Source organism: Pleuronectes platessa, chromosome 22, assembly GCF_947347685.1.
Source record: "Pleuronectes platessa chromosome 22, fPlePla1.1, whole genome shotgun sequence".
In the NCBI taxonomy this organism is placed as follows: Eukaryota; Metazoa; Chordata; class Actinopteri; order Pleuronectiformes; family Pleuronectidae; genus Pleuronectes; species Pleuronectes platessa.
The window spans coordinates 6,475,444-6,601,467 of NC_070647.1; the positions used below are offsets into that span (position 1 = coordinate 6,475,444).

The following is a 126,024-nucleotide window of genomic DNA, read 5'->3' on the forward strand; positions in this document are numbered from 1 at the left end:
TTCTTATTATTGTTTGGAATGTGGAAAAGCCTGTAACGGCAAATCAAAAAATGACCCAATTTTTTGTACAGAAGTGAACACCATGGCATAATGTGTTATATAAATCTATTTCAATGTTAAATCGTTTATCGGTGTATTAGTGCTTGGTGTAATAGAATTTGACACTGAATAAAAACATGGTTACTAATGTATAGTACCCTTAGCAAAATAATAATCATGTGTGTGGGAATTTATGGCAGTTTTTCAGGCAATGCCATAACTCCACTATCACAATAACTTTTTGTGAAGTACGTATTTTTTCATCCTTTACTTCAAACCGTGGAGGCGATGACAGAGAAAAACCCATACAGGTGAATCATTGACAGAAAATAAACAGAAAAAGAGAAAATAATGGGAATTCAACAAAACATGGAATGCAGAAGCAAAGAATAAGTAAATGCCGTAAAAAAGAAAAGTCACATAAAGACAAATGTATTCATAGTTTTACGGTATTTTGTTGTTTTGTGAGGAAGAAGTTGTGCTTCTCAGTTTCCTTTATGAACACAAATAATGTTTTAATGTTTCTGAATATACATTTATACATGTGGAATTTGAAGCCAGATCAAAAACCAACTTTATTCCCATCGTCTCTCCGTCCTCTACGTGCGTGTGTCCCCATCTATGTGTGTCCCCACCATTCACGACGTTTCCGGGCCGGTGGACGTGCACGCGTCACGCCACTTTCTCCGCGGACGCTCCATAAATGGGTTAACGAGGCAACCCACGCCACGTGACCGCTAAATTATAAAATATATAGGTCAACACGTTTCTCCGTGGCACGTGCGGTCTCCTCGCTTACATAAAGTCTCGTGCTGAAGTCTCGAGTTAACACTATGTAGGTGAGGGCCAAAGATCGTCCGCGCTCGAGAGGATGTATCACTATGAGCGTTTTTTATTGTTGTTGTTTCAAAAGAGGACAGCCTTAGAATAAAATAGTTTGAAAGTAGTTAGTGAGCCCTAGACATGTTCGCCCCACATTAAAGTTCATGAAATTCAACGCTGTGGCATCAATATGTGTGAAGTTAATCATGAAAAACACACACAATCTTTCCCTGTAAGTAGAAATAGTTTGGTTTGAAAGTGCAAATCGAGATATAATATACATATTTTACTGCAGTTGATAATTTGTAGAGAAATCTACTTGAGTAAAGTACATTAGCACTGGATGCTTGCACTAGGATGTATACTGTATTTGTGCATTATACATGAAATACTGAAATAGATGCATACAAACAGTATGTATATAGTTATTAGCTGCTACTATTGATGTTGTTCATGCTTTTATTTCTATATATTTTTGCAATTGTATGTCTTTATCATAGCTGGAAGATGTTTGAATATTAATCATATGCATATAGACAGTTAAAGGTATATATGCAGGTATGGTATGGAATATGAATTTGAGTATAACAATGGTATGTGATATTTCACTGTAGCATAGTAAGTAGCAGAATACTATAAATAAATAACTATATATGGATGTCTGTGTGTGTGTGTGTGTGTGTGTGTGTGTGTGTGTGTATAAACACCATCGCACATAAATGATCATTCAAGGCAAATTTAATTTATATATTTGAACATATGGAAATATGTAATCGGAAGCTATCGACACTGCATTCATGTATATGTTGATTATCATTGAGGGATCCCATCATGTTCACGTGACCTGTCTAGGGCTGATGAAAGTGGCGAGACGCTGATTCATGAGTGGAACGAGGTGAATGGGACGCAGCGGCCATCACGAGCATGAATGAACCGTTCATAGGGCACGACGAAAGAGACAAGTGTGCACTCTACATCCTAGTTCTCCTCCGTCCAAAAGGAAATTAATGGATCCCTCCCCCCCACACACACACTCACAAGCCCCCCCTCCCCTCCACCCCCTCCCTTTGTAAGAACTCACACGGGAGGAGGAGAGTGACGAGGGGGTGAAAAATGTCAATTATACAACACACCGGCGGCGTGTCCCTCCTCTTCCCCATCCCCACTACTACAGCTGGCGGCTCCACATGCGCCGCGGCGCTCCGAAGCCTGCAGCGGGCACACCGGCTCCAGTCCGTCGGCATGTCGGCCGGCGACTCCGAGGGGACGGCGGGCAGGCCAGAAGGTAGGAAGGCGACAACAACAACTACCACTGGGCAGGGTGTCTCCGCTGCTTCGTTTGTCATCAATGCGTCCATTTAAATCACGTGTCTTTACTTGGCTGGGAAAATCAAAGCAGAGGAAACGCGCTACAGAAAGTAGTTCTGAAGTTATTCCGCCTCTTCACACGCGCACTGAACTCAGACTTCTAACGCGGACATGATAGAGAAACGCGGTTCATTGAGTCTGTTGTTTGTTTTGTTTGTACAACTTTATTCAATGGCGGTGACATCACCAACGGCTGCTGCTGTGACGCTGCCGCCGGGCTAGCAGCGAACTGACGGTTAGCATCCCGGCTAATGCTGCGCGGGGCTCCCCGCTGCACCTGTAAGTGAACCCGCCGCCGCTGAGGAGACACCGACTGGTAGCCGGTGAGCGGCCGCCGCGCGTGTACCGGTGTCATTCATCTTTCTGTGCTCGTCTCCGGCGGGACGTGCGTGGAGGGGGTAGCCTCGCTCCGTGTCGGTGCCGCGGGACGAGGGGGAGGACAAGCACGTGACTGTCAACAAGACAACAACTCCTCCCCTCCCTGGCCCGAACAAAATTGTATCACATTAACCATAAAATCTCATTTGCCAGTGTTTTGGTTCTGAAGGACGCTTCGTTTTTATTGGTCCATCCTTCACCGGACTGCCCTCTGGGAGCTGTAGTTAAGTCCCCTTCAGCTCCGTTCAAAACTGGGTCAGTAGAACAGTAGAGCAGCGCTGCGTTCACCGAGCGGCAGGGGGCGCTGGTCCAGCCGGAGACCCTGCATGTACCGTCTAGGAACCTATTGATATACTGGCAAGAGAAAGAAAAAGGCTTTAATAGACAGCAAACTGTAAATCAATAGGGAGCTACCTATTTGAAAGCATGGCCACCTTGTTAATCAGGTAGGTGGGACGACCTGGTCAGAGCACAAGGTGAACTACTCCTGCAGGAAGTTACAAATCACTATGAGGCGTAATAATGTTGCGAATCAAACTAATTCTTCACTTCCAACTTCCCACGTCGGACCATATGTGAAATTGGTATTACTTGCTAATACATCTCCCTGATAGTCTGCGCAAACATAACCTATCATGTACATGAGACTCTATAAACAGTTTATGTTGTCATTTTAATATTATTTGTTTGTGTTCAGGGAAGATTCGAAGACACTTAAGTCCCTCACTGAATCTCAACATTTTATTTTAAACTCTGCTCTTCAAGTTTAGCCTACAAGTCTGGTAGCTGACAGTTAACTCTCACTGAGTGGAAATATTTAGGTGGAGGTATTTCAGAAATGTTTTAAACCAGCGCCTTCTCCATGACAATGGATAACAGCCTCTTGAATACACGCTTTCTACTAAAGCTTCTTGCATAGTGTGACTATTGTTGACAAGTGCTGGCATAGAACCTGCTACTATTGCACTAATTTCCAATACGCTTTAAAAATACATGTATTTATTGTTATACAATGTGTGAAACATTCTGCACATGTATTACTTAAGGAGTTAAAGGTATAAGACTCTTCAGGTGGATCAACTCTCTGAGCTGAAAAGTCATTTTAGGTCTCTTGTGTCTCCTCTAGTTTGTTATGGAAATTTCTTAAATCTCTATGAAGCTGTTTTGCATCTCTCTCTATAAACCTTTTTTATATTGCTGTAGTAATTTGGTCTCTTTTTGGATTCAAAGAAACTTGCTTGAGAGAAAGCCCGTCCGTGTTTACAGACATGTAGCACTAATGGTTCCATGGAACTGTGCCTGGTTCTGTTGATAGACCTCCAAACTGCGGCCTTGGAACAGTCAACTCTGTTTTATAGCCACCGAAGGAAGTACAGTCGTTCGCCTGAGTCTGAAAGTTGTGCACAACAGCTGTACAGTCTCTCCAATCTTTGAAAAATGTAGTGCGGAGGTTTAATGCTAAAGAGCTGTAAATCCTCTTAGAGTGTTTGGTTGTATAGATAATTGTGTGTGTATATATATATATATATATATATATATATATATATATATATATACCATCTCCATAAAGAAGTGCATGTAGGTCATTTCATGCATAGTTTGTGTGCGTCAGTATTTGGCACGTCATGTGCTGGCTTGGACTCTCGTCCACACTCTTGTGACTCATGTATTTGACTGTCCATACGTGCTCTGCACAGAGCTGACATCCCTGTTGCCTCCCAGACGGCACGTTTCAGCCGCTCAGCTGGCGCAGGGATCCAGTGAAATGTTTTTTACTCGGAAACAGTGTGACGTTGGAGGTGATGTGCAGAGCTTGTGGTGGGTGGAATGGAGGGCCAGCATGAAGCGCTCACTCCCACATTCCAGTTTTGCGTCAGTGATGACCCACTAAACTCCTCGTGAGGGATTAAAATATAAAAAAGGCCACTACTGATGGAACTTTCCTTTGGCTAAAAGCTTCATGTGAATACTTAAAAGTAGTTTGTGTTTTGTACCCGTGGAAAGATTCAGTCAGGTTTTCCTCACAGATTTACATCTTGGTTTTCCAAAAAATAAAGTGATATTTATACCTACATGCAAAAGTTGAGGACAATCATTACAATCAACTGTAAACCTTAAATGTACATTATTTAATTCAGTGTCCAAGTTAATATTTTAAAACTGGCAGATAAAATCCTATCTTTACCAATATTATCTCTAGTTCTATGCTTTCTTGTACTTTGTTGTTTCGTTTGCAAACGATCAAAATAAAACTGTTAGTGTTTTTAACTGGGATGGAGGCTTTTGCACGAGAGTCGGAGTCAAAGTCAGCTTCCCTCTTCCTGATGAATTTTCTCATCTGCTGCTAAATATGTGCTACGAAAGATTCAAACCCTCCTGGCAGAGCGAGTCTTATACATGGTGAATTATTAATGAAGCATCTGACAGCCGATCTCAAGGTTGATGTATTTATTTCCCCCGTGTCTCATGTCAATGTGATGTTTTCTTTTTTTCCCTATATCAGATCCTGCTGCAGAGGAGGAAGGGCAGAGGCAAGCTGGCCCATCGCTGCCAGCTGTCGAGCTGCCAAGGAAACGAAAGGGAGATGTGGAGGGGAGGTCAGACGACCATGTACAGTAAGAGCAGCGCTATGTTGTTTCATTGTGTCGCTCATGAAAATCTGTGTCATTTTACCTCATTTTCTCAGCCAAGTACACCTTGATCACCATCCATTCTTCTCATTGTACAATAAACTACATACATGTAAGTACATACACGTGTCCCATCTGATCCTACAGGCAGAGCCTTGACTTCCAAATGGAAGATGACCTCAGCAGGTACACTTTCTTCTTTCTTTACTCACACACACACTGTGTTATGAGAGAATGATAAATCCGATATTATTAAATCTTTGTCTTTAGATCTGAAGGAGAGGATCAGCAAGTCAAAATGAGATGCTTCAGGTGATTACACTGCATTTTTTTATATTCTATATTTCAATACTTAAAAACCTCAGTGGCTCTGATTTGTCTTACCAGTGTAGTGTGTGTTCTAAAGCTGCCTGATAGCTTAGTCCAGGTTTATACTCTGGAGCTACTTCAGAATTATTCCTCGTCAATAGTGAGTGCTCCTACCCTAACCCTAACCCTAACCAACATACTGTCACTCTTCATTGTTTGCATACCGGATGTTGTGCGCAGAGCTTTTTTTAAACAGTCTATGGTGCGGAGTGAAGCCAGAAAATGTGTTGTGTTCATCCCACCTGGTTTATCTGCACTGCTATTATGATGCAGAAAACCTGTTAACGAGAAAGGCATTCTATGAATGTTGCTGCCATGACGGAGATCAGCACCTGTGTGTCTGCGTCTGTCTGGTATCGGGAAACAAAAAGAATTGACTTATCAGAAAGATAATGATCGAGCGTCTACCATCTCCAAATCACACTAAAATTGGCACTGCACTTCCCATGACCATTTAGAGTACGCATGCACCGTGTGAAGATTAACAGTTCACGTGATTTGTTCCAAATACAGACAGACGGACGCTTGTGGAATAGTTTGGTAGATTTAATGTGTGACATCAGTAGCTATTTTAAAACATAACAGCTTCCACCATTTTTAAATACCTGCATTATTAAAATCAGGATTTAGTTTTTTCCGGCCCATAGCAGACACAGCAGGTAGGATTTTGTACACTAAGTCTTTATTTTTAATTATGCAACACACACCGTCTAATGGCTGACCCCATTTATTGTATTTGCATATTATCCACAGGGAGCCTCACCGTCAGATCGAGAAGCGGCGGAGGGATAAAATGAACAACCTCATTGACGAGCTGTCGGCCATGATCCCCGCCTGTCAGCCCTTGACTCGAAGACTGGACAAGCTCACTGTGCTGAGGAAGACTGTCCACCACCTGAAAGGCCTCAAAGGTATCTCCCAACCCAACTGGGGATTTGAAATGTCCGCAACGTCTCTTTTCTGTTCAGTCCGTAACCTGCTCTTCACTGTTTTTCTTTTCCAGTTGGGGGGAGCGGCGCCTTCACAGACCGCAACCACAAGCCTTCCATGCTGCCTCAAGATGACCTCAGGCACCTTCTGCTCAGCGTACGTGGTCATGTGGGACCCAAAACTAGTCCTCGTCGATATATACATTCATCTGTCTGTCGATTAATATGTAATTATATATCCACCCATCTACCTTCCAGGCTGCAGACGGTTTCCTGTTAGTTGTAAGTTGTGACCGGGCAAAAATCCTCTTCCTCTCCGAGTCCGTATCCAAGATCCTCAACTTTAGCCAGGTTTGTTACACCTATGCTGCATTGCACGATATATAATAATTCTCCTTGCTGCCCTTGTTTTTATTACCACTTTGTTGACTACTACATATAATTATTCTTATACTATTAAGTCTTTAATCTTGTAGTTTTATGATATTATTCTCCTCCCAAAAAATTCTTGTCAAATTCCCACTTTATTCTCATAATGTTATGGCTATTTTCTCATTAAGATTAGACAGAATAATAACCACACTTGCTCTATATTCTTTTCCACATGTTGCAGCATGTTAAGCCGTAAGCACTAAATGACTGACGAGTATACATGCTGCAGCAACTCTTCTGGTTGCATCCACACCGCTCAGTTACACATTTACTGTCTGTGGAGCTGATGTGTACAAAGGGAGGTATCTCCTTATCTCTCACATCCTGTAGGAAAATGGTGGCAGAATCAAAGCAAATCTGCTCGTGTGACTTAAATAAAGACGGTTAAGTAAAACAGATGTGATTGGAAGGTTAGTAACTATATGTGTGTCTTGGGTTCACAGTTGGAACTGACTGGGCAGAGCCTGTTTGACTTCATCCACCCCAAAGACATCAACAAGGTGAAGGAACAGCTGTCCTCTGCAGAGCTGCACCCTCACCAACGCCTCATTGATGCAACAAGTAAGTGTCTTCACCATGTCTGGTTGGAGAGGTGGAGATACCTAATCAAGCTGAAGGAAATGGAGTTGAGACACGCTGAGAATGAGCCCTGTGTCATAATCATAACTATTGTCTGTGCTTGTCTGTGTGCAGCTGGATCTCAGGTCCAGGCCGACAGCCCCGTCAGCTCGTCCCACTTGTCCACTGGGGCACGGCGAGCCTTCTTCTGTCGCATGAAGCACAGTCGGCTGGCAGGCAACCACGAGGACAAACGCCCGATGCCCAGCACTTTAAAAAAGAAAGGTGGGCTCACACAGCAACAGTAACATCTCTTGGAGAAATTCAGCTTTTAGGGTTCAACTTGGTTCAGTCTGAGATGCCTGAAGGTGTTCTCCACCATCAGTCCCATTTGTTGATCCGACAACAATGTGTTCATGTGGTTACGCACAGAGGAGCGGCCTGAATCAAACTCTCAGTCGGTCAACAACAGCAGTGAAGCAGCAACTGTAGTTTGAGTTTCTGTGGTTGGAGCCTGTTCATCTATCGTGACTTTCAGTGATCAACAAACTGTAATGTTCTTCTGTTGACTCATAAAAACAACACCGCACGTTGCCAGAAATGAACTCTTTGACACAAACAGGTGAGGAGGAGGATCGAGGAGAGGTGTTCAAAGACCAGAAGATATTTAAACAGGTTTGCGGTCAATGAGTTAACTGTTCATGCAGGTTGTGAAAAGCAAACAAATATAGTGGCAGGTTTGTGGCCTGCCTGGATTGCCCAAGAGAGAACAAAGAAATGCACTGATAAGGATCTGGCGGACGAGGGCGTGGATGAGTTGCGACCGCCTCGTCCCCTCTCGCCACCTAATTTGCTGAGGTTGGATTTAAATTAGGTGAGCCTGACTATAAGTCCTATGACCTCAGCTTCAATAGAAAGAATGAAGAAATACTACTTTCATATCTCTGCAGTTGCTTATTATTACAGTATTAACCACAGCAACTACTGATATTTGTTTTCCCCATCCATGTCTCACACTTCACAGTTTGAAATTAATCATCTCCATCCCTAACAAATGAATTTTCAAATTGATAGTTAAATGTTGTAAATAATTAAATATGTTGTCACCGTCTGTGGATAATTTTTATTTACTTAACTTTTTTCAATGTGGGTCGGTCTCACTGAGTGTTGTCCTCATGGAAAGAATGCAGGGGTCTATTAAGACAGTTTTTGTCCTGAACGGGAAGGAGGTCAGTGTAACAGCAATGTATAATCACAAAGTACCTAACTGGTGCCTGCAGAAACAGGAGCTGTGGCACCACTCGGTGGCAAACCTCAGCAACTGCACTGCAGTTTGCAGGAAGGGAAGTGATGCCTTTTTAACTGCCAGATTTTGACTTTGTTCTCGAATGACAGACTCTTACAGATACTGCACCCTCCACTGCACTGGATACATGCGGAGTTGGCCGAGCAGCCAGATGGACTTGGAGGGAGAGGCCGAGAAAGAAACCTTGTATCTGTCCTGCCTGGCGATGGTGTGCCGCCTCCACCCCCACGTCTCCCACCACCAACCCAAAGACGTCCCTGTCAAGCCCACCGAGTTCGTCACCCGCTGTGCGATCGACGGCAAGTTCACTTTCGTAGACCAACAGTGAGTAACCCCACTTCTATCTACCCGCATCTGCACCATCTGTCTCTCTGTCTTGAGGCATGGATTTGTTTGGGGGGGAGCATTGAGACGAGGAGGCCTCTGGGCGTACAGCATTAGGTGGATTTCTGGGCAGTGGAGATAATCCCGTCTGTCTTTGCCGTTGTCTCTTAGAGGGAGATGTGCATCTTGATGGCATCACATGAAAATCTCTCCTCATTTTTTGGGAAGTAATTTCACGCCACAAATATGGTGAATCATTTTCATCAAATACCCCATAAGTGACAGGTGGAGAGGCTCATTTAAACGGCATCTGCTTTTCATTCTACCGTCACTTGTTTTTTGGCGCGGCACTAACCTGAGAGATGGAGAGGGCAAAAGTAATGAAACTTTTCATCCCCTCTTCCCCGCAGAGCCACGACTGTCATCGGTTATCTGCCGCAGGAAGTTCTCGGCACGTCGTGTTACGAGTACTTCCACCAGGACGACCTCCAGCACCTCGCAGAGACACACAGGCAAGGTGAAGGAGCGAAGACAGCACGCCTTACAAATCCATATCAGATTCAAATTTAGACTCGATAATCGTCGCTCAACACAAGATGTTTATCATGCCTGAAAATGCAGCACATGCTTACAAATTTTGTTTTTACAGAATGTGACCTTTTCTCTAGTCAACAGTACCTTATTTTTTGTGATCTTTCTCTGTGCCTTGTGTTGACACCCGTGTCTTATCTCTCGGCAGTTCTTCGAAGCAAAGAGAAGATTGAGACACAGCGCTACAAGTTCAAGACAAAACATGGCTCCTATGTCTCGCTTCAGAGTCAGTGGTTTAGTTTCACAAATCCATGGACCAAAGAGGTTGAGTTTATCGTGTCTTCAAACAGGGTCATCTCGTAAGTATTGCGTCATCCACCAGGGTATGGTTACGTCCTTCTTGTGTCACAACACCTTAGATACACAATCATTAGAGAGTGAAATAGTGACCGTTCACATTCAGAGCAGTTCCGGTTCAGGAAGTAAATATCCCATTCATTTTCTCAAGTGGCATTTCAGAAAATCTTTCAAGAGTGAAGAAACTACACATCCCATAAAGCACTGCGAATTATCCCTTTCCAATGACTTCCAGGGCTGCTTCTTGAATTAGATTTCACATGCTTGTACTCGTATTCTACAGCTTTAATAACTGATAATATCTAGTTAACCCTTGGGAAAACGTTTAATTGTTGACCTTGTCAACATCTTGCTTCATATTACCATACATTATATGTACTATATTCATACTACATACTATAATCATGCGTAAAGTAGTGTGTGTACTCCTTTTCACCAGCAGGGGGCCCGGTCACACAAAAGATGAGGATGAGGCAGTCGACTCCAAAACGCTTCAAGGTAAAAACAAATACAGATTATTTATTCGTATGGCATTTATCTCTTGTTTATGTATTTTTTAACATTATGCTAACAATGATTTAACTTTCTCCTTTTCTTCACAGCTGACACTAAGCAAATGCCCATAATTCCCGGCCTTTCCAGTGGTTTGGGCACAATGATCTACGCAGGCAGTATTGGGACCCAAATCGCCAATGAGCTCATCGACACCTACAGGTGCATGGAGTGTATATACATTTGTAATTATCTGTTTCGCATATAAAACAATTTCTCCATTAAAAATGATGATGTCAGCATCTCAATTTATTGTTGGATCTTTGAAAAATTTACATAGATTTCAGAATATCCCAGTTTTTGGTATGTTCCCCTGATGTTGAGACTCAACAAGTTTAGCTTTGAGTTGTGTTGGGCTCTTTGTCCTGCTGCTGCAGAATGAATCCGTGAGAACAGGACAGGAGAATTAGGTGCTGATGGGGCTGCAATACCTCCTGCTGGCAATTTCTTATAACTGCAGGGCTAGAAAAAAGTTAACAAATCAATAAATATACCTTTTTTAATTCCATTTTTTGGAAGAAGATTTGACACATGTGTTTATTTATTTTATTTACAGTCAATTGACGAATTGATTAAAAAAGCTGATAATTAATTGGTTTAAAAGTGATGACGACAGCAAGTTGTGTACCAAAGTACACAACGGCGGACCCCGCTGTTGACTTGTATAAATATAGAAGAGTGATTTTTTTTTTTTTTTTTTGTATTTGCTGCTGTGATCTTGAGCAGGATGAACTCTTCTCCATCAAGCGGAGCTTCCAGTCCGTTTGGCTCGGCCCAGGAGAAATGTCCACTGGTTTCGCCTCAAACCAGCAGGAGTGTGAGTGACTGAAATTTCTTTATATCCTTATGGAGGAGAATGACACTCTTTTGGTTGCCATTGTTGACCTGACAGTTTTAGTCACACGTAAGATAAAATGTGTGCAAGAGATGAATAAGGGGTAAACTTCTTGTACAACCTGTTATCTTGGGTTTAAATACACAGTTCAGCAAAAAAGTGAAACCTTGGTTTCTGAGTAAAATATCTTTTATTTCTCCAGGCATCCAGCAGAGAGGACACAGCAGGCAGTTCGTCCCTGTCCCAGTCTGACTCGAGGACGGCAGCGGGCACGGGCAGTGCAACGTCTGAAAGCACAGGTACTGTCCCCAACTTAATCATAAATTTAATTGACTTGTCTTCAAATAATAATAAGAAAATGAACTGTGATCACGAAATCAGGCCAAAGGCTCAAAATGCCCGACCTCAGTCAAGCTCTCATTATATTGTTGACCAGTGACTTCACAACTGCAGGCTTTTGTAAGCCTGCCGGAGCAGCTAGCACTTGTCTCAATGATAAAGACAGTTAATGATTAAGACTGTCGGTGACTTCACTTTTGTTTGAGTATAATTACAGAAAATATTTGCAGGTCTTAATGGTTCTTAATGGTTTCATCTGTCTTCATTGATTCACCGTCTTAGTTCCTTTTTAATGCCAATTAAACGTTCCAGTCGGTGTAATAGGATGTGATGGACGTAGGTGTCAAATGCAGCACTAAGATCTAATGAGACAAGTACTCTGTCCGATGCACTTACAATTTTACCTTGGAGCTCAGGGCTTAGTGGCAATTTTAAGGTGGTTCGCTGCACAAGTGCAAACACTGTGAAATATACAGAAGGCTTCAAGCAGGTGATATTCAACAGTATCCGTTTCTAAAGGAGGATTTTTGCAGATATGTTGTTTTCTCACACGCAGGTGAGCCGTCCCAGCTAGACTTGGACAACATGGTGGTGCCGGGCCTGAGCAGCTTTAGCAACGACGAGGCAGCCATGGCGGTGATCCTGAGCCTGCTGGAGACGGATATAAACATGGGTCAGTCGGGTCAGTTTGAGGACTTGCACTGGCCTTTCTAGCGGGGCATGCTGACCGTCCGCCCCTCTACGTGCTCTTGTGCCGTTTTCTTGCCAGTTGCCATGAACGTTACATTTTGCCACCGACTGATCTGATGTCGCACAACTGAACCCACTGGTGTCAAGAGAGGCTGGCTGCAGACACAAGAGGGCAGACCTCAACCATGTGTGGATGATGCCAGTGTAAACTTGTTACAGAAAAGAGAGAAGTACACACATGTTGAAATGGTAAACGAGGAGACGTTATATTCTCAGTTTGGGTCAATGATTATAATTATTTTATTTCAGATAAATCAAGGCTTGAATAAATCCTCAACTGAATAAATGTTAAGATCAACTACCACAAATTGGTAACATAGGTTAATAATGGCAGTAATTGATACTCTTTTTGAAGGCACAAGTAAACAACCAGTTTCGCATACTACAACATTGAAAGCTCCAGTAATGAAAGAACTGGCAAAATACCATATTCCCAAATGTAAATTTATACTTTTAAAATTGTGTATTGTAGAAGAACATAGAAGTGAAACTCCATGGAAACTTGAAAAGTAACTAATGTTTCAGAAGCAATTTCATCCGCTGTGAGTATCACACGTCCTGTATGGGTTAGGTCCACCATCTGGTGTCTAGAGTGCGGACCTCATCACTAGACTTTTGCCATAAGCTGCAACACGTCCTACTCGAGGAAGACAGATATCGCTTTTTTAACCAGTAAATAACTGTTAACTCTCGTAAATTAACCAGTAATACACAGTTGAAACACATGTTTCTGCATTTTTTCCAAAGTGTATTCTGCTCTATAGCCTTTCCAGGATGACCAACCCTGGCTTTAAGTGACCAACAGCATGTTAGATAGATAGATAGATAGATACAATGTACTTTTACATCAGTTTTAGAACCGGTTTTATCAAACCTAAACACATATGTGCCGCGTGTCGAACACAGACAATACACCAAATGTTCTCAAAACCAAGTACTATTTAAATGCATCTATGCTACACTTAAAATGTTACTTGAGAAAATGAAACGAGCTTTTCTTAATGATTAATTTTGCCTTGCAGTCGCATCCCCTCTCAGTAGGGGGTAGGGCAACCCCCCTTAGCTCCCTACTTCCCCCAGCCTTGGTACAAAGACCATCAAAACCGACCAAGGGAACCTGGTTCAGGGAGTGGCTTTGTGATGGGACTGTTTCGGTTTTGTCATAGAATACATACTTGAATATTAACTTGGTTTACAATTTTGGCTCCACAAGGGCCAATCTTTAGCAAAACAAGAAACCTTCCCTTTTTTTCAACAGAGGAATGTGAGAAGCGTCTGCTCGGCGAAAGCAATGTCTGTCAAAAGTTTAAAATAAGAGTATCCACTGAGTAAAGTGAGCGGTGGGTGGTCTTCAAAATGGAGGATTATCTGTATGTGTTTAAATATCGAATGTGCACTAAAGGACTGAGCCCTAAGATGCCTATGCTGTGCTCGCGTATCACACACTTGCTGTACTCTAGACGGTTCTATGGAGGACATCTACTGTATCCTGAACTCGTGGGGAAGGGGGCGCAAAGTGCATGTGAATGTTTTCCAGTGTTAACAATGGACAAGCCAGTATTTTACAAGACAGACTTCAGTGTCATTTCCTTGCTACTTCCCCACCCTGTTGCTCTAAAAAGTATTTGCCTTAGACTGCACAGAAAAAAAAAAGCCATTGTATATATATGTTGCTGGGGAGACGGTTATGTTGCTGTGTGTCTAGTGTTGAATATCCCATTGCCACGCACGCTTCTCGTGAAAGAAAACTCCATCTTGAAGCATCACTATTTCTATTCTAGGTCTAATTGGTGGAGAAGCAGAGCTGAGAAATCTGTTCTCACACCAGCACTGCAGCCACAAGACAGGTTGATGGTTTGATTGAAGGGTACAGCCTCAGACGTGAATGATTATACTACACAGCTATTTATATCCTTATGACCTTATTTCAAAATCAGTTGGGAAACAGCGCCGGTGGTCTGGGTCTGACAAGTTGAGGAAAGGGGCTTTACCAAAAAAGAAGTACTTTATATTTGACCCCAACGTGACCCTGGACTGTTCGCTACACTGAGATCAACCGTGTCAGAGTGTGTGATGGTGGATTCTAAACCTGGTGACTGGCCTTCATATGTAAACCCTGGTTTTATCACTGGTTCCTCTAGTCTTGAAAGCATTATGTGATTGTGCTGCCTTGAACACGCATGCTGTTTCAGCACCAGGCTGGATTGTGGAAGGACCGCTCTTTGCCTTGAAAAGCAAAACAGCTGGTACTGGACAATATTTGCAGTCGCCACCGGTGCCATGCGAAATAGACACTAAAGCATTTTGAAAGGAGACAAAATGCCTGATATGTGTATGTACAAACTGTGGTTGATGTATCTGCTGTAACGTGGAAGGGAGGTCGGAGGTTTTGAAAGTAAAAGGTTTTTTTAATAATGGTCTGAATTGTGTTGTCTTTGTCACAATTGTAATTTTGTTATAAAAGTAATATTTCATTATTTTTATTAGAGGCAGGACTCTTCCAGTGTCAACATTTGCTAAGCATAATAACTGACTTTGTTATTATTATATACAAAAAAAAACTTATTTTGAAGAAGTATGGTTATGCATCCATATTGGTATTACTTGTAGATAACATCCTGAAATAAAAACGAAGAATCGTTATCCATATGCTTTTTAATTTAATAATACAATCTCATAATATGAAGGCATCCAAACAAGATTGACAATGCAACACAGACTTTATAAGCATGATGTTATCTTGCAGGTTGACCCACAACGTTGCCTTATGCCCCTGAGATGACAAATTAACTCAATTAATTAATGTAAGCATTATATTTTCTCAACAAGGGGTAAATATCCGTGTATTGTCTGGTAATAAATCGATTAATCCAAATTAAGAGAAACAATTTTGGAAAGCGTCCAATGTGTAGACATGAAGTTTGACTCAAAATATTTAACACAATTGTGCTGCTTCCACTCGCATCTATGGAAAATAAATATAGATATCAACTATTAAGTTATTATATGACCTTTCACATGAACATAAATCCCTTCATGTTGACTAACTTATTGAAAGACAGAAAGAAACTGCTAAGGCAGCGAAAACTGAGGAAATGTATCTAAAAAGACAAAGTCGAGGATTTTCCATATTTTACTACTAACTAACTTCGTTTCTAGTCAACAGCAAATCAGTATCACAGTGATCCAGCAGCTTTGAGTCCGGAAACATAGTAACACTGATTTGAAAGATGATCATATACAATGTAAGTTACTGACAAAGTCTTTCTTGTTTACGGAGAGTGGTGCTAATATCAGAATTGTAATATCAGCACTGTGGCTCATTCATTCAGTATCATTAGTAACCTTCGACGATATGCTGACGATAATATGCAATTTTCCTCAGAATTCAAAGGCTTTACGCTTAATATATTTTGTATTAAAAAACATAGAATAATTTCTAGGAATAAATTGGTTCATTCAACTTAACTCTTCTTCTCTTGAAGGTCAAAAGCAACAGTATTAACAACAAGCGTGTTGTTTTAATAGCAAACGCACAGAAAGACCAAATTCTACTTCTTTAATGATTGTTTACAATAAAACTAGTTCTATCGTCATGTTTACAGACAGTGGTGCTGATGTCAAATTTCGAATTTGAAAAGATGCTGTTCGTTTCAGCATGTACATTTAAAAAGGAGTTATACTGATGTTTTCGCCTTGCTTGCCGCACTATGAATCATGGGATGTGTTGGCCTGGGACGGATCCATCTGGAGCTGCATTTGGAGGACAAATTGGGACAAGTTTAAATTGTCTAGTCAAGCTGCTGTGACGCAATTGGTCTTGAAATGCAGCCTCTGAAGGATGTGGCCCCCGGATTGAGACACAGACTAGGTGTCTGGTTCATTACATTTGTTTCGTGCTCCCTTCAGGCAGCACATTTGTTTTGCCTTGGAGAAGTAGAACAGAGGGCCTATGAACACACCGAGCCTGGGGAATAGAAAAGATAACTCAAAGACACTGCACATTCTCTCATCAAAACTGTAGTCGGTGTAGTTTATGAGCAAGACCAGGGGAGACATCATCAGGACTGGGAGGTAGGACATCACCGCGGGCACCACCACGATCAACACGTTACGCACTGCCTGTTTCTTTAGCGTCGACTCAGTGCAGCGTTGTTTTCCCTGGGTGCTGAGGGCGGGGCTTTGCTGCCTCAGTGACCAGATCACACTGCCGAGGCAGAGGAGCATTAGGATGAAGAGGAAGGAGATGATGAGGGAGACAGGTGCCAAAATGATGGCTTCATCAGGCACACAAACTGGAAAAATCCAACAGAACGACATATTAGTTTAACTCTGGAGGAAAGCTGCTGCTCACTTTAACAGACATGAAAGTAAAGAATGTACTTATTTACAATTCAGTTGGAAATGTCCTCAGTTTAAATAGATTACTTTATTAAAATTTGTATTATCTGTGTGTAAGATGATGAGTATTCTGTGTTGTCCTCAGTTATATATATTGTATTATTGTGTACGCTGTACTTTTACTTATTCGCCTTCTCTTTATATATTGTACAATAATGCACATGTTCTTATACAAAGGTTTTATTTTTATTTTGTACTCTGTTTCTCAGAATCAAAAATACTTATTCCCAATGGAGAAGTTTTGTCACACAGTCAGCCATTTTGTGCCTTGACTCTGTACTTGTTGAACTTTAATTCATTGTTTCCCAACAGGAAATTCAGCCACAGAGCTCCTATGCTGAACGCGGCTCTTACTTGTAGCCACAACGAACACCAGGGTGAAGGCCCACACCGCGGCGCTGATGGCCACTCGGTACTCCCACTTCCTCACGCGCAGGTACAGCACCGGCCTCATCACTGCCAGGTAGCGCTCCACACACATGCAGGTCAGCAGCAGGGGGCAGCCCATCAGGTTGAACATGCTGCAGACACCTGCCGTCTTTTCCAATCGGTTGAGACTGATAGAGCCTGAGAAGTTCGCTGGATAAACAGTTACAGGGGTTTAGCTTTGCAGTGGAATGTTAATTACCTAATTCAATTAATTATTGGCTGACCAATTAAACTTCAAAAGCAAAAGAAAACCCCCTTTATGCAGGGATACTGCTGTAGGAGACCCCTCATTAAAGGTACAATGATTATCGCATTTGTACAATATTTTTGCCTCCTGTATATCAATAATATAAAAATTCCCACAATGTACGACAATTTCATCAGTTAATGACAGTATTAGGAGTTATAATAATACGAGCTGTAATATATGGATCCTTCGTCATAACATGTTGCGATGATGAACGTGAAAATGGAACATGCGTCTGTTTTATTATGCATCTCATCTCACCTGACCTCTTTCCAGCCAATCACGGTTGGAGGATTTAGTGGTGTAGCTTGAACTTTCTCTCTCAGGTAAACCTAAGTTTACTTACGTCAGCATATTTTGTCATGTGGCAACATTTGTAGGAAGTGTCAAATATCATATATGTTAATATACAAGATAGTTATCCTAAAAATATGATGCTTTCAAGGCAACGTGTTATCTGGCAAAGCTAAGCTAACTGTGTCATTCTACCAGGTTTCCAACAAACTACCATTAGTCAGCATAGTGGCCCATGGCTGTTGTGGCCTGGCTATCTCTACACTACAAACCATATGTCTTTCGATGCAGTTTATATTCGGGCAGTGCAGAGTTGCACAAATGCTGACTGTGCAAACACAGCTTAAAAACTCTCAGGGTCTCCGTTCGATCAAGAGTCGGTGCCAACATGGGGATTTACTCTTGTGGGTCTAACAAGGTCCTTATGGTTATGGCGACATAGGAATTTGAAACATTTGGTGGCCAACCTTCAACCAGTATCCTCACCTGACCGGTTTCGTATGACTGGTAGATCCGGATATATGAAATTCACAGGCACCGTACACAGGAAGATGAGATCCATCACAACCAGATTCAAACCTAGAACCTGAACAAAGGTTTTGGGATATTAGAGGTGAATTCTTATGAATATTGTTCTGTATCAGCTGTATTAGCTACACATTCAAAGGGGAAACACAAGCCCATATCAACTCAGTGGACTATAATCCAATTTTAACATTACTGAAGCATGAAAAGTTAAGATAGAGTTAGGATTGACTTAAAATTTGGGGGAAAATGTTCGGTCCAGATTTGAGTTTTCTTAACACTCAATTAACAGTGTGGTTCCGGAAGTGAAAATCCAATTCATTTAAAGAATAGTGATTTAGATTATCAGCCATAATATTTTAATCATCCAAGGTAGTCTCACCACAAGTCCGTAAGATATCAACTCAAAATCTTTTATTTTTATAATATTTCATAGTTTAAAGATGAAAATCACTACAACAACATACATTTCAAGAAGAAGCACTGGAAGACATGAGAAAGGGATCATTTGCAATGGTTCGTGGGAGGCGTAGTTTCTTCACTCTTAAAACAATTATGTTCTACCTGTCCTGCTGGATCACTATGCATTGACCTGAGCCCTAACTCGGATGGATCCCAGCAGAAACTACCTGTTCTATAAAATCATACAACAGTATCAGACCCGGAGATGTCACCACTGTACCTTTGAGGCAGACATTGATTTCCTCTCCTTCAGAAACAGCCAGAGCAGGGCGATGTTGGCCACCACCCCTGTGATCAGGATGACTATATCGAGGTAATAACAGATGTTATCCCACGCTTCATTGTCACAGGGCCGATTGTCAACTTTAGATTTGGACCACGACGCGATCATGTCGCTGAGAAGCTCAGGAGGCGATGCTGCAAATCTCCGATACAATGTCAATGTTAGACAAAACCTGCCAAGTCAAAGAGAGTGAATACCAAAACTTGACTTCATCCTCCTTTAATCATAGATATATCACTCATGACCACTGCAATTGTTTCTAAATAATGTGGAAATGTCCTGAGAACTTACTCAGATTGTTGTTTCTATTTCTTTCTGTTTTGCATTAAAAGTTATTTTTGGAGGTGGCTTCGTGCGCACTGAGTCAACACTGTGGAGAATCCCTGCTGATAAAAGAAAAAACACGGTCACAGCTTCTCACAAGTATGTCACGTTGAAAAAGTGACAAAACCTATAACGTGGTCAGAGGCTCCTCAATATTCTGATATCTGGCACATTCCCTGCGCCACAGAAAAGGAGATTTGTCATTCACACTTTTTAATTATTTATTAAACGGTTTGTAATGCAACCAAAGGGCATGAGTAAAATCAAATGTAGTTATAGAGTTGCAAAATTCCACAAATGCTGAACTGCCTCGCGGATTTAACAGATTTGAAATATTTCTGCTTGAAGGGAAATAGTGTGAAACTCAATTAAAGTCATATCTTACACATTCTTTAAACTTTACAAGGTCAATTAAGTATTTTTTCACCATTATGATATTAAATGATTTGTTCAAGTTGCTGATGAACAAACTCCCCATTACCTGTTTGTATGTCCTCCTATCCACTCTCACAGCCTTTATTCCTCCCGGTGTTCCACTCTCTGCTCCTCCAGCTTCTTCCCTCGGAGCCGTCACAGAAACAAATGAGCAGGTGTCGAGTGCTGATTTTCCACCACTAAATGCAAAGAAGTATGTTGTACGGAACGTATGTTGTATATGTTTAACTCAGGTGATTTCCATTGCACGCATTCTGTTTACTGCCTGATTTTACTACCACACTCTCTTTCCTTGCTCCTTTTTTTCTTTCCCTGCTTTTTTCCTTGCTTCTCCTCAACTCCGCAAACGCCACCTGTTCACTAAGGCCTCTGACATCAGTCTCTGCCATTGGTGTTGTTTATTTCTTTCCAGTTTTGTGCAAATTACTTTCTTTTCTTTTCTCTTTTATCTCCAGAGACATATGTAAAGCGTCCTTGGGTCTTTTGAAACGTGCTTTATGAATTCAAACTATGATTATTATTATTATTATTATTTCTTTCTTTCCTTCTTTCGTCTTTATCTTTGTCTTCTCTCCTTCCAACTTTTCTTCCTTTCGTTTGTTGCTTCCTTCCTTTTTACTCCTTACTTGGCTTCTTACTTTCTTTCCTTGCTTGTTTCTTTCCTTGCTTGTTTCTTTCTTTCTTTCTTTCTTTCTACTGTCCTTACATCCTTCCTTCAATTTATCCTTCCTTCCTTCCATCCATCCATCCATCCTTCCCTCCATTCATTCATTCGATACGTATACTGTTACTGTACAAGCCTTCCTCCTTTCTTTCTTTCTTTCTTTCTTTCTTTCTTCTGTCCTTCCCTCCTTCCATCATTCTATAGAGTGCCTTGCATAAGTATTCACCCCCTTTGGACTTTTCTACATTTTGTCATGGTATAACCACATTTTAATTTATTTCATCGGGAGTTTATGTAATGGACCAACACAAAATAGTGCATCATTTGGAAGTGGGGGGAAATATTACATAGATTTCACAATTATTTACAAATAAAAATCTGAAAAGTGTTGAGTGCATATGTATTCACCCCCTTTACTGTGAAACCCCTAACAAAGATCTGGTGCGACCAATTGCATTCACAAGTCACATTTGCAAGTCACATAATTAGTAAATAGGGTCCACCTGTCTGCAATTTAATCTCAGTATAAATACACCTGTTCTGTGACGGACTCAGAGTTTGTTGGAGATCATTACTGAACAAACAGCATCATGAAGACCAAGGAGCTCACCAAACAGGTCAGGGATAAAGTTGTGGAGAAATATGAAGCAAGGTTAGGTTATAAAAAAATATCCAGAGCTTTGAACATCTCTCTGAGCACCATAAAATCCATCATAAGAAAATGGAAAGAATATGGCACAACCGCAAACCTACCAAGAGGAGGCCGTCCACCCAAACTGAAGAGTCGGACAAGGAGAAAATGAATCAGAGAAGCAACCAGGAGGCCCATGGTTACTCTGGAGGAGTTGCAGAGATCCACAGCTGAGGTGGGAGAATCTGTCCACAGGACAACTATTAGTCGTCTACTCCACAAATCTGGCCTTTATGGAAGAGTGGCAAGAAGAAAGCCATTGTTGAAAGGGATCCATAAAAAATCCCGTTTAGAGTTTGCCAGAAGCCATGTGGGAGACACAGCAAACATGTGGAAGAAGGTGCTCTGGTCAGATGAGACCAACATTGAACTTTTTGGCCTCAATGCAAAACGCTATGTGTGGCGAAAACCCAACACTGCCCATCACCCTGAGCACACCATCCCAACAGTGAAACATGGTGGTGGTAGCATCATGCTGTGGGGATGCTTCTCTTCAGCAGGTACAGGGAAACTGGTCAGAATAGAGGGAAAGATGGATGGAGCCAAATACAGGGAAATCCTTGAAGAAAATCTGATGCAGTCTGCAAAAGACTTGAGACTGGGGCGGAGGTTCATCTTCCAGCAGGACAATGACCCTAAACATACAGCCAGAGCTACAAAGGAATGGTTTGGATTAAAGAATGTTAATGTCTTAAAATGGCCCAGTCAAAGCCCAGACCTCAATCCAATAGAGAATCTATGGCAAGACTTGAAGATTGCGGTTTACAGACGGTCTCCATCCAATCTGACTGAGCTTCATCTGTTTTGCCAAGAAGAATGGACAAACCTTTCCATCTCTAGATGTGCAAAGCTGGTAGAGACATACCCCAAAAGACTTGCAGCTGTAATTGCAGCGAAAGGGGGTTCTACCAAGTATTGCCACAGGGGGGTGAATACTTATGCACCCAATAGATTTTTTTGTTCTCATTATTGTTTGTGTCACAATAAAATTTATTTTGCACCTCCAAAGTACTATGCATGTTTTGTTGATCAAACGGGAAAAAGTTTATTTAAGTCTATTTGAATTCCAGTTAGTAACAGTACATAATGGTAAAAAGTCCAAGGGGGGTGAATACTTATGCAAGGCACTGTACGTATTTACTTTTGCTGTACAATAGTTAATACAAAATATCATCATTCACATAAACAACCCTATAGCACATCAATCCTCCAGCCTACACATGTAGCATGACAGCCTCTGAGATCTGTCCGACCTCCATCACCATCTGAATCTCTGCCCCGTCACTCAGACCCGGCGTCCTCAGACAAACAGCTCCATCCTCGTCACGCGTCAGTGTCGCTCTGCAGGCAAATGAAGCTGTCTCCGCATTTTCAACAGTCGTGACACAATGATGAAGTAGGTCGAGCCTCTGCTACATTTTCCCATCCCTCCTTCTTTCCTCTGCTTTTTCTCTTCCTTCATCTTTTATTCTCTCTCTTCCGTCGGAGGCAGCACGCACTGAAAGCACAACATGAAGCATGAACTGTTGAACTAAACTATAATCTCTTTATTGAGCTTTTTATGGCGGTCTCGTTATTATACAACAAACAGTACAAGAAATATCTAGGACGGTCCATTCCAAGACGTTCAAACTCCGCCCCCTTTAAAAAAAATACATGTATAAAGTGCTGATTTGTTAGTGTCTCTACTCGAGTCCTTCTGTTAAATATTAAAAGCCCCCGTGTAAACTAAAGCAACAGTAAAGGGGCCTCACACGGTTTTAAATGCTCAAGATTTAGATTTAAAAAAAAGTTTAAGACAAAAATCTGAAGTTTAGATTTCAAGTTATTTTATAGGTCGACAAGTCTCTCATGGTTCCTCCTGCTCATACTTGACATATCAGTGCTTTCATCTGCAAAAAGCTTTTGTCCCACAGCAACTGACAAGTAATTGAAAATCCGTTATTTTCTGTGGGAAATAAATCGGACATTATCTGAATATATCCTGGGCTCAAACCGGACATAACTGATTCAATGTGTGACAATCATTTGCAGTTATAGTTCAGCCCAGTGCTGATTTTAAGTCCAAATTTGAGTCTTATATTTTCATCTGTCTTCATTGATTCACCGGCTTAGTTCCTTTTAATGCAAATTAAATGTTCCAGTCTGTGTAATAGGATGTGATGGTCGTAGGTGTCAAATGCAGCACTAAGATCTAATGAGACAAGTACTCTGTCCGATGCACTTACAATTTTACCTTGAAAGGTGGTTCGCTGCACAAGTGCAAACAATGTAAAATATACAGAAGGCTTCAAGCAGGTGATATTCAACAGTATCTGTTTCTAAAGGAGGATTTTTGCAGATATGTTGTTTTCTCTCACGCAGGTGAATCGTCCCAGCTAGACTTGGACAACATGGTGGTGCCGGGCCTGAGCAGCTGTGGTAGTTGACTTACCAAGTCAAGTCAACTACCACAAATTGGTAAAATAAGTTAATAATTGCAGTAAGTGATACTCTTTTTGAAGGCACAAGTAAACAACCAGTTTCACATACTACAACACTGAAAGCTCCAGCAATGAAAGAACTGGCAAAATATCATGTTCCTAAATATAAATTTATACTTTTAAAATCGTGTATTGTCATAACATAGAAGTGAAACTTAAAAAATAACTTATGTTTCAGAAGCAATTGCATCCGCTGTGAGTGTCACACGTGCTGTATTGGTGTGGTCCACCATCTTGTGTCTAGAGTACAGACCTCATCACTACACTTTTGCCATAAGCTGCAACACGTCCTACTCGAGGAAGCCAGATATCGCTTTTTTTTGCTCGTAAATTAACCAGTAATACACAGTTGGATTTTACCAGCTAGCTAAAGCTAAAAGCAGTGTGTGCTAAGCAAGCAACCTGGAAGGCAGAGTCGAGGGTGCTGTGAAAAAGTCTATTTAATTATAATGTCAATCAAATGAGGAGCAGTAGTGCAACATAAGTGGTTTTAGTATTAATTTAAAGGTAGGGTTGTTGAGTTGTTTCTGAAAATCTTTGAATTGTATTTGTCAAAATCCTCTTCACGTCCCGAAAACTATCAATAAGAAAAGGCCTGAGAGATGAGGCTGAAGCAGACACGATAGTCAGGTGTCACGGAAGAGTCGGCTTCTATAAGTTGGCAGTGCAGGTTCATGTGTTTTGGGGTGGGAGCTGGGATGGTTCTGTTGCATCTGTTCCAAAGTGTATTCTGCTCTATATCCTCTCCAGGATGACCAACCCTGGCTTTAAGTGACCAACAGCATTTTAGATAGATAGATAGATAGATAGATAGATAAATAAAATGTACTTTTACATCAGTTTTAGAACCGGTTTTATCAAACCTAAACACACATGTGCCGCGTGTCGAACTGCCACGTTGCATAAGGCAGGCAACACAGACAATACAACAAATGTTCTCAAAACCAAGTATTATTTAAATGCTTTTATGCAACATTTAAAATGTTACTCTTGAAAATCAAATGAGCTTTTCTCAAGTAATTTATTTTGCCTTGCAGTCGCATCCCCTCCCAGTAGGGGGTAGTGCAACCCCCCTTTAGCTCCCTACTTGGTACAAAGACCATCAAAACCGACCAAGGGAACCTGGTTCAGGGAGTGGCTTTGTGATGGGACTGTTTCTGTTTTGTAATATAATACATACTTGAATATTAACTTGATTTACAATTTTGGCTCCACAAGGGCCAATCTTTAGCAAAACAAGAAACCTTCCCTTTTTTTTCAAGAGAGGAATGTGAGAAGCGTCTGCTCAGTGAAAGCAATGTCTGTCCAAAGTTTAAAATAAGAGTATCCACTGAGTAAACTAAGCGGTGGGTGGTCTTTGAAATGGAGGATTTCTCTGTATGTGTTTAAATATCGAATGTAAACTAAAGGACCGAGCCCTAAGATGCCTATGCTGTGCTTGCGTATCACACACTTGCTGTACTCTAGACGGTTCTATGGAGGACATCTACTTTATCCTGAACTCATGGGGAAGGGGGCGCAACGTGCATGTGAGAATCTTTTCCAGTGTTAACAATGGACAAGCCAGTATTTTACAAGACAGACTTTAGTGTCATGTCCTTGCTCCTTCCCCACCCTGTTGCTCTAAAAAGTATTTGCCTTAGACTGCACAGAAAAAAAAAGCCATTGTATATATTTTGCTGGGGTGACGGTTATGTTGCTGTGTGTCTAGTGTTGAATATCCCATTGCCACGCACGCTTCTCGTGAAAGAAAACTCCATCTTGAAGCATCACATTTTTTCTATTCTGGGTCTAATGGGTGGAGAAGCAGAGCTGAGAAATCTGTTCTCACACCAGCACTGCAGCCACAAGACAGGTTGATGGTTTGATTGAAGGGTACAGCCTCAGACGTGAATGATTATACTCAACCCAGTCTCATCAGAAAACGTTCAGTGGCAACGTTGGTCCACTTGGAACGACGTTACCATCTCACAATCTGGCCTCTCAGATTGTGAGATGGTAACATTTTGTCAGCCCATTGTTTTGCATTGGCGTGTTCTCACGTCACGTGACTCACAAGCTCCCGTCTGCGGAGAGGAAAACATGGCGGATATTCCTTGTTTTTTCAGATAAAAATATAATTTTGTAACTTAGTTTGGGCATAAAAATACATTCTGACACCATTTCTAGCGAGAAATATGGCGACGCCTGCGAGCTAGTTCTGGCAGGCAATTGAGCCGCGCTGCGCCAATCACGTGACATACATCATGTGACATACATCATGTGATATACCTCAATCTCCACAACCATCTATAATACACACCCACCTTATCAGGTGGTCTATTTAACCAGAGAGACATTTCCCATCAACCCCTCTTGCTCGCACTGCTGCTGCAGTATGGCTACCTGTTGCTACAGTATCTCAGCCGTTGACCAAGTGACCGTTGTTCCTCCGTGGGTCGTTGTCTCTCTCAATCCGAGTAATTCCTCCTCTGAAGAAGTTCGCTTTATTTCCGAAATTTCGCCTCGGTCCTTCAAGATTCACTACGTGTGAATCGGACGTCAAGCGTCTGCGCCACGACTCCCGCGGGCCTCTCAGCGCGCACCACATCCTGGAGGAGCTGCGCACCCGAAGCGTTTAATTCATCGGGTCTGAGCCACGAGTTAGTTTCAACTACTTCTTGACTGAAGGCGGCTCCGCGAGGCCGAACAAACGCTGGTGGCAGCGTCACTGACGGCAGCTTCGCTGACGGATTCTTCCCGGGACATCTCTGCTCTACCAACTTCTCCCTCACCGCGGGATGTTGTCCCTCGGAGGCAGAGGAAGCGCGCCTGGATCCGCTGGGGCTTTCATCCTGTCTCCTCTGCTGAATGAAGTCTGCACTGAACGTTATGAATGAAACAATTCAGGCTGGAATCACACGCCATCTTCCCTGCACGTGATGTAAACAAAATTACGGGACCGGCTCGTGTTATAGTACTTCCTGGTACGTCACTCCAGCAGGATTATGGGAGTTGTAGTCCAATCTCCAGCCATGGGTCTGAAGCTTCTGTCTCCTGACAACAGTACCTTTCCCAAAGGAATCAAATGCTAGCAGGTAATATGTTTTGTTATTCCGGAAACTTTCAATTATATAATATAATATATATGTGGGTGGAGTGGTCTTCCTCCAACCAAGGGTTGGGGTTCAATCTTGTGCAGGGTGCTGGGCCCTCAGGTGGGCCCTCATAGATGTTGAATGCAATAATTGTAAATAACTTGTATATATGACTTTCTTATGACTTCTGGCATGCGATGATTTTGCAACGGACGTGCCATGTGCTATATTTATCGCATTACACATGCCCGAGTTTCAGGGATAGGAAGGGAGCGAGATGGCTCCCTCCTCAGCTACTTCCATCAGCACCTCCGGTAAAACAAAGTTTATTACAGCTGCGCGAATAACACGCGCATGAGGTAACTAACGAATGATCGAATATTAAATTCGCGGGCAACTATTTTGTCTTCGGATTGTCAACTACAATCTGGTGCACTTTGAGGAAGTGCACCAGAAAATTCTGGACATCCTTCATTGGATGTGAGAGAGTGGTGGTTTACTGTTGTGTCAAGACACCACAACACTTCTGTGCGCAGCGTTGTCGTAAGGCCTGCATGATTATGGCCAAAATCATAATTACGATTATTTAGATCAATATTAATATCATGATTATTCATACACTTTAGGAACAATATATTTTTATAGCATTTTCATGTTTAAAGGCACAAGAACACTGCTTCACTTCCATGTTGTGCTACATTCCAGCTAATGTACACATCTTTCATTAGGTCCTGGGCAATCGACTCTCCTGTCGGTTCTTATGGGAAAAAATGACGTCTGTAAGCATCGACTCTTCATTGCAAATTACAATCAATGCAGTGAATTGTCAGGGACATGTACGGCTCCATTGTTGTGCTTGATCATTGCTCACAGTATTTATTGGACACATGTCTTTGGCCAAATGAAATGCGATCGCATCAGTTATTCCAGTGTGTCTTCGGGAAGGGGATGGATACGCTGTCGCACCATGCATGGTCGTTTATGGTTTTCTCTGTTGACGTTGGACATGGACGGAGATTCAGGGAGGTAATGTTAGTTTTGGCCTTGATGCACTTGTTGTACTATGGTTTGTGGGTCGTTTTTTCAGGTGGTTAAACAAGGTAGTTGTATTGCTATGCGGCGCAAACACAACTCTAAACGCACTCTGGCATGATTTGTTCTTGGTTATCATCACTTGCCCTAAATTCCAAAACTACCATACAACGGTTGATGATCCTTTTCGAAGGACTAGCTCCTCGCCTTCTGCTCCTGATAATTGATTTACCTTTCACACGACACCGTGATTGGCTACTCTCTGTCTCTACTCTCTAAGAAATACCGGAACTGGCTGCTGACAAAACGTTGTTCTGGCTACCGCTGCAGGGTGCGTGCATGACAACTCCCATTTTGTTCTCCCTCTGGTGGTTAGCGAATGTTAGTCGAGAAAGCGCTTGATTTGATATGTAGCAAAGCACGCATTTTAAATGTCAATATCGCTGACGATCATGCAATTCGATTAATTGTGCAGCCCTAGTTGTTGTGGCTCCCTTTGTCACTCTGAGGTCTGTAAATAGATAGATAGATAGATAGATAGATAGATAGATAGATAGATAGATAGATTACTTTATTCATCCCCGAAGAGAAATTAAGTCGTCATAGCAGCCGGTACATTTGATTACAATAAAATACAATACAATAGAATAAAATATTGAGGTAGAAAGAATAAAAACAGAAACACAAGATAAATAGGTAGATAAGGTGCAGTGGCAGATGATGGTAATAGTACTGATGATATGATGGTAATGTTATTGTTAGATAGTATATAAAAAATTGTATAGTATATATAATATATATTTATATATGATAGTAATTATACCAATATAATAGCAGTATATAGTAATAATAGCAGTAACAGTATATATAATAATAGTCAAATATAATAATAATAATAACATGTACACATGTATAAATATGTGTATATAGACTTATATATACAAAGAATATACAAAGAGTATGATATAATATATAGTACGGATATAAGTATTTGGCGATGCAATAGATAATATAATGTACTATGAGTGTAAGAATATGTAGACAGAGTGTGCAAAAGACAATATTATTGTATAAAATGATGAATTGAGACAGGTATATTTAGTTTAGTTCAGTGATGGTGGCTCTGACAGAGGTAGATGCGTTGTACAGTCTTATTGCGGTTGGGAGGAACGACTTCCTGTATCGTTCCTTAGAGCAGCGGGGTTGAATGAGTCTTTGGCTGAAGCTGCTCCTTAGCTTGTCCAGTGTTTTGTGGAGGGGTGAGACGGATTGTCCATGATTGCCAGCATTTCAGGTGGTTTGCTGGACTTAGAGTGTTAAATTCTGGGGTATAGGTTGCCATGTGCCAAGTTCACAATATATTCTCCTACAGCCAGGGCAGTTGGGGGGAACCTCACCAGGCAGTATATAGTCTCCCGCAACAATGTGCCTACAGCGAATGACCACACCACGGGGGTGCATGGTGCGCATCACAGTTTCACAGGTAGCATATTCTCCTGCAGGCATGCGCCATGGAGAATGGCCCCACCGCGGCGGTGAATGGCGCACATAATCAGTTTCACAAGGTAGCATATTCTCCTGCAGGCATGCGCCTATGGCGATTAGCTACACCGCAGTGGCATGGCACACATAACAGGCTCACTAGGTAGCATATTCTCCAGCAGGCATGCGTCTATGGAGAATAGCCACACCGCAGTGGCGTGGAACACATAACAGGCTCACTAGGTAGCATATTCTCCAGCAGGCATGCGCCTATGGAGAATAGCCACACCGCAGTGGCGTGGAACACATAACAGGCTCACTAGGTAGCATATTCTCCAGCAGGCATGCGCCTATGGAGAATAGCCACACCGCAGTGGCGTGGAACACATAACAGGCTCACTAGGTAGCATATTCTCCAGCAGGCATGCGCCTATGGAGAATAGCCACACCGCAGTGGCGTGGAACACATAACAGGCTCACTAGGTAGCATATTCTCCAGCAGGCATGCGCCTATGGAGAATAGCCACACCGCAGTGGCGTGGAACACATAACAGGCTCACTAGGTAGCATATTCTCCAGCAGGCATGCGCCTATGGAGAATAGCCACACCGCAGTGGCGTGGAACACATAACAGGCTCACTAGGTAGCATATTCTCCAGCAGGCATGCGCCTATGGAGAATAGCCACACCGCAGTGGCGTGGAACACATAACAGGCTCACTAGGTAGCATATTCTCCAGCAGGCATGCGCCTATGGAGAATAGCCACACCGCAGTGGCGTGGAACACATAACAGGCTCACTAGGTAGCATATTCTCCAGCAGGCATGCGCCTATGGAGAATAGCCACACCGCAGTGGCGTGGAACACATAACAGGCTCACTAGGTAGCATATTCTCCAGCAGGCATGCGCCTATGGAGAATAGCCACACCGCAGTGGCGTGGAACACATAACAGGCTCACTAGGTAGCATATTCTCCAGCAGGCATGCGCCTATGGAGAATAGCCACACCGCAGTGGCGTGGAACACATAACAGGCTCACTAGGTAGCATATTCTCCAGCAGGCATGCGCCTATGGAGAATAGCCACACCGCAGTGGCGTGGAACACATAACAGGCTCACTAGGTAGCATATTCTCCAGCAGGCATGCGCCTATGGAGAATAGCCACACCGCAGTGGCGTGGAACACATAACAGGCTCACTAGGTAGCATATTCTCCAGCAGGCATGCGCCTATGGAGAATAGCCACACTGCAGTGGTGTGGAACACATAACAGGCTCACTAGGTAGCATATTCTCCAGCAGGCATGCGCCTATGGAGAATAGCCACACCGCAGTGGCGTGGAACACATAACAGGCTCACTAGGTAGCATATTCTCCAGCAGGCATGCGCCTATGGAGAATAGCCACACCGCAGTGGCGTGGAACACATAACAGGCTCACTAGGTAGCATATTCTCCAGCAGGCATGCGCCTATGGAGAATAGCCACACCGCAGTGGCGTGGAACACATAACAGGCTCACTAGGTAGCATATTCTCCAGCAGGCATGCGCCTATGGAGAATAGCCACACCGCAGTGGCGTGGAACACATAACAGGCTCACTAGGTAGCATATTCTCCAGCAGGCATGCGCCTATGGAGAATAGCCACACCGCAGTGGCGTGGAACACATAACAGGCTCACTAGGTAGCATATTCTCCAGCAGGCATGCGCCTATGGAGAATAGCCACAACGCAGTGGCGTGGAACACATAACAGGCTCACTAGGTAGCATATTTTCCAGCAGGCATGCGCCTATGGAGAATAGCCACACCGCAGTGGCGTGGAACACATAACAGGCTCACTGGGTAGCATATTTTCCAGCAGGCATGCGCCTATGGAGAATGGCCACACCGCGGCGTTGAATGGCGCACACATAACAGATACCGATTCATCCGTCAGGCTCCAAATCTGTGCAGTGTTGGGGGGTTACAGTATTAGCGCATCACTCCTATCATTCCTGTGTTAGCATATGGGGAGTGATTAAGTTGGAGCCTAGATGCCAAACACAAACATGTTCTACTGTGAATAATAAATATCGTAATAAATAAGATAAATAATCAAACGTGAGTTGTCGGACTGAAATGGAGCGAAGCCAGCGAGCTAGCTCTGGCAGGCAACTCGAGCTGCGCTGCTTCTGTCATGTGCCATACATCAGGTGACATAAATCATGTGACATATATCAGGTGACATACTTCACTTGCCACAATAAGCCACAGCACTCATCCACCGCATTAGGCGGTCTGTTTAAGCAGAGGGAAATCCCATCTGTCCAACCATACCCGAGCGTCTTGACCCCATGGTATTCATCCAATTCCTACAGAACAGTGAATAGATCAAGAACCAATAACCTTGTCATGTGTCAATGCTGCTACAATAGAAAAGCTATGAATCCTCAATGATGACAGTCTTACCTAACATTTACCTTGGCTTTATATTTCCTTATTACTGAATTGTTGTCAAGGTGAGTCAGAGTATACGATAACGGAAGCAGTCTAATAGGAAATCTGACAAGGACGCTTATTTAATCCTCTACATGACCTTATCCTCTCTAGTCTTAGAAGAACACATGTTCACAACAAGTCTGATAGATCTTGTCGAGACTTCTGAATTATCATTGTTAAGAATAATACTGCTTTCTGTTCTTTCTCCTCTATGATCAAACGCTTGCATCCCTCTTCAACCAATCAATGGTCGAAAATGCATGACGAGATCTCCTCAAAGCTTCGCCATCCCTGCCAGAGCTGAGGCCTAACACCTGGATGCTGTCCCCGCACTTACTAAGATGTGGCACCACTAGGACTGCAACACTCCATCATCAATGCTACTCATGCTATGTTGGACACCACAAGAAGGAATATTGACTCTCAAACATCATCTGCAGCCTTGATGTTTTAATATGTATTCTCCGCTGCATAAATCCTTTGTTGCATGTCAGATCTCGGGATACATCACGTCTCTGCGTCCGGGGTAGTCACAGGCATGTTTCGGCGCGCCTTCATCCCCTCAAATGGTGACGATACGATGCCAAGGGATTCATTGCACCCTTGCCGTGGCATACATCTGTTCCTGTCCATCCTGGGAGAGGGATCCCTCACATGTGGCTCTCTCTGAGGTTTCTACATTTTCCCCTGTTTATGGGGGTTTTTTGGTAGTTTTTCCTTACTCTTGTCGAGGGTTAAGGACAGGATGTCGCATTTGTTAAGCCCGATGAAACGAATCATGTTTTGAATATTGGCGATACAAACAAAACATGTGAGTGAATAATGTGTATGTGCTTTGCAGACTGATTATTTTATTACATTTCAGGTGGTTTGCTGGGCTTAAAGGGGAAATTCCGGTGCATATGTTGCCATGTGCCAAGTTCACTATATTCCCGTATAGGGAACCTCACCAGGTAGTATATTCCCCCGCAGACAATTTGGCTACAGCGAATGACTACACCGCGGCGGTGAATGGCTCACATAACAGGTTCACTAGTTAGCATATTCTCCTGCAGGCTAATGCCCCTACGGAGAATGGCCACACCGCAGCGGTGAATGGCGCACACATAGCAGATACCGATCCGTACGTCAGGCTCCGACTATGTGCAGTTTTGGGGGGTTACAAGTATTTGCTCATCACTCCCATCATTCCTGTGTAATCATATGGGGGAGTGATTAAGTTGGAGCCTAGACGCCAAACACTAAATCTGTTGTAATAAATATATTACATGATCAAACGTGAGTTGTCTGACAGAAATATGGCGACGCCTGCGAGCTAGTTCTGGCAGGCAACTCGAGCCGCGCTGCGCCAATCACGTGACATACATCATGTGACATACATCATGTGATATACCTCAATCTCCACAACCATCTATAATACACAACCACCTTATCAGGTGGTCTATTTAACCAGAGAGACATTTCCCATCAACCCCTCTTGCTCGCACTGCTGCTGCAGTATGGCTACCTGTTGCTACAGTCCCTCCACCACCCCAGCATCCACCTGTAGGCCCAGCATCCACCTGTAGGCTCCAACGGGGGGTTACAAGTATTTGCTCATCACTCCCATCATTCCTGTGTAATCATATGGGGGAGTGATTAAGTTGGAGCCTAGACGCCAAACACTAAATCTGTTGTAATAAATATATTACATGATCAAACGTGAGTTGTCTGACAGAAATGTGCTCTTTGCTTCCACAGTCTTCAGCCAGTTCGTGCTTATGATCAATATTTTAATAGTTATCACGAATGTTTTTATCGTTGCTATGAGGGTTGCTATGACGCTGCCATGCGGAAGACCAGGCCACAGCTTGGTGTTTAAATCACAGTCCCTGCGTGGCGTCGTTCAGTGATCGTGAATGTTATTCACGGTATATAATATTAATATTTGAGGCTAGATTACACCTCTAATGCTAAGGACCCATCGAGACCGTTCCTCCCGAAGGGGGACCGACTGCGCCACGGACGGACTGGGCGAGCGGAACTGACGTGTTGTGGCGTGCACTCAGGGGTGTGTCCTCTCACCCAGTGGGTTGATGGGTAATGTTAGAGGTTTTAGCTATATATACTTCCCGTATGGGGAACATGTGTTCTTCTGAATAAACCACAGTAAACAGTACCTGCGTCTCTGCCTTTCCTTGTCTTGCCACATTGGTGACCCTGTTTTTTGGACATGTTCGAGGTAGAGGAGGATAGTGTCCCTTCCTCATCGGGGGAAGACGTAATTTCTTCCCCGGCGCCCGTGGACCGTGTCTCCACAACGACCATGGCGCCGCAGCTTCCGCGACCGGCCAGCTCCGCGGGGCACGTTAAACTGCCGGAGTTTTGGCAGAACGACCCCGCGCCCTGGTTTCTGCACGTCGAGGCTCTTTTCCATCTGCGAGGAGTAACGGCAGACGACTCCAGGTATTATTTGGTGGTCGCGGCTTTGGACCAGCAATCCACCCGGCGCGTGATGCAGCTCCTGCGAGCCCCGCCGCTGCGCGGAAAGTACGCCGCCCTCAAGCAGCTTCTCCTCCGGCGCTACAGCTTGTCAGCCGCGGAGAGAGCGGACAAGCTACTGTCGCTTCCCGGTTTGGGCGATGGTTCGGCAGTGGACCTGATGGACGAGATGCTGTCGTTGCTGGGCTCCGAGGATGATGGTTTCCTTTTCCCGCACATCTTTCTGCGTCAGCTCCCGCTGCAGGTGCGAGCAGCCCTCGCCAACTCTTCTTGTTTGGCGGCCGGCGACTTCCGTGGATTGGCTGAGCAGGCGGACCGGATCCTGCTGACTTCGAGGAACGTCTCCGTGCAGAGTGTGGCCGTGGAGTCCTTGCAGCCGACGTTGGAGGACGAGGTTCCGGCATTAACGGCTGCAGTTTCCACCCGCAGACAGCGCGGCCAGCTGTGTTTCTTCCATCAGCGCTTCGGCAGCAAGGCGCGCCGCTGCGTTCCTCCGTGCGCGTTCGAGGCACCGGGAAACGGAAGAGCCGGCGCTCGGTAGCAACAATGGGCGCTGGCGAGCAAGAGGAGCTGCTGTTCGTTCATGACTCCATATCAGGTAATCAGTTCCTGGTGGACTCCGGCTCGCAGAAGAGCCTTCTCCCTCCTGCAGCTACGGACCTCTCGGCCTGTGGCAGTGGTCCGCGTCTGACAGCGGCTAATGGTTCGGCTATAGAGACGTTTGGTACAAAGTCTGTGACTGTGTGTTTCAATGGACGCAAATTTCTGTGTGACTTTGTTGTAGCTTCCATTACGGTTCCTATTATCGGAGCAGATTTTCTGTGCACTAATGGGTTGTTAGTGGATGTAGCTAATCGCAGGCTCATTGATGCTGTGTCTTTTTCGTCTTTTCCGTGTCAGACAGGGGGACCCGGGCCGTTAACACACGCTAATTTCGCGGCGTCAAAGGATGTCTTCCAGCGCTTACTGGCGGAATTTCCTTCGCTGACAACGCCCGCATTTTCTGCCGCGGTTACAAAACACGGCGTGGAACATTTCATTCCCACTGCGGGTACGCCCGTTTTCGCACGTTCGCGTCGACTCGACACCGTGAAGTTAGCCACCGCGAAGGAGGAGTTTGCTACCATGGAGCGTTTGGGGATCGTTAGGCGGTCCAACAGCCCGTGGGCTTCGCCGCTCCACATGGTGCCCAAGGCGGACGGGTCTTGGCGGCTGTGCGGTGACTTCCGCCGTTTAAATAACATCACGGCCCATGACCGTTATCCCATTCCGCATGTTCAGGATTTTTCGATTCGTTTGGCGGGCATGACAATTTTTTCTAAAATCGATTTGGTGCGAGGTTATCATCAGGTGCCTGTGCGGGCAGAGGACGTGCCCAAGACTGCAGTCATTACACCGTTTGGGCTTTTCGAGTTCCTGCGAATGCCGTTCGGCCTTAAAGGCGCAGCGCAGACGTTTCAGCGCTTGATGGACTCGGTGTTACGTGACCTCGCGTTTGTTTTCGTCTATTTGGACGACATCTTGGTGGCCAGCCCGTCGGTTGATGAGCATTTGTCGCACCTTAGGCAGGTTTTCCAGCGCCTTGATGGACATGGTCTCATTGTCAACACAGCCAAGTGCCAGTTTGGGCTGTCTGTCATAGACTTTTTGGGCCATCGCATTTCGTCGCAGGGTGCGGCTGCTTTGCCCTCGAAGGTGTATGCAGTTGCGGATTTTCCCCGTCCAGTCTCGGTCAGGTCGCTACAGGAGTTTTTGGGCATGGTAAACTTTTACAATCGTTTCTTGCCTCGTGCGGCCCAACTCCTGCAACCATTGTATGGTGCTTTGAAGCTTAAGAAAGCCAAGGACCAGGTTGACTGGACCCCTGTGAGGATCCAGGCTTTTGAGGGGGCTAAGGCTGCCCTGGCTAACGCGGCGCTTCTGGCGCACCCCGCGTCTCGGGCGCCCATCGCCCTCACGACCGATGCTTCGGATGTGGCTGTCGGTGCAGTTGTTGAACAGCGTGTTGCGGGTGCGTGGCAGCCCCTTGCATTTTTTAGCTGCGGTTTGCGAGACAGTGAGCGAAAATACAGTGTGTTTGACCGGGAACTGTTAGCGTTGTACCTGGCTACGCGTCATTTCCGTTTCCTGCTGGAAGGCCGCCCTTTCACAGCCTATGTTGACCACAAACCATTGACGTTTGCTATGGCGAAGGTGACAGAGCCATGGTCTGCTCGCCAGCAGCGCCATCTAGCGGCGATTTCCGAATTCACAACGGACATCCAACATGTGGCGGGTAAAGCGAACCCGGTGGCAGACTGCCTGTCGCGGGTGCTGGTGTGCCCTGTGCATCTTGGGGTTGATTTTTCAGCACTGGCTGCCGATCAACCTGGGGACCCGGGTATCGTTGCACTGAGAGCTGCGAGTACCGGTCTGGAGCTGGAGGAGGCAGTGGTGCAAAATGGTGGGCCTGCCCTCCTTTGCGACTTCTCCACGGGCCGCCCCCGCCCGGTGGTGCCGGTTGCTTGGCGCCGTCGGGTCTTTGATATGGTGCACTCTCTTTCTCATCCGGGTGTCCGGGCGTCGGTGAAGTTGGTGTCTTCGAAGTTTGTGTGGCCTGGCCTTCGCAAAGAGGTCAAAGAGTGGGCGGCCACATGTGTGGCGTGTCAGCGCGCAAAAGTTCACCAGCACACTAGGGCGCCCCTCGAGCCGTTTTTGATTCCGGCCAAGCGTTTTGATCATGTGCATATCGACCTTGTGGGGCCTCTTCCCCCTTCCCAGGGTTTTACACATCTCCTTACCATGGTAGATCGGACCACTAGGTGGCCAGAGGCGGTTCCTCTGTCTTCCACGACATCTGCGGACGTGGCACGCGCTTTTCTTTCAGCTTGGGTCTCACGTTTTGGTGCACCGTCTGATATCACCTCTGACAGAGGCCCGCAGTTCATTTCGGATCTCTGGTCGGCGCTAGCAAAGTCTCTGGGCACACAGGTTCACCGTACCACTGCCTACCACCCCCAGGCTAACGGCTTGTGTGAACGTTTTCACCGGTCGCTTAAGGCGTCATTGCGGGCTGCGCTCTCAGACGCGAACTGGTTGGATCGGTTGCCGTGGGTGATGCTCGGGTTGCGCTCGGCTCCTAAGGCTGACCTGGATGCCTCGCCTGCAGAGTTGGTGCTCGGTCAGCCGCTCCGCGTCCCAGGGGAGTTTCTGCCTCAGAGCTCGGCCCCCTTTCCGTTTCCTGTTGCGCGTCCTGCGTCACAGGCCGCTTGTGCACCGGTGCCCGTGCATCATTTTTCTCCTCGGTCTTTCGTGCCAACGGATCTCGCGACCACTCGGTTTGTTTTCGTGCGTCACGATGCTCACCGGTTTCCCCTCCAGCCCCCGTATGACGGCCCGTTTAGAGTGTTAGAGGCGGGTTCTAAAAGTTTCATTCTGGACATGGGCGGGCGAAGGGAGCGCATTTCGTTAGACAGGCTTAAGCCAGCTCATCTGTTGGCCGGCGAAGAGGTGCTACCGGCCCGGGTTCCCCGTCGTGGTCGCCCCCCTTCTAAGACCCCTGTGTTGTTTTCTCCAGTTGTGCCTCCTGATCCTGTGCCTGTTGTAAATGATGTCCCTTCTGCCTGTTCCACCCCTGCGTTTGCGGACGGGGGTCGGCGTAGCCGTTATGGTCGCCTCGTTAAAACCCCTGAGAGGTACTGACTTTTGCCCCATTTTTTTTTTTCTCCCTCTGGGTGTTCGGGGGGGGGCTGTGTGGCGTGCACTCAGGGGTGTGTCCTCTCACCCAGTGGGTTGATGGGTAATGTTAGAGGTTTTAGCTATATATACTTCCCGTATGGGGAACATGTGTTCTTCTGAATAAACCACAGTAAACAGTACCTGCGTCTCTGCCTTTCCTTGTCTTGCCACAGTGTGGCTTTTAGTAAACATCCGGTCCTTTAACTCGGGGCTGCGTAATAACCACCGAGCGCTTGGAAGACAAACAATGTCATCTTCCTTCTGTCAGGTGAGTAGTTTATTGTTTTTAAAGATCATTACGATCTAGGTTTACAGTCCGAGTGCTGAGACAGTGGATGCGGAGTCCGTTGATACACACAATGGATGCTATTCTTCAGCTAATACGCCATTGATAGCCACATGCTACAGCCCACGGTAGCCTGTGCTACCTGGGAGGTGAATACATGGTTGTTGAAACCAGTTCAAGATGCTTAGCTCATCATTGAGGGATGCTACAATATAAATATAAACATGAATTTGATTTATGAATGCTTTAGATTAATAAGGAGAGTATTTCTCTACCATTACTCCACAATATCAGGTCAATTTGGTTTAATGTATAGTATGCACTATGACAATAATGTTTCCATGTTATGGAGTTGCGATTCATTTTATAAAACAATTGCTATGTTCTGTTTTTTAATCAAGGAGGATCCAAGTGAAGCTACAGGAGTTTCATTAACGTCAATAACTTGGACCGAACACTTTGTTTTGCTTGATGAAGAGCAGGAAGGGCAGCCTGGAGAGAAAGAGAAACCGGGTTGAGCCCACTACCATCATCCACGTACCACAAGGAAGATGAGGGAGAGAAATTATCCTACCATTAAAGAGGTACTTTTAAGTTACATACCAGAAACACCATTTTATATAATGTGCCACATATACATTTTTATTAAATCCCCAAAGTACGCTTGCTGACATACAAGTTAATATCACACTGAAAGAATTTTGATCAATCATGCTTCCCTGCTGTGATTGTTTAACTGGGAAAACAACTTTTTCCACAGGAAGGCAAGTAAATTTAAGGAATACATTTGCAAAGTTTTCCTCTGTTATGTATAATGATGACCCCCATCAAACATAATGTTAGCAATCTTTACACCTTTTAATTTATACTGATTATTTCTGTCTACATGTGTGAATTTGCCTTCATTAGTTTCAGAAAAGAGCGATGATGTATCGGTCAGTGGGCGGCAGCACGAGACTCCGCAAACTAGTCTGTAAGCAAAGTAGACGAAGGCATCGAGGTTGCGGCCTGCCATCATTGTTATTTTGCTTAAGGGACTGAATATGTTTCATGCAGAAATATTAGCATTTCCCTTATATCTACCAAAACTGCTTGTTTCACAGACTGCAGTTTTGTTTTGATCCGATGTGGTGTGCAAATACAACCGTATCTGCAATGGGTTGTGGGGCATTAACATTTGTAACTCTAATTTTGTTTTGACAGACTGTGAAAAGAACGTTGAGAACATCACCACTCTACAGGAAGACACAGTCCAGTAATGGGTGTCAGAAGTTCAGTAGGGAACGACAGGTACTGTGGAAAAATGTGTGTCATTGTTGTACAATGTCCTTTGACTCTGTGTACGCAAGGTTAACACAAAAAGGTTTGATTGTAAACTGATATTGGTATGAATTCATGTTATTCTCCTCTTCACAAGAAACAAACAATCCAAATTACCTGCAGAACACCCTTGATGGACGCTTCAGCTGCATCGTCAGACTGGCGAGACAGCAAGATGCCAACTTTAATGCCAATTTATTTGTGTAACATTCTGTGACCAAATGTATAGATAACTTTTTGTAGATTGTAAAAAAAGATAACCCATTTATTAAAAAAAAACTACACTAGAATTACCGCACTGCGTTGTATGACTCCGCTAACCAGTGCAGTGTCCGTCTACATATTTCTACATATTTTCTCTCGTATAAATGACACTGTGTCTCTTGACAACTGAAACCATAAGATGAGGTCAGTGTGGCCTTGACCTTTTTACTTTAAGACAAATACAAAGTTAGACAATCCGAAAACATACAGTTATGCCAAAATATATTTGGTTTCTAGATGGCATAAGCAGAGACATCAACTCAGGAAAAATATTTCTGTAGAAAAGAAAGCCCTGGACGTGTGTACGTATGTATACATACACACGTACAAACGCACTATTGAGACGTTTTGTTTTTTATCATATATTCTCAGGAAGGACTGATGCATTTACTGAGACGGGACGTGAGGGTCTACTCTGCGTGCTCAGAGTTCAAGCCCAGCAGGCTGCAGCGGGCCTGACATATTCCGGAACAGCAGCACAGTCTTTGGATGACTCCTCTGAAGATGAAAACATGGCGAGGTACTTCTCCACTGATGAAGAACTGTGAGGGCTGTGATTAGCTACACTCTCTTGCTACTAGGCTACTCTTGCTACTCCCTGGCAGCCTTAGGAAGGCATTAGCTTGCTGTTGGGTAGCTGTTAGCTTCAGCATTTTTAGTTTTTAGCGGCCTGTCTGACGTTTATGTTTAAAACAAAAAAATCAGAGGGAACCATCTTCATAATTTAACACTATGGTTTGTTTGTGTGTCCTTCAGTTCTTCTCAAGAGAAGCAGTACAGGTGTGCCTCAGCTCCACGGTCCCTCCTGCAGCCTCTGCTCCTGATGCTAACCTCATGTCTCCATCACACCAAGCAGCAGACCTGGATTGACAGACCTTTCTCCAGAGCTGCCCCCTCCCTCTGAAACCCCCCTCTCCAAAACACTATTTGTGGCGTTTTTAAAGTCTTATTTGCATGAGAATTGTTGATCATAACATTTCCAGCAGATGCCTTAATGTAATGTTTGTGCACAATAAATGACATTGTTCATAACATATTGGTATTTCCTTGCACTTCTACACCATGATATTGTCAGATAAGATGCTGATTACATTAAAGCAGTGAATGCTCTGCTTTAAGCAACATAAACACACAATGATCCAATGGATCTGAAGTAGAATGGGCACATTACATTCTGTAGAGAATGCCTCAGTAATTGAAGTCAGAAAATAACTTTCTTTATCTGAGGTTCCAGTCATTTATAGTCACAGCAAAGCACACAGGTCTGGTTGTCTAGGGACACCCATATCATATTGTTTAAGATGTGTAACATCAAGTTTGTGTATCAGTGCAAAATACATACCGTCATTAGTCAAGAGTTCACTCTCTTGTTTACACTAAATTTAGGTGACCCAGATGTTTCACAATGCATCTGATAAGGTCTTATGAGAAACATTCTTAACATTAAAGAAATGAACACAGAGGATAGCAATAGATGTTTGACTCAAATCACTAGCTGGTAATCAGCAGCCTGACTTATTCAAACACATTAATACTACAATGAATGAGGCAGGGGTTTTCTATCAGAAATCAACTATATCGTCACTTCAGAGGAGTCATCCAAAGACTGTGCTGCTGTTCCGGAATATGTCAGGCCCGCTGCAGCCTGCTGGGCTTGAACTCTGAGCACGCAGAGTAGGCCCTCACGTCCCGTCTCAGTAAATGCATCAGTCCTTCCTGAGAATATATGATAAAAAACAAAACGTCTCAATAGTGCGTTTGTACGTGTGTATGTATACATACGTACACATGTACAGGGCTTTCTTTTCTACAGAAATATTTTTCCTGAGTTGATGTCTCTGCTTATGCCATCTAGAATGTGAAACCAAATATATTTTGGCATAACTGTATGTTTTCGGATTGTCTAACTTTGTATTTGTCTTAAAGTAAAAAGGTCAAGGCCACACTGACCTCATCTTATGGTTTCAGTTGTCAAGAGACACAGTGTCATTTATACGAGAGAAAAACGTGAGAACACGCCAATGCAAAACAATGGGCTGACAAAATGTTACCATCTCACAATCTGAGAGGCCAGATTGTGAGATGGTAACGTCGTTCCATGTGGACCAACGTTGCCACTGAACGTTTTCTGATGAGACTGGGTTGTTATACTACACAGCTATTTATATCCTTATGACCTTATTTCAAAATCAGTTGGGTAACAGCGCCGGTGGTCTGGGTCTGACAAGTTGAGGAAAGGGGCTTTACCAAAAAAGAAGTACTTTATATTTGACCCCAACGTGACCCCTGGACTGTTCGCTACACTGAGATCAACAGTGTCAGAGTGTGTGATGGTGGATTCTAAACCTGGTGACTGGCCTTCATATGTAAACCCTGGTTTTATCACTGGTTCCTCTAGTCTTGAAAGCATTATGTGATTTTGAGGACCGCTCTTTTCCTTGAAAAGCAAAACAGCTGGTACTGGAAAATATTTGCAGTCGCCACCGGTGCCATGCGAAATAGACACTAAAGCATTTTGAAAGGAGACAAAATGCCTGATATGTGTATGTACAAACTGTGGTTGATGTATCTGCTGTAACGTGGAAGGGAGGTCGAAGTTTTTGAAAGTAAAATGTTTTTTTAATAATGGTCTGAATTGTGTTGTCTTTGTCACAATTGTAATTTTGTTATAAAAGTAATATTTCATCATTTTTATTAGAGGCAGGACTCTCCCAGTGTCAACCTTTGCTAAACATAATAAGTGACTTTGTTATTATTATATACAAAAAAAAACTTATTTTGAAGAAGTATGGTTATGCATCCATATTGGTATAACTTGTAGATAACATCCTGAAATAAATACGAAGAATCGTTATACATATGCTTTTTAATTTAATAATACAATCTCATAATATGAAGGCATCAAAACAAGATTGACAATGCAACACAGACTTTATAAGCATGATGTTATCTTGCAGGTTGACCCACAACGTTGCCTTATGCCCCTGAGATGACAAATTAACTCAATTAATTAATATAAGCATTATATTTTCTCAACAAGGGCTTAATATCCGTGTATTGTCTGGTAATAAATCGATTAATCCAAATTAAGAGTAAAATGATTTTGGAAAGCGTCCAATGTGTAGACATGAAGTTTGACTCAAAATATTTAACAAAATTGTGCTGCTTCCACTCGCATCTATGGAAAATAAATATAGATATCAACTATTAAGTTATTATATGACCTTTCACATGAACATAAATCCCTTCATGTTGACTAACTTATTGAAAGACAGAAAGAAACTGCTAAGGCAGCGAAAACTTAGGAAATATATCTAAAAAGACAAAGTCGAGGATTTTCCATATTTTACTACTAACTAACTTCGTTTCTAGTCAACAGCAAATCAGTATCACAGTGATCCAGCAGCTTTGAGTCCGGAAACATAGTAACACTGATTTGAAAGATGATCATGTACAATGTAAGTTACTGACAAAGTTTTTCTTTTAGTTTACAGAGAGTGGTGCTAATATCAGAATTCTAATATCAGCACTGTGGCCCATTCCTTCAGTATCGTTAGTAATATTTGACTCTATGCTGACGACATTATGCAATTTTCCTCAGAATTCAAAGGCTCTACGCTTAATATATTTTGTATTAAAAAACATGAATAATTCCTAAGAATAAATTGGTTCAATCCACTTTACTCTTCTTCTCCTGAAGGTCAAAAGCAAAAGTATTCACAACATGTTGTTTTGAGTGCAAATGCAGGGAAAGACCAAATTCTACTGCTTTAATGATTGTTTACAATAAAACTAGTTACAAAGGGATAAATCCATGAAGTTCTATCGTCATGTTTACAGACAGTGGTGCTGATGTCAAATTTCAAATTTGAAAAGATGCTGTTCGTTTCAGCATGTACATTTAAAAAGGAATTATACTGATATTTTCGCATTGCTTGCCGCACTATGAATCATGGAATGTGTTGGCCTGGGACGGATCCATCTGGAGCTGCATTTGGAGGACAAATTGGGACAAGTTTAAATTGTCTAGTCAAGCTGCTGTGACGCAATCGGTCTTGAAATGCAGCCTCTGAAGGATGAGGCCCCCGGATTGAGACACAGCCTAGGTGTCTGGTTCATTATGTTTGTTTCGTGCTCCCTTCAGGCAGCACATTTCTCTTGCCTTGGAGAAGTAGAACAGAGGGCCTATGAACACACCAAACCTGGGGAATAGAAAAGATAACTCAAAGACACTGCACATTCTCTCATCAAAACTGTAGTCGGTGTAGTTTATGAGCAAGACCAGGGGAGACATCATCAGGACTGGGAGGTAGGACATCACCGCGGGCACCACCACGATCGACACGTTACGCACTGCCTGTTTCTTTAGCCTCGACTCTGTGCAGCGTTGTTTTCCATGGGTGCTGAGGGCGGGGCTTTGCTGCCTCAGTGACCAGATCACACTGCCGAGGCAGAGGAGCATTAGGATGCAGAGGCAAGAGATGATGATGGGGACAGCGGCCAAAATGATGGTTTTATCAGGCAAACAAACTGGGAAAAATCCAACACGACATATTAGTTTAACTCTGGAGGAAAGCTGCTGCTCACTTTAACACACATGAAAGTAAAGAATGTACTTATTTACAATTCAGTTGGAAATGTCTTTAGTGTAAATATATTACTTTATAAAAATTTGTATTATCTGTTTGTAAGATGAAGAGTTTTCTGTGTTGTCCTCAGTTATATGTACTGTAATATTGTGTACACCGTACTTTTACTTATTCGGCTTCTTTTTATATATTGTACAATATTGCAAATATTCTTTTACAAAGGTTTTATTTGTATTTGTACTCTGTTTCTCAGAAGCACAAATACTTAATCCCCATAGGGAAGTTTTGTCACACAGTCTTTCCAAACAACAAATTCAGCCACAGAGCTCCTATGCTGAACGCGGCTCTTACTTGTAGCCACAACGAACACCAGGGTGAAGGCCCACACCGCGGCGCTGATGGCCACTCGGTACTCCCACTTCCTCACGCGCAGGTACAGCACCGGCCTCATCACTGCCAGGTAGCGCTCCACACACATGCAGGTCAGCAGCAGGGGGCAGCCAATCAGGTTGAACATGCTGCAGACATCTGTTGTCTTATCCAATTGGTTAGAACTGAAAGAGTCTGGGAAGTGTGCTGGATAAACAGTAACAGGGGTTTAGCTTTGCAGTGGATTTAATTGATTAATTCAACTAAGTATTGGCTAAGAAAATAAAATTCAAAATCAAAAGAAAACCCTATTTATGAAGAGATACTGCTGTCGGAGACCCATCATTAAAGGTACAATGAATATTTGTACGATATTTTTGCCTCCTATATATAAATGATATCAAAATTCCCACAAAGTACGACAATTTCATCAGTTAATGACAGTATTAGGAGTTATATAATACGAGTAGTAAAATATGGATCCTTCATCATAACATGTTGCAATGATGAACGTGAAAATGGAACATGCGTCTGTTTTATTACGCATCTCATATCACCTGACGACTTTGCAGCCAATCACGGATGGAGGATTTAGAGGTGTAGCTTGAACTCTCTCTCTCAGGTAAACCCAAGTTTACTTATGTCAGCATATTTTGTAATGTTCCAAAATTTGAAGGAAGTGCCAAATATTATATTTTATAATATACAATTGATTTAAGCTCTGGCTATTTGTTTTCTGTGAAATGACTCCTGCATGATAATTTCCCTCAAAACAAGATCATTTTAAGCCAACATGTTTTATATGTCTTTTGATGTAGTTTATATTCTGACAGTGCAGGGTCTTACAAGTGCTGACTGTGCAAACACAGCTTAAAAACTCTCAGGGTCACGGCTCGATCAGGAGTCGGTGCCAACATGAGGATTAACCCTTGTGGGTCTAACAAGGTCCTTACGGTTATAGCCTGACCGGTTTTGTATGACTGATAGATCCCGATTTATGAAGTTCACAGGCACCGTACACAGGAAGATGAGATCCATCACAACCAGATTCAAACCTAGAACCTGAAAGACAAAGGTTTTAGGTTTCAGAGGTGAATTCTTTTGAATATTGTTCTGTATTAGCTGTATTAGCTACACATTCAAAGGGGAAACAACAGGGGAAATCAACTCATTGGACTATAATCCAATTTTACCGTTACTGAATCATGAAAAGTTAAGATAGAGTTAGGATTGACTTAAAATTTTGGAGAAAATTTTGAGAATTTTCTGTTCGGTCAAGATTTGAGTTTTCTTAACACTCAATTAACAGTGTGGTTCCGGAAGTGAAAGTCCAACTCATTTAAAGGATTTAGATTATCAGCCATAATATTTTAACCATCCAAGGTAGACTCACCACAAGTCTGTAAGATATCAACTCAAAATCTTTTATTTTTGTAGTATTTCATAGTTCAAAAAAAGTTGAAAATAACTACAAGAAAATACATTTCAAGAAGAAGCACTGGAAAACATGAGAAAGGGATCATTTGCAATGATTTGTGGGACCGGAGACATGGCACCACTGTACCTTCGAGGCAGACAGTGATTTCCTCTCCATCAGAAACAGCCAGAGCAGGGCGGCGTTGGCCAACACCCCTGTGATCAGGATGACCATATCGAGGACATACCAGACGTTAACCCACGCCTGCCCTTTACACATCCAATCGACAACTTCAGATTTTGACCCCGACTCGATCATGTCGCTGAGAAGCTCAGGAGGTGATGCTGCAAATCTCTGATACAAAGTCTTAGACAAAACCTGCCAAGGGAAAAATAGTGAATACCAACACTTGACTTCATCCTGTTTTAATCATAGATATAATAATTATGAAAACTGCAACTGTATCGAAATACGGAAATGTCCTGAGAACTTACTTGAATCCCTGCTGATTCAACGAAACAGGGTCACAGCTTCTCACGAGTACGTCACGTTGGAAAAGTGCCAAGACCTAGAACGTGGGCAAAGGCTCCTAAATATTCTGATATCTGGCACATTCCCTGCGCCACAGGAAGGAGATTTTGTCATTCACCCTTTTAAGTTATTCATGCAACCAAAGGGCATGAGTAAATAAAAATGTAGCTATAGAGATTTCCGTGCTGACAAATGCTGAACTGCCTCGCAGATTTAACTAAATTTAAATGTTTCCGCTTGAAGTGAAATTGTGTTTTAAACTTTACATGGTCAATTAAGTATTTTACACCATCATGATATTTAATGATTTGTTCAATTTGCTGATGCCTCACTTTAGACCTGTATTCTATTCATATAAGATAAAAAAAAACCTCCCCATTACCTGTTTGTATGTCCTACTATCCACTCTCACAGCCTTTATTCCTCCCGGTGTGTTCCACTCTGTGCTCCTCCAGCTTTTTCCCTCGGAGCCGTCACAGAAACAAATGAGCAGGTGTCGAGTGGTGATTTTCCACCACTAAATGCAAAGAAGTATGTTGTATGGAAAGTGTTGCACAGCTTAATCTTAGGTGATTTCCATTGCATGCATTCTGTTTACTGCCTGATTTTACTACCACACCTTGCTCCTTTTTTTTGCTACGCCACCTGTTCACTAAGGCCTCTGACCTCAGTCCCTGCCATTGGTGCTGTTTATTTCTATCCTGTTTAGTGCAAATTACTTTCTTTTCTTTTCTCTTTTGTCCCCACATACATATGTAAGCGTCCTTGGGTCTTTTGAAAGGCGCTATATAAATTCAAGCTTTTATTATTATTATTATTTATTTCTTCTCTCCTTCCACCTTTTCTTCCTTTCTTTCTTTGCTTCCTTCCTTTCTTTTTTATTCCTTTCTTGGCTTCTTACTTTCTTTCCTTGCTTATTTGCTTGCTTCTTTATTTCTTTCTTTCTTTCTATTGTCCTTCCATCCTTCCTTCCATTTCTCCACCATACCTTCCTTCCTTCCATCCATTCTATACGTATACTGTTACTGTACAAGCTTTCCTCCTTTCTTTCCTTCTTCTGTCCTTCTCTTCTTCCATCATTCCTTCCTTCATTCTATACGTATTTACTGTTGCTGTACAATAGTTAATACAAAATATGATCAGATATTTTTATTTTTTATTTTCTTCTTCTTCTTCCCAGTAAACTAAAGCCTGCATCATTCACACAAACAACCCTGTAGCTCATCAATCCTCAAGCCTACACATGTAGCATGACAGTCTCTGAGATCTGCACGGCCTCCATCAACATCTGAATCTCTGCCCTGTCACTCAGACCCGGCTGTTATGTTTAAATGAAGGTTTGGACCCCAAACCAGACACGGAGAGGTTGTTGGTGGGTAAATCAGAATAAACAGAGGTTATTTGCCGGTGAGGAAGAAGTAGGCTGGAGTGCCAGGGTGCTGGCTGGCTTGGAGATCCTGGCAGAGTAGAGGATGAGGAGCCGAGCGGTGAGGCACACGAGGGTTGTGGATTGAAGAGAAGCACAAAGGTTAGAGTACATCCAAATGACACGAAGGTCGAGAGTTCCTGCTGCGCACTTGCTACCATAGCAGACAGAATAATCTGGCGTCGAAGTGATGAGACAACCAGGCTTATATGGAGGGGATGATTAGATGGATTGGAAGCAGGTGTGCCTCGACCTGCTGCAGCCACGAGCGAGCCACGCCCCCTGCCACACACAACACACAGGGAGAAACAGAAGGGAAGGAGGAGAACACAGCAAAAACCAAACAACACAAAACACAATCACCACAGTACCCCCCCCTCAAGGGACGTCACCTGGCGGCCGACCCGGCCTGTCCGGGAACCGAGCATACAAGTCATTGAGAAGAGATTGTTCCAGGATGAGAGCACGAGAAATCCACTGTCTCTCCTCCGGCCCATACCCCTTCCAATCCACAAGGTATTGGTAGCCTCGACCACACCGGCGTACGTCCAACACCATATTTACAGTATATGCCGGGTGGTCATCAATGTCCGGGGGGGTAGTGGGAGCTCCGCACGAGGGCTTAGGGAACTGGTGGACACTGGCTTGAGGAGAGAGACTTGAAAAGTGGGGTGAATCTTTAGCGACAGGGGAAGTTTCAGTCTTACCGCACAAGGATTAATGATCCGGTCGACCTCGAATGGGCCAATATACCTCGGCGTCGGTTTTCGAGACTCGGTCTGGAGAGGCAGATCCCGGGATGACAACCAGAACATCTTTCCAGGCTGGTAGTCCGGAGCCGGGGCACGGTGACGGTCACCCACTCGCTGATTGCGAGCGGCTGTGCAGACGAGTGCTGCCCGGGCCTCGCACCAGACCCGACGAGCACGCCGGAGACGTTCCTCCACGGATGGCACTGCCACGTCAGTCTCTTGGGATGGGAACAGAGGGGGTTGGAACCCATTAGGTTCCATGAAAGGAGACATACCTGTGGCGGAGCAGACCAGGGAGTTGTGAGCATATTCAATCCAGGAGAGGTGTGTGGACCAGGAAGCTGGAGGTCGAGCTGTGACACAACGCAGGGCCGCCCCCAGATCCTTGTTTGCCCGTTCTGTCTGGCCGTTGGTCTGAGGATGGTAACCTGACGAAAGGCTGGCCGATGCCCCCAACGCCTGACAGAACGCCTTCCACGTCCTGGCGGAGAACTGCGGATCCCTGTCCGAAACGATGTCCACGGGGATGCCATGAAGGCGGAAGACGTGTGTGATCAGCAGGTTGGCGGTCTCAAGGGCGGACGGTAGCTTGGATAGAGGGATGAAGTGAGCTGCCTTGGAGAATCGGTCAACCACGGTAAGTATCACTGTGTTGCCTTCAGAGGGAGGTAGGCCTGTGATGAAGTCGACTGCCACATGTAACCAAGGGAGGTGAGGGATGGGTAGGGGACGCAGTAAACCGGCAGGGGCTTGATGTGATGCTTTGCTCCGGGCGCAGACAGAACAGGCAGCGACGAATTCCCTGGTATCAGCCGTCATGGAAGGCCACCAGAACCGTTGTTGAAGGAGGGCCAGTGTCCTACGAAACCCAGGATGGCAGGCAATCCGGGAGGCGTGTCCCCATTGCAGGACAGGGGATCTCACCACCTCGGGAATAAACAACCTGTCCTGAGGACAACCCTGTGGAACCGGCTAGTCCCTCTGGGCCCCCTGGACCACACCCTCGATCTCCCACACAGCTGCTCCAACCACACAGGCGGATGGCAGGATGGTGCTTCCTGCGGTGTCCTCCACAGGGAGAGCAAACTGATGTGACAGCGACTCCGGTTTGATGTTCTTGGATCCCGGTCGATAGGTGAGTGTGAAGTGAAACCGCCCCAGGAACAATGCCCATCGGGCCTGGCGTGAGTTGAGCCTATGGGCAGAACGGAGGTAAGAAAGGTTCTTGTGATCAGACCAGACTATAAACGGCTGAGTGGAACCCTCAAGCCAGTGCCTCCACTCCTGAAGAGCCAGGACGACCGCCAGCAACTCCCGGCTCCCCACGTCATAGTTCCTCTCTGCCGGTGAGAGCTGGTGGAAGAAAAAGGTACACGGGTGCTGCTTATGGTCAGCGGTGGAGCGCTGCGAGAGCACGGCCCCGACCCCGGAGTCAGAGGCATCTACCTCCACTATAAACTGCAAAGCGGGGTCAGGGTGAATGGGAACAGGAGCAGATGAAAACAACAGTTTCAATTTAGCAAACGCAGCCTCGACCACACAAACGGAATTTTAACAGAAGTTGGCTGCGTAAGAGGTGTGGCCACTCTGCTATAGTCCCGGATAAACCTAAGGTAGAAATTGGCAAACCCGAGGAACCTCTGCAGTTGCTTCCTTGAAGTAGGAGTGGGCCAGTTGGCCACTGCCATAACCTTGGCAGGGTCGGTCTTGATTTGCCCCTTCTCCACAATGAAACCCAAAAAACTAACAGAAGATACATGAAACTAACACTTCTCTGCCTTAACATATAAACGATTCTCCAGGAGTCTCTTAAGAACTAAACTAACATGTTGAACATGCTCCTGGATGTTGCAGGAGAAAATCAAAATGTCATCTAGATAAACAAACACAAAGCAATTCAGCATGTCTCTCAGCATGTCATTAATAAGGTTCTGAAAAACTGCAGGGGCATTCGTGAGGCCAAAGGGCATCACCAGGTTCTCAAAATGTCCCAGGGGGGTGTTGAACCCCGTCTTCCACTCGTCCCCTCCTTGATTCTCACCAGGTGATATGCGTTTCAGTGACTTCATGAAGATAGTAGCTTTGTGAAGGGGTCCGAACGCAGAGTCAATGAGAGGGAGGGGGTACTTGTTCTTAATAGTAATGTCATTGAGGCCCCGGAAGTCAATACAGGGGCGCAGCGACTTGTCCTTCTTTTCAACAAAAAAGAAACCCGCCCCCAACAGAGATGACGATGGACGAATTAGTCTAGTGGCCAAGGAGTCTGTAATATAAGTTTCCATGGCAACTCTCTCCCGCTTAGATAAATTATATAACTTACTGGAAGGATAGGGAACGTTTGGAATCAAATCAATAGAGCAGTCGTAGGGTCTGTGAGGGGGAAGAGAAAGAGCGCGGTCCTTACTGAACACCTCCCGGAGGTGATGATAAGCCGAGGGCACGGAGCTGACGTCCACTGGCTTGGGAGGTGACGGTGTGGAAGAAAAGGTTGACGGGATGACGGAATAGAGGCAATGCGAGTGGCAGAAAAGACTCCAGTTGAGAATGGAGACGGCGGACCAGTCAATGTGAGGGTTATGCAGCTTTAACCAGGGGAGCCCTAGCACTACTGGGGAAGCCGGCGATGGAATAATAAAAAAGGATATAATTTCACGATGGTTACTGGATAGCATCAGGTTAACGGGCACCGTGTGGTGGGTGACCTGAGCTAAGAGCCTGCCATCTAAAGCAAAAACCCTCTTTGGGTGAGAAAGAAGCTGAGTCTCGTCCTCCCCAGCTGCATGGGTTCATCGGGACCGGGAGAGGAAGGAGCGGTCCGAGGAGGCATCCTGTCGGGACATGATGGTGTAGGTAGAGAGGGCGTAAGCCCCCGCTGAGGATGGCTCATTGTCCGAATCACGGGAGGGGTGTGACTAACTCTCCCTGATCTCTCACTGCGCCGCTCGTGAAGATGAGAATCTAAACAAATTGATAAAGAAATTAACTCGTCTAGCGAGGTGGTCTCATCCCGAGCGGCTAATTCATTTCTCAACTCTTCCCTCAATCCCCGAAGAAAAAAAAACCTGCAACACTCTCTCATCCCACCCGCTCTCAAACGCTAGGATACGGAAGTTAAGTAGTGTTTAGCTACGGAGTCTTCTCCCTGCCGCAGCAACAGGAGCCGGCTACTAGACTCCTTTCTGCGCAGAGGGTGTTCAAACACTTTAAGGAACTCCTCGGGGAAGGAGGGAAACGAAAAACAAACCGATGAGTTATTATAAGAGAGAGCTACAGCCCAAGCCGCGGCTCTCTCTGACAGGAGATTCATAACAAAAGCTATCCGCGACTTGTCTGTAGCGTAAGTATAGGGCTGCTGCTCGAAAACGAGGCTACACTGAAAAAGAAATTGTCTACCTGACCCTGACTGACCAGTAAACCTAGCGGGTGTGGGGATGAAGGGTTACCTGGGCTGAGTGGAAGAAGAGCCCGGCGAAGCGAAGAGCTGGAGCGTGAGACGACGCCGTCAGCGTGGTGAAGTGAGTAGATAATTGTTCCATCCGGCTGCTGATCCGAGCCACGTGGAGGTTAGGTTGGTGAGAGCCTCCATTACCTCGATTAAGGCCACCTCGTGCTGCCCCACATGATTTCCCTGGGGGGAAAGAGCCAGTCTGAATTTTTCCGCGTCTGCGGGGTCCATGTCTTGGCAAGATTATTCTGTTATGTTTAAGTGAAGATTTGGACCCCAAAGCAGACACGGAGAGGTTGTTGGTGGGTAAATGAACAGAGTTTATTTGCCGTTGAGGAAGAAGTAGGCTGAAGTGTCAGGGTGCTGGCTGGTTTGGAGATCCTGGCAGAGTAGAGGATGAGGAGCCGAGCGGTGAGGCACACGAAGGTTCTGGATTGAAGAGAAGCACAACGGTAAGAGTACATCCAAATGACACGAAAGTCGAGAGTTCCTGCTGCGCACTTGCTACCATAGTAGACGGAATAATCTGGCGTCGAAGTGATGAGACAACCAGGCTTATATGGAGGGGATGATTAGATGGATTGGAAGCAGGTTTCCTTCTACCTGCTACAGCCACGAGCCAGCCACGCCCCCTGCCACAAACACCACACAGGGAGAAACAGAAGGGAAGGAGGAGAACACAGCAAAAACCAAACAACACAAAACACAATCACCACACCAGCGTCCTCAGACAAACAGCTCCATCCTCGTCACGCGTCAGTGTCGCTCTGCAGGCAAATGAAGCTGTCTCCACATTTTCAACAGTCGTGACACAATGATGAAGTAGGTCGAGCCTCTGGTACATTTTCCCATCCCTCCTTCCTTCCTCTGCTTTTTCTCTTCCTTCATCTTTTGTTCTCTCTCTTCCGTTGGAGGCAGCACGCACTGAAAGCACAACATGAAGCGTGAACTGTTGAACTAAACTATAATCTCTTTATTGAGCTTTTTATGGCAGTCTCGTTATTATACAACAAACAGTTCAAGAAATATCTAGGACGGTCCATTCCAAGACGTTCAAACTCCGCCCCCTTCCAAAAAAGACATGTATAAAGTGCTGATTTGTTAGTGTCTCTACTCAAGTCCTTCTGTTAAATATAAAAAAGCCCCAGTGTAAACTAAAGCAACAGTAAAGGGGCCTCACACGGTTTTAAAAGCTCAAGATTTAGATAAAAAAAAAAGTTAAATTAAGACAAAAAGCTGAGATTTCAGGTTATTTTATAGGTCGACACGTCTCACATGGCTCCTCCTGCTCAAAATTTACATATCAGTGCTTTTATCTGCACAAAGCTTTCGTCCCACAGCATCTGACAAGTAAATTGAAAATTCGTTATTTTCTGTGGGAAATAAATCTGACATTATCTGAATATATCCTGGGCTGAAACTGGACATAACTGATTCAATGTGTGACAATCATTTGCAGTTATCAATCTGCCCGGTGTTGTTTTCAAGTCCGAATTTGAGTGTTATATTTTCATCTTGTTCCTAAACCCATTTGAGATTATGACATATTCTATATTATATTGTTACTGCCGACCATGAGACGTATTTTTGTTATAAATAATGATGTGACGGAATGAGTTAAACTCATAGCAGCCAACGGAGGCATTTCACATTTCACAGTGCTGCCCAGGTCGTCAATCTAGTACAACTGATCAGAAAAGTGACCCAGAAGCTTTTTATTAAATCACACATGCTCTGTTCAAAGTCTCTATGTTGAAATTAAAATATGTTGTATAGATAATTAAGTTGTTTTATTGAGATTAAATACCTCAGGGAGGGTGATAGGGATCCAATCACACAATAAATATAAACTATTTAAAAAGTCAGCATGTTCGAGAGCTGGCCAAACAGGGCTGGCCATCGATTGAAGACCTCCTCCTCTGTGGGTTATTTTCTCTTGAGCGTCAAAAGGTTAAACTAAATTAGTACAACTCGTCATGTCCCTTTGTCAACAGGCTAAATGAAGCTGACGTCTCTGATGGCTGGAAGAAAGCAGGGCTTCTTTGGAAGAGCTCCTCTGGCAGAGTGCAGCAGCCGTAGTAGTTCAGTAAGAATTAAGGACAAAGAAAAACCTTCAGTGTTCAGTTGCTTGGGATCCAGTTCAAACTGCAAGCATGCGGAAAAAAAGAGAGGCGTCTACGACTGGCTGCGTGTGGAGAGGCTCATTTAAACAGTAACCGCTTTTCATTCCACCGTCACTTGTTTTTTGGAGCGGCACTAACCTGAGAGGTGGAGAGGGCAAAAGTAATGAAACTTTTCATCCCCTCTTCCCTGCAGAGCCACTACTGTCATCGGTTATCTGCCGCAGGAAGTTCTTGGCACGTCGTGTTACGAGTACTTCCACCAGGACGACCTCCAGCACCTCGCAGAGACACACAGGCAAGGTGAAGGAGCGAAGACAATTTAGATTCGATAATCGTCGCTCAACACAAGATGTTTATCATGCCTGAAAATGCAGCACATGCTTAATTTTTTTTTTTTACAGAATGTGACCTTTTCTCTAGTCAACAGTACCTTATTTCTGTGATGTTTCTCTGTGCCTTGTGTTGACACCCATGTCCTATCGCTCCGCAGTTCTTCGAAGCAAAGAGAAGATTGAGACACAGTGCTGCAAGTTCAAGACAAAACATGGCTCCTATGTCTCGCTTCAGAGTCAGTGGTTTAGTTTCACGAATACATGGACCAAAGAAGTTGATTTTATCGTGTCTTCAAACTGTGACTTCCTGTCATTTTAGTTTCGTCTTTCCCAGTCCTAATGTGTTGCACCTGTGGCTAGTTACCCCAGCCTTCCCTGTGTCTCTATTTAAGCCTCTGTGTTCCCCAAGCCCTTTGTCGGTTAGTTTGTTGTTCTACTCGTTTCTACACGTCGTGAGATATGGCTTGTCTTGTCCTGCTGTCTCGACCAGCTCTCCCGTCTGGAGCTTCCTTGTTCTCCGTGCGCCTTGTTGCCAGTGTTACTTGTTAGTGTTCCTGTTTTGTTTTTGTCTGGTTTAAAGACTCTTTTTATATTAAATACCTTTTTGTTTGTAACCTCTGCACCCTGGGTCCATCTCATTTCCAACACCGTGACAGAACGAACCGACCAAAACTATGGACCCAGCAGAGGTTAGTTTTTTTGAAAGAGTTTATTATTTTGATTATTTGATGTCGGAGCTGGAGTGGGGGACGCTCAAACACTTTCGAGGGAACCCGCCTGGCTCTGGGAGATACAGTGCCTTGCATAAGTATTCACCCCCCTTGGACTTTTTCCCATTATGTACTGTTACTAACTGGAATTCAAATAGACTTAAATAAACTTTTTCCCGTTTGATCAACAAAACATGCATAGTACTTTGGAGGTGCAAAATAAATGTTATTGTGACACAAACAATAATGAGAACAAAAAAGTTTACATCTGTTGGGTGCATAAGTATTCACCCCCCTGTGTCAATACTTGGTAGAACCCCCTTTCGCTGCAATTACAGCTGCAAGTCTTTTGGGGAATGTCTCTACCAGCTTTGCACATCTAGAGATGGAAAGGTTTGTCCATTCTTCTTGGCAAAACAGATGAAGCTCAGTCAGATTGGATGGAGACCGTCTGTGAACCGCAATCTTCAAGTCTTGCCATAGATTCTCTATTGGATTGAGGTCTGGGCTTTGACTGGGCCATTTTAAGACATTAACATTCTTTAATCCAAACCATTCCTTTGTAGCTCTGGCTGTATGTTTAGGGTCATTGTCCTGCTGGAAGATGAACCTCCGTCCCAGTCTCAAGTCTTTTGCAGACTGCATCAGATTTTCTTCAAGGATTTCCCTGTATTTGGCTCCATCCATCTTTCCCTCTATTCTGACCAGTTTCCCTATACCTGCTGAAGAGAAGCATCCCCACAGCATGATGCTACCACCACCATGTTTCACTGTTGGGATGGTGTGCTCAGGGTGATGGGCAGTGTTGGGTTTTCGCCACACATAGCGTTTTGCATTGAGGCCAAAAAGTTCAATTTTGGTCTCATCTGACCAGAGCACCTTCTTCCACATGTTTGCTGTGTCTCCCACATGGCTTCTGGCAAACTCCAAACGTGATTTTTTATGGATCCCTTTCAACAATGGCTTTCGACTTGCCACTCTTCCATAAAGGCCAGATTTGTGGAGTAGACGACTAATAGTTGTCCTGTGGACAGATTCTCCCACCTCAGCTGTGGATCTCTGCAACTCCTCCAAAGTAACCATGGGCCTCCTGGTTGCTTCTCTGATTAATTTTCTCCTTGTCCGACTCTTCAGTTTGGGTGGACGGCCTCCTCTTGGTAGGTTTGCGGTTGTGCCATATTCTTTCCATTTTCTTATGATGGATTTTATGGTGCTCAGAGAGATGTTAGAAGCTCTGGATATTTTTTTATAACCTAACCCTGGTTCATATTTCTCCACAACTTTATCCCTGACCTGTTTGGTGAGCTCCTTGGTCTTCATGATGCTGTTTGTTCAGTAATGATCTCCAACAAACTCTGAGTCCGTCACAGAACAGGTGTATTTATACTGAGATTAAATTGCAGACAGGTGGACCCTATTTACTAATTATGTGACTTGCAAATGTGACTTGTGAATGCAATTGGTCGCACCAGATCTTTGTTAGGGGTTTCACAGTAAAGGGGGTGAATACATATGCACTCAACACTTTTCAGATTTTTATTTGTAAATAATTGTGAAATCCATGTAATATTTCCCCCCACTTCCAAATGATGCACTATTTTGTTTTGGTCCATTACATAAACTCACGATGAAATAAATTTTAATTTGTGGTTATACCATGACAAAATGTAGAAAAGTCCAAAGGGGGTGAATACTTATGCAAGGCACTGTAGATAGATAGATAGAATCCTTTAATAGTCCCACAGTGGGGAAATTTGAGGGTTTACAGCAGCAGCACAGGAACAGTTCAACAAGAGCAAAAGAAAAGCAAAACAACATAGTAAGAAACAAAAACAACAATGAGCAAAAAAGTAAATAGTAAATAAGTAAATGAATAGTAAGTAGTAGAACAACTAAATAATACAATTAAACAATTAAATTAAATAATTAAATAAACTGCACAAATTGCACGAATTGTGTTGTGTGTTCAATGGGATCACAGCTGGTTGTACAGTCTGACAGCAGCAGGAAGGAAGGACCTGCGGTACCTCTCCCTCACACACCGGGGGTGAATCAGCCGGTGGCTGAAGGAGCTGTTTAGAGCTGCCAGGGTGTCCTGCATGGGGTGGGAGGAGTTGTCCATCAGGGAGGATAGCTTAGCAACCATCCTCCTTTCTCCTACCACCTCCACCATATCCAGTGGACACCCCAGCACACTGCTGGCCTTCCTGATGAGTTTGTTAAGTCTCTTCCTGTCGGCTGTCGAGATGCTGCTGCCCCAGCAGGCCACTCCAAAGAAGATGGCTGATGCCACCACCGAGTCGAAGAAGGTCCTCAGGAGTGCTCCCTGCACACCAAAAGACCTCAGACTCCTCAGCAGATAGAGTCTGCTCTGTCCCTTCTTGTAGATAGCCTGTGTGTGATCAGTCCAGTCCAGTTTATTGTTCAGGTGAACACTCAGGTACTGAGGATCTCACGATGTCAATGTCCGTTCCCTGGATGTTCACTGGTGTCGGAGGAGAGTGTTTACTCCGGCGGAAGTCCACCACCAGCTCCTTGGTTTTTCCAGAGTTGATCTGGAGGCAGTTCCGCTGGCACCATGTTATGAAGTCCTGGTTCAGTTCTCTGTACTCCCTGTCATCACCGGCGGAAATGAGGCCGATGATTGCAGAGTCGTCAGAGTACTTTTGCAGGTGGCAGCGTCATCCACCCCGATGCCAGACTGGTAGGCGAACTGGAGCGGGTCCAAAGATGAGCTCACCAGGGGGCGGAGGTGTGCAAGGACCAGCCTCTCTAGCGTCTTCATCAGGTGGGATGTTAACGCCACCGGTATGAAGCTGCTGAAGTCCTTGGGTCGCGGGGTCTTTGGGACTGAGGGGGGGGGTCGGTGATTGTGGACTGTAGTGTATGAGGAGTGTGGAAGGGGAGCCGAGTGTTGTGGGGGAGGGGGCGGGAGAGAGGGGGGGGCAGTCCACAGGGGGTTGCAGCAGCAGAGAGGACTGGATGGGGGGAGGGGTGGGTGGCTGATCGAATCTGTTGAAGAACAAGTTCAGGTCATTCACCCACTTCTGGTCCCCTAGGCTGTTGGTTGGGCCCCTTGAAGCCAGACATGGTCTTCAGGCCCTTCCAGACCCCGCTGATGTTGTTCTGCTGCAGCTGGTCCTCCATCTTCGTCCTGTAGACCCTTCCCGTCCCTTATCTTCCTCATCAGCTCCCTCTGCACAGTCTATAGCTCGTCCCTGTTACCTGATCTAAAGACCCTCTTCTTTTCCTTGAGGAGGGCCTTTATTTCAGGTGTGATCCATGGTTTGCTGTTGGAGAAACACCGTACAGTCCTGGTGGGGACGGTGTTCTCCGTACAGAAGTTTATATAGTCCGTTATGCAGGTAGTGAGACTGTCGATGTCCTCCCCATGGTCATCAGTGAATACTTCCCACACAGTAGAGTCAAAGCAGTCCTTCAGAGCAGGGCCGGGTCTAGACAGGCATGTATGAGGGGGCAGCCACAAATCTTGAGGGGGCATTGTGCCTAACCCTCAGAGGTGTATAAAGTACTTGAAAAAAATAACTAAGTAAAAGTATAAGTACCACAACTGAAAATTACTTTGGTAAAAGTTAAAGTCACCTAAAAAAAATGTACTTGAGTAAAAGTCTTAAAGTAGCTCACATTAAATGTACTTAAGTATCAAAAGTATCTTGTGAAAAAATATACTCAAGTATCAAAAGTACAAGTACAAGTATTTTATAGTACGCATGAAAGGAAGCAAAACAACCCAAAATTATTCTCCCCTTGTTTTTTATTTCACTTTTTCAGGTGAATGAAATGTGGTATAGAATACCACTCAAAAATAAACAATGTCTAACATAAGAACCACTTTTTAACTATGTTGGGGGAATCCTCATGAGCTGAGGCACAGTAACACCACACAAACAAACTTTCTGGTTCAAGTGGAGAAGTTGAACTTGCGGTTCATCCTCAGCAGAAGCTGATTTTCAAAAGTGTCTGCAGCTAGCCGTGCTCTTTTTGGGCTGAAGATGAGACCTGCTATGCTGAACAGCCTTTCGCAAGCTGCAGAAGCAGGCAGAGGTGTGTTGAGTTTGACAGACAACTTGAGAACCACAGGAAACGTCTTGAGAATCTTGATGTCGTCTGTTGAGTAGGCCAGATACGAATCAAGCTGCTTGGTGGCGCTTGGTGTTTTGTGGGAACTTTTCAGGATGTGGAAGAAGTCTCCCTCATCAGATGAGCCAGATCCAGCCTCTGCTGAAATAGAAGGATCCTCCAACTGCTCCCTGATGTAGTCCAACCCTGAAACACGTGAAACATGTGGTCCACTTTACTCATCTCCTCAGTTAACACGTTTTTCATAGACTTTGCTAAATCTTCAATCCTTGATCGCAGGGTGACCCATGTGATGACTTTGGCAGTAGGAAGAAGATCTGTGAGAAGCTCTCTGAAGGCTTCATTCTCGACAGTTGACAATGGCTGGAGATTGTTGACAACATACTTAACAATGGCCCTGTCAACAGCACTCTGAGATATGGATCGTCGACTTCTGTTGAACGCCGTGCGTCGTCTTCTGTGTCTCCCTCATCCACATGCTCTGCGGCTGCCATGTTTGTAGTGATCTCTCTGCCGCCCCCCCGCGCGGCGCGCGCATCCCGCATTTATACCTTCTTCGCGAGAGTACCGTACGTGGTTCTTCTCGTCCTCTCGGAATCTCATGCAGAGACTATTTTAATTTGTAACGAGTAACGAGGTGGCAAATGTCAAAGTAACGAAGTAAAAGTATATTTTTTAACTTAAAAATGTAGTGAAGTAAAAGTAAAAGTCCTGATAAAAAAAAAAAAAACTCAAGTAAAGTACAAATCCTCAAAAAAAATACTTAAGTAGTGTAACGAAGTACATCTACTTCGTTACTATACACCTCTGCTAACCCTAACCCTAACCCTATTTAGTTTGAGGGGGCACAACATTTATTTGAGGGGGCCAGGCCCCCTCTTGCCCCTGCCTAGACCCGGCCCTGCTTCAGAGCCTCCTTGGCTTCCTCGGACCATCTTTTTACTGTGCGAGTCACAGCTGGCCGCCTTTGCACAAGAGGTTTGTACACAGGCAGGAGGTGCACCAGGTTGTGGTCAGATCTTCCCAGGGGAAGAAGAGGTGATGAAGAGTATGCCTCCTTGGGGTTGGCATATAAGAGGTCCAGTGTCTTATTGTCTCTGGTGTGGCAGGTGACATACTGGGTGAATGTGGGTAGAGTGGAGGACGGAGAGGCATGATTAAAGTCACCAGAGAGAAGGAGGAGTGCATTGGGGTGTTGTGTCAGCAGCCTGCTTGTCGCCGAGTGGATGACGTCACAGGCCGCCTCAGCATTAGCAGAGGGGGGAACATACGCAGCCATCGCGATAACATGCGAGAATTCCCGTGGTAGGTAGCTTGGCCTCATGCTAACGGCTAACAGCTCAATGTCCTTGGTACAGGTCTGCTCCTTGACAGTGATGTGCCCAGGGTTACACCATCTGTCATTAACAAACACTGCCAGACCTCCTCCCTTTCTCTTCCCGCTCTCCGTTGTCCTGTCCGCCCGTATGATGCGGAAGCCGTCCAGTGTAGCATGCGTGTCCGGAATTAGCTCCGTTAGCCATGTCTCCGTAAACAATATGACGCTACACTCACGGTAGTCCATTTGATGGCGAGTCAGCGCTGATAACTCGTCCATCTTGTTGGGGAGAGACCGTACGTTTCCCATGATGATGGAGGGGAGAACGGGTTTAAAACGTCTCCTCCTGGCGCGCCGTTTTGCTCCTGCTCGGCATCCACGTCTCTTCCTCCTTAGCTCGCGGGAGACCTCGGGTCTCTCCCCAGATAGCAGCGCCATGTGCCGGTACGCTAACAGCTGTTCCCTGGAGTAAACAATGGGACCGCGTCTGTGTGCTGGATCCCCGGACACGGTGGTAAAAAGTGCAATAAGCAGCAAAAAGCAAGCGACAAACTTGACGAGTCTTGTTGCCATAGCGCGCTACAACAATTACAAATGAAAAGAAACACAAATAACACAATAAAACAGAAAATAAACATAAAAGGCTCAGTGGTGAGCAAGAGCTGCTGTGTAAAGGCAGCCACTCGTGCGGCGCACGAGTGAGGACCCCGAAGCCTCACTCTTCAGAAGCCAACTCACAGACACCAGCCACCCACAGCCCTGACTGAGTGGAAGCTTGTCCACCTCCAGAGGGCGTTGGAGATCCTTGCGGTGCCTGCTTCAGTCCCTGCCCCGCGCCGGAGGCTCCTGGCTGACGTCTCTCGTTCTCCGACGTCAGTGGTCCTTACAGCGGCGTCTGCTACAGTCCCTGTCCAGCGCCGGAGGGTCCAGGCAGACCCCACTCTGGTTCCGGCGTCGGAGGTCTTCGCGGTGGCGTCGGCTCCAGTCCCTGCTCCGCGCCAGAGGTTCCCAACTGACGTCTCTCATTCTCCGACGTCAGAGATCCTCACAGCGGCGTCGTCTCCAGTCCCTGCTCCGCGCCGGAGGCCCCCAGCTGACGTCTCTCATTCTCCGACGTCAGAGGTCCTCACAGTGGCGTCGGCTTCAGTCCCTCAAAGCCGGAGGCCCCCAGCTGACGTCTATCATTCTCCGACATCAGAGGTTCTCCCAGTGGCGTCGGCTCCAGTCCCTGCTCCGCGCCGGAGGCTCCCAGTTGATGTCTCTCGTTCTCCGACGTCAGTGGTCCTTACAGCGGCGTCTGCTACAGTCCCTGTCCAGCTTCGGAGGGTCCAGGCAGACCCCACTCTGGTTCCGGCGTCGGAGGTCTTCGCGGTGCCAGCTCCGCTCCCTGCTCCAGTCCGCGCTCCAGTCCCTGTCCCATGCCGGAGGGTCCCGGCAGACGCCACTCTAGTACCGGCGTCGGAGATCCTAGCGGTGCCAGCTCCAGTTCTTGCCCCACGTCCGTGGCTGAGGTCAGAGCTCTTGCCCTCTGCCCCTGTCCGATCTTCGGGCCACCCGCCTGAGGAGCTCCAATGCTTGGCTCCTGACCGCCCTTCCGAGCTGCAGAACTCTTTCTTTGAGCGGCCACGGTGCCGCCCTCCCAAGCCTCAGAACTCTGCCTTTGAGAGGCCACGATGCCGCCCTCGCGAGCCTCAGAACTCTGCCTTTGAGCGGCCATGGTGCCGTCCTCCCGAGCCTCAGAACTCTGTCCCTGAGCAGCCACGGAGCCATCGGGCCGGGGCCCTGGACACATCCCGGAGACCCTTCTCCGATTCCCCCCTCCTCCCTCCCGTCTCGGTTCACGTTTGGACCGTCTGGGATCCGGTCCTTGAGGGGGGGGGGGGGGGGGGGGGGGGGGGACTGTGACGTCCTGTCATTTTAGTTTGGTAATTTCTGTCTCCTTGTGTGTTCTGTTTCCTGTTTTATTTTGTAGTCTCGCCTTCCTTGTGTGTTGTTTCCAGCTTCTCGTGTGTGTCACTTCCTGTCTTGGTGATTGTCTTTCCCAGCCTTCCCTGTGTCTCTATTTAAGCCTCTGTGTTCCCCAAGCCCTTTGTCGGTTCACTTGTTGTGCTACTCGTTTCTACACGTCGTGAGATATGGTTTGTCTTGTCCTGCTGTCTCGACCAGCTCTCCCGTCCGGAGCTTCCTGGTTCTCCGTGCGCCTTGTGGCCAGTGTTACTTGTTAGTGTTCCTGTTTTGTTTTTGTCTTGTTTAAAGACTCTTTTTATGTTAAATACCTTTTTGTTTGTAACCTCTGCATCCTGGGTCCATCTCCTTTCTCAAACCGTGACACAAACAGGGTCATCTCGTAAGTATTGCGTCATCCGCCAGGGTATGGTTACGTCCTTCTTGTGTCACAACACCTTTGATACAGAATCACTAGAGAGTGAAATAGTGACCGTCCACATTTAGAACGGTTCAGGAAGTAAATATCCCATTAATTTTCTCAAGTGGCATTTCAGAAAATCTTTCAAGAGTGAAGAAACTACACATCCCATAAAGCACTGCGAATTACCCATTCCAATAACTTCCAGGGCTGCTTCTTGAATGAGATTTCACATGCTTGTACTCATATTCTACAGCTTTAATAACTGATAATATCTAGTTAACCCTGGGGAAAACGTTTTATTGTTGACCTCGTCCACATCCTGCTTCATATTACCATACGTTATATATACTATATTCATACTACATACTATAATCATGCATAAAGTAGTGTGTGTACTCCTTTTCAACAGCAGAGAGCCAAGTCACACAAAAGATGAAGATGAAGCAGTCGACTCCAAAACGCTTCAAGGTAAAAAACAAATACAGATTATTTATTCGTCAGGCATTTATCTCTTGTGTGTGTATTTTTTAACATTATGCTAACAATGATTTAACTTTCTCCTTTTCTTCACAGCTGACACTAAGCAAATACCCATAATTCCCGGCCTTTCCAGTGGTTTGGGCACAATGATCTATGCAGGCAGTATCGGGACCCAAATCGCCAATGAGCTCATCAACACCTACAGGTGCATGGAGTGTATACACAATTGTAATTATCTGTTTCGCACATAAAACTATTTCTCATCATCTAAAAATGATGATGTCAGCATTTCAATTTAGAGTTGTATTTTTGAAAATTTGTAATTTAGAATATCACAGTCTTTGGTATGTTCCATTGCTGTTGAGACTCCACAAGTTAAGCTTTGAGTTGTGTTTAGCTCATTGTCCTGCTGCTGCAGAATGAATCCTTGAGAACAGGACAGTATTGCTGATGGGGCTGCAGCACCACCTGCTTGCAAGTTTCTATAATCGCAGGGCTATAAAAAAGTTTATTTAATTTACACGCAGTGACAAATGTTAAATATTTGACGGATTGATTTAATTAGCTGATTATTAATTATTCATTAGCTAATTGATTTTAAATTATGTTAAATAATTTAAAAGTGATGACGACAGCAAGTTGTGTACCAAAGTTTTGGTCAGCGTACCCCGCAGTTGACTTGTGTAAATATATAAGAGTGATTTTTGTATTTGCTGCTGTGATCTTGAGCAGGATGAACTCTTCTCCATCAAGCGGAGCTTCCAGTCCGTTTGGCTCGGCCCAGGAGAAATGTCCACTGGTTTCCCCTCAAACCAGCAGGAGTGTGAGTGACTGAAATTTGCAGGAGAAGGACAGTCTTTTGGTTGCCATTGTTGACCTTTTTCTCATGCTATATATATATATATATAATATATATATATATATATGTATGTGTGTGTGTGTGTGTATAGTACTTTAGCTCTGATATTTATTCTTTACCTTAGTATTTTGAGAGATGAACTTTTTCCTCTACTCCTTAGAGGCATGTTTTTTGTTTTTCCTGCTTTAATTGATTTGCTGTCAGTTTTAGTGCCATCAGTACATGGCTTGCTACTTTATACGTCCTGTGATATTTACCTTAAGTTTTCATGCAGAATTACTGAACAGTAACATACAGTGTTGTGCAAATTTAGGTCTGTGTAATGTTAATATGAAAGTGAAAGCTAGTCTCTTGTATTTCCAGTCAGTGTTCTGTAAACCTGACAGTTTGATTCACACGTAAGAGAAAATGTGTGCAAGAAATTAATAAGGGGTAAACTTCTTGTACAACCTGTAATCTTGGGTTTAAATACACAGTTCAGAAAAGGGTGAAACCTTGGTTTCTGAGTAAAATGTCTTTATTTCTCCAGGCATCCAGCAGAGAGGACACAGCAGGCAGTTTGTCCCTGTCCCAGTCTGACTCGAGGACGGCAGCGGGCACAGGCAGTGCAACGTCTGAAAGCACAGGTACTGTCCCCAAGTTAATCATAAATCAAGTTTAATTTACTTGTCTTCAAATAATAATAAGAAAATGAACTGTGATCACAAAACCAGGCCAAAGGCTCAAAATGCCCGACCTCAGTCAAGCTCTCGTTATATTGTTGACCAGTGATTTCACAACTGCAGGCTTTTCATCAGGTGATCCAGTTTAATTTTTAGAAAAATAACATTTGTACAGATGCAGTTTGGTTTGACGTGATGTTCATAACACTAAACCTTCAAAGTATATGCAAAGCACATGCATTCATTTTTATCTGATAATATAATAGAAGTACTTTTGTACAAATTTGTTGTTGGCCTGCCGGAGCAGCTAGCACTTGACTCAATGATAAAGACAGTTAATGATTAAGACTGTCATGATTAAGACTGTCTGTGACTTCACTTTTGTTTGAGTATATTATAGAAAATATTTGCAGGTCTTAATGGTTCTTAATGGTTTCATCTGTCTTCATTGATTCACCGGCTTAGTTCCTTTTAATGGCAATTCAATGTTCCAGTCTGTGTAATAGGATGTGATGGTCGTAGGTGTCGTCCCAGCTAGACTTGGATATCATGGTGGTGCCGGGCCTGAGCAGCTTTAGCAACGACGAGGCAGCCATGGCGGTGATCCTGAGCCTGCTGGAGACGGATATAAACATGGGTCAGTCGGGTCAGTTTGAGGACTTGCACTGGCCTTTCTAGCGGGGCATGCTGACCGTCTGCCCCTCTACGTGCTCTTGTGCCATTTTCTTGCCATTTGCCATGAATGTTACATTTTGCCACCGACTGATCTGATTTCGCACAACTGAACCCACTGGTGTCAAGAGAAGCTGGCTGCAGACACAAGAGGGCAGACCTCAACCATGTGTGGATGATGCCAGTGTAAACTTGTTACAGAAAAGAGAGAAGTACACACATGTTGAAATGGTAAACAAGGAGACGTTATATTCTCAATTTGGGTCAATGAAGTAGTAGTAGTAGCAGTAGTGCAACATAAGTGGTTTTAGTATTAATTTAAAGGTAGGGTTGGTGAGTTATTTCTGAAAATCTTTACATGGTATTTTTTAAAATCCTCTTCACGTCCTGACAACTATCAATAAGAAAAGGCCCGAGAGATAAGGCTGAAGCAGAGATGATAGTCGGGTGTCACGGAAGAGTGGGCTTCAATAAGTTGGCAGTCCAAGTTCATGTGTTTTGGGGTGGGAGCTGGGATGTTTCTGCATTTTTTCCAAAGTGTATTCTGCTCTATAGCCTTTCCAGGATGACCAACCCTGGCTTTAAGTGACCAACAGCATGTTAGATAGATAGATAGATACAATGTACTTTTACATCAGTTTTAGAACCGGTTTTATCAAACCTAAACACATATGTGCCACGTGTCGAACACAGACAATAAACCAAACGTTCTCAAAACCAAGTATTATGTAAATGCATCTATGCTACACTTAAAATGTTACTTGAGAAAATGAAACGAGCTTTTCTTAATGATTAATTTTGCCTTGCAGTTGCATCCCCTCCCAGTAGGGGGTAGGGCAACCGCCCCTTAGCGCCCTACTTCCCCCAGCCTTGGTACAAAGACCATCAAAACCGACCAAGGGAACCTGGTTCAGGGAGTGGCTTTGTGATGGGACTGTTTCTGTTTTGTAATAGAATACATACTTGAATATTAACTTGGTTTACATTTTTGGCTCCACAAGGGCCAATCTTTAGCAAAACAAGAAACCTTTCCTTTTTTTCCAACAGAGGAATGTGAGAAGCGTCTGCTCGGCAAAAGATATGTCTGTCAAAAGTTTTTAAAATGAGTATCCACTGAAAAACCTAAGCGGTGGGTGGTCTTTGAAATGGAGGATTTCTCTGTATGTGTTTTAAATAGCGAACGTGCACTAAAGGACCGAGCCCTACGATGCCTATGCTCACGTATATCACACACTTGCTGTACTCTAGACTGTTCTAGACATTTACTGAACACTGAACTCGTGGGGAAGGGGGCGCACAGTGCATGTGAGAATGTTTTTCATGTCCTTGCTCCTTCCCCAACCTGTTGCTCTAAAAAGTATTTGCCTTCGACTGCACAGACAAAAAAGCCATTGTATATATTTAGCTGGGGAGACAGTTATGTTGGTGTGTGTCTACAGTTGAATATCCCATTGCCACGCACGCTTCTCGTGAAGGAAAACTCCATCTTGAAGCATCACTATTTCTATTCTGGGTCTAATTGGTGGAGAAGCAGAGCTGAGAAATCTGTTCTCACACCAGCACTGCAGCCACAAGACAGGTTGATGGTCTGATTGAAGGGTACAGCCTCAGACGTGAATGATTATACTACACAGCTATTTATATCCTTATGACCTTATTTCAAAATCAGTTGGGGAACAGCGCCGGTGGTCTCGGTCTGACAAGCTGAGGAAAGGGGCTTTACCAAAAAGGAAGTACTTTATATTTGACCCCAACGTGACCCTGGACTTTTCGCTACACTGAGATCAACAGTGTCAGAGTGTGTGATGGTGGATTCTAAACCTGGTGACTGGCCTTCATATGTAAACCCTGGTTTTATCACTGGTTCCTCTAGTCTTTAAAGCATAATGTGATTTTGTTGCCTTGAACACGCATGGTACTGGACAATATTTGCAGTTTGCCACCGGTGCCATGCGAAATGGACACTAATGCATTGTGAAGCGGCCCTGCTTGGAGACAAAATGTCTGATATGTGTATGTGCAAACTGTTGTTGATCTATCTGCTGTAACGTGGAAGGGAGGTTGGAGGTTTTTAAAGTAAAAGGTTTTTTCTATGATGGTCTGAATTCTGTTGTCTTTGTCACCATTGTAATTTTGTTGAAAAAGTAATGTTTCATTATTTGTATTAGAGGCAGGACTCTCCCAGTGTCGGCATTTGTTAACAAAATCAGTGACTTTGTTATTATATACAAAAAAAAACGTATGGTTATGCATCCATATTGGTATTACTTGTAGATTAAATCCCGAAATAAATACAAAAAATCATTATCCACATGCTTTTTAATACAATCTCATTTAATATGAAGGCATTAAAACAAGATTGACAATGCAACAAGACTCTATAAGCATGATGTTATCTTGCAGGTTGACCCACAACGTTGCCCTATGCCCCTGAGATGACAAATTAAGTCATGTCAAGCATTATATTATTTCAACAAGGGGCTAATATCTGTATATTGTCTGGTAATAAATCGATTAATCCAAATTAAGAGTAAAACTATTTTGGAAAGCGTCCAATGTGTACACATGAAGTTTGACTCAAGACATTTAACACAAAAAAGTGCTGCTTCCACTTGCATCTATGGAAAATAAATATAGATTTCAACTATTAAGTTATTATATGACCTTTCACATGAACATAAATCCCTTCATGTTGACTAACTTATTGAAAGACAGAAAGAAACTGCTAAGGCAGCGAAAACTGAGGAAATATATCTAAAAAGACAAAGTCGACGATTTTCCATATTTTACTAACTAACTGCATTTCTAGTCAACAGGAAATCAGTATCACAGTGATCCAGCAGCTTTGAGTGCGGACATGTAGTGACACTGATTTGAAAGATGATCATGAACAATGTAAGTTACTGACAAAGTTTGTCTTGTTTACAGATAGTGGTGCTATATCAAAATTCTAATATCAGCACTATGGCTCATTCATTCAGTATCATTAGCAATATTTGACGATATGCTGACGATATTATGCAATTTTCCTCAGAATTCAAAGGCTCTACACTTAAGAAACATCAAAAAATTCTACTTCTTTAATGATTGTTTACAATAAAACTAGTTACAAAGGGATAAATCCATGAAGTTCTATCGTCATGTTTACAGACAGTGGTGCTGATGTCAAATTTCAAATTTGAAAAGATGCTGTTCGTTTCAGCATGTACATTTAAAAAGGAATTATACTGATATTTTCGCATTGCTTGCCGCACTATGAATCATGTAATGTGTTGGCCTGGGACGGATCCATCTGGAGCTGCATTTGGAGGACAAATTGCGACAAGTTTAAATTGTCTAGTCAAGCTGCTGTGACGCAATCGCTCTTGAAATGCAGCCTCTGAAGGATGAGGCCCCCGGATTGAGACACAGACTAGTTGTCTGGTTCATTACATTTGTTTCGTGCTCCCTTCAGGCAGCACATTTGTTTTGCCTTGGAGAAGTAGAACAGAGGGCCTATGAACACACCGAGCCTGGGGAATAGAAAAGATAACTCAAAGACACTGCACATTCTCTCATCAAAACTGTAGTCGGTGTAGTTTATGAGCAAGAGCAGGGGAGACATCATCAGGACTGGGAGGTAGGACATCACCGCCGGCACCACCACGATCAACACGTTACGCACTGCCTGTTTCTTTAGCCTCGACTCTGTGCAGCGTTGTTTTCCATGGGTGCTGAGGGCGGGGCTTTGCTGCCTCAGTGACCAGATCACACTGCCGAGGCAGAGGAGCATTAGGATGCAGAGGCAAGAGATGATGATGGAGACAGCGGCCAAAATGATGGTTTTATCAGGCAAACAAACTGGGAAAAATCCAACACGACATATTAGTTTAACTCTGGAGGAAAGCTGCTGCTCACTTTAACACACATGAAAGTAAAGAATGTACTTATTTACAATTCAGTTGGAAATGTCTTTAGTGTAAATATATTACTTTATAAAAATTTGTATTATCTGTTTGTAAGATGAAGAGTTTTCTGTGTTGTCCTCAGTTATATGTACTGTAATATTGTGTACACCGTACTTTTACTTATTCGGCTTCTTTTTATACATTGTACAATATTGCAAATATTCTTTTACAAAGGTTTTATTTGTATTTGTACTCTGTTTCTCAGAAGCACAAATACTTAATCCCCATAGGGAAGTTTTGTCACACAGTCTTTCCAAACAACAAATTCAGCCACAGAGCTCCTATGCTGAACGCGGCTCTTACTTCTAGCCACAACGAACACCAGGGTGATGGCCCACACCGTGGCGCTGATGGCCACTCGGTACTCCCACTTCCTCACGCGCAGGTACAGCACCGGCCTCATCACTGCCAGGTAGCGCTCCACACACATGCAGGTCAGCAGCAGGGGGCAGCCCATCAGGTTGAACATGCTGCAGACACCTGCTGTCTTATCCAATTGGTTAGAACTGAAAGAGTCTGGGAAGTGTGCTGGATAAACAGTAACAGGGGTTTAGCTTTGCAGTGGATTTAATTGATTAATTCTACTAAGTATTGGCTAAGAAAATAAAATTCAAAATCAAAAGAAAACCCTATTTATGAAGAGATACTGCTGTCGGAGACCCATCATTAAAGGTACAATGAATATTTGTACGATATTTTTGCCTCCTATATATAAATGATATCAAAATTCCCACAAAGTACGACAATTTCATCAGTTAATGACAGTATTAGGAGTTATATAATACGAGTTGTAAAATATGGATCCTTCATCATAACATGTTGCAATGATGAACGTGAAAATGGAACATGCGTCTGTTTTATTACGCATCTCATATCACCTGACGACTTTGCAGCCAATCACGGATGGAGGATTTAGAGGTGTAGCTTGAACTCTCTCTCTCAGGTAAACCCAAGTTTACTTATGTCAGCATATTTTGTAATGTTCCAAAATTTGAAGGAAGTGCCAAATATTATATTTTATAATATACAAATGATTTAAGCTCTGGCTATTTGTTTTCTGTGAAATGACTCCTGCACGATAATTTCCCTCAAAACAAGATAATTTTAAGCCAACATGTTTTATATGTCTTTTGATGTAGTTTATATTCTGACAGTGCAGGGTCTTACAAGTGCTGACTGTGCAAACACAGCTTAAAAACTCTCAGGGTCACGGCTCGATCAGGAGTCGGTGCCAACATGAGGATTAACCCTTGTGGGTCTAACAAGGTCCTTACGGTTATAGCCTGACCGGTTTTGTATGACTGATAGATCCCGATTTATGAAGTTCACAGGCACCGTACACAGGAAGATGAGATCCATCACAACCAGATTCAAACCTAGAACCTGAAAGACAAAGGTTTTAGGTTTCAGAGGTGAATTCTTTTAAATATTGTTCTGTATTAGCTGTATTAGCTACACATTCAAAGGGGAAACAACAGGGGAAATCAACTCATTGGACTATAATCCAATTTTACCATTACTGAATCATGAAAAGTTAAGATAGGGTTAGGATTGACTTAAAATTTTGGAGAAAATTTTGAGAATTTTCTGTTCGGTCAAGATTTGAGTTTTCTTAACACTCAATTAACAGTGTGGTTCCGGAAGTGAAAGTCCAACTCATTTAAAGGATTTAGATTATCAGCCATAATATTTTAACCATCCAAGGTAGACACACCACAAGTCTGTAAGATATCAACTCAAAATCTTTTATTTTTGTAGTATTTCATAGTTCAAAAAAAGTTGAAAATAACTACAAGAAAATACATTTCAAGAAGAAGCACTGGAAGACATGAGAAAGGGATCATTTGCAATGATTTGTGGGACCGGAGACATGGCACCACTGTACCTTCGAGGCAGACAGTGATTTCCTCTCCATCAGAAACAGCCAGAGCAGGGCGGCGTTGGCCAACACCCCTGTGATCAGGATGACCATATCGAGGACATACCAGACGTTAACCCACGCCTGCCCTTCACACATCCAATCGACAACTTCAGATTTTAACCCCGACTCGATCATGTCGCTGAGAAGCTCAGGAGGTGATGCTGCAAATCTCTGATACAAAGTCTTAGACAAAACCTGCCAAGGGAAAAATAGTGAATACCAACACTTGACTTCATCCTGTTTTAATCATAGATATAATAATTATGAAAACTGCAACTGTATCGAAATACGGAAATGTCCTGAGAACTTACTTGAATCCCTGCTGATTCAACGAAACAGGGTCACAGCTTCTCACGAGTACGTCACGTTGGAAAAGTGCCAAGACCTAGAACGTGGGCAAAGACTCCTAAATATTCTGATATCTGGCACATTCCCTGCGCCACAGGAAGGAGATTTTGTCATTCACCCTTTTAAATTATTCATGCAACCAAAGGGCATGAGTAAATAAAAATGTAGCTATAGAGATTTCCGTGCTGACAAATGCTGAACTGCCTCGCAGATTTAACTAAATTTAAATGTTTCCGCTTGAAGTGAAATTGTGTTTTAAACTTTACATGGTCAATTAAGTATTTTACACCATCATGATATTTAATGATTTGTTCAATTTGCTGATGCCTCACTTTAGACCTGTATTCTATTCATATAAGATAAAAAACCAACTCCCCATTACCTGTTTGTATGTCCTCCTATCCACTCTCACAGCCTTTATTCCTCCCGGTGTGTTCCACTCTGTGCTCCTCCAGCTTTTTCCCTCAGAGCCGTCACAGAAACAAATGAGCAGGTGTCGAGTGGTGATTTTCCACCACTAAATGCAAAGAAGTATGTTGTATGGAAAGTGTTGCACAGCTTAATCTTAGGTGATTTCCATTGCATGCATTCTGTTTACTGCCTGATTTTACTACCACACCCTGCTCCTTTTTTTTGCTTCTCCTCAACTTCGCAAACGCCACCTGTTCACTAAGGCCTCTGACCTCAGTCTCTGCCATTGGTGCTGTTTATTTCTATCCTGTTTAGTGCAAATTACTTTCTTTTCTTTTCTCTTTTGTCCCCACATACATATGTAAGCGTCCTTGGGTCTTTTGAAAGGCGCTATATAAATTCAAGCTTTTATTATTATTATTATTTATTTCTTCTCTACTTCCACCTTTTCTTCCTTTCTTTGCTTCCTTCCTTTCTTTTTTATTCCTTTCTTGGCTTCTTACTTTCTTTCCTTGCTTATTTGGTTGCTTCTTTATTTCTTTCTTTCTTTCTACTGTCCTTCCATCCATTTCTCCACCATACCTTCCTTCCTTCCATCCATCCATTCTATACGTATACTGTTACTGTACAAGCTTTCCTCCTTTCTTTCCTTCTTCTGTCCTTCTCTTCTTCCATCATTCCTTCCTTCATTCTATACGTATTTACTGTTGCTGTACAATAGTTAATACAAAATATGATCAGATATTTTTATTTTTTATTTTCTTCTTCTTCTTCCCAGTAAACTAAAGCCTGCATCATTCACACAAACAACCCTGTAGCTCATCAATCCTCAAGCCTACACATGTAGCATGACAGTCTCTGAGATCTGCACGGCCTCGTTCACCATCTGAATCTCTGCCCTGTCACTCAGACCCGGCTGTTATGTTTAAATTAAGGTTTGGACCCCAAACCAGACACGGAGAGGTTGTTGGTGGGTAAATCAGAATAAACAGAGGTTATTTGCCGGTGAGGAAGAAGTAGGCTGGAGTGCCAGGGTGCTGGCTGGCTTGGAGATCCTGGCAGAGTAGAGGATGAGGAGCCGAGCGGTGAGGCACACGAAGGTTCTGGATTGAAGAGAAGCACAAAGGTAAGAGTACATCCAAATGACACGAAAGTCGAGAGTTCCTCCTGCGCACTTGCTACCATAGTAGACGGAATAATCTGGCGTCGAAGTGATGAGACAACCAGGCTTATATGGAGGGGATGATTAGATGGATTGGAAGCAGGTGTGCCTCGACCTGCTGCAGCCACGAGCGAGCCACGCCCCCTGCCACACACAACACACAGGGAGAAACAGAAGGGAAGGAGGAGAACACAGCAAAAACCAAACAACACAAAACACAAAACAAAAAGTCATTGAGGCCCCGAAAGTCAATACAGGGGCGCAGCGACTTGTCCTTCTTTTCAACAAAAAAGAAACCCGCCCCCAACGGAGATGACGATGGACGAATTAGTCTAGTGGCCAAGGAGTCTGTAATATAAGTTTCCATGGCAGCTCTCTCTGGCTTAGATAAATTATATAACTTACTGGAAGGATAGGGAACGTTTGGAATCAAATCAATAGAGCAGTCGTAGGGTCTGTGAGGGGGAAGAGAAAGAGCGCGGTCCTTACTGAACACCTCCCGGAGGTGATGATAAGCCGAGGGCACGGAGCTGACGTCCACTGGCTTGGGAGGTGACGGTGTGGAAGAAAAGGTTGACGGGGTGACGGAATAGAGGCAATGCGAGTGGCAGAAAAGACTCCAGTTGAGAATGGAGACGGTGGACCAGTCAATGTGAGGGTTATGCAGCTTTAACCAGGGGAGCCCTAGCACTACTGGGGAAGCCGGAGATGGAATAAAAAAAAAGGATGTCATTTCACGATGGTTACCGGATAGCATCAGGTTAACGGGCACCGTGTGGTGGGTGACCTGAGCTAAGAGCCTGCCATCTAAAGCAAAAACCCTCTTTGGGTGAGAAAGAAGCTGAGTCTCGTCCTCCCCAGCTGCATGGGTTCATCGGGACCGGGAGAGGAAGGAGCGGTCCGAGGAGGCATCCTGTCGGGACATGATGGTGTAGGTAGAGAGGGCGTAAGCCCCCGCTGAGGAGGGCTCATTGTCCGAATCACGGGAGGTGTGTGACTAAAGCCTGAAACATGCTTCTGCGACTGCGTCTGCGTCTTTTCACGCCGCTGTGGCGCAAGACTCGTTGTCATTCATGCTTCCCCAACCGTTGCGCGTCTTACAAAGCAATTCCGCGCCAGAACACTAGGCGGAGTAATGCTTTTTGTCAAAGACGACCTGAGAGACGCCTTCTTTCTTCTTCATCGATTGTTTATTTACATAGCTACTGCGCCTCCTTGTAGCCTTTTTCAGGCGGACAAATACGCCAGTCAGTGACGGGTTATACAAGTGGACATACTTTCGGATCTCTTCTGCCAAACGCTCTTCTATTTGGTCCATATTCATTCTTCTAAATCTCCCGTTGTTTCTGCCTGTATTATGGAGCATGAAACCGGAAATGCAGCTCCAGAAGGGATGTAGAGCAGACCAATCACAGCCTTGCGGGCTGAGTGAGCTTGCGGAGCTTTGCCGTAAATTTTATAAAAGGGGGTCGACACCCGTCAGCACGTAAGGAGGGATACATAAGCACGTAAGGGACCCGGAAGGGCTCTTGCGCTTACGGGCCCGTGAAAACGCAGAAGCATGTTTCAGGCTTAACTCTCCCTGACCTCTCACTGCGCCGCTCGTGAAGATGAGAATCTAAACGAATTGATAAAGAAATTAACTCGTCTAGCGAGGTGGTCTCATCCCGAGCGGCTAATTCATTTCTCAACTCTTCCCTCAATCCCCGAAGAAAAAAAACCCTGCAACACTCTCTCATCCCACCCGCTCTCAAACGCTAGGATACGGAAGTTAAGTAGTGTTTAGCTACGGAGTCTTCTCCCTGCCGCAGCGACAGGAGCCGGCTACTAGACTCCTTTCTGCGCAGAGGGTGTTCAAACACTTTAAGGAACTCCTCGGGGAAGGAGGGAAACGAAAAACAAACCGATGAGTTATTATAAGAGAGAGCTACAGCCCAAGCCGCGGCTCTCTCTGACAGGAGATTCATAACAAAAGCTATCCGCGACTTGTCTGTAGCGTAAGTATATGGCTGCTGCTCGAAAACGAGGCTACACTGAAAAAGAAATTGTCTACCTGACCCTGACTGACCAGTAAACCTAGCGGGTGTGGGGATGAAGGGTTACCTGGGCTGAGTGGAAGAAGAGCCCGGCGAAGCGAAGAGCTGGAGCGTGAGACGACGCCGTCAGCGTGGTGAAGTGAGTAGATAATTGTTCCATCCGGCCGCTGATCCGAGCCACGTGGAGGTTAGGTTGGTGAGAGCCTCCATTACCTCGATTAAGGCCACCTCGTGCTGCCCCACATGATTTCCCTGGGGGGAAAGAGCCAGTCTGAATTTTTCCGCGTCTGCGGGGTCCATGTCTTGGCAAGATTATTCTGTTATGTTTAAGTGAAGATTTGGACCCCAAAGCAGACACGGAGAGGTTGTTGGTGGGTAAATGAACAGAGTTTATTTGCCGTTGAGGAAGAAGTAGGCTGGAGTGTCAGGGTGCTGGCTGGTTTGGAGATCCTGGCAGAGTAGAGGATGAGGAGCCGAGCGGTGAGGCACACGAAGGTTCTGGATTGAAGAGAAGCACAAAGGTAAGAGTACATCCAAATGACACGAAAGTCGAGAGTTCCTGCTGCGCACTTGCTACCATAGTAGACGGAATAATCTGGCGTCGAAGTGATGAGACAACCAGGCTTATATGGAGGGGATGATTAGATGGATTGGAAGCAGGTTTCCTTCGACCTGCTACAGCCACGAGCCAGCCACGCCCCCTGCCACAAACACCACACAGGGAGAAACAGAAGGGAAGGAGGAGAACACAGCAAAAACCAAACAACACAAAACACTATCACCACACCAGCGTCCTCAGACAAACAGCTCCATCCTCGTCACGCGTCAGTGTCGCTCTGCAGGCAAATGAAGCTGTCTCCACATTTTCAACAGTCGTGACACAATGATAAAGTAGGTCGAGCCTCTGGTACATTTTCCCATCCCTCCTTCCTTCCTCTGCTTTTTCTCTTCCTTCATCTTTTGTTCTCTCTCTTCCGTTGGAGGCAGCACGCACTGAAAGCACAACATGAAGCGTGAACTGTTGAACTAAACTATAATCTCTTTATTGAGCTTTTTATGGCAGTCTCGTTATTGTACAACAAACAGTTCAAGAAATATCTAGGACGGTCCATTCCAAGACGTTCAAACTCCGCCCCCTTCCAAAAAAGACATGTATAAAGTGCTGATTTGTTAGTGTCTCTACTCAAGTCCTTCTGTTAAATATAAAAAAGCCCCAGTGTAAACTAAAGCAACAGTAAAGGGGCCTCACACGGTTTTAAAAGCTCAAGATTTAGATAAAAAAAAAAAAGTTAAATTAAGACAAAAAGCTGAGATTTCAGGTTATTTTATAGGTCGACACGTCTCACATGGCTCCTCCTGCTCAAAATTTACATATCAGTGCTTTTATCTGCACAAAGCTTTCGTCCCACAGCATCTGACAAGTAAATTGAAAATTCGTTATTTTCTGTGGGAAATAAATCTGACATTATCTGAATATATCCTGGGCTGAAACTGGACATAACTGATTCAATGTGTGACAATCATTTGCAGTTATCAATCTGCCCGGTGTTGATTTCAAGTCCGAATTTGAGTGTTATATTTTCATCTTGTTCCTAAACCCATTTGAGATTATGACATATTCTATATTATATTGTTACTGCCGACCATGAGACGTGTTTTTGTTATAAATAATGATGTGACAGAATGAGTTAAACTCATAGCAGCCAACGGAGGCATTTCACATTTCACAGTGCTGCCCAGGTCGTCAATCTAGTACAACTGATCAGAAAAGTGACCCAGAAGCTTTTTATTAAATCACACATGCTCTGTTCAAAGTCTCTATGTTGAAATTAAAATATGTTGTATAGATAATTAAGTTGTTTTATTGAGATTAAATACCTCAGGGAGGGTGATAGGGATCCAATCACACAATAAATATAAACTATTTAAAAAGTCAGCATGTCTGAGAGCTGGCCAAACAGTGCTGGCCATCGATTGAAGACCTCCTCCTCTGTGGGTTATTTTCTCTTGAGCGTCAAAAGGTTAAACTAAATTAGTACAACTCGTCATGTCCCTTTGTCAACAGGCTAAATGAAGCTGACGTCTCTGATGGCTGGAAGAAAGCAGGGCTTCTTTGGAAGAGCTCCTCTGGCAGAGTGCAGCAGCCGTAGTAGTTCAGTAAGAATTAAGGACAAATAAAAACCTTCAGTGTTCAGTTGCTTGGGATCCAGTTCAAACTGCAAGCATGCGGGAAAAAAGAGAGGCGTCTACGACTGGCTGCGTGTGGAGAGGCTCATTTAAACAGTAACCGCATTTTCATTCCACCGTCACTTGTTTTTTGGAGCGGCACTAACCTGAGAGGTGGAGAGGGCAAAAGTAATGAAACTTTTCATCCCCTCTTCCCTGCAGAGCCACTACTGTCATCGGTTAATCTGCCGCAGGAAGTTCTTGGCACGTCGTGTTACGAGTACTTCCACCAGGACGACCTCCAGCACCTCGCAGAGACACACAGGCAAGGTGAAGGAGCGAAGACAATTTAGATTCGATAATCGTCGCTCAACACAAGATGTTTATCATGCCTGAAAATGCAGCACATGCTTAATTTTTTTTTTTACAGAATGTGACCTTTTCTCTAGTCAACAGTACCTTATTTCTGTGATGTTTCTCTGTGCCTTGTGTTGACACCCATGTCCTATCGCTCCGCAGTTCTTCGAAGCAAAGAGAAGATTGAGACACAGTGCTGCAAGTTCAAGACAAAACATGGCTCCTATGTCTCGCTTCAGAGTCAGTGGTTTAGTTTCACGAATACATGGACCAAAGAAGTTGATTTTATCGTGTCTTCAAACTGTGACGTCCTGTCATTTTAGTTTCGTCTTTCCCAGTCCTAATGTGTTGCACCTGTGGCTAGTTACCCCAGCCTTCCCTGTGTCTCTATTTAAGCCTCTGTGTTCCCCAAGCCCTTTGTCGGTTAGTTTGTTGTTCTACTCGTTTCTACACGTCGTGAGATATGGCTTGTCTTGTCCTGCTGTCTCGACCAGCTCTCCCGTCTGGAGCTTCCTTGTTCTCCGTGCGCCTTGTTGCCAGTGTTACTTGTTAGTTTTCCTGTTTTGTTTTTGTCTGGTTTAAAGACTCTTTTTATATTAAATACCTTTTTGTTTGTAACCTCTGCACCCTGGGTCCATCTCATTTCCAACACCGTGACAGAACGAACCGCCCAAAACTATGGACCCAGCAGAGGTTAGTTTTTTTGAAAGAGTTTATTATTTTGATTATTTGATGTCGGAGCTGGAGTGGGGACGCTCAAACACTTTCGAGGGAACCCGCCTGGCTCTGGGAGATAGATAGATAGATAGATAGAATCCTTTAATAGTCCCACAGTGGGGACATTTGAGGGTTTACAGCAGCAGCACAGGTACAGTTCAACAAGAGCAAAAGAAAAGCAAAACAACATAGTAAGAAACAAAAACAACAATGAGCAAAAAAGTAAATAGTAAATAAGTAAATGAATAGTAAGTAGTAGAACAACTAAATAATACAATTAAACAATTAAATTAAATAATTAAATAAATTGCACAAATTGCACGAATTGTGTTGTGTGTTCAATGGGATCACAGCTGGTTGTACAGTCTGACAGCAGCAGGAAGGAAGGACCTGCGGTACCTCTCCCTCACACACCGGGGGTGAATCAGCCGGTGGCTGAAGGAGCTGTTTAGAGCTGCCAGGGTGTCCTGCATGGGGTGGGAGGAGTTGTCCATCAGGGAGGATAGCTTAGCAACCATCCTCCTGTCTCCTACCACCTCCACCGTATCCAGTGGACACCCCAGCACACTGCTGGCCTTCCTGATGAGTTTGTTAAGTCTCTTCCTGTCGGCTGTCGAGATGCTGCTGCCCCAGCAGGCCACTCCAAAGAAGATGGCTGATGCCACCACCGAGTCGAAGAAGGTCCTCAGGAGTGCTCCCTGCACACCAAAAGACCTCAGACTCCTCAGCAGATAGAGTCTGCTCTGTCCCTTCTTGTAGATAGCCTGTGTGTGATCAGTCCAGTCCAGTTTATTGTTCAGGTGAACACTCAGGTACTGAGGATCTCACGATGTCAATGTCCGTTCCCTGGATGTTCACTGGTGTCGGAGGAGAGTGTTTACTCCGGCGGAAGTCCACCACCAGCTCCTTGGTTTTTCCAGAGTTGATCTGGAGTGATTCCGCTGGCACCATGTTATGAAGTCCTGGTTCAGTTCTCTGTACTCCCTGTCATCACCGGCGGAAATGAGGCCGATGATTGCAGAGTCGTCAGAGTACTTTTGCAGGTGGCAGCGTCATCCACCCCGATGCCAGACTGGTAGGCAAACTGGAGCGGGTCCAAAGATGAGCTCACCAGGGGGCGGAGGTGTGCAAGGACCAGCCTCTCTAGCGTCTTCATCAGGTGGGATGTTAACGCCACCGGTATGAAGCTGCTGAAGTCCTTGGGTCGCGGGGTCTTTGGGACTGAGGGGGGGGGGGGGGTGGGTCGCTGATTGTGGACTGTGGTGTATGAGGAGTGTGGAAGGGGAGCCGAGTGTTGTGGGGGAGGGGGCGGGGGAGAGGGGGGGCAGTCCACAGGGGGTTGCAGCAGCAGAGAGGACTGGATGGGGGGAGGGGTGGGTGGCTGATCGAATCTGTTGAAGAACAAGTTCAGGTCATTCACCCACTTCTGGTCCCCCGTAGGCTGTTGGTTGGGCCCCTTGAAACCAGACATGTTCTTCAGGCCCTTCCAGACCCTGCTGATGTTGTTCTGCTGCAGCTGGTCCTCCATCTTCGTCCTGTAGACCCTTCCCGTCCCTTATCTTCCTCATCAGCTCCCTCTGCACAGTCTTTAGCTCGTCCCTGTTACCTGATCTAAAGACCCTCTTCTTTTCCTTGAGGAGGTCCTTTATTTCAGGTGTGATCCATGGTTTGCTGTTGGAGAAACACCGTACAGTCCTGGTGGGGACGGTGTTCTCCGTACAGAAGTTTATATAGTCCGTTATGCAGGTAGTGAGACTGTCGATGTCCTCCCCATGGTCATCAGTGAATACTTCCCACACAGTAGAGTCAAAGCAGTCCTTCAGAGCCTCCTTGGCTTCCTCGGACCATCTTTTTACTGTGCGAGTCACAGCTAGCCGCCTTTGCACAAGAGGTTTGTACACAGGCAGGAGGTGCACCAGGTTGTGGTCATATCTTCCCAGGGGAGGAAGAGGTGATGAAGAGTATGCCTCCTTGGGGTTGGCATATAAGAGGTCCAGTGTCTTATTGTCTCTGGTGTGGCAGGTGACATACTGGGTGAATGTGGGTAGAGTGGAGGACGGAGAGGCATGATTAAAGTCACCAGAGAGAAGGAGGAGTGCATTGGGGTGTTGTGTCAGCAGCCTGCTTGTCGCCGAGTGGATGACGTCACAGGCCGCCTCAGCATTAGCAGAGGGGGGAACATACGCAGCCATCGCGATAACATGCGAGAATTCCCGTGGTAGGTAGCTTGGCCTCATGCTAACGGCTAACAGCTCAATGTCCTTGGTGCAGGTCTGCTCCTTGACAGTGATGTGCCCAGGGTTACACCATCTGTCATTAACAAACACTGCCAGACCTCCTCCCTTTCTCTTCCCGCTCTCCGTTGTCCTGTCCGCCCGTATGATGCGGAAGCCGTCCAGTGTAGCATGCGTGTCCGGAATTAGCTCCGTTAGCCATGTCTCCGTAAACAATATGACGCTACACTCACGGTAGTCCATTTGATGGCGAGTCAGCGCTGATAACTCGTCCATCTTGTTGGGGAGAGACCGTACGTTTCCCATGATGATGGAGGGGAGAACGGGTTTAAAACGTCTCCTCCTGGCGCGCCGTTTTGCTCCTGCTCGGCATCCACGTCTCTTCCTCCTTAGCTCGCGGGAGACCTCGGGTCTCTCCCCAGATAGCAGCGCCATGTGCCGGTACGCTAACAGCTGTTCCCTGGAGTAAACAATGGGACCGCGGCTGTGTGCTGGATCCCCGGACACGGTGGTAAAAAGTGCAATAAGCAGCAAAAAGCAAGCGACAAACTTGACGAGTCTTGTTGCCATAGCGCGCTACAACAATTACAAATGAAAAGTAACACAAATAACACAATAAAACAGAAAATAAACATAAAAGGCTCAGTGGTGAGCAAGAGCTGCTGTGTAAAGGCAGCCACTCGTGCAGCGCACGAGTGAGGACCCCGAAGCCTCACTCTTCAGAAGCCAACTCACAGACACCAGCCACCCACAGCCCTGACTGAGTGGAAGCCAGTTCTTGTCCACCTCCAGAGGGCGTTGGAGATCCTTGCGGTGCCTGCTTCAGTCCCTGCCCCGCGCCGGAGGCTCCTGGCTGACGTCTCTCATCCTCCGACGTCAGAGGTCCTCGCAGTGGCGTCGGCTCCAGTCCCTGCTCCGCGCCAGAGGTTCCCAACTGACGTCTCTCATTCTCCGACGTCAGAGATCCTCACAGCGGCGTCGTCTCCAGTCCCTGCTCCGCGCCGGAGGCCCCCAGCTGACGTCTCTCATTCTCCGACGTCAGAGGTCCTCACAGTGGCGTCGGCTTCAGTCCCTCAAAGCCGGAGGCCCCCAGCTGACGTCTATCATTCTCCGACGTCAGAGGTTCTCCCAGTGGCGTCGGCTCCAGTCCCTGCTCCGCGCCGGAGGCTCCCAGTTGATGTCTCTCGTTCTCCGACGTCAGTGGTCCTTACAGCGGCGTCTGCTACAGTCCCTGTCCAGCGCCGGAGGGTCCAGGCAGACCCCACTCTGGTTCCGGCGTCGGAGGTCTTCGCGGTGCCAGCTCCGCTCCCTGCTCCAGTCCGCGCTCCAGTCCCTGTCCCATGCCGGAGGGTCCCGGCAGACGCCACTCTAGTACCGGCGTCGGAGATCCTAGCGGTGCCAGCTCCAGTTCTTGCCCCACGTCCGTGGCTGAGGTCAGAGCTCTTGCCCTCTGCCCTTGTCCGATCTTCGGGCCACCCGCCTGAGGAGCTCCAATGCTTGGCTCCTGACCGCCCTTCCGAGCTGCAGAACTCTTTCTTTGAGCGGCCACGGTGCCGCCCTCCCAAGCCTCAGAACTCTGCCTTTGAGAGGCCACGATGCCGCCCTCGCGAGCCTCAGAACTCTGCCTTTGAGCGGCCATGGTGCCGTCCTCCCGAGCCTCAGAACTCTGTCCCTGAGCAGCCACGGAGCCATCGGGCCGGGGCCCTGGACACATCCCGGAGACCCTTCTCCGATTCCCCCCTCCTCCCTCCCGTCTCGGTTCACGTTTGGACCGTCTGGGATCCGGTCCTTGGGGGGGGGGGGGGGGACTGTGACGTCCTGTCATTTTAGTTTGGTAATTTCTGTCTCCTTGTGTGTTCTGTTTCCTGTTTTATTTTGTAGTCTCGCCTTCCTTGTGTGTTGTTTCCAGCTTCTCGTGTGTGTCACTTCCTGTCTTGGTGATTGTCTTTCCCAGCCTTCCCTGTGTCTCTATTTAAGCCTCTGTGTTCCCCAAGCCCTTTGTCGGTTCACTTGTTGTGCTACTCGTTTCTACACGTCGTGAGATATGGTTTGTCTTGTCCTGCTGTCTCGACCAGCTCTCCCGTCCGGAGCTTCCTGGTTCTCCGTGCGCCTTGTGGCCAGTGTTACTTGTTAGTGTTCCTGTTTTGTTTTTGTCTTGTTTAAAGACTCTTTATATGTTAAATACCTTTTTGTTTGTAACCTCTGCATCCTGGGTCCATCTCCTTTCTCAAACCGTGACACAAACAGGGTCATCTCGTAAGTATTGCGTCATCCGCCAGGGTATGGTTACGTCCTTCTTGTGTCACAACACCTTAGATACAGAATCACTAGAGAGTGAAATAGTGACCGTCCACATTTAGAACGGTTCAGGAAGTAAATATCCCATTAATTTTCTCAAGTGGCATTTCAGAAAATCTTTCAAGAGTGAAGAAACTACACATCCGATAAAGCACTGCGAATTACCCATTCCAATAACTTCCAGGGCTGCTTCTTGAATGAGATTTCACATGCTTGTATTCATATTCTACAGCTTTAATAACTGATAATATCTAGTTAACCCTGGGGAAAACGTTTTATTGTTGACCTCGTCCACATCCTGCTTCATATTACCATACGTTATATATACTATATTCATACTATATACTATAATCATGCATAAAGTAGTGTGTGTACTCCTTTTCAACAGCAGAGAGCCAAGTCACACAAAAGATGAGGATGAAGCAGTCGACTCCAAAACGCTTCAAGGTAAAAAACAAATACAGATTATTTATTCGTCAGGCATTTATCTCTTGTGTGTGTATTTTTTAACATTATGCTAACAATGATTTAACTTTCTCCTTTTCTTCACAGCTGACACTAAGCAAATGCCCATAATTCCCGGCCTTTCCAGTGGTTTGGGCACAATGATCTATGCAGGCAGTATCGGGACCCAAATCGCCAATGAGCTCATCAACACCTACAGGTGCATGGAGTGTATACACAATTGTAATTATCTGTTTCGCACATAAAACTATTTCTCATCATCTAAAAATGATGATGTCAGCATCTCAATTTAGAGTTGTATTTTTGAAAATTTGTAATTTAGAATATCACAGTCTTTGGTATGTTCCATTGCTGTTGAGACTCCACAAGTTAAGCTTTGAGTTGTGTTTAGCTCATTGTCCTGCTGCTGCAGAATGAATCCTTGAGAACAGGACAGTATTGCTGATGGGGCTGCAGCACCACCTGCTTGCAAGTTTCTATAATCGCAGGGCTATAAAAAAGTTTATTTAATTTACACGCAGTGACAAATGTTAAATATTTGACGGATTGATTTAATTAGCTGATTATTAATTATTCATTAGCTAATTGATTTTAAATTATGTTAAATAATTTAAAAGTGATGACGACAGCAAGTTGTGTACCAAAGTTTTGGTCAGCGTACCCCGCAGTTTACTTGTGTAAATATATAAGAGTGATTTTTGTATTTGCTGCTGTATTCTTGAGCAGGATGAACTCTTCTCCATCAAGCGGAGCTTCCAGTCCGTTTGGCTCGGCCCAGGAGAAATGTCCACTGGTTTCCCCTCAAACCAGCAGGAGTGTGAGTGACTGAAATTTGCAGGAGAAGGACAGTCTTTTGGTTGCCATTGTTGAGCTTTTTCTCATGCTATATACATATATATATGTATGTGTGTGTGTGTGTGTGTATAGTACTTTAGCTCTGATATTTATTCTTTACCTTAGTTTTTTGAGAGATGAACTTTTTCCTCTACTCCTTAGAGGCATGTTTTTTGTTTTTCCTGCTTTAATTGATTTGCTGTCAGTTTTAGTGCCATCAGTACATGGCTTGCTACTTTATACGTCCTGTGATATTTACCTTAAGTTTTCATGCAGAATTACTGAACAGTAACATACAGTGTTGTGCAAATTTAGGTCTGTGTAATGTTAATATGAAAGTGAAAGCTAGTCTCTTGTATTTCCAGTCAGTGTTCTGTAAACCTGACAGTTTGATTCACACGTAAGAGAAAATGTGTGCAAGAAATTAATAAGGGGTAAACTTCTTGTACAACCTGTAATCTTGGGTTTAAATACACAGTTCAGAAAAGGGTGAAACCTTGGTTTCTGAGTAAAATGTCTTTATTTCTCCAGGCATCCAGCAGAGAGGACACAGCAGGCAGTTTGTCCCTGTCCCAGTCCGACTCGAGGACGGCAGCGGGCACAGGCAGTGCAACGTCTGAAAGCACAGGTACTGTCCCCAAGTTAATCATAAATCAAGTTTAATTTACTTGTCTTCAAATAATAATAAGAAAATGAACTGTGATCACAAAACCAGGCCAAAGGCTCAAAATGCCCGACCTCAGTCAAGCTCTCGTTATATTGTTGAGCAGTGAATTCACAACTGCAGGCTTTTCATCAGGTGATCCAGTTTAATTTTTAGAAAAATAACATTTGTACAGATGCAGTTTGGTTTGACGTTGTTGTGCAATAGTAGGAGTAGAATTGACGTTGGCTAATTATTAATAATCATGAAATATGATTATTAAAATAACAATTATTTCTTAAAAATAATCAAAAATGATAAAGCTATTAATTAAGAAATGTAACACATTTAATTAGAAATGATACGGTTATCCATTAATAATAGTTCAAATAATTAATGAAAACAATAAAAATATCAATTAAGAATAATACAAATCTGTAATCATTGCTTATTGTCGTGGGGCACCACCCTGGTTACAGGGACCAACGATACAATCTATAAATATCAGTCTCATAATGATAAATGTCAAATCAATAATCTCAATATTTAATATTAATAATTATTTAATTAACAGTGAAGGCTACTAAGTTCGAGCACAGGCAATCATAATCCAGCTGCAATCACATACATATGCACAAATAATCACAGACTACAGATACTTTAATTACAAAAGCATTTATTAAAAAGGGGAAATAAAGTTAATGTTATTCAATGATTCATCATTTTAACAAGCTCCGATATTTCAAAGATAAACACAGCAGCAGCACTTATCACAATTCAGAAAATACATGTAAAACCGGCGGTCTACCTATGTATGTCTGTCTCGGTGTGTGTGTGTGTGTCTGTGTCAAAGTGTCTCTCTGTGTGTGTGTGTCTATGTGTATGCATGTGAAATAAAGTTAGTGTTATTTAATGATTCATCATTTTAACAAACTCCCATATTTCAAAGATAACAACAGCAGCCGCTTATCACAATTTAGAAAAACACATGTATTCATCTATGTGTATCTGTGTGTGTGTATCTGTCTGTATCTATCAATGTGTCTCTGTGTCTGTGTGTCTGTGTGTGTGGGTGTGTGTGTGTGTGTGTGTGTGTGTGTGTGTGTGTGAGAGAGCGAGAGAGAGAGAGAGAAAAAGAAGGGGGCGTGGCGATGACGCAGTCACGTCACATCTAAGATGGCGGCCGATCATGATTCGTGGAATCAAGGCCTAAAAACTCTCAAAATGGCGGATTGACTACAAAACAAGATGGCGGAGCCGTTGTGAATTTAGAGCCAGAATGGGAGGAGAGGGAGAGAGGAGGCGTGGCAATAATAGATTCAAAATGGTGGTTTAACTTGCGTTATTCAAAATGGAGTCTATGTTAATGACACCATGTGGCCGGAGCTCACACTGGTGGTCGTCACATGAATTACACCAAGGGATTTTCAGACAAAGAGAATTCTTTGTCTCTGCTTTGGCGTTCGGCCGCATGGCTTCCAGATGTGTCCAGCCTCTCTGAATATAGATTTAACTATGTTACATGAACTGTATTCTAAATACAGGTCGGATGTGTGTATAGGTCGGTTTAGAAGGAGAGAGAGAGAGCATACAAGGAGAGAGCAAAGCTCTTAAAAGCACCGTCAGAGACAAGTTACATTTACTTTACCACTCAGCACCCAAGTGGCGTTGTGTGCTGAGGTTTGAACGGTAAAGTCTCTTTAAAGTTGTTCAAACGGTCACAATGAGCTGGAAACGCTGCTCACGGCGCTTAAAAACTGTGGCACAAGGCCGTAACCGGAAACCGGAAGTGGCGAGTTGCCGCTAAACATTAGAGACTCGGCGGTCTCATACAAAACAAATACGTTCAAGTATTAAAACAATACGCTACGTATTAGATTAACATCTGCCCAGACAATAAAGCCTCTTACTGTGACCTCCGCGGTGTTGCTTGCGCGTGGGGTGCGGATTTCCGGGAGTCCAGTGAATGTCTCGTTAAACCCCAGGATGTGTGCGAACGGGCGGATTCCTGGAAAACAAAATCAGTGTCCTGGCCTCTTAAGCGGTGCTCCGGTGGGTCTCGTGGTTGCAACGGAGATCAGCGCTGGGCCGAATCGAGCGAACTTCTCTTGCTCTTGGAATGGGATTCAGCTTCGTCTCTTCTGCAGGGATGAACAGCGGTAACGCCGCTGTGGATTTGGAAAGAAAGTCTGTGATGCTCGACCGGCGAGCGAGTTACTGTGCGCGGCCTCTTCAAGTTAAAATAACAAAAGTCCTTTTGAAAATAAAAACGTCGACTGAATAAAGAAATAAAAGAAATGAAATAAAATAACTCTGGTTGCCCCCTTTAGCACCTAAATCAGCTGGGAGGCCCCGAAGGGGGCCTGGTGTTGTCTTCAGAGCAGGGTAAAATGGCTGCGATGTTTGGGGTCTCAGTGGTTTTGTTCTACCTGAGAGGTCCTCCTCCTTGAGGAGTTGGTCATAGGATGATGCTGGCTTTAAGCCAATTGAGTGTCAGAAATGGATCTGAGTGGGCGGGGCTTGGAAATCAGCGGGGTTCCAAGGCAAACCCCAGGACATTTTTCCACCACCAGGGGGAGATTCTTGAGCCTGCAGGAGGATGTTTTCCCGCCCAAAGTTTAACAACCCTTTGTTCCACTCGGCTCCAGTGTCTGGTGGCACCCCGCTGGGCTCTGGCCCAACAACGTGATGTTCATAACACTAAACCTTCAAAGTATATGCAAAGCACATGCATTCATTTTTATCTGATAATATAATAGAAGTACTTTTGTACAAATTTGTTGTTGGCCTGCCGGAGCAGCTAGCACTTGACTCAATGATAAAGACAGTTAATGATTAAGACTGTCTGTGACTTCACTTTTGTTTGAGTATATTATAGAAAATATTTGCAGGTCTTAATGGTTCTTAATGGTTTCATCTGTCTTCATTGATTCACCGGCTTAGTTCCTTTTAATGGCAATTCAATGTTCCAGTCTGTGTAATAGGATGTGATGGTCGTAGGTGTCGTCCCAGCTAGACTTGGATATCATGGTGGTGCCGGGCCTGAGCAGCTTTAGCAACGACGAGGCAGCCATGGCGGTGATCCTGAGCCTGCTGGAGACGGATATAAACATGGGTCAGTCGGGTCAGTTTGAGGACTTGCACTGGCCTTTCTGGCGGGCACACTGACCGTCTGCCCCTCTACGTGCTCTTGTGCCGTTTTCTTGCCAGTTGCCATGAACGTTACATTTTGCCACCGACTGATCTGATTTCGCACAACTGAACCCACTGGTGTCAAGAGAAGCTGGCTGCAGACACAAGAGGGCAGACCTCAACCATGTGTGGATGATGCCAGTGTAAACTTGTTACAGAAAAGAGAGAAGTACACACATGTTGAAATGGTAAACAAGGAGACGTTATATTCTCAATTTGGGTCAATGAAGTAGTAGTAGTAGCAGTAGTGCAACATAAGTGGTTTTAGTATTAATTTAAAGGTAGGGTTGGTGAGTTATTTCTGAAAATCTTTACATGGTATTTTTTAAAATCCTCTTCACGTCCTGACAACTATCAATAAGAAAAGGCCCGAGAGATAAGGCTGAAGCAGAGATGATAGTCGGGTGTCACGGAAGAGTGGGCTTCAATAAGTTGGCAGTCCAAGTTCATGTGTTTTGGGGTGGGAGCTGGGATGTTTCTGCATTTTTTCCAAAGTGTATTCTGCTCTATAGCCTTTCCAGGATGACCAACCCTGGCTTTAAGTGACCAACAGCATGTTAGATAGATAGATAGATACAATGTACTTTTACATCAGTTTTAGAACCGGTTTTATCAAACCTAAACACATATGTGCCACGTGTCGAACACAGACAATAAACCAAACGTTCTCAAAACCAAGTATTATGTAAATGCATCTATGCTACACTTAAAATGTTACTTGAGAAAATGAAACGAGCTTTTCTTAATGATTAATTTTGCCTTGCAGTTGCATCCCCTCCCAGTAGGGGGTAGGGCAACCGCCCCTTAGCGCCCTACTTCCCCCAGCCTTGGTACAAAGACCATCAAAACCGACCAAGGGAACCTGGTTCAGGGAGTGGCTTTGTGATGGGACTGTTTCTGTTTTGTAATAGAATACATACTTGAATATTAACTTGGTTTACATTTTTGGCTCCACAAGGGCCAATCTTTAGCAAAACAAGAAACCTTTCCTTTTTTTCCAACAGAGGAATGTGAGAAGCGTCTGCTCGGCAAAAGATATGTCTGTCAAAAGTTTTTAAAATGAGTATCCACTGAGAAACCTAAGCGGTGGGTCGTCTTTGAAATGGAGGATTTCTCTGTATGTGTTTTAAATAGTGAACGTGCACTAAAGGACTGAGCCCTACGATGCCTATGCTGTGCTCACGTATATCACACACTTGCTGTACTCTAGACTGTTCTAGACATTTACTGAACACTGAACTCGTGGGGAAGGGGGCGCACAGTGCATGTGAGAATGTTTTTCATGTCCTTGCTCCTTCCCCAACCTGTTGCTCTAAAAAGTATTTGCCTTCGACTGCACAGACAAAAAAGCCATTGTATATATTTAGCTGGGGAGACAGTTATGTTGGTGTGTGTCTACAGTTGAATATCCCATTGCCACGCACGCTTCTCGTGAAGGAAAACTCCATCTTGAAGCATCACTATTTCTATTCTGGGTCTAATTGGTGGAGAAGCAGAGCTGAGAAATCTGTTCTCACACCAGCACTGCAGCCACAAGACAGGTTGATGGTCTGATTGAAGGGTACAGCCTCAGACGTGAATGATTATACTACACAGCTATTTATATCCTTATGACCTTATTTCAAAATCAGTTGGGGAACAGCGCCGGTGGTCTCGGTCTGACAAGCTGAGGAAAGGGGCTTTACCAAAAAGGAAGTACTTTATATTTGACCCCAACGTGACCCTGGACTTTTCGCTACACTGAGATCAACAGTGTCAGAGTGTGTGATGGTGGATTCTAAACCTGGTGACTGGCCTTCATATGTAAACCCTGGTTTTATCACTGGTTCCTCTAGTCTTTAAAGCATAATGTGATTTTGTTGCCTTGAACACGCATGGTACTGGACAATATTTGCAGTTTGCCACCGGTGCCATGCGAAATGGACACTAATGCATTGTGAAGTGGCCCTGCTTGGAGACAAAATGTCTGATATGTGTATGTGCAAACTGTTGTTGATCTATCTGCTGTAACGTGGAAGGGAGGTTGGAGGTTTTTAAAGTAAAAGGTTTTTTCTATGATGGTCTGAATTCTGTTGTCTTTGTCACCATTGTAATTTTGTTGAAAAAGTAATGTTTCATTATTTGTATTAGAGGCAGGACTCTCCCAGTGTCGGCATTTGTTAACAAAATCAGTGACTTTGTTATTATATACAAAAAAAAACGTATGGTTATGCATCCATATTGGTATTACTTGTAGATTAAATCCCGAAATAAATACAAAAAATCATTATCCACATGCTTTTTAATACAATCTCATTTAATATGAAGGCATTAAAACAAGATTGACAATGCAACAAGACTCTATAAGCATGATGTTATCTTGCAGGTTGACCCACAACGTTGCCCTATGCCCCTGAGATGACAAATGAAGTCATGTCAAGCATTATATTATTTCAACAAGGGGCTAATATCTGTATATTGTCTGGTAATAAATCGATTAATCCAAATTAAGAGTAAAACTATTTTGGAAAGCGTCCAATGTGTACACATGAAGTTTGACTCAAGACATTTAACACAAAAAAGTGCTGCTTCCACTTGCATCTATGGAAAATAAATATAGATTTCAACTATTAAGTTATTATATGACCTTTCACATGAACATAAATCCCTTCATGTTGACTAACTTATTGAAAGACAGAAAGAAACTGCTAAGGCAGCGAAAACGGAGGAAATATATCTAAAAAGACAAAGTCGACGATTTTCCATATTTTACTAACTAACTGCATTTCTAGTCAACAGCAAATCAGTATCACAGTGATCCAGCAACTTTGAGTGCGGACATGTAGTGACACTGATTTGAAAGATGATCATGAACAATGTAAGTTACTGACAAAGTTTGTCTTGTTTACAGATAGTGGTGCTATATCAAAATTCTAATATCAGCACTATGGCTCATTCATTCAGTATCATTAGCAATATTTGACGATATGCTGACGATATTATGCAATTTTCCTCAGAATTCAAAGGCTCTACACTTAAGAAACACCAAATTCTACTTCTTTAATGATGTTTACAATAAAACTAGTTACAAAGGGATAAATCCATGAAGTTCTATCGTCATGTTTACAGACAGTGGTGTTGATGTCAGATTTCAAATTTGAAAAGATGCTGTTTGTTTGAGCATTTACATTTAAAAAGGAATTGTACTGATGTTTTCGCTTCGCTTGCCCCACTATGAATCACGGGATGTGTTGGCCTGGGAAAGATCCATCCGGTGGAGCTGCATTTGGAGGACGAATTGGGACAAGTTCAAATTCTCTAGTCGCGCTGCTGTGACGCAATTGGTCTTGAAATGCAGCCTCTGAAGGATGAGGCCCCCGGATTGAGACACAGCCTAGGTGTCTGGTTCATTACATTTGTTTTGTGCTCCCTTCAGGCAGCACATTTGTTTTGCCTTGGAGAAGTAGAACAGAGGGCCTATGAACACACCGAGCCTGGGGAATAGAAAAGATAACTCAAAGACACTGCACATTCTCTCATCAAAACTGTAGTCGGTGTAGTTTATGAGCAAGACCAGGGGAGACATCATCAGGACTGGGAGGTAGGACATCACCGCGGGCACCACCACGATCAACACGTTACGCACTGCCTGTTTCTTTAGCGTCGACTCAGTGCAGCGTTGTTTTCCCTGGGTGCTGAGGGCGGGGCTTTGCTGCCTCAGTGACCAGATCACACTGCCGAGGCAGAGGAGCATTAGGATGAAGAGGAAGGAGATGATGATGGAGACAGGTGCCAAAATGATGGCTTCATCAGGCACATAAACTGGGAAAAATCCAACAGAACGACATATTAGTTTAACTCTGGAGGAAAGCTGCTGATTACTTTAACAGACATGAAAGTAAAGAATGTACTTATTTACAATTCAGTTGGAAATGTCCTTAGTGTAAATAGATTTCTTTATTAAAAATGTTATTATCTGTGTGTAAGATGATGAGTATTCTGTGTTGTCCTCAGTTATATATATTGTATTATTGTGTACGCTGTACTTTTACTTATTCGCCTTCTCTTTATATATTGTACAATAATGCACATGTTCTCATACAAAGGTTTTATTTTTATTTTGTACTCTGTTTCTCAGAATCACAAATACTCAATTCCCATGGAGAAGTTTTGCCACACAGTCAGCCATTTTGTGCCTTGACTCTGTACTTTTTGAACTTTAATTCATTGTTTCCCAACAGGAAATTCAGCCACAGAGCTCCTATGCTGAACGCGGCTCTTACTTGTAGCCACAACGAACACCAGGGTGAAGGCCCACACCGCGGCGCTGATGGCCACTCGGTACTCCCACTTCCTTGCGCGCAGGTACAGCACCGGCCTCATCACTGCCAGGTAGCGCTCCACACACATGCAGGTCAGCAGCAGGGGGCAGCCCATCAGGTTGAACATGCTGCAGACATCTGCCGTCTTTTCCAATCGGTTAAGACTGATAGAGCCTGAGAAGTTGGCTGGATAAACAGTTACAGGGGTTTAGCTTTGCAGTGGGATTTTAATTTATTAATAAAATTAAGTATTGGCTGACAAATTCAACTTCAAAAGCAAAAGAAAACCCTCTTTATGCAGGGATTCTGCTCTAGGAGACCCCTCATTAAAGGTACAATTATGATCGCATTGTACGATATTTTTGCCTCCTGTATATCAATAATATAGTAATTCCCACAATGTATGACAATTTCATCATTTAATGACAGTATTAGGAGTTATAATAATACGAGTTGTAAAATATGGATCCTTCGTCATAACATGTTGCGATGATGAACGTGAAAACGGAACATGCAAACACAGCTTAAAAACTCTCAGGGTCACGGTTCGATCAAGAGTCGGTGCCAACATGAGGATTAACCCTTGTGGGTCTAACAAGGTCCTTACGGTTATAGCCTGACCGGTTTTGTATGACTGATAGATCCCGATTTATGAAGTTCACAGGCACCGTACACAGGAAGATGAGATCCATCACAACCAGATTCAAACCTAGAACCTGAAAGACAAAGGTTTTCGGATCTCAGAGGTGAATTTTTTATGAATATTGTTCTGTATTAGCTGTATTAGCTACACATTCAAATGGGAAACACAAGCCTAAATCAACTCATTGAACCATTATCCAATTCTACCGTTACTGAATCATGAAAAGTTAAGATAGAGTTAGGATTGACATAACATTTTGGAGAACATTTTGAGAAATTTCTGTTTGGTACAAAATTGGAGTTTTATTAACACTCAATTAACAGTGTGGTTCGGGTAAGTGAAAATCCAATTCATTTAAAGAATAGCTATTTAGATTATCAGCCATAAAATTTTAACTCACCACAAGTCTGTAAGATATCAACTCAAAATCTTTTATTTTTGCAGTATTTATAGTTAAAAAAAGGATGAAAATCACTACAACAACATACATTTCAAAAAGAAGCACTGGAAGTCATGAGAAAGCGGTCCTTTGTAATGGTTTGTGGGAGGGATAGTTTCTTCAATCTTAAAATAATTATGTGCACAGTCCTAACTTTCATAATAGAAAAAAATACTCTTTCATAACTAGAAAAATGTAAGGGAAAATGTACTTCCCGAACCAGAGCCATTCTACCTGTCCTGCTGGATCAATATGCATTGACCTGAGCTCTAACTCGGATGGATCCCAGCAGAAACTACTTGTTCCATAAAATCAAATAACAGTATCAGAGCCGGAGACATGGCACCACTGTACCTTCGAGGCAGACAGTGATTTCTTCTCCATCAGAAACAGCCAGAGCAGGGCGGCGTTAGCCACCACCCCTGTGATCAGGAAGACTATATCGAGGTAATACCAGATGTTATCCCAGTCCTGTGTGTCACACGGCCGATCGTCAACTCTCGATTTTGACCCCGACGCGATCATGTCGCTGAGAAGCTCAGGAGGTGATGCTGCAAATCTCTGATACAATGTCAGTGTTAGACAAAACCTGCCAAGTCAAAGAGAGTGAATACCAACCCTTGCTTTCATCCTCCTTTAATCAAAGATATATTACTTATGACAACTGCAACTGTATCTAAATACGAAGGTGGAAATATCCTGAGAACTTACTCAGATTGTTGTTTCTATTTCTTTCTGTCCTGCATTAAAAGTTATTTTTGGAGGTGGCTTCGTGCGCACTGAGTCAACACTGTGGAGAATCCCTGCTGATAAAACAAAACAGGTTCACAGCTTCTCACAAGTATGTCACGTTGGAAAAGTGACAAAACCTAGAAGGTGGGCAGAGGCTCCTCAATATTCTGATATCTGGCACATTCCCTGCGCCACAGGAAGGAGATTCTATCATTCACCCTTTTAAATGAATCATTCAACACTTTGTAATGCAACCAAAAGGCATGAGTAAATTCAAATGTAGTTATAGAGTTGCACATTTCCATAAATGCTGAACTGCCTCGCAGAATTAACTAATTTTAAATGTGTCCGCTTGGAGTGAAATAGTGTTTTAATCTTTAGAAGGTCAACTAAGTCTTTAACACCATCATGATATTTAATGATTTGTTCAAATTGCTGATGCCTCACTTTAGATAACCTGTATTCTATTCATCTAAGATAAAAAACAAACTCCCCAGTACCTGTTTGTACGTTCTCCTATCCACTCTCACTCTCACAGCCTTTATTCCTCCCGGTGTTCCACTCTCTGCTCCTCCAGCTTCTTCCCTCGGAGCCGACACAGAAACAAATGAGCAGGTGTCGAGTGGTGATTTTCCACCACTAAATGCAACATACGGAAAGTATGTTGTATATGTTTATCTCAGGTGATTTCCATTGCACGCATTCTTTTTACTGCCTGATTTTACTACCACACTCTCCTTTTTTCTCTTCCTGCTTTTTTCCTTGCTTCTCCTCAACTCCGCAAAAGCCACCTGTTCACAAAGGCCTCTGACCTCAGTCCCTGCCATTGGTGCTGTTTATTTCTATCCTGTTTTGTTACTTTCTTTGCTTTGCTCTTTTGTCCCCACAGACGTATGTAAAGCGTCCTTTGGTCTCTTGAAAGGTGCTATATAAATTCAAGTTATTATTATTATTGCTTTTTCTTAATTTTTTTTCTTAATTACTTTCTTTCTTTCTTTCTTTCTTTCTTCCTTCCGTCCTTCCATCCATCATCCATCCTTCCCTCCATTCATTCATTCATTCAATTCATATACTGATACTGTACAATAGCTAATACAAAATATGATCCGATATTTACCTTCTTCTTCCCAGTAAACTAAAGCCTGAAACCACCCAGTAGCTCATCAATCCTCCAGCCTACACATGTAGCATGACAACCTCTGAGATCTGCATGGCCTCCATCACCATCTGAATCTCTGCCCCGCCACTCAGACCCGGCGTCCTCAGACAAACCGCTCCATCCTCGTCACGCGTCAGTGTCGCTCTGCAGGCAAATGAAGCTGTCTCCGCATTTTCAACAGTCGTGACACAATGATGAAGTAGGTCGAGCCTCTGGTACATTTTCCCATCCCTCCTTCCTTCCTCTGCTTTTTCTCTTCCTTCATCTTTTATTCTCTCTCTTCTGTCGGAGGCAGCACGCACTGAAAGCACAACATGAAGCGTGAACTGTTGAACTAAACTATAATCTCTTTATTGAGCTTTTTATGGCAGTCTCGTTATTATACAACAAACAGTACAAGAAATATCTAGGACGGTCCATTCCAAGACGTTCAAACTCCGCCCCCTTCCAAAAAATACATGTATAAAGTGCTGATTTGTTAGTGTCTCTACTCGAGTCCTTCTGTTAAATATAAAAAGCCCCAGTGTAAACTAAAGCAACAGTAAAGGGGCCTCACACGGTTTTAAATGCTCAATATTTAGATGGAAAAAAAAGTTAAATTAAGACGAAAATCTGAGATTTCAGGTTATTTTATAGGTCGACACGTCTCACATGGCTCCTCCTGCTCAAAATTTACATATCAGTGCTTTTATCTGCACAAAGCTTTCGTCCCACAGCAACTGACAAATGTACATTTGCAAAATTTTACGAAGTCAATTTAAAGTCCGTTATTTTTTGTTGGAAATAAATCTGACATCATTTGAATATATCCAGGGCTCAAACTGGACATAACTGATTCAATGTGTGACAATCATTTGCAGCTATCAATCTGCCCGGTGTTGATTTCAAGTCCAAATTTGAGTCTTATATTTTCATTATGTTCCTAAACCCATTTGAGACTATTCCATAATCTATATTATATTGTTACTGCCGACCATGAGACGTGTTTTTGTTATAAATAATGATGTGACAGAATGAGTTAAACTCATAGCAGCCAACGGAGGCATTTCACAGTGCTGCCCAGTAATCCAGATCATCAATCTAGTACAACTGATCAGAAAAGTGACCAAGAAGCTTTTTATTACATCACACATGCTCTGTTCAAAGTCTCTATCTTTAAATCAAAATATGTTATATAGATATTTAAGTTGTTTTATTGAGGTCGGTTTTAAATACTTCAGGGAGGGTGATAGGGTTCCAATCACACAATAAATATAAACTATTTAAAAAGTCAGCATGTCCGAGAGCTGCCCAAACAGTGGCAGCCATCGATTGAAGACCTCCTCCTCTGTGGGTTATTTTCTCTTCAGCGTCAAAAGGTTAAACTAAATTAGTACAACTCGTCATGTCCCTTTGTCAACAGGCTACATGAAGCTGACATCTCTGATGGCTGGAAGAAAGCAGGGCTTCTTTGGAAGAGCTCCTCTAGCAGAGTGCAGCAGCTGAGTAGTTCAGTAAGAATTAAGGACAAAGAAAAACCTTCAGTGTTCAGTTGCTTGGGATCCAGTCCAAACTGCAAGCATGCAGCAAAACAGAGAGGCGTCTACGACTGGCTGCGTGTCCATGTCTGCACTTTCCCATCATGTCTGCTTATGAAAGTTGCATTTGCAGCCTTCAGTGTGAGAAAACAGGGATGGAGGAAGATGGAAAGACTTCATGTGCCTCCAGAACATGCTTGCAATGCTTTCTTCCTGGGTTTTACTTCACAGGAATGTCACAGGGCTATGTCAATGTGGCGGCTACTGCCATCGCCGCTGTGGTACCGGGTTGGGGTGGGGGTAGATGGGCGCTGGTGCTGGGTGGGGGTAGGGAGGCACAGCTGTGTTGGGGTTCGGTGGGTACGTTGGGGTCGGGTACTGCGCCATGAGGTGAGGCTGGCTGCTGGGGCCTGTGTGGGCTGGTGAGGAGGCGGCCGAGGTGGCGAATTGGAGGTAGAGAGGGGCGGACGGCGCAGACGGGGCGGTGGGTGCCGTCGGAGTGGGGACCCTCTGCAGGACCACGTGCGGGTACAGCTGGGACTCGGAGCGGTAAAGTCCGGGCAGGGAAGCCTTCAGCAAACTCTCCTGACTCCTGAAAGAGAGAGAGGCGAGACTTTTCACCATCAACGGAAATTGAAATAACTGACATTAGAAGAACGTGATAACCCGAGGAAAGCATGGCAGACACCTCCTGTCCCCGGTCTTGTAAAGGCATGCAAAAACCAACGATATATTTGTCCATCTTTCAGTACCTCCTGCCTTTGGTTCTTTATCCTAGCCCCATGTGCAGTCATATTACCAAAGACTAACATCTGGAAAATACTGTAGATAAGGCAGCATGGTGTTCCATTGCTTAGCAGGTCACGGACTTGACAACCAGCCAGGGACTTTCTGTGTGGGTTTGCATGTTTTCCTTTTGTTTGCCTCGGGGAGTTAGGAGTGAATGTGAGTTTGATTGCTTGTGTGTCTCTTTGTCAGCTCTGTGATGGACTGGTGACCTGTCCAGGTTGCAGCCTACCTCTCACCCAATGTCAGCTGGCATTGGCCCAAGCCCCAAGAGACCCCCAAATGATAAACGGTATAGAAAATGGAAGAAACTGTCTAGACAGATTTTTGGGAAGGGCTACTTTCCATACACAACAACACATAGTGGTGTTTTAGCAAATGTTAATCCAACACATGGACAAAGATGTCAACTTGGAAAGACACAGAGATTTGAGAGCTGTTGGCGATAAGGGCTGGTGAAACAAAAACACGTGGTCTCTGCAGCAGACTATAAAACATCATGTCCTGCACGCTTTACCCAGACGCCGCCCCTCGCCTGAATGTTCCAGACCTTTTCCTGTTGTTGTGCGTCTGATGTGACATGTGAAAGACAAACTCCAGCACATGTCTGGACCCAATTCTCTGGACATTTTCCCTAATGTCTGAAAATGTTCTAAAGCAAGACAAGTGACTTGGCTCCAAATTGGTTTCCTCCAGATGTGAGTGCTGATGTTCTACCTCTGGTATCCTCTGTTCTCGTATCCACCAAGGCTTCCGGTTAGGTACAGGGGGCTGTCTGGAGCCAGGCGGGGGTTCACCCTCTGAGACAGGTGGAAGATCTTGGGAGGAGGGAAGGCCTCCCACTCACCCTCCTCTCTCTCCAGCCAACACTCGCTGCGGCGGGACGAGTTCTTCTCTCTGCGCCTGTGGAGGGGAGACCTTTATCAGTCGGAGAACAAAGCCTGGGTGTGACGGAGACGTTCAGGTGCAGGGGTTCTATCGAGGGGCGTCTTTCAGGTTCTCTCTCCACCCCCTACCTGCTCCGGCCCTCCTTCTTGGCTCGGTCCCGGCCCGTGCGCTCTTGCAGACAGCAGATGAGGAAGGACAGGGACATGGCGAGGATGACGATGCCGCTCACAACTGACGCCAACACGGCCACTCTCAGACCTCGGTCCTCTGGCCTGGGAATCGCTGATGAGTGGGAAAAAAGACTTTGTGTCAATGTATCCTGCTACAGATCCGAGGAAAATATATAATGATATATATTATAACACATTCATTAACACTTAATGGTTAATGGTCTGTATTTATATAGAGCTTTTCTAGTCTTGTTGACCACTCACTATTTACAATACAGTTCAGCCATTAAAGCATTCACACACACATTCATACATGCAGCACTTCTTTCTATGAGGGGCCATCTGGGGTTCAGTATCTTGCTTTGGGACACTTCTAGCCTGACATTGTCATACTCACAATTCAAGTCAGAATGTGAGTCTTATACCGCTCCATTGGGCTGTGATTATGGGGCGTGTTTCAACCGAACCAGGAAATTAAATTCCTCTTCGCTCAATTGGATAGACCTACAACCAATCAGAGCAACGTAGTATGTGACGTATGTAAAGCGACGCATAGTTGTTGTCAACAGAACTCAACTGCACGCACGCTGGAAGAAGTAGAAGAAGATCAGTAAAAAGGAATTTTGCCGGGGTTGTAAAAATAATTTAAGGATACACGGAGAGCTTACCAACACGATCAGCATTTTTGAGAGAAACAGTTAATGTAACAGCCCCCCCCCCCCAAACATGACGCAGAGTTTCTCTACTGATGTCACACGGCTCTTTATTGTTCACTTCATCGTAGCCGTAAATACACCGTAAAACTGGAATGACATTAAGTACACGCGATACTTTAATCCATAAAACCAAACACAAACGTTAAAATACAATAAACAAACAAATCACCACGAGACAAGGCTGATGCGTTAACATCAGCCTTGATGTTAACGCATCAGCCTTGATGCGTTGACAGTGACTCCCGTTCCGCGCTACCTGCAGCAAAGTAAATGGGACCAGCTTCCTTATCTCGTTAACCACGTCTTTGATGCCGTTGATCATCTGTCCATCATCGTATAAAGCCCGCCCTGACAATCTGATTGGTCCGGTCGATTTCGAACCGGGCATAACTTCTCCCCAGCGGAGCGACTCCAGACCGAACTTCCCGACCTCAAATGTTGTGGGCGGGGCTAAGTTCGTCTGGCATCCAGGCTAGGACACTTCGGCATGATTGGGAAAACTGGGATCAAGCTGCCAACCTTCTGGTTGGAGGACGACCACTCTACCCCTCAGCCACATAACATCACACTATCCTTTTCCTTTCTGGCTGCATGTCTTTGTCTTTGTCGGATGATATGACATCACATTTCCAACACCTAAAAGTGATATTTCTAGCCCCTCTTGTAGTTTTTTACCGCTCTCAGGCATTTTTCCAGTTTTTTCTACATGGAACTTGATGCTGATTTCACACGACATTTTTGCATTTCGATATGGAAAGTTAAAAGTGTTCTCCGAGCACAAAAAGGTCTTAACAAGAGACCTGCAACCTGATCTCATGCATAACCAGATGTGAGAAATGAGAAACACAGACATAGCAGTGGAGGAACCCTTCACACTTTATATTCTAACTTTCCAAAAAGGCTTTCGTATTATTAAGTCCCACTTTGCGTGACCCTGCTTATACCTTCGCAGACAGGCAGGTAGTTGCTCCACTGGGGTTTTCCTTTCCTGACGTTGCAGTAGATCTTGTCGCTGCCGACCAGCTGGTATCCCTCTCTGCACCAGAAGGCCAGCACGCTGCCGACAGACACGCCTGTGCCACTCTCCACGTAGAAGGAGCCCCGACGCGGAGGCATGACGGGGATACAGGACAGACCTGAGGAGAATCAACGAAATGGTAAGCTCACAGATCGAAACAGAGCTGAAGACATCACTGAGGAGAAACTTGGGGTTCTCGTACACAGTCCTTTTCCCCCTATTGATGAAGTTAATGATATTTGTGCTACACCTGATGTCTCCGTGTTGTTGAATTAATTTAGCTGAAGCTCCGCAGTTTACATCTTTTGGAATGGCATATAATTATAGACCCTTGTAGCTGTTATATTTAGATTCCATTTAAGTTATTCAGTGTAGTCGAAATGGGCATAATAATCATGCTGTCAATTTGAACTCTGAAGTTGGGATTTCTGAGTTCAGTTGAGCAGCTGTGTACCAGGTGGTGGAGCGGGTTGTCCCCTGATCACAGGGATTGCTGGTTTGATCTCCTGTGCCCGTGACACTGAACCCAAACTTGCGTAACTTGTGAAAAAAGCAACTGCCAGATAAATAGAATGCAAGAAATACTAAATAGAAAACAGCAATTTATTATGTGTATATGTATATTACTATCACAGAGGAAAGAATTTGACCTTAAACCCTTTTGTGTAAGTTTTCATAATTGAAAAGAGCAAAAAGGTTCAAATATATAATTAATTTTCTCAAAGGATGCTGTCGATGCCCCCTCCTCTTCCAAGAGCTTCCACTTGTTCGATCCCCATAAGCCAGGATGGGTTAGGGTTAGGGGTCAGTAATTTCTCTGTGTAGAGGAATTGTTTTTGATTCTCATAATATAAAAACTTGTGTAAAGAAAACGAGTAAACTTTGAAAGTGAAGTTAAGATGTCGTCACTATCTGGAACGGCCTAGTGGAAGATAAGTGCTCATTTAATCGTTGACATTTATAGAAACAGCAAAAATGACTTTCCATCAATAAAAAGCTTAAGAGTTAAATTTGGCTTTTCTATAAAAGACGTCTGATCGGTGGATAAAACCTCTTTGATACGGAGATTTACAGCTGTCAGACTCTGAATATCTGGCTTTGACGTCTCGTAGCAGACAATGTAGAGGATTTAAACTCGTCCATTACCTCTGTCTAACCCCTTCTCCTTTGTCCCTGTCTACTTCTCCATCCCTCTCGTCCCTCTCTTTCTTTCTTCTCTTCCGCTGTCTTGTCAGACCGAACTCATGCATGGAGCGTCTGTTTCTGAGATTATAAGTAACACTGGATCGCCTTCAAAGAGAGTCAGAGACAGAAAGCCCTATTTTTATCCTCCTTATGCTACAATGAGCCATTTCCTCTGAGAGGTCTCGTGATGCAGCAGCTGCTGTTGTCGAGCTGCGAGGATGTCTCAGGCTCTCAGGAAATCTCCGGTACACAAACCCACAGCATTGCTAACTGCACCAAACATCCCATGTTCACTCAGATATACTGTTAGTGAGGTTAATGACCCTGTAATATCTGCAGGGGTTTGACAGGGTTATATTCCAATACTGATGACTCAGCAATTTCTCAGTCAGCTGCTGGGAGTCTGGTTTTCACTTGACTGACTCCTGCTTTGTTAGGAAGTGCTAAGAACTGTATTGTAAAGTAAGATGCGAACCAACACAATGTCAAAATTCCAAAAACATGGGAGTGGGACCCGGGAGTTGTGTGAAAATGACATGCATATTCTACAAAGTGATTAATGAAATGTTTTTAAATATAAAAATTGCATTTTAAAATAAATGTTGCTGTGTCATTATTAGTGTAATCTGTGAGTCAGCGAGTCTGTGTGTGTGTGTGTGAGAGAGAGAGAAAGGGAGAGATGTCATCCCAGTATAAAACCCTGTGAACATGCAAGCTGCTCTGTGCTGATTAGGAGCGACAGATGGGAGGATTTCTGCAGAGAGGGAGTGGATCCAGTGATCCTGTGTGAAGACGACTGCACCCCCTCCCTCACATATGTATATATATATATATATATATATATATACACGTTGTTGTATATATATATATATACACATATATACACCGAGGCAGACACGTGCGTAACGAGCACGGTGCATGGAAACACAAGGACAAGCTTTTCAGAGCAGAAAGTAAAAGCCATTCTGTTTCCCACCAGGAGAGCTCATACCCCTACTACCACACTGTGATCAGCACCTTAGCTACAAGCTGAAGAGAATACTGAAGCATTTAGAGATGCAGTTGTTCCAATTGCTGAAATATTAAATAAATATCTGCATTTTTACCAACTTATAGCTTTAAATAACTGTGCTCTACGTATATGACATATTAGTTAACGTAGAAATCCCCTTTCTTCTGTTTTGAGCACTGTTCAGCAGAATCGTTTCGTGTCAGGATCATAGAACAGCCAGATTCATAAGACTGTGACCAAAGTGATATTGTGCTTGTCGAGTGTCCCAGCACGCACAATATGTAAAGCTGCTATAAGGAAGGGCATTTAGTTTTAAATAATTCAAAAGTGCTTCTTTTCAGTCAGGCTATCCAGCACATGTTGTCCTAACAGACATCATGTGATGTTCGATGAGGACTGAACACTCCAGCACGAGTCTGTTCATTCATCTTTGTCTTCTCTGAAACAACATTGTATATGTATATGAAACACAACAGTTTGTGCTGTTCTACCAGAACAATGAGCTTCAAGAGGCTTACATGTCCAGGAGAGTTGGGGGGATTGTAGAGTTTGGTTATAAAACTCTTATTTTCTTACTGTCATCAATGTTTTAATATTTACCAAAAGCATTTGAAGGGACTTTGGGGGCCCCAGGCAAAAGGGTCATGGGGGTCGAAGCTCTTGGCAGGAAAGCTACTGGTAGAGGGCCTTGTTAGGGGGGGTTCTGACTGTGGTGATGCTAAAGTCTCCCTAACATAGATGATCTTTGCTGTGGATCAGATGTTCTCAGGGTGCCCCCTTTGGGGGGGGGGCTGCTTTGCTTTGCTACGCCCCTGGTGTTTACTGTATGTCAGCTTGTGATCTAGCAAACAAATGAGCTATTAAATGAACCATGCTGGAGCAACCACACACACACACAAACACACTCCCACATAACACACATGCGCGCACACACACACTGCCACTGCCTGCCAAAGAAAAAAGCCTTTCGCTCTATAAAGGCACATAAAATATTGAACATATTACGTGCGAGTTTGTGTTTTAAGACTCGTGCTTGTTTTGTTTTTTTGCTCGCTGTTGCCACGCCGCAACAGGAAACTCTTCCCTATTCTTACGAAACCCTGCTGAGGTAACACCACCTCCCAGTAGTAAACAGAAAACTAAACAACGACACCGGTGTGGAGCAAACAAACAGAGCGTGTTATGACAGTGTGTGTTAGTGTTGGTGTGTTTTTGACTAAACTATAGTTCAGTTCAGCTGGGAATTGTTTGTACACGCACATCGACATCGGGTCTATGGGCACTAGTCTTTGTGTGTGTGCATGTTGACTCTGTGCTCTATTTGCTCAGTCCTGTTGCTTCGCTCGCATTCAGAAAGCCTCTCTATCACTTTGAAGCTGTGGGTTGCCACTCAGAGAGTTCAGCCGGCAAAAGGGCGCGAAAAACACCTCTGGACCAGCCGACCTGGCAACCCCACACGGCCGTCCAAACATCCCCTCTGCCGCATTCGTCTGTGAACCCCTCTCCACTCGTCTCTGTCAGGGGAGCACTCTGAATAGTTTGTGATTAAATAAAGATTAGGCTCTTTGCATTAAAGATTCAAACACACACACACACACACACACACACACACACACACACACACGCACACAATGGATGTACCCATGCCCTGCACACATATACAAAGTGTATAGATCTTGTGTGACATAATGCACATCCACACCCCAAAATGTGAACTCTTCAGCTTCATGAGGCTTCAAGTTCAATAAGTGATCACTGCACAAACACTCCCATCTACCAAACAATGTCAGGTAGTGAGTTACAACCAAGTCCGACTCCATTAATTGCCACGAAGAGAGAGAATGATCAAAAGCAGTGCTTAAAGTAGAGACGGGTTTAAATATCTAATATTCAACATTTCCCATAATGCAACTCAGTTTCGTTGGACTCCTGCTGCCTGCTTAACACCTTTTGTCTTTTAGCTTCCATTCCCACTGTGTAGAAACGTGTGCAGAACAAGTAAATGGAGCTTGATATTAAAGTCGATGTGGTGTCCCTGAGAGTGAACAGTAGAAGCTGTGGGTGGTGAAACCTAAAGAATGGGCTAAATCACGTAAGTCACGTTTCTCTGGTAAAAAAAAACTGTTACACCCACCTGGCTATTGTCTGGGATGGGAATGGATACATTCAGCACATACCCACTGATAGAGGTATATGGCTGTGTCCTTTCATACAACAATTAATATTTCAGTAGAAATATTGAAATATTCAATAGAAATATTGAGTGGTGCAGTTTTAATCCTCTCATCCTCAGAAAATATGCTGAATAAGACATTTGAAGAAGCCGGTGTGTGTTTGTCTGTGAGTGAAACCCATCGTGCATTAACGTCAACCTCTTATTATGAAGTATTTCCATGTGGAAGAAGTAGATTACTTGTTTTCCTTTGATAAAAAGGAGAAGCCACCAAGAAATGAAGAATTTGAAGGAAAAAACTAGAGTTAGAAGTGAGCTTAAAACACTAAAGGAAAGTCTGCGTCTCCTCTGTGCTCGGCCAGTTTCCCCTGGATGAGCAGTGGTTGAAAATAAACTTCATCTTTACCAGGCAGGGAGATTTCTGAGTGGAAGTTGATGAGAGATGACTTGGCTCACTGGCTTCATCTCCTTCATCTTTGTGTTCTTCTACTTCTTCTTGAGTATAATATTTGCTTAGTCCCCTCCAGCTGTTCTTTGTGTGATCTGAAGTTGATCCCACTTCGTGGCCTGCCAGCACCTCTCAAGCTCACTAAGGCCCAGTACACACCTCGTATTAACATTTGGTTTTTGTGATCCCATCCCAAGTGGACAGATTTGGGTGTGTGTGTGTTCACACCTGGCACTAAAATACGACCCCATCTCATCTTGTGATCAGATCTGGGATCAGATCTCACCTCCTGCTCTATATACACACACATCCGTTATTTCTGTTCACTTACGTTGTTTTCATGGAGGTGCTTTTAGGGGGATTTCACCTTGTAGCAGAGTCAGACCAGGATTCTCTCCATGCTCAGCCTTTTTTTTTTACCAAAGCTGGCTCGAGCTACACTTTTACCGAACATGAGAAAAGCGTCAGTCTCCTCATTTAACATCCAGGAATCTCAGTCTGTCCGTCTGTGGCTCGCACATCTCAACAACTGTTCATCACATCACACTTGGCATGCGTATTGTCAAGGAGCCAAGGAATTGCCAAGTTTTTACTGCTCCCGCCATCTCTGTCGGATATTTTCTTATGTACAAATACTTTAAACAATGATAAATATCTCCAATTATGTTAGATGCTGTCTTTTCTCAATGTTGTAAATATTGTTATTATTGTGACGTTCTCTGCTGCTCGCGGCATCTATTGCACATCTGTCCGTCCTGGGTCAGGGATCCCTCTCATGTGGCTCTCTGAGGTTTCTGGGTAGTTTTCCTCTGTTAAAGGGGTTTTTACTGGTAGTTTTCCTGTTAAAGGGGTTTTTACTGGTTGTATTCCTCTGTTAAAAGGGTTTTTACTGTTTGTATTCCTCTGTTAAAAGGGTTTTTACTGGTAGTTTTTCCTCTCTCTTGCTGAGGGTTGAGGACAGAAGATGTCACACCTTGTTGAGCACTATGAGGCAAATTGGGATTTGTGAATATACAAATTATACAAATACATTTTGATTGATTGAGTTCTCTTGACGCGGCTTCATTACTGCAGGTCACTTTCACAATTCTAGATACAGAGCTGCATGCAACATCACCAAAGGCCACAGCCCATTACAGACAGGCACTGCATTAATGCTTCGTTTGTGGTTTTGCATGGCACAATGCACCAACCAACCATTTGGACGACGTTTTAGAGGCGTGTTTATCTCCCGCAGGCTGGTTACTCTCATTCCGTTTGCCCTTTAGCTGTTGCCACCCAGCGTCCACCACCAGGCGTCTTTGTTCAGTTTGTGGGGCTAGCTTTAAGCCGTGGGAAGGTAATAATGAAGTTGAGCCACTGCCAGCAGCCATATTGGATTGACAGGCAGGAGACAGAGGCAACTCTTTGTCTGAAGCTCACCAAGTCCACAGGGCTCAGGAGGGACGATAGCGTGTGTCGTGGACAGAATGTGTGAATGCGACATCCCCACAGAAACTCCTCTTCTGGGCCCGCTGTGTTTATTAAACTTTAATAAATGTTGCACTGTTTCTTTAAAAATAAATTAAAAAAATTACTTAAACTTGAAATATACTGAAATTGTTATTCTATAGATTATAATAGTATCAAACTACCCACTGCTCTTATAAGGAATGATGAAGAGTATAGATTTACTTTAAAGCCTCCAATGATTCCAATGAAAACAAACTCAGAAATACACTGGACTCCACCTGCTACCGCCAACGTGTGCATCTGTATTCCCGTGTGCTAGCGTGTCATTAACAGGATTTCTTGCACTAGAAATAGCCGGGAATAGACAAAGGTAATTGGCTTGGCTCGTCAGTTAATCAGATTACCGGCATTGTAACGTTATACATTCACGTTTTGGTGCTTTTGACTGACGATCTTATCCAGAGAGACTCAGTGTGAAGAAAAAGCCGCTTATTGTCATCGTGAAGTAGATGCTGTATTTAAAAGTGAACATTTGTTTTTCTAACAGAAGTAGAACAAGTTTGGAATGTTTAGCCGCTGGGAAAAACAAGGACTTTGTTTGAAGTTGTTGACCACATGCCCCACTTTAGTCTCCTGTGTTTTCTTTTGGAGGGAACATAAGAACATAACAGTCCCTTTGCGTCAGGTAAAATGAGCCTGTTATGAAGTGTTTGTGGACAAAAGAGTAAAAAGATAAAGTAGTTGTACAGAAACAGAACACGTCTATAAACAGGATCCGAATGCAAACTCTTGTTTGGTTAGATTAAAAGGCAGACTGCCTGCTAAGTAACTGATATATAGGCCTTATTTAGAGCTTAACACTAACATTAACTCTCACACACCCTGTCGAGGTTAATAGGTTGTGTGACTGTGTTAATGGATTTGCTAAAGCTGAAATAACTGCTGCCCATCAGCAGCTTTCCAGCACCTGAACAGGTTAACTGTTATCCACTGATGAACAAACATTCACTTTATATTTATATACTAAGTTTGAAGGTGGACTGATTTACATAATTTACATTTTGATCCAGTATTTATTCTCATAATGTTTTATTTCTCTGAGATTGTCGAAACCCTACAGGAGTCAGTTTGTTGCTTTTTCTTCATCTCTAATTATCTGCATTGCCATGAGAATTCTGTTGTCATGATCAATAGTAAATAAGATAGTTTGGAGTGTTATAGTTTTCAGAACTTTGAACATTATACCTGCCTAATATCTCTATACTAACATTTAGTTGTTAGCATTTCCGTGTGAGTGTAACAGACGACCTGTGTTTCATGCCTTGTTCTGTGTCTGAGGTTGCATGACCCTTAAGAGTTGCCACAAGCTGTTGTTATTTACAAAGTTCTGTTTTGTACATTCGTAAAAAGAGGCAGTTGCTGATTGGCCTTGAATATGTCTTGTCCCGTTTAAAGCCTGGCTTCATTAGCGCTCAAGTCTTGGAAGTACAACCTCTCAGAGCTGTAAGTGTAGACTGTCTTGTAGATTGAGTTTTATTTTAAAGTACATTGGCTTCTTGGTACTGTTTGTGTGTACTGTTTATGTGTACTGTTGGATATATTGATATACTATAATGATATTGTTGTGAAAGCTGTATGAAAGTTTATACTTTAAATGGACTCAACAGAATAGATTAGATGAACCTGTACAGACCGAGTGACAAGAGTTACAAGTGTGTGTGTGAATCCAGTCGGAGGTCAAATGAGGAGCACCTGAAAATGAATGAATCAATAGCAGATCCCTGATCAGATTACTTCCAGGAACGGTCTGCAGCACAGAATTCCTGGACGAGCTGCATAATAAATCAGGGCTCGTATTGACAGTGTGAAGCCCTCCGAGGGTCGGAGCCTTCACACATCTGCTTCACCAGTTTTATCGATTTGAAAAGTGTGCGTTCAGTAAACAGGTGTTGGGTAAAAGGTAACAACAGGCTCAATGAATTTACTGTTTAAATAGTCCGATAAAAGGATTGGACATGAGCTACAAGTAATCATTAAAGAAGTGAAATACAACTGGAGTTGGTCAATGGAGGATGGAATAGTTGCTAATTATGGTGAAAAAGCAAAAAAGTACCAACCTACTTGAAAAATACTTTTAAACTGAAGTAATAAAGTGATGGAATAGTTATGGATAAGAGGAAAAAAGGAGATCAAATAATTGATATAAAGGAATTATGACATCTCTAAATGTGGGCTTGCTGAATTAACAGTTTAAATAGATGCTTAATGTATATATGAAATCTAGTCTCTGCATCGATAGAAAGCTTAATTCAAATTCAACCAAACCAACTTTATATGGAAAGTTCAATTGTATGAACAAAATATTCTAACAAAATCCACTTTTAAATAGTTAATGACACATTTGACCTTGACAGGTGATACTGACCAAGGGGCTATGGGGCGATAACAGAAAAACAGGTTAGAAACCACTTCCACGACCAAACCATATTTGTCTTCGTCCACTGGTTTTAACTTGACTGCTTTATAAATCTTCCCTGTTCAGAAGCCCAGCGCGCACAAAAGCCTTCTATATTTAACCAGATTTATTTAGATTTTTTTTTGTCCCATAAATGTCAATTGAGTCTGTTCACGAGAAGCTGACGTCCAATAAACAAACACGGTGCTGCTGCTGTAATCCAGACCTGAAGGGAAGAAAGAGGGAACCAGGCCGGAAATATGTTGGGAGAAAAATAAACCCTAAGCTTTTATCTGCTCATGCGTCTGGAAATAAATAGTTTGTAATGTCACACACACACACACACACACACACACGGACTTTGCTTTTGGGTAAGTTGATGTTAATCACACTTCCTGGATTTTTGAATTGTTAAAGCTCTCTCACATAAACACTCTGCTCTGGCGTAATTCATGCATGTGGGGCAATGTGGCAAGCCAGCTGATCACCTGTGTGTGTGTGTGTGTGTGTTATTAAAGTATAAAGTGCTTATTCCTGCCCTGTCAGACTCACAGCTGCCCTTATGAAACAAGCAACTGTGTTGTTTATTCTCTAAACCTTTAAGAAGATTGTTGTCGTTCGGGCCGAAGGCATTTCTGATTGTGTGTGTGTGTGTGTTTGTGTGTCTGTGTGTGTGTGTGTGTGTGTGTGAGAGAGAGAGAGAGAGGCACGTGAGGCATTTTGTCCCCTGCTATAGGCTATTTATGATGCGTGCACGTGAGGATATGTGCTCTGTGAGTGAGAGGGCAGGCGAGGGACAAAGAGTAAATGCTGGAAAAAGAGAGAGAAACATTGGCGGGAGATAAAGGAAGAAACGAGAAGTGACGGACAGAGAGAGAAGCAAAAGCAAAGTGTGCAGACACAAAGGGACAGGGGAAGAAAAAAGCAATTAGCGACAAAAGAGAGCGAGATCAGATAGAGGCCGACGAAAATAAACACAGAGGAGTGGGAGAGAGCGACATATAGACAGAGAGGAGGAGAGAAATAGAGAGAGCGAAAATGGACAGAGGGAACGGAGGAGAAGAGAAAGGCAGCTCATGCGTCAGCAAAGGAGAAGTCATGCGAGCGGCGCTGCAGCTTTCTCTTCAGGCTGAGCAGCTCCGGTCTGGACATAACAAAGTGTCTTAAACTGCATCACAGCCATATGCCCACCATGAGTGAAACACATAACAGTGCACGTGTACTTGTGTGCACGCACTTCTGTATAGCACAAAAACTAAAAAAATCTTAAAAAATTATGCGCGATTTACAAACATGACAACTAGTTCCCGAAAACCAAAAAACTGACACTCAAACCCTCGATCAGTCGTTTGAAGAAGTAAAAACCAGTCCAGTAAATTCATTCGTACCAAAAAGATAGATGATGCTCAAGAGCACCCGCACATTCTGCATACTGAGAAGCATGTGTATGTTGCACTGCACAAGCACGGACGCACACAAACACACGGATTCCCTTTTAATCCGAAGCAAAGCGGAGTGGATGCATGAGCTGATGCACAAACACCAAGTGACTTCCCAGTCCGACACTCGCGTGCTGTCGAGAACAGCAGCCCGACTGAAACAGATGTTTACTTGCACAAAATCCGACTCAGTCACTTGAAATCACCACGTTCTCATGGTGTGTGGATTCAAAACAGAATGGAAGGGTCGGGGTGTTTCTTGAATGGGTGCTCTAGCAAGAAAAATGCCCAAACAACCTCGAATGAGTCCATTGAAACACTTTCAGCAACGTGCTTGAGATTTGTTCTATTTGCAATTTGAAACTCAAGGCTTCTTAGCGGCTTTAAAGTTTTGCCAAATACGTTCGGAAATCCCGGTCTTGTGACAAACGTCTTGGAATCGAGTTCACTGCTGCGCTTCTTTCCAAGATCAGAGTTATACTTAGGTTTGGGGCGAAGGGCAGGTCAAGGTCGGGTTCAGGTTTAGCTGAAAGGGAAACACAAGTCGACGGAGGAAACCGACTTTGACACAACAGATACTTATCAGGCTGCAATGGCTCTGGTTTATATGCCCATAAGAAGACGTGTAGTGATAATATAAATAATGTAGATAAAATATTGAAATATCTGAATGTTGGAAAGGTTTGGTCCATGATGAGGAAATAAATCTGATGAGGTCAGAAAGTTGAATCGGTCAGAGTCATTTATAACACATGCAGTTCTTGATTTCACCGACTCACTGGAAGTCAGTGTTGAGTTTAATCTGGCGTGTGTCGTGGACAGTTACAGAAAACATCATCTGAACATTTAGTTTGATGTAAAATGAGGAAATTCAAAGAAAAAGCTTTGTTAAAAGATAAATGCTTAGACCCAAGAGTCGATTAATTTGACATAAGTCCTTACTAGCTTAATGAATCTATACAGACTATACTATTAGTCAATTATTCAAACCAATAGAAGATTAATCTCTTTTTTTATTACTATTTTGAAACATTATTAAAATGTATTTATTTATTTAAGAGCAAAATATTTTTTCAGTTTTGGAACACTGGCCATGATTAAAGATGCTGATGGACATTTTTCACGAATCTAATGGTGGAAACAATTACTTGATTATTCACTAAAATAGTCGCCTTAATCTTTGATTATGAAAATAGTTGTCCGTCCCAAAATCTTGCAACGTTACAACTTTATGTGTACAGTAAAAAAATGGAAGGGAAAAGGGGAGAAACAGCGGGTGATTGACAGATTCACTAACCTGTGTAATTGCTGGTGATGCTCTGAGTCTGCATCTCTGTCACAGCCTCTGTCACAGCCTCTGTCACAGCCTCCGTCTGTGCTCCTGCCTGCGTCTCGGCTTCAGTCTGCAGGTCCGGCTGCAGCTGCACAGTTGTGCCGGTCCAGTCCTCCGGCAGAGACATGGCACCGGTGCCCAGCGGGTCCTCTGTGCCGAGTGAAGTGCCCTCAGCCAGGACCAGTGCACAGAGCAGGGGCCACAGCAGCATCCAGAGGGGGGTGCTGGGGCTCTGACCTCTGGGACCTACTTTGGGGGCCATGGGGTTGGGTGATGAAGAAGAGGCGTTCTGCGAGAGGAAGAGGAATTCACAGCCTCATGGTCAAAATAGGGGGGGGGGGTATCCTTTAGGGGAAAGTTTTCTGCGTCCTTCTTCTTCTTCTTCTTGTCCCTCCTCCTCTCTCTCCTTTCTCCTTCTCACCTGTCCTCCTCTTCTGTCCTTCTTTTTCCCCTCACTCCCTTGGTGGAGAGAGGAAACCCCCCCTGGCGGTGCTGCTCATGATGCTGCACGGGAGAGACAGAGATGAAGTGAGGGAGCGTGCATGTGTGTGCGCTCGCATCTGCATGTGTGCGTATAAATGTGGAGGATCCAGCTGTAATCTGCCCGCTCTCTGCTCACTTGCTGTCGAGCCTCCTCCTCGCTCACACTCTCCCTGCTCTCTCTTTCTCTATCTCTCTCTCTCTCTCTCTCTCTCTCTCTCTCTCTCTCTCCCCCCCCCCCCCCCCCCTCTCTGATCCCCAGCTGGGCTGACTGAGCTCTTGCGTAACACTAACTCATTCGCTGAGCTGTGCTGAGCTGTAACTCATGCAGCCTTAAGTCCTGATATTCTCGGTCGCAGCCCTTTCCCCCCTCGCTGCCCCTCTCGCCCAGTGTTTCAGTGCATTGTATAGACAGATAGATAGGAGGCCTCACTCCCGGGGATCAATATTGACTATTGAGCCACTGCCTCATGGGAGGTCACACACATGAGATAACAACTGAACGGCACCAGGCTACGAGGAGGTTAGGAAAGATGGCGGTCGCCCTGAACTGAACTCCCAGCAGAACAGGAGGGAATCAGAAGTGACAGCATGGAGCTTCTGTTTCAGTCGAACCAGCTCAAAGTGCTGCCGCCGTGCTCACATGTTTCTGTCACTGTGAGGCCTGTGTGGCCATTGTTAGACATTGTACAAGCACCCACCTCCTGGGACGTCTTTCAGGCAGAAAGTGGTCGAACAGCGAGGACAGCTGGCCTGGATGGAGGAAAGAAAACAGGACGCATAAATATATATTCATATTTTTATGATATAGCTGTATACTTGTACAAAGGTGTCCTGGAACTGACTCACAGCTTAAAAAAACTGCACTCATATGGTCTGGTGGCTACAAAACACATGGTAGTGTAATTTAGGGCTGGAGGATATGGGAAAACATCATAATTCGAATCTTTACATCAAGATGCAATTGTCATGTATGTTAATATTGAGTAATATCACAATTTAATCACATGAATTTGGCAAGAAAAAAACAGGCAAACTCCTCTACTGGCAATGGAAAAGGAGTCTGCATATATCTATTAGCTAATATCCCTAATGATGGAGGTTGCTTCAAAACTGAGACCAAATCAAATATCAACATTTTACAATAAAGTAATCTATCTTGAAGCTGCCATGTAAATGCAGTCGTTCACATCCACAGTGAAGTATAAATCCAGGCTTACTCCCGGGGGGCTGTGGGTCTCAGGCTCAGTTTAACATGCTAAGAGAGGGATAAACGGGTCAGTTGAGGTCAACTCTCCATGACAGGTATATCCTCAGCAGCCTGTAGCTGCTCTGTAAACTCAGAACACACAGACCAAGGGTTCATTTCAAGTCCCAATTCAACAATTTGCTTTTACTCCAGCCACAAATCCCTCATTTGTTATCCCCACTCGTGTTTTACCTTGTGGACCCTTTTTCACCGGGGGGAATGTAACAACACTGCACAGAAATAAGCGTTTGCAGAGAGTCATCACATTACGCTTGTTTTCACAGTCTGTGTGAAAACAAATGTGTGTTATCCCCTAAAACCTTCTGTTTAAAATACCGATCCTGGCATGTTGTTGGGGCCTGGTGAAGCTCTACCCAGGCCACAGATTTGTGCTGTGGTCAGTGCCGTCAGAGGAAGGAGCCCAGCATCCAGCCAGAGGGCTGAGCCGATTCCCTGTAAATATTCTCAACCCTTGTACCCCGGCAGTGCAAACTGAGCTCAGAGGACGGGGCTCGCTCTGCAGGGCCGACAACACTGGCCGACAAATAAAGTCACAACGCAACTACTCCTTAATTTCATACTTTCTCTTATTACTCACATTCATCTAGCTCAATTCTCTCAAATAGATTAAATCACCTGTATCTTACATATTTTACAAAGTGGTAATTGCTCTACAAGCTTGAGGCAGGGGTACTGAGAGGGGCGGGGGGAGGGGGGGGGGTGCAGCACACCCTTTTGTTGAGGGGTTGTAACTGCAAGGCAAAAGGTTTACAGATCAAATAAAAATGATGATTTAATTTAATTTGAACTCAACACGGGCTGTTTCTGAATCTGCTGCGTTTTTTCTGTTGACACTCATCCATTAGGTTAAAAACATGACTCCAGTACCTGCCTGCCTCCCCCTCCAGCTCTGAGTGAGTGCACAATCCCATTTGTGTGTGTGCATGTGTGCGTGTGTGCGTTTGTGTGTGTGTGCGCATGCATGTATCCTCAAGTGGGACTGGATATGACACATGTGTAGGCTCAGGTGTAACACGATGACCCGGGCAGCTCTTGTTGATGGCCCTGTTTTCAAGAAAAGTCCATGCAGAGTCGTGAATAATTGATGCATGTGGGACCAGAAATGGGAGAGAGAAAAGAAAGTAGGTAGAGCTGGAGAACGACTGAATAGTGAGAGAGAGAGGAGCAGAGTGAGCGATTGCAGGAGAGCAGCAGGGAAACGATCGGAGACGGAGGGAAAGACAGCGAGGAATTGGGAAAGAAAGACCGATTGACACTTTTAGCCAGAGAAAACTTTGATTTTGTAAATATTGGGCCTCTGAATGGGGACGTGGTGGGCTCCGCGGCTGACAACTACATTATTTACAGACACAGCTTTGGCAAAGTGGACACAGGAAAGGCTTCAAAGGACTGATCCAAGATTTTATTTTGAGACATCAAATTGTACATTTATACACTCATCTTATAAGAGTGAATCAGAAAATGGGCCTGGGACTGAGAAAGCTAGTTCCAGATGTCAGGGTTTAGCTGATTCGCGGAACTGATCTCAGGAAATAGCAAAATTCAAAAGAGGAATGAGTTAGCACTCGGTCCTCAACATGTGAACTGTTGCTCTAAAGTAGCACTGTTCAATATTTAATGTGCAATGTGAAAAGTTTAGGGACGAACACACAGGGAAACTGTCAAATCTAAGGATCTTAAAATGCATCTGCTAAGCATCACAACTGGAACGTTGAGCAGCAAAACATCTGGATATATTCAAACTGGTGGAAGATAGAAAATATATAAAAGATGATATTAGAATTATATTCAGCACAAACATGAATCTAAATTAATACTAATGCTGCTCTGTAAATGATGAATAACAGTGAATCCTGAAGACGGACACAGACAGAGTCTGTCCAACTCTCAGCAAGGACGCAGACAAAAGCATTTTTCCCCCTAAAATGCCAAACTGTTCCTTTAATTTTGAAAACCACCATAAAACATGGATGTTGAGTGACATTTCCTTCTGCTCTTATTCTGCTTTAAGTGATAATTCATGTTTTTCTTCTTATTTTGTATTTGTACTCCAGCTTGGCAGTTGGCACATGCTATTTATTATGTAAAAAGCCATAACAGCCACGAGGGCGCTGTTGCTGTTGTCATGATGGTGATGTGACACGGTGTTATGCTGTCACATGGGACTTTATACACTTTGTACATGTAAAGTACACGTTAAGTCAATTGGGGCCAAAAATATACACCTGGCTTTTAGTGGTGTCAGTTTTCTTTTTTGTATAAATGTGATAAACTGAAATGACAGTGAACCGCAAGAATACTAGGAGAATCAGATTTAGTGAATATATAAATATAATAATTACATATAACACTATAATTAACTTCATTACTTACTTACTTGCTTCACTAGCTGTTTTCACTATGTCCCGTGTATCAGTATACATTAGTATTCTATTTTGTGTATATATATATCTGTATATTTATCTGCTATGATTCAAGTTGTACCAGTCAGACATTGATAATCAGTGGCTTATATACACAGCAGAATCAATAATACATGGTGTCTTTAATATGCTATCAGCTGCATTTCTATCATCAATAAACCATCGCCTCTTTAATTATAAAAGAAACTATAGGCATAACGGGTGCAAACAACTGGGAACGTTGCTGAGCTCACCATCAGCCTCTACCCTGCAGATTGCATTGTGGGCTGCCACGCTGGATGGGGACATAAGTCTACAGGACCAGACAGGGTCAGACGTCAGACATTTAAAGTTACAGCTGCTGGTGTTATACTGGTTTGAGTTGTATCCAGTCACGAGGGACTAACACTCATTACATGTCATTTAGCTGATGCTTTTAGTCAAAGCGACCTCTAATTAGTGCATTCAGCATCCTTGATGGGCCAATCAGGATTCAGCATCTTGCCCAATGACCCTTCCGCATGGGCTGGGATTCAATCTGCCGACCTTCTGGTTGGATGATGACCACTTCAACCCCTCAGCCACAGCCGCCCCCTCGTGAGAAGGATTATAGGGATTAAAGAAGCAGCCGGGCAGATGTGGATTAAATTCACATTTGTACACATCGCTCTCAGTTTTTTGTCCAACTGCCACGGGACACTGCTGCTTACAGTTGAAATCAGTAAGTGTTGATAAAATAGAAGAATAAAAAGTAGCTGACGTAGACAGTCACCCATCAACCCATGTTAACAGATATAAACAACATCTATATTCATGTGGAGTCGTGTCTCTGGTCAGGTGACAAGTGAGAGTTCCATGTTTACTCTCTTTTGAGCTCAGTTTTGTTCTCCATCAGCTCAGAGCTTAGTGTAAGGCTGTTTAGCAGCTCAACTGTGCTCACCAGCTAATAACTAAAACTGCCTGACTGCTGTTTGTTGATGGGCAGGTAACTTCCTGTAGGTTTATCAATGCTTGAGTGAATCAAAGCAATTGATTTTTGGTCGAGACTCAAAAGCTTCAACCAAAGTCCTGCGTTTTACTTTAGAGGACTGTAGATTCCAAAGTATTTCCATACAATCTCTCAAGACGCTACCTTGAAATAATCATTTAATTTTACAATTACAGGTCAAATGAAAAGGGATCAGTTCGACTGAAGATGAACGACATGATTGGTCAGATCCCTTCAGTGCAACGATTCTTTGGAAAGCTTAATACTCTCAGCTCCAACAGCAGAGTCTGACAGGATTCGTGTTCCTGTTTGAAAAGTTAGATGATGGTCTCAGGCAGAGATGCTGCTTTGTCGGCTTGTTAGTACAAGAGACCTCTCTCCCAACACTACGCAGTCATTTGACCCATTGTTCATATATTAATATTGAGGGCAGCATCAAGGAAGAAGCCTTAAAAGTAGGCCAAGGCAAACAGAGTGGGTTTAACCCCTTTCATGTTTTCACTTGTACAGATGCTTTAACCAGGAAGCTCAGTGTTTGGAACAACGTGCAACATCACTTCATGACAATGTGTTTCCTCCTCAGCTACACAGGGGAAACACCGGCTCCTTCTATGTTCCCATGAGCAATGCAGCTACATGTGCATGTGCAGTGTATTTAGTATGAGGGGTATTAAACACTAGACGTTGTGTCGGTCACAGTACACACAAACACACACACACACACACACACACTGAAGAGCCTTTGTCACTATCAACCTAATCCCTAATGCGACATCTTAGAGCGCATTAAATACTGTTATATAATAGAAAACATAGCACAGTGGCACACACACACACTTTGCACTTTTTGTCTGTATCGCTCTTTGCTGTATTCAGGCACACCTATGTGTGCTAGCTGTTGTGTGGGTGTGTGTATTTGTACTTGTCATGCTGTACAATACTACCCCTGTGCATATTCACCCTGTTTATGAGTTTGTATATCTGTATATGCATCTGCAGCATTGCAGCGTATAAAGCCGATCAGCAGAGCTAAGTGTGAGAGCACAGGGTCACACAGGAGCGAGGGACTTTCCTCTAACGGGAGGTTAACAGAGGACAAGACAGCGCCGCTCACCGGGGTTCAGCTAATCTGTGGCAGCCGCTCAGATGACTGAGATCTGGAGAAATTCTTGTGAGGAATCAGGCGATAATGAGGGCGGGCCAAAGCCAAAGGCAGCTCTGATTGGACCCTGGGTGTTTGGAACAGGATTCACTGCAGTGCCTGGAAAGCCCCGGCTCGGACACTTTGAGTATAAACACCCAGTCTCTGATAAGTTTAAAGCTGTTCATGCAAATACAACAAACACCCGACTGTGCCATGAATGAGCTGAGCTGTATGTGAACGTAGCATAATAGTTCTAACTGGACGAATAAACATTAGCGGGTGGTGGAAATCCCAAACTGAGATTGTCCTCCTAGTTAAAGGAAGTCCTTGTTCCAGATGTTATGAATATGAAACAGAAAACCTGACCTCATGTAACCTTACCGACCAAGAGAGTTAAACATCTGTTGATCGAAATCTTTGCATACCACTGGTCTCCCAAAGCTTTTTCATTTATTTCATTAGTTTCATTATTAGTTATTTGATAGAGATTGGTGAGCTACTGCACTGCCTACTGGTTTACTAGTGATATTTACTCACTGGTTACTCTCACCGGTCTCTCACCGCTCGATGATCAATTTCTCTTTAAAATAGAAGGCTGTTATTTTGTGTGGCCTGTGATGGCTGTATTCCGAGTGAGTATTCAAATAAAGAACCAAATTTATGCATTTTGTAATAGATAACTTTTCTTCCACCGATGAGCACAGTGGGCAAATTACAAACTAGTCAAACAAATAGGGTTAGCCTACAACATTACAGGTCTGGGGCTTTGCGTGAAAAGGGCGACCCGAATGTCTTGGAGCCGCTACATAATAATTTCAACGTGGCAAGATGAGGATCCAGCTGTTTCCAGCTGTTTCCATCTACTAGATCCTGGTCTGATAAGTCACCAAAAGCTTCTGTCCCAATCAGTTACTCATGAACACTTGTACAATGCTAGTTATCTTTACATGATCTTTAGTTTGAAGCTTCAAACATTGTCACCAATCCAATATAAAAGTATTTTTGTTTCATAAACGATTTCATATTCCATACTTATTGTTTTATTTACAGTTAGAATTTGTTGCTCCCTTGCAGCTGGGCTCACACCTCTTTCCTCTATACACAATTTATATCAGAACGTCTGCAGTGCATATAACTCTGCGTTCAGCGCCACCACAGCATCATCACCGACAGTAAACAACCCTCAGCAAGGTGGGGTACTGCAGACTGAAGGATCCTAACTGATTGGACTCATTCAATTATCAATGAGAGTATTTTATTTAACTCCCACAATGACTCCAAACGTTCCTAAACCCTGATAGGATCATCGACCGCACCAAATCCACAGACCCTGTCACATCCGTCCATGTCCAGCTTCACTGGCTCCTGGTCAAACAAAGATTATAAGATCCTAATGCTCACCTGTAAAGCCCTTCATCACCTGGCTCCTCCTTCTCCTCCATCCCTACACCCCCTCTCACGCCCTGCACTCTGCTCTCTGTCCCCACGTTTACACTCTATGGGTACGAGAGCCTTCAGCTGCTCTGCACCAGGACTCTGGAACATCTCCACCACACGTCTGCCAGCTTGACTGGACTGTTCACATCACAACTCAAAACACATCTGTTTAGATCAGTTTACAATAAGAAGCAACTCCTCTTAATGTCTTATATTAGCCCTGATGCAGAACATGTTTGGTTTTGGTCATGAGAATGTTTTTATTCACTTGTTTAATATTTTTTTTAACTGACATTACAACCTGCACTATGCCATGCCTTTTACCTTTACTTTACCTCCTTATCTTCAGGAACAACAAAGTACCTCTCTCTCTCTCTCTCTCTCTCTCTCTCTCTCTCTCTCTCTCTCTCTCTCTCACAGAGGTCAAAGGAGACAAGGGGGATTTGAAGGGTAGGTATGTCAGACCAGGGCTGAAAGGCCACTGGTTCAAAACCCTGGACCAGCAGGAGAATAATCCTCCATCAGGAATCATTGCTTGCTTGTCCTTGTGGCGTCCTTGAACACCTTCAAGTAGTTTGTTGAAAATACTTTTTGTGTGGGTTCGTTTTGAATGAATAATTACTTTTTTGCAGTTGATGACAGATTTTTAAGGAAAAAAAGGCACGTCTACATTTTCTGGTCAAATAGGAGATGATGGGAATTTTTGTGTTGCCTCAGAATACCTCAATCTTTTTTAAATAAGTATGAAAGATAAGTTTAGATGAAGTTATCGATCCCTTTCGGGAAACTGGGCCATCACAGCCGTGGAAGATTGTGATACATGAACAAAATACAAAAAAGAAAAAAGGTGAAAGCACGGAAAACAAAAGTTTGAATTTGAACCAAGTATAATCAGGGTTTACACACACACATCGATCACTCCTCTAGTGTCAACACAGACACACTGAGCTGGTTGTAAGTCTGTACTCTGAGCTTTTGGTGACTCCCCGCAGCGTTGACGTTAATTTGGGAGGCGAGCAGCAGTGCAGATTAGAAATAAGCAGGTAGTCTGATAAACACGGGAACATGGAGCGACACTCGGCGAGACCGGGACCCCTGTAGCTCGTCTGATCTTCCACTCAATAACCACTCAGACAGTGATGAGCTGGTGCTGTTCCCAGAAAGGTCGGTGAGAGGACAGCAGCTCGATGAAGGTTTTGTGTCACAGCTAGATTCATCTCCAACTGCAAATGTGTAAAGTTGAAATATTCACAGAGCATTAAATTAAATCCTAATAAAAAATACATGTTTTTTGTTTAAAACCCCTAACCCTAAACCAACTTGAAAATAATGAAAAACTAGCACAAAATAAAAGACAAAATGAACAATTTGAACAAGAAAAATGACTAAAATTGGAACAATAACATATTAGAAATAAAAATTGATGAAATCCCAGTTGTATTATTTGATTTAAAAGATTAAAGTGCTGTGAAGCATAAGAAATAAATGGATTTAGATTTGATTTCCAAACCAAAGTGTGTTTGTGTCTGCTTGTGGCTATGAGTCTGTGTGCGTGTGTTGGGAGGGGGGTCTTCTGCATTTTTGGATGTGATTCCTAATCTGAGGTTAGAGTTTATTGCAATCTGGCACCACGGTTCTATTTACATTATAGATCTTTCACTAAACTCTAATCCAGAGAGGATGGCTCCCTCTCCTCCATCAGCAACAACCAGCAGAGTGCTGAAGAGCCAACATTTAAAAGCTCACAGACGATAAAAAAAAACATGTCTGACCTGGAAAAGGGAAGGTACCCTGAGGAAAATAAATAAACTTACTTACCAACCTGTTGTATTAAACAGTTTCTAAGACCACACTTGATGATATAATTGACTTTACAATCCTATTTCAGATCTATGAAATAGCTCAAAACAACAACGCTGTCTTAACTTTAACATCCTAGGCAGGTATACAGAGTCATCTTGTGGTTGCCAGATGTTACTGCAATTTAACCTTCATTCAATTTGCCTTACTGTGATTAATTAATTAACTCCACCTATATTATATTATATTGAAATATATAAAGTCGTATCCCTGTCTATGTTCACCTTGAAAACAATTGAAACACTGGTTTGACTCCAAACCACCAGTGAAGTCCAGATTTTTTAAATATTGTTTAAATGTGAGTTTGAATGGTTTGTCTCTGTATGTCCGCACTGCAATACACTGGGAACCTGTTCAGGGTCAGGGTTTACCCCGCCTCTTAGCTGGGATTGGCTCCCTGCCCCCCAGCAACCCCAAAAGTTAAGCAGTACAGAAAATGGATGGATATTAACCTTATTATGCTCAATCCTTAAACACATTATCATATTACACAAATCAACACTTGCGTCATTACCTTAGTTATGACTTTGTTAGTAAAAGTAGCAGAAACTGTAAACTTTGCCCCAAAACACATTAAGACTTTAACTTTTTCTAAAATGCACATGCGTAGCGAACCTGTAGTCAAGCCAACTGTATGAGTTGAACTAATGAGCCAAGGGAAACACGCTCCTGCTGGTAAACAGTATTCAGCACCACAGTTGGCTGGACAGCTCCTCCTCAGGGTCTACGACAGTATCCAACATGGAGGCACAGGTTCGATGTTTTCTATGAAGCTGCACCACAAATCAAATCCACTTGAAAACTAAAGGGAGGAGCTAGAGAATTAATATACACCTCTTGAGTGATTGAATCACTAACTTCCACCAATGAGACGCTCTGCAGGCAGCAGTCAGTCAGAGTGAAGGACACAAGTAGAAGTTTTGCATATCTTCTTCTTACTCTCTCTCTCTCTCTCTCTCTCTCTCTCTCTCTCTCTCTCTCTCTCTCTCTCTCTCTCTCTCTCTCTCTCTCTCTCTCTCTCTCTTACTGGGGATAGTCATAGGCATAATGCATTTGACAGCCCCTAATCCCTGACCTAAACCTAATTCTAACCCTAACCCTTAAGTATTAACCCTGAAGCAAGCCTTTAAAAAATGTCATCACTTTCTAAAAATGTGCTCATTACGTGAGGTCTATGCTCAAAATGGTCCTCACAAATATATAGTACACACTAGGGCTGTGCTCAAAAAATCGATATGGCGATATATCGTGACGTCGTCATGCCGATGCACGCATCGATGCAGATGCTACTGTATCGATACGGCATCAAATGCTTTGACGGCCCCCTTGAAAACGAAACTTCACCTATGGTGCAGTGCACAATAATGCCAAAGGGGGCAGCATAGGCAAAATCAGCACACGTCTCAACTCAAAACAAGCAAGGAAGAAACACCGGAAAAACTGGCGGAGTTGTTGCACGTGAAATGCTTTGCTCGCAGTTTGAATTTGGCCCCTCAACGTGCGCTCCAGACGCCCACTGTTTCTTACTTATTCTCCACTGAGGTGTGGAAGAATGCCAAGGTGCTGTGGACCTTAACTGAAGCGGACCTGGCCTGTGCTGAAGATGAGGCTAATGCCCTTTAGCCGCTAAAAGCTGCAACACTCGTAATGTCCGAAGAACATTATAGAACAACTGCGCTCATGTTCAAGCAACAGACTCGGCACTTACGAGGGAAATTAAAAACACCGTATCCGGGGATCTTGGGAGGAGATGCGTGAGCGACAGATCCATGGCATTGCCTTTTTTTTTTTATTGGGATTAGAATGATAATTATTTTATTTTACTTTTAAGATCTTTTAATGGCCAGAATTTTAAGTATTTTGAGTGGTGCGATCCCTAAGACTTTGCCTTTGCTGTTATATGGAATAATAAAGAACAACTGTTGTAGTCAATTCTGTGCAGGACATGGTCATTATTCAAAAGCAACGTGTATCGGGATAGTATCGTATCGTGGCCTCTGTATCGTGATACGTATCGTATCGTGAAGTTGTAGGCAATACCCAGCCCTAGTACACACACAAACACACACACAGAGAGAGAGAGAGAGAGAGAGAGAGAGAGAGAGAGAGAGAGAGAGAGAAAAACTTGTGTGAAGTGTGAAAACATTGAAAGTTTGTACACATTTTAAGAGGTTTAGAGAGACTTAGCTAAAAGAGATTGGGTTACACAGGGTCCAAAGAAGAATAGACACACACACACACAAACACAAACACACACACACACAGACAGACGCAGGTAAATTTAACATTCAGACCAACCACATATCCATATATTTGTGTGACTTGCGAATTCGATTGTTAGCATACTTCAGCTTTAAATAGTACATTTCCTTGACTCACATATAATTTCAATAAGTCTCATTTCCTCTTATCCCTTTTCACACATTACAGCAGATTGAGCGGATAATCCCTGCAAACGTCTCCTTCCTTTTAGCAGGCAGCCAAGATTTTTGTTTGCTTGCCGAGAAGCAAAGAATAAATCCTCATTACACAATGTAGGGAAAAGCTGGTTGGTTGTTTGTTGAGTTGAAAGGCTGCTCACACTGCATGTAAACATGTGTCATGTAACAACCCACCACGGGTTTTAAATACACTTTTTTCATGTAACATCCCTTGTTTTGTAGCTTCTGAATGAAATCTGTTACTTGTTGTTAAAGTGATGTTTTAATAATTTGTGCAATTTCTCATTTCAGAAAGATAAAGATAAAAGCAGCATAAAAAATGCAACAAACTCTATATGTGCTAAAAAACAAGCCAGACAAGAATAGGTTATGAACTGAGCCCAAAACCTCCAGGGTCCCCATAAACCAAACTTGTTGGTTGACACTGTTTATGCAACACAAATACACACTTTAAAGAGAATTGTCTTAAAGCAACACCTGCATTATTACCTAATCTTGAGGCCCCATTTTGTCAAGTATCTCTGAGATAAAAAGTTTGCATAAATGATTAGCTTTTGCTGACATCTACTGGTTTAATTCTCGTATTCATCCTCGTAAACATGACCTTGTTTTATCTGGTTCTTAGAAGAGGCCCCGCATATTGTGTGTTCTTCTGTGTCTGAGCACTTAAAGAGCACAAAGTGCAGAAATCCAGTATGAGGAATCATTCAGAACCGCGATGCTGATCGTGGTGTGGAGCTGCATTGTCGGGGTCCTGCTAATACACATACTGGACAATCGTGAGTCAGTTTCAGCTATCATGACATTTGACCCCATTTTAAAAGAATCAAATAACTAATTAAAACCAAAACAAGAATGTTGTAAGAACCACCAGAAGTGACAGGAACCATCTTTGAGAAATTTATTTTATAATGACTTAGTTTGAACCATGTCCCTTTTGCTAACATGGAGGATGCCAGTTGTATGACCTATACTGCAGACAGCCACTAGGGAGTAATCAAGATATATTAGCTTCATTTTTGGGTTCAATGATCCATCTCTATGGTTCAAACACAGATTAAATTCCTCAGATTCAGCTTGTTTTTTATTTTCTTTAAATGCAAGAGAGAAAATGAACTCCTCTATATGTATGAGTCACTTTTTCTACTCCTGCACAATTTAATGCAATTCTACTGGTCCTTGATTACTAATGGAAACACTTCAAGACTTGAAAACAGTCTTAAAACTGACTTTTATAAAATCGAATTCCTTCTTAACCGTCTAAAGAGAAATGCACGATATTGGCTCTTCAATGCTGAAACAAAGACAATGTCCCTTTGAGGGCTCGACCACCAAAGGAATAAAACAATGGTTATA

General features: G+C 43.8%; 3 protein-coding genes and 6 long non-coding RNA genes across 10 annotated transcripts; 5 read left to right on the forward strand and 4 right to left on the reverse strand.

The window, feature by feature from the left end:
• The first annotated feature begins 2,103 nt into the window (after nucleotides 1-2,103).
• On the forward strand, nucleotides 2,104-14,936 carry LOC128428546 (basic helix-loop-helix ARNT-like protein 1). Its single transcript, XM_053414757.1, has 17 exons — nucleotides 2,104-2,146; nucleotides 5,111-5,222; nucleotides 5,385-5,423; nucleotides 5,508-5,549; nucleotides 6,360-6,517; nucleotides 6,610-6,692; nucleotides 6,794-6,886; nucleotides 7,411-7,528; nucleotides 7,661-7,810; nucleotides 8,921-9,155; nucleotides 9,566-9,672; nucleotides 9,895-10,045; nucleotides 10,483-10,541; nucleotides 10,646-10,757; nucleotides 11,322-11,412; nucleotides 11,633-11,729; nucleotides 12,326-14,936. Exons 1-17 carry the CDS (start codon nucleotides 2,104-2,106, stop codon nucleotides 12,481-12,483), a joined length of 1,848 nt encoding a protein of 615 aa, XP_053270732.1. The 3' UTR covers nucleotides 12,484-14,936.
• A 25,269-nt stretch (nucleotides 14,937-40,205) lies between these two features.
• Nucleotides 40,206-40,927, forward strand: LOC128428550 (uncharacterized). Its single transcript, XR_008333808.1, has 2 exons — nucleotides 40,206-40,415; nucleotides 40,652-40,927. It is a non-coding gene; the product is annotated as an uncharacterized LOC128428550 (long non-coding RNA).
• Nucleotides 40,928-46,575: 5,648 nt separating this feature from the next.
• On the reverse strand, nucleotides 46,576-47,227 carry LOC128428553 (uncharacterized). The gene is made up of 3 exons (XR_008333811.1): nucleotides 47,184-47,227; nucleotides 46,765-46,838; nucleotides 46,576-46,648 (listed from the first exon to the last, which is right to left on the reverse strand). It is a non-coding gene; the product is annotated as an uncharacterized LOC128428553 (long non-coding RNA).
• A 7,543-nt stretch (nucleotides 47,228-54,770) lies between these two features.
• Nucleotides 54,771-63,454, reverse strand: LOC128428551 (uncharacterized). Its single transcript, XR_008333809.1, has 3 exons — nucleotides 63,285-63,454; nucleotides 54,978-55,039; nucleotides 54,771-54,825 (listed from the first exon to the last, which is right to left on the reverse strand). It is a non-coding gene; the product is annotated as an uncharacterized LOC128428551 (long non-coding RNA).
• LOC128428548 (uncharacterized) lies at nucleotides 63,013-68,143 on the forward strand. Its single transcript, XR_008333806.1, has 6 exons — nucleotides 63,013-63,355; nucleotides 63,786-63,844; nucleotides 63,950-64,061; nucleotides 64,589-64,679; nucleotides 65,245-65,341; nucleotides 65,900-68,143. It is a non-coding gene; the product is annotated as an uncharacterized LOC128428548 (long non-coding RNA).
• A 322-nt stretch (nucleotides 68,144-68,465) lies between these two features.
• On the reverse strand, nucleotides 68,466-83,689 carry LOC128428547 (G-protein coupled receptor 4). Of its 2 annotated transcripts, XM_053414758.1 has the most exons (11): nucleotides 83,534-83,689; nucleotides 78,500-78,561; nucleotides 78,208-78,348; nucleotides 76,452-76,867; nucleotides 73,859-76,372; nucleotides 72,648-73,779; nucleotides 72,229-72,302; nucleotides 71,882-72,112; nucleotides 71,271-71,379; nucleotides 70,300-70,524; nucleotides 68,466-69,889 (listed from the first exon to the last, which is right to left on the reverse strand). In XM_053414758.1, the coding sequence occupies exons 8-11, from the start codon at nucleotides 72,050-72,052 to the stop codon at nucleotides 69,462-69,464; spliced, it is 933 nt and encodes a 310-aa protein (XP_053270733.1). In that variant the 5' UTR covers nucleotides 72,053-72,112; nucleotides 72,229-72,302; nucleotides 72,648-73,779; nucleotides 73,859-76,372; nucleotides 76,452-76,867; nucleotides 78,208-78,348; nucleotides 78,500-78,561; nucleotides 83,534-83,689; the 3' UTR covers nucleotides 68,466-69,461. The 2 variants fall into 2 exon arrangements, with proteins under 2 accessions (XP_053270733.1, XP_053270734.1); XM_053414759.1 differs by lacking the exons at nucleotides 78,208-78,348; nucleotides 78,500-78,561; nucleotides 83,534-83,689 and having other exon boundaries at nucleotides 76,452-77,124.
• Nucleotides 77,930-78,937, forward strand: LOC128428552 (uncharacterized). Its single transcript, XR_008333810.1, has 3 exons — nucleotides 77,930-78,157; nucleotides 78,263-78,370; nucleotides 78,560-78,937. It is a non-coding gene; the product is annotated as an uncharacterized LOC128428552 (long non-coding RNA).
• Nucleotides 83,283-85,574, forward strand: LOC128428549 (uncharacterized). Its single transcript, XR_008333807.1, has 5 exons — nucleotides 83,283-83,604; nucleotides 84,035-84,093; nucleotides 84,199-84,310; nucleotides 84,838-84,928; nucleotides 85,477-85,574. It is a non-coding gene; the product is annotated as an uncharacterized LOC128428549 (long non-coding RNA).
• Nucleotides 85,575-97,832: 12,258 nt separating this feature from the next.
• On the reverse strand, nucleotides 97,833-114,979 carry zgc:162331 (uncharacterized protein LOC793007 homolog). The gene is made up of 6 exons (XM_053415450.1): nucleotides 114,974-114,979; nucleotides 112,611-112,935; nucleotides 101,076-101,267; nucleotides 99,374-99,527; nucleotides 99,075-99,260; nucleotides 97,833-98,163 (listed from the first exon to the last, which is right to left on the reverse strand). The coding sequence occupies exons 1-6, from the start codon at nucleotides 114,977-114,979 to the stop codon at nucleotides 97,833-97,835; spliced, it is 1,194 nt and encodes a 397-aa protein (XP_053271425.1).
• Between the last annotated feature and the right edge of the window lie 11,045 nt (nucleotides 114,980-126,024).

Bases quoted from the DNA above. Each gene is read 5' to 3' on its own strand.
- LOC128428546 (XM_053414757.1), top strand. From the start codon at position 2,104: ATGTCGGCCGGCGACTCCGAGGGGACGGCGGGCAGGCCAGAAG. The intron at 9,156-9,565 runs GTGAGTAACCCC...TCTTCCCCGCAG, and splicing joins TTCACTTTCGTAGACCAACA to AGCCACGACTGTCATCGGTT. The intron at 11,413-11,632 runs GTGAGTGACTGA...TTATTTCTCCAG, and splicing joins CGCCTCAAACCAGCAGGAGT to GCATCCAGCAGAGAGGACAC.
- LOC128428547 (XM_053414758.1), bottom strand. From the start codon at position 72,052: ATGATCGAGTCGGGGTTAAAATCTGAAGTTGTCGATTGGATGTGTGAA. The intron at 71,380-71,881 runs GTACAGTGGTGC...TTTGTCTTTCAG, and splicing joins AATCACTGTCTGCCTCGAAG to GTTCTAGGTTTGAATCTGGT. The intron at 69,890-70,299 runs GTAAGAGCCGCG...GATTTTTCCCAG, and splicing joins GGTGTTCGTTGTGGCTAGAA to TTTGTTTGCCTGATAAAACC.
- zgc:162331 (XM_053415450.1), bottom strand. The intron at 99,261-99,373 runs GTAGGGGGTGGA...TCCCCTCCACAG, and splicing joins AAGAAGGAGGGCCGGAGCAG to GCGCAGAGAGAAGAACTCGT. The intron at 98,164-99,074 runs GTAGAACATCAG...TCTCTCTTTCAG, and splicing joins GAGAACAGAGGATACCAGAG to GAGTCAGGAGAGTTTGCTGA.